Source organism: Castor canadensis, chromosome 16 (assembly GCF_047511655.1).
Source record: "Castor canadensis chromosome 16, mCasCan1.hap1v2, whole genome shotgun sequence".
Classification (NCBI taxonomy): domain Eukaryota; kingdom Metazoa; phylum Chordata; class Mammalia; order Rodentia; family Castoridae; genus Castor; species Castor canadensis.
In genome coordinates this window covers 47,593,735-47,712,770 of record NC_133401.1, presented here as the reverse complement: position 1 = coordinate 47,712,770, position 119,036 = coordinate 47,593,735, and the positions used below count along the sequence as shown (strand labels likewise).

At 41.7% G+C, this 119,036-nt stretch overlaps 1 long non-coding RNA gene and 1 pseudogene across 1 annotated transcript; both read left to right on the top strand.

The window, feature by feature from the left end:
• Positions 1-23,137: 23,137 nt before the first annotated feature.
• On the top strand, positions 23,138-72,660 carry LOC141417818 (uncharacterized). Its single transcript, XR_012442426.1, has 5 exons — positions 23,138-26,161; positions 31,457-31,584; positions 59,745-59,839; positions 61,375-64,592; positions 70,917-72,660. It is a non-coding gene; the product is annotated as an uncharacterized lncRNA (long non-coding RNA).
• Positions 72,661-86,684: 14,024 nt separating this feature from the next.
• Positions 86,685-86,872, top strand: LOC141418317 (small nucleolar RNA SNORA73 family; annotated as a pseudogene).
• The last annotated feature ends 32,164 nt before the right edge of the window (positions 86,873-119,036 follow it).

Below are 119,036 nucleotides of genomic sequence, written 5' to 3'. Positions count from 1 at the left end.
ATCCTAGCTACCCAGGTAGGAGGCAGAGATTAGGAGGATTGCAGTTCGCAACACCCTATCTCAAAAAAACCCATCACCAAAAGGGGATGGTGGAGTGGCTCAAGGTGTAGGCCCTGAGTTCAAACCCCAGCACCACAAAAAAAAAAAAAAATGTGAAGTGTAGTCATTGTCAGGGGTAGAGGGAGTGAGGTTAGGAAGAGTCTTTGAATTATCTTTTTAAGTTTTTATTGAAATTATTCCCCATGTTTGAATAATGAACCATCTGAGTCAATTTGTCCTGAAAATCAAAATAAGAGAATTGCTGGTTACCTTTATAACACCTCAGTGCTCTATATTGAATGTGTTGCTTTTTCTTAGGTTGTAGCCATTTTGTTCTGGAAGGTGATGTGAAAGAATACTGTAGGGTCAGAACCTGGGCACTTCACCCCTTCTGGCCTGAAGTGTTGGATAGGGAGACAGTGTCCATGACTCAAGAGAAGTGAGTCTGGAGGGGTTTATCAAGGGAGTTCACACATTCAACAAATTTATTTATGGAGTAAGTCAGGGATGAAAAGATGAATGATTTGATCTTGTGGTTGAAACGGGCAGTATTTGGGAGTGGGAAGAAGGCAAGCAAAGCTCATTTTCAACTATGTTCTGAGGGCAGTTTTCTGATTTTTAGGTTTAATAAGAATTGAAGCAGTTCTTAAATTAAAATTCTTATATATTACATTGTCCACTTTTTAAACAGTTCACACCGCGAGCGCTGCATAGCACCACATCTTCCTTAAAATGAGAAAACTGCATAGTCTATTGACTGAATTGTCTTCATTTTTTGGACATCATTATGCTCAAAAATTGTATGTTGCATTTTATTTTGCAACTTGTATTTTGCCTTACATAAAATTGTAGCACTATCTTTTGTGTGTGTTTGCAAGTGGATTTTTTTTTTTTTTGCTTGGTGACACAGGGGCACTGGGGTTTGAACTCAGGGCCTCCCACTTGCTAGGCAGGTGCTCTTAACCATGTGAGCCACTCCACCAGCCCCTTTTTTTGTACTCTTAACTGATCAGAATTGTATCCCCTGCTGTGCATTCAGATGTTGTGCTCCCAAGATTAAAAATCTTAACCCAATAGGTTTGTAACAAGCTCTGTTCTTTGTAGTCAGGAATTTCAAAGAACTTATCGTTATTGTTGAATGTGGTATTCCCAAAGAAGAAAAATGAGTAGGGAATCAAAAGTAAACATTAGAATTTCAAACTTTGTTAATCTTCTTAGCCATCTAGAGTCTGTACTTAAACAAATAAACAAAAAACTCCATGAAACTGATTCAGAAAACCAATTCCTTAGCTACCAGAGGGACATTTAGCTTGAAAGGGATTTCTTTTCTTTTAATTCTGTAGCCTCTTTTTAGTCTGGTCTTAATGTTGTCACAGATAAAAATGATTTGAGCATATGAACATGTGAGTGCATTTCCCCATGCTAAGCCTGGGCACTGAGGAAGATGGTGAAGAGGAGGAGACCACAGTCTGTGATATGTGATGTAGCTACAAGATACGGAGTGCTGAGGGCTGAGGAACTGGAAGAGAGGAACAGATCTGTGTCTTTAGAGCCTCTGGGAGGGGCCAACCCTGGCTGCACTTGGATTTCAACCTCTACAACTGTGAGAGAATCATTTTTATTTTTATTTATTTATTTTTGGTGGTCCTGGGGCTTGAACTTAGGGTCTCAGCTTGCTAGGCAGGTGCTCTACCACTTGAGCCACACCCCCAACCCTTTTTGGCTATATTTAGTTTTTGGATAGGGTTTCCTGGTTTTGCCTGGGGCCATGCCTCTCATATATCTGGGATTATAGTTGCATGCATCCACACCCAGCTTATTTGTTGAGATGGGAGTCTCACTCACTTTTTGCTGGGGCTGTCCTTCAACCTCCATCCTCCTGATCACCTCCTAAGTAGCTGAATTGTAAGTATGAGCTCCCAGCTCCTTAAGTTTTAAGTTACCAAACCTGTGGTAATTTGTTATGGGATCCTCAGGAAACAAAAGTAACATATATTGGGCTTATTTTTAAATGAATGATCCAATAAATCTCAATTTATCATTTAAAAAATTTAATTTAAAAACTTTTCAGTTTTTGAGATTTTGATACCAAGAAATATGGGAATCACTGCTTTAAAAAAAACTCAGGTGCAGGCTTATCAGGATGCAAATACAGAAATACTTATGACTCAAAGCCATATAGTAGTCCCAGCTGGAAGTACCCCAAATTTGAGTGTACTCACAAAACCTGACAGCACAGCAATGATAATGAACAGATTATAACTATGTAGGACCACATAGGGAAACCTTACAAACATTCAACTAAAAGAAGCCAGATGGGAAAGTAATCATAGTGCCTGACAACAGGCACACTATGTAATCCCATTTGACCCACCGCATGGTGAAGCTATTACCAAAAAAAAAAAAAAGGAACCAACCCCAGCAACACCTTTATTTTGAACTTGTGGCTTCCAGGACAGAATAAATTTCTGTTCTTTAAGCTGTCAAATTTGAAGTATTTGTTATGATCATACTGGGAAAATGATGCATCTTAACAGCTATACTTAGCGCAGCTTAGAGTGGCCTAACTCTTGTCACACAAATCCAAGGCGTTTGTGAATTTGCTTTTAAACCTGTCCCCACCCCCATGGACTGCACTCAAATGTTTTGCTGGTAGCACTACTCATTACTTGTACCCAATTCTGTGAAAAATTTTATTTTTTCTAAAGTATTTCCTTTAATATTCTTCTTCGGGAGGCAGGGGAAAGAGGGTAGTGTGTGTGTTAAACTACGTGACACTGACACTTTTTTTCCTAAGGGTTTGGAAGATAATTCTTTTTTTTTTGAGGTACTAGGGATTGAGCGCCTCCAGCTCTACCACTTGAACCATGCCCACCCCTTGTCTTTGAGCCTGTAGTGCTGCTGTGTTCTGTCTTTCTTCGTTCCAGCATGGGTAATCACTTTTTCTTTCTCATTTCCTTTTGGGTTTTTCTCTGTCTGGTATTCTGTAATTGCGTTATGACATGACTATGTCTGGATTTACTTATCCTGCTTGTAACTTCAGTATGATTCTTCACTCTGGTTCTAGCAAGTGATGACCCATTAATATCTTTGTCTATTGACTCTTTCTCATTCTCCTAATCATTTCTTTTTGAAACTCCCACTCCATGTTTCCCACTGCTCTATACTAGACTCCGATTTTCTTAAATTTTTCTCACATTCACAAATTATCTCCTATTGAATCTACTGTGTTAACTATCTCTTGAGTTTCTAAATTTCGGTGCCTACGTTCTTATTTCTGCAAGTTCTGCTTTTTTGTCAAGTTGCCTGTTCTTTTTTTCAGTTTCCACATAACATATCATTTTCAACACCCCCACTTCCTGCTCCTCTTTGCTTGTCCTATTTCAGGTTCTTAGGGTGCCAAGCCTCCTGTTAGGTGCTCGCTCCATGTCAGACCCTTTCTTCATGGGGGTTCTAATTCTGTGGTCAACACTTGGTTTTTCTCACATGAAAAACCTGCGTTTGGGAGTCTCCCCATAGAATAACCCCAGGGGTTCCAGAAATGAGTGTTTGATGTTAAATTCCAACTTTGGACATCCTATATGAAGAGTATGGAGCTAATCTGGATTCTCTGTAAAGTGCAGGCTTGCAGTTCCTGTTTCTCATGGGAGCATTTTGGTTTTTGACTCAACCCAGAGTAACAGGCAGATAGCAAATGTTCCCCCACTGTACCTTAGAAGTTGAAGGTTTTTCTTGGTCCCCTTCACTCAAAGAAAGGTCTTTCCAGGGGTCCTGACATTATGTGTGGATTTTAGTTCCTTGTCTAACTGGGACTCAAGCAGTTGCCTCCTGTAGGTGCTGAACCCACAGCCCTTGCCCTCAGACACATCTACCCATCAATAGTGGTGTAACCTGCTTTGAATTCCCCTTTTCATTTTTGAAACTTAAGGATTTTTCTTTCAAGCTCAACTATGTAATAATTTTTTTAAAATTGTATTTATCCAGCATTTCTCTGTGTTTGAAATGGGAACTAATCTGTATAAAGCTAGTCTATCATTCTTATTTTAAATTGTGCTGGGTCACAACTACCAAAGTTATGAAGAGATTTGCTATTTTATAAATTAGAGTGATTCAAGGTCATTGACATTCTCCCTAGAATTCAGTTATACTTTGATAACAGATCAGAATTTTAACTGTTCTGAGAATCATATATGACCTTGAGTACACCCATGGAATTCAGTTCTGAATGCGAACATTGTCTTTCCTCTGCACAATAGAACACAAAGTGGCCTGAAGCAACCTCTACTGAGGCCACAATTTGGGACTGAGAACTGTTGGAGCCACTGAGCCTGTCTCCATTCTGTAGTCACAGACTGTCAGCCCAGCTCAAGTAAGCCTGCCTGAGAGGAGGGTGAAAGTTTGCATAATCCATTTCCTCTCATTTTTATTTTCATGTACAAAGTACAACTTTTATTTATTTGTATGTGAAGAATTTGCTTTTTAATAGCCCTTAAGATAAGACTATATGTCTCAGACAATGAACTGATATCTTGAAGTAGTTAAAAGCAATGTGTATTTAATGTACCCTCTCATCACAAGCACCCTACCTACTACATGTTGTGCATCAGGCCCTAAGACATTCCATTTAATATATACATACATGGATATTTATCCACATGCATACATTTCTGTATGTAGAAAGAGAACAGTCCTTCCCAAGATTCTACTTTATATGTAACTGAATGGTAATGCATGTTATTGGATTGAGCCAAAAGCATAACAGATAGTGTATCTGCTGGAGTGACCATGTGACTGTTAAGGGTCACTAAGGGTTAGTTTATTAAATTATAATGGTGAGACTGTTTTTAGTCATAGAATATGGCAGCCATTCAAGTGTCAGGTGTCTAAGAAAAAATTAGATCCATCAGATGAGAACACACTTTAAATAAATGTGACCATATTTATTTTGCTTGCTAGTCACCTAGTAACCCATGGAGCACAACAAAATTGTAGACATAAAAGGTGTGGTCAATTACCATGATTATCAAACAGCTGAAAAATAGTTTGGCTCAGTGGTAAGAAAGTTATGTGCTCAGAAAATAACTCACAACTAATTGGTTCTTTTTTATTGCATTGACAACATACTTTCCCCATATACAGGTAATGTGTGAAAGGACTAAGTTTTAATTCTGGATGGATTCAAGTTCCTCTGGGTAACTACTGAGCACCATCTTTCTTAGAAATGTAAAGTTACATGTGGTTTTATGTATTCATTTGATTAGATTCAGCAAAATAGAGCAAAGGGAGCCATGAGCAGAACACAAAGCAAAAATAGTTTTATAAAAAGGAAACCAGGCTAGGGTTGTGGCTCAAATATAGAGCACTTGCCTAGCAAGTGCAAGGCCCTGAGTTCAAACCCTAGTCTGCCAAAAAAATAAATAAAAGGAAACTAATGGATAAAATATAAGAGAGCAAAGATCAATGTTACTCAAGTGTATGGCTCTGTTTACTGTGTGACATTGAGTTCAATAATTAACTTCTCTATGATATATTGTAAGAACTTTGGTAAATGTCACAATGTACCCCAGTACATATTAATAAAAAAAATTAACTTTTCTAGGCTTCAGTTCCCTGGTTAATGAGAATTAATGCTTGTTCACAAGACTTTTATGGGGCATAAATAAGAATCAGTAGAGCCCTAAGTTCTCACCCCAAAATAAATAAATAAATAAAAACTTTGCAAAAGACGCAGCAGGGTACCTGGGATGTCATTTCTTAATAAATATACTAGCTATTATCCTTTGGTAGAAAAATAAATCAATAAAATATTTTAAATACTAGATTTATTTAGATTTTTAGCCCTTAAATGAACCTCACACTCACAATGACTTGAAATTATGCTCGATCAAAACTAAAAAATTTTTATTTTCTGAACTCTAGAATATAAAACTGAAGAGCTCAGCTGGTATTTGGAACAAGCAAGTTGTATACTTTCGATGAACTTGGGAGGTAGTAGGAGGGAAGAGCTTAGAATTAGAAAAGCTTCATTCTTGGTTCTGAATCATAACAAGCAAGACCATGAGACCTAATACATTAAAATTCTGTAATATCTTGCAAAATAAGCCCTGAAATAGCATGCCCTGGATGAGAAATGTGCTAAACTTCTCAAAAGCTTTCCTTTGAAGGATGGCAATTCAAAGGTGGGGAATTGGTTTCTTATTCTGCATCTGAGGGAACGTTGGCCACATGTTCAGTATTATGAGCAGACTCCTAATGCCCAAAGGGAATTGTGTTCTGCCTTTTCTCGCCTGTGGGAAGGGCGTTGCTAAGAAACAGAATTCCTGATACATTCTGGGGAAAGCTGCTTGTCACTTTAGTGATGTACTGAGACTAAAATGCAGTGAAGGCAATGCATCTTCAAAACCTAAGACTGTCAATAACCAAGAAAAACTGCATCTCTGGTTTATTAAATGTAACTCATCTGATATATGAGGCTCAGAAGACAAACCTTAAAAGTCTGGCCATTGGTGCTCAATCGTTGAAAAGGAAAAGACCTCCAGCGTTGGAAGGCTGAAAGGGAACTAATGTGCTCTGAGCACTTCTACAGAAGTGTGGGGCTGAGCTCTGTAGCAACCGCATCTCACAGCCTCTCCACCATCACCTGTGAAGGAGGTGTGTTATTTTCAGTTACAGATGAGAGGAGGAGTTAGTTCATTAAAAACAGCCACAGTCACAAGACCAGGAGTGTCAGCACTCAGAACCTGAAGCCTGTGTCTTCTGAACCTCTGTGCAGGGCTCTTGACTCTGTGCATGTTAGGCATCCACTTCCACTTTTGGAGACTGAGGCAGGCTGGGGTCAGACCACAGCTGCTGAGGAGATGGGGCTAGCTCCATGATATCCAGACACAGGCCTGGAGGTGTCAGATGGCCTGGTTTCCTCTGTTTGCTAGAGAGCAGGTGTTTTCTCATTATCTTGGTTTTTTTTTCTTTCTAGAAATACTTAGTTCTTTTTAATCAGCTATTGATGGTATAATAAAATAAATTTAAGTGGCATATAATTTAACCATTTAATAATTCATAGAAAGTTAATCAATAGCACAATATGTTAAGGCTGTCATAATACCTTTCCCCCCAGAAAGAAGAAATGAAGGCATGATCAAGATTATAGCCAACAATATGGATTCATTTGGACACTTATATGTGATTTTATAAGTATTGGCAGGCACAATGTTGAAAAATCAATCCGTTAGACTTAGCAATAATATATGATCAAAAAAAGGAAAGGTATGACATTTTCATTAATTTCTAAAACTAAAGAAAAATAGCCAGCAAATATCATAACATTTTTTAAAGACTAAATTTTTTTTAACATTGACATTGTTGATCTTGCTGAAATACAGACAGTTCTTCGGTGAAAATATGACCTAGTATCATACAGGAGGCCACTGAGATGACTGGCATCTCCAGAGTCTTTTATAAAGCCTTTTCACCTTCAGCACTCACATCAATTGTCTCCATCATGAAAACTGGCTTCATAACTAGCTCATAGGAACTAACATTTTGTATTCAGAAGTAGGAAAATTCATTCAACAAGAATTAATGGAGGATGTAGGCAGCATGTGAGGGGCTGAGGATCAACAGCAATTCAGACTCAATTCCTATTCTGATGTTGCTTATCTCCCCATGGAGGAGTGATGTGACAACTTCAGACTGAGTGTTCTGCAGCTTATATTATGTATGGTGTGGAGGGGTGAAGAGTGAGTGGGAATGGGGCTGGCTGGGGCATAAAAAGGGGGATGGATCCCTGTGGTCTCTCCAGACACCTGCATGAGAACGGAGCCTAAGGTAGGAAGGAGCAAGTTGTGCAGAACTCCTGGGGGCTGAGGGTGGGCGGCAGAGAGAGCTGCACATACATGCCCTGAGGTGGGCTCTAGGGAGGACCTAGGATTTTATTCTGGGGGTGCCAGGAAGCCATGTGAGGGCTCTGGCCTGGAAGTGTCACGCTCTGTGTTGTTGAAGGATAACTGGCCGCTGCCTGTGAGTGGAAGCTGGGTATCTGCAGGAGACTTCACTGCTATCCACTGGCGAGGGAAATGGGGAGAAACAAGAATGCATGCTGATGCTTAGTGGTGGTTCCAGAGGATGGCTGATGGACTGATGAGGAGAGTGAGAGGAAGAAGAGTCAGGGCTGCTCAACAAACGTGTGTCACTTTCTTACCAGTTGTAAAACAAAGCCACCCAGTCGATAATCACCCAGGCATTTCTGCCCTTCCTTGAAGCACAGCAGCCCTGGATGCCAGGGTTTACACCCGTGTTGGTGCTGATGGGACTTTTAAAAATGAGGCTTTAAAATGTGTCCTTTTAAATTATTATTTCAATTTTGCCATGGAAAGGGAAGAGCAAATACTGCTTTAGCTGTCAGAATCTTAAAATGAAAGATCCAAGGACATAAATGAATGAACTCTGCATGACTATTGGTTCACATGGAGCCCTAAAATAAACTCCATAATGAAAAAGCAAATAAAAAAAATGTTGGTCTATTTAGAGACTTCTTGAAGGAATCATTAAGACATCCATGGGTGAAATACAGGTATTTCCTCCAAATATGTAACAATACTTAACTTATGGGTATCCAAGAATGGTGAGATTTAGGTGCACCTGCGTGTTAAAGAAAACATAAAATAGGGGCTCCGTGGTAGAGCACTTCCCTAGCATGTTCCAGGTCCTGGAGGTGATCCCCACAACAACAACAAAAGAGCAAGAACATAAAATAAGTATGAATGAATCCTGTGAGAATCTGTGCCATAAAGGGGAAGGGGGAAGGGAGACACATCTTCAGTGGAATGTTGAGCACTCACTCCTGTGTACTTCATAATGATAGCCAACGACAACGTGAACCTACAGTTTAAGCAAGAAATGTGCTGATATAGGCACACTACATTAGCACTGTGTATTAACTAGTCACTGTCACAAAATTAGTACATAAAAGTCTACATGAAGATGAAAACACCTTACTGGTGGTGCAGAAGGGGCAATCTTCTCTCTACCCACCCCACCTCCCAAACCCTAGCATCTGTCTTTGTCTTCTTGTAACAGCTGATGATTTTTGTCTGGAGACTAACTGCTCTCCTACTGGTTATAGTCTTAGTGGGATTGTCCCTCAGGTAGGAACTCAAATCTGATTTAATACAAACACTACAAAATGATTGGCACTCATTAAACTCAATAATGGTATCTTTAAGAGATCCCCTGTTGGTTCCAACTACCTCAATTCCCAGAACAGCCTGTTTCCTGTGCCCACCATTACCTGGTTCTTCAGCCATTTCTCAATGAGTACCAAATTCTTGTAATAAATTCTCCCCCCCCCTTTTTTTTTTTTTTTGGCAAAGTTAGTTATTTTTGATAAGTTTTGTGTTGGCTTCCATTGCTTGCAAATGCAGAATCCTAGCTGAAACACAGTTAAATTACATATCTTCATAAAAGTGCTGGTTTTAATAAAAAACTGTTTGAGCAAAAGAATGAATGCCAGCAGAGATTTTTTGCTGATGGCCTAATTTTAGCCATGACTTCAGAGGTAATTATGTTTAGCATCTGTGTGTTTAGAAATGGTGTTCGATGTCACATCAGTTCCCATGACTTTCTCAGACACTTTTTGTGCTCATTGAAAGCAATGATGCTCTTACTCCTAAAAGCTTTCTTCACATTTGGTTTACAAGAGCAACTATATGTCTTATACAGTTTCTGAAGGTCCATATTCAGCTCATGTTGCCTTTTCTGGTTTTGACTGTATTCACAAGTCATTAAAATGTCATTCTTTCGCCCATGATGTTCTGTCAAGAGAACGGTAGGACCCCAGCTCAAACTCACAAGGGCCATTCAGATGATGAGCCGTGCAAGGCGTGTGCCTTTTCTCAGGGCCTGAGCAGGCCCTAGCCTATCCTTCAACACATGGAGAGTGATGTGGGTTCATTCTGGAAGACAGGAGAAGGAAAGGCTATTCAGCTCTTCTTTTCTCTACTATTTTTTTTAACATCTCCAATATTTGTCATTCTGCACAATAAGCCTGTGGTTACCATGATGCTTCCTTGGTTGAAATGAGGAACCTACAGTTTTAGCAAGAAATGCACAAGAAAATTATAGCCATTGAAGAGAAAGGCAACTTAATTTGTAAATGACATGAAAGACAGGAGTAGGAAGATAATTAACTTACGCAACCAAATTCATGTAGAAGGGTGGTGGAGTGAGGTAGGGGGTGGGGATGGGTGTTAGGCAGCGTGTGCTCCAATTTACCACAAGTAAGGTACCAGTAAGCTGTGAACAACGTTCTCTATAAAATAGTAAGGTGTTGGATGTCACCACTGATGCTGCATTTCTTCTAGCATTGGGTCACAGTTGGAGGAGGGTCTTTGAGAGATAAAATAGTCAATTACTGCATACTAGCCAGTCACCTCAAACTATTTTTATTACACTAAGAAATAATTATTACATTTAGCTGTAGTCCCTGATATTCTACCACCAGCCGTCTTCTGTCCATCCGTACTCCAAAGAAGAAGTAATTATCTGGTTGTAGGGTATGGTGACTCAACCCAGGTTTCTCTCTGGTCAGCCTGCTTTCAGGACAAGCGTGTTCTCCATTATTCTGTAACTCACACAGTAAGCACACCTGGGCCAGGCCAGAGCCCACATGCACTCCAGGAGATTGTGTCTCTTCCTTGCTATCGGAGCTAAACAGGTCTAAGGCAGCACTTCCTTTGGCACTGACTCTAGGTAAGTTTTCCGTGGTCTGGAGGCCCAGACTCTTCTGTAGATAAGTCCCTAGATCTGGCTGCAGGAAGCAAGCAGTAGAAATTCCACGCAGAGGCCAACATGGCTCAAACAATGCTGGCCTACAAAGAAATCACAGCAGCCCTAGAGGTGGAAGGTAGGGGAGAAAGGGATAGACAGTGTAGTTAGGAAAGGTCCCTCTGAAGAGGTGACACTTAAGCTGAGTTCTGAATGCTCTCTGTGGGAAAAAAGCCATTGTGGCGCTTTGAGGACAGATGCTCAGCCAGAAGGTACAGCAAATGTACAGGCCTTTGGCAAAACCTGGCTCAGATGTTCCAGAAATAGCAGAAAAGCAACTGAGGGAGAGGGGGAGGACATAAGGTCAGAGAGCAGCAGAAGCACATGTATTGCCTTTGAAGCCGGGGAGGAGTTTGCATATTATTCTGAGCACGTGGGAAACCTTGGAGTGTGTTGAGTACAGAAGTGACACGATCAGGTTCAGGTTTAAGAAAATCAGTTATCTCTCCATTGAGAAGAGATGGAGGGAAGCAATAGTAGAAGCAGGGAGGAAGAGGAAAGATGGTGAGAAGTGGGGAGATTTGGGGTCTATTTTGAAGATAAAACTGAGAGATAGTGCTAAAAGATTCGATGTTATCTGTGATTTGAGAATGTCTTCCAGACATTGAGTCTGAGCAATTGGATGGGTGAGTGGAGGGAGGAGTGGAAGTGGGGGACAGAGTTCTGCTTTGGCTATGAAAAGTCTGAGATCTTATTAGGAATCCAAGAAGAAATGTCGGGTGTAGGCCAATCCACAATTTCAATGCAAGGTTGGGCTGGATGTGAATTTAGAAGTCATCAATGTATAGAAAATTTATTTAATAGAACTGCTGTATGATCCACCAGTTCCACTCCTAGGGATAGACACGAAGGAATGTGAGTGAGGTTACAATAAAGGCACCTGCACACCCATGTTTACTGCAGCACTATTCACAATAGCCAACTTATGGAAACAGCCAAGATGCCCCACTAGTGAGGAATGGATTAAGAAAATGTGGTATTTATACACAAAGGAATTTTACTCAGCCACAAAGAAGAATGAAATTTTGTCATTTGCAAGTAAATGGATGGAACTGGCGAACATCACCTTAAGTGAAGTTAGCCAGGCTCAGAAGGCCAAGAGCTGCATGTTTTCTCTCATGTGTGGAATATAGGCCTAAAACAAATACAGCAATATTATGAAAAACAGTTCACGCTAAGGGGAGGTCACATACAAGAGGAGGAAGGTAAAAGGAAGAAGTTAAGAAGGTGAATATGCTTGATGTATGTACTCTCTATACAAAAATGAACATAGAATTTTTAAACCGTTGAGATCACTGTAGGAAAGGGACTAAGGTAGAAAGAAGAAAAATAGAGATAAATCAATTCAGGTTATATATATATATATATATATGTGGAAATGTAACAAGGTAACTTCCTGTGTAGCTTTTTCTTTTCTCTTGCAGCTCTGGGGTTTGAACTCGGGGCCTACACCTTGAGCCACTCCACCAGCCCTTTTCTGTGGTGGTTTTTTTTTTTTTTGAGATAGGGTCTCATGAACTATTTGCCCAGGCTGGCTTTGAACAGTGATCCTCCTGATCTCTGCCTCCTGAGTAGCTAGGATTATAGGTGTGAACCACCTGTGCCTGGCCTGTGTAGCTATCTATCTTAAACAAACAAAAATGTCATTTAAAAAAATTTTTTTACAAAGTCAGAGAACAGGAGGGTCGAACAGGTCCTGCCTGGGGGAGGAGGTTGGTACCAGTAGGAAGAGGGAGGTGGTGGGAAAGGATGAAGGAGGGTGAATATGATGCAAATACTGTGTACACATGTATGTAAATGGAAAAATGAGACCTGTTGAAACTATTCCAGGAATCAGGAGAGGGGGGATAAAGGAGATTGATAGAGGAGGTGAATTCAAGTATGATATGTTTGATATATTGTAAGAACTTCTGTAAATGCCACAATGTACCCACACCCAGTACAACAATTAAAAAAAATCATATTTAAAGCCACACACTGGTCGATCTCATGGAGAGATTCATAGAGAAGAGAGCTGAGGACCAAGATTTGGAATATTCCTACCATTTAGAGATTGGGAAGTGGAAATAGAGTCAGCAAAGAATTCTGAGAAAGCAGTTGTCCAGCCACGGTCCTCCAGAGAAGCAGATCAGTAAGATTTATTATAGGGAATTTGCCCGCAGGATTTTGGAGGCAGAGAATCTGAATCTTTAGCACAAGGGCTAGGGGCAGAGCTCAAGAGGCAGAGCACCTGCGTAGCAGGGGTGAAGCCCTGAATTCAAACCCCAGTACTGGCCAGGCATGGTGGTTTAATCCTGTAATCCTAGCTACTCTGGAGGCAGAGATCAAGAGCAGTCATGGTTTGAAGCCAGTCTAGGCAAAAAGTTCACAAGACTGTATCTTGACCAGTAAAAGCTGAGCATGGTGGCATGTACCAGCTACATAGGAAGCATAAATAGGATGATCAAGGTCCAAAATGGGCTGGGAATAAAGCAAGACCCTGTCTCAAAAATAACCAAAGCAGGAGAGCTGGGAGTGTGGCTCAAGTAGTAGAGTATTTGCCTACTTTAGGAAGAGGGTTTCTTTCCTACATGCACAAGGGTTGGTCTATTCTAGCTAAGCCTTCAGCTGATTAAATGAGGTCCATCCTCTTGGAGGGTGATCTGCTTTACTCTACCCATGTCAATATAACCTAATGTCAAAATCTACTATTTCTACTAGTCTCATCTGAAAACTGCTTTACAGAAGTACTTAGGAAGGCATTTGAACAAATATCTGGGCACCCTGTAGTCCAGTCAAACTGACATTTAATTAACTATCACAGCAGTACAATAAAGTAGGAAAATTAGATTTTTGTCATACATGTAAGTTGAACAAGGTGGTAAAGAAAAGAGGCACATTTAAGTCAACTTTGTAGCCAGAAAGCCTAGGTCCCTCAATGGGTCAAATTTCCATCCTATGTGGATTTTTCAGTCTCTGCTAAGATACTTCCAGTACTAGGCAGCTCACCATTTCTAAGATGAAATGTCATGTTACTGTGACCCTCTGTTTATTATGAAAGTGATCCTTACACAGAGCACAGGTCTCCGTGATGCCTCCCTAGCATGTCATAGCTGTGACACCCACTATGCTCTCTCTGCAGCTCCACCTCTGTGGAGAAGGACTGGAGGGATGGCTCAAGCAATAGAGCACCTATTTTGCAAGTATGGAGCCCTGAGTTCAAATCCAAGTGCCACCAAAACAAAAAAAAAGACAGATGAACACTCCTATGGAGGGCATAGTTTCTGGAGCATTGGAGTTGGGGTGGGGCAGCCGTTCTCCCCAGTGCAGTACGCTCCTAAGCAGTTGGATCAAGATGGATTCAAGTGTCATTATCCCAAACCACTTACCTCTGGCAAGGAAGGCTTGCTGCCTTGTCTGCCAGGCTGCTTCAAAATGAGAAACTCACACTTGAAGGTCCTCTGAGCCCAGAAGCTGGCTTCTGTCAGAGCCCTGGTGACTGTCAATTCTGTCTGTCCATGTCTGAATCCAACTGTGGATACATTTTCCCCCCAGCCTCCATTTAGGTCAGTAGACATAAATAGATTTGAGGAGGGAGGGGTATGGCCCAATTCCAAATACCTATGCAAATAATAGCTCCTTTCTTCCTAGACTTACTTAATTTGGAATGACCACACATTGGTTCCAATTTTGTCCCCCGATGAGACATCCCTTTTTACACCATAGCTCAGTTTTGTCCTAATACCTTGCTTTTATGAAAATGGGATTAAATTGTAACCTAGACATTGATGGACAAGACTGTTTGCTTACAAATTAATGCCTGAATAAACACCACATCCCCAAAGGCTGCCAAAGGCCAGGTTTTCCAACGTTTGTGGAAAGCAGTTTTCAGAATGCTGCTGTGTAGACATTGCTCTCCAAGAACCTGTGATTGGAAATTGACCAGAAGCCTAGGAAAGGATATAATGTTAATCCAATGGAAAAGGAGGCATTCAGGGCTTGATCCAATTTCTTTAAGGCCTTCTATTTTAATAAGTGCAACACCTAGTAGAAAAGTAATTCTGGAGGGGACTGGTTACCATTCAGAACTTGGCTGAGCAACCTGGAACCTTTTTAGTCTGCTATTAAGGACTAAATGATTGTGCCTCCCCTACCCAAAAATTTATAAAAATTATAGTTTTAGGAGGTGGAGGCTTTGGAAGGTGATTGGGTCATGAGGGTGGAGCCCTTGTGAATGGGGTTAGTGCCCTTGTAAAATAGTCTCCAGAGACATTCTTCATCCCCTCTGTCATTACAGCAAGAAAACAGCAATCTATGAACTGAGTAGTGAGCCCTCAACAAACACCAAATCTGCTGGTACCTTGATCTTGGACTTCCAGCCTCCAGAACTATGAGAAATAAATTTTTGTAGTTTGAGCCATCTAGTCTATTGCATTTTTGTTCATGCAGCCAATGGACTAAGACATTTGCTCTTTGCAAAGACTAGGACATCACATCTTTTGTTCTGATTTGTTTCATTAGATAATTCAGTGGCCATGACTTTTTTAAAATGTATTTTTAGTTCTGGAGAGGACTGGTTACACAAACATGCACATATGATATTTTTGGTCACTGGATTTTATTAAGATATCAAGGAGACCACTCAACTGATATTCTCAGCAAATATTCACAACTCTGTGGGCAAGTCTGCTTTCCTCCTCTGCTGTACATTCAGCTCTATTCTCCATCCCCTCATCCTTCATAGAATAGTTTCATACAGCCACGAATTACACAGTCACATCACATTCACATGTCTTTCCCCCAGAAATGATCAGGCTCTCTTAAAATAAATATTTCTAGGACTATTTGTACTTTTCATAGTATTTATAATGACATCATTGGTTGCTAAATTTTGTTCATCCAGTTGTCTTGAGTTTAGGGTGATAGATCTAACACACCATCCTGCACTTAATAAACTAGGAATATGTAATGAAGGGCTAAAAATAAGAAGGCATTGTATTTAGATATTGACATATCTCTGGAAGTAAATTATTCTCTTTTAAAAAAAGGATTATATATTTCATGTATACATATTTTTGAAAATTTGAGACAAATGAGTGTGTGACTATAATTCTTTTATCCAGACTTAAGCACTACTGAAATTTTGGCGTGTGTACTTTGGTCTCTGATTGTGAAATTGTCACATCAAACAACTTTCATTGCAAACCAAACACTCCTTGAAAAATTGTTTTTGGCTCTTATCTCATAGCAAAACACAGCACTAGATTAAAAAAAGAAGCTAACATGATTTCATGTGTTTAAAGAGAATCCTCTCTGGATGCAAGGACAAATGGCCTCATTGACATCATCCCTCAGATTTGAAGGGTGCACGCAGAAATAACCCCAACCACACCCTGTTGAGCTTTAGAGTTTAAGGATATGTTTACAAGTGAAAAAATGACTAAAGAGACTGAGTGTGGTGGTACACGCCTATGATCCCAGCTATATGGGAGGCAGAGGTAGGAAGATCACAGTGTGAGGCTGGCCCTTGGGGCAAGTGAGACCCTATCTGAAAAACAAAGTAAAGCAATAAAAGGGCTTGGACATGGTTCAAGTGGTAAATTATTCACAAGGCTCTGAGTTCAAACTCTAGTACCACTGAGAGAAAAAAAAAGAAAAAAGAGAAAGACTAACACAATTATTTGAATGACCAAGGTGTTTTTGTTTCTTGTGTTTTGTCTAATGATTAGGCAAAGCTGTTTTGAGATCTGAATTAACCAGGTAATACCCCAGCTCTTCTGTACTTTTGTGGAAAAGCTCCCTGTGGGGTCAAGTCACTAGGCAGTCTTTCCAGGTGCTACTTTTCCTCCAAAAATGTGCAGCCACTGACCCTTGGGCTGAAACTCCTTAGCTCTGAAGGTGACACACTCCAGCCTGGGGTCCTCCTGGAAAACACTGCTCAGAGTCCTTGCCAGACCTTCTAGCTAAGACCAGATGGCTGGAGAGCTAAACATTTCTCCACCTCCCCAGACTCTGGCTTGGGCTGAGCTGAGCAAGACTGAGCTGAAGGGCAGGTGTGAGGAATGGTGGTGGCTAGGAGCAGAAACTGCTGGGCAGGAAAGGGGAAGCAGTTTCTTATTAATGTGGGGCTACAGGCATGTTTTGGGAGACAGCTGGGGCAAAGATTCTGGCATGGGCCCCCATCAGTGCCACACCACAGACAGCAGGAATGTCTTGTTCTGCTAAAGAGCGAGGTGGTGTGGGTAGCTTTCTCCTAGAGCTGGGTTCTCTGGCTCTCCCTGTTCTGTAAGCTCAGCAAATCTTCTCATTCTTCCCCTTTGCTTACACTAGATAGAAAGCTCTCTCTCTCTCTCTCTCTCTCTCTCTCCCCTGTTAGAAGGGGAAAAAAAAGATAGTTTTTAAATGAAAAAAAAATAGCTTTATCCAAACCTCACAGTAAATCCTTTTATTTTTAAATTTAAAAAAATAGCTTTATCAAAAACCTCACAATAAATCCTTTTATTTTTCTCATTGCTTCCCTTAGGAAAAGTTATTTGTGAAGCTCACTGGAACACCACTGGTCTAGAAGGAGTCAAAAAGTCGCCCACCAGTTGCTGTTTCCATAAATAGTTTTGCTGGAACACAGCCATGCTCACTGTCACTCTAGGGACTATGACTATTTTTGTGCAACTTGAGTACTCAGAGTAGAGACCAGGTAGCCTTTCCAGCCTAAGCTGTTTACTCTCTGGTTCTTCAACAAAGAAGTTTGCAACTCCAAACTACCTATGGGATTCCTTTCTTCTAGAAGATCCCAAGATCTTTAGGAATTCACTCACAGATCCACCACTGGCACACCCAGGTGTTAGGGAAGAAATGCATACTGAACCCTGTCATGTGCTGGGGACACAGGAGTGAATTAGAAAGACATTCCTAAACAAGTAAACAAATGAATGATCATCTTATAGAGTAACAAATGATTCCATGAAAACCACACAGGTGTATAACAAAGATGCACCCAGGTTGAGGGTGACTGTGCATTTAGGATGGGTACTCAGGGGTCATTATTAGCTGCTGAGTGGGTTGGATCATGGAGGTACCAGTGAGAAATCACAAGCAAGTACTTGTACCAAAGGCCATGGAGCAGGAGAAGCAGAAATACACAACCCAGAGAACAGGGTCACTGGTTACCTGGAATTTACTTTATTTGAGTACAATACAGCAAATGACCAGAGAGCTAAATTTCAACTGTAGCATAAAGTAAGTTAGAGAGAAAAGATATCCCATCCACTCTGAACACTGAGGTATCGTTGTAGTTTTTTTTTTTTTTTTGGTAGTACTGGGGTTTGAACTCAGAGCCTCACACTTGCTAGGCAGGTGCTCTACCACTTGAGTCACTCCTCCAGCCTGAGGCATAGTTTTGAAGAGCTGGCAGCAACATATGCTTTTGTTTGCTTTTCATTTGCTTAATATCTCTTTACAAAGTCACTATCGGAGGCAGGGCTGTACTCTGATTAGATTGGGAAAAGAGCAAAGAGAAAATCAAAGGCAATACTGAATTGGTAGACAGGAATGTGACAGTGACCCTGTTCTGCAGAGGACATCGGTAACTTACTACAAGCAATTTTTTTTTACTTTTCTTTTGTTTTAAATATAAGACACACTTTCATCTACTCTATTTTAGAAAATTTATGACACAGATTAACTCACATAAGTGTACTTATCTGCTCCAGTCTACAGCTCTGGTCAATAAAAAAACAAAACCAAATAAAACCCAAAATACTGTCTGAACTTCAGCACCAATATAATCTCTTATCTTTTCAGGAAGAGAAACAAAAGTCCTTGCCCATAGTTTCCTTTGATTGAATAACCTTGCATCATTACCAGCACTAGTATATAGACAATCCTGAATGGAACCTTGCTACTAAAATTGAAAAACTGACTACAACTGTTTAATCTTTTGCTTATTTTAAAACAACAAGCCCCGCATTGTGAAAAAAAAAAAAAAAACATGGCAGAGTTCTTCCAGTTCCTGGTTGAGCATAGCTAATTCCTAATCTGTGGGAGCATGTTTGTATTGCAATGATCTTAATTTACCCATAAATAAATTACTCTCCTCCAAGGCCCATAACAAATATAGTTTTAATTGCATGCCAACTGTTAGACCCTAAAATTAGACAGCTCTGGTCCTCCCTTGCCAAGGGGAGGAGGTGTTCTGGAATATGGGAGTTGAGATTTGCCGTGGCTCCAGAAGCACTTTGGGAGAAAGAAGAGGCAGAGACTTTGTTTTTGACGAATGAACACATTTCGGTTGTAGACACCTTATTTCTGGGTCAGACAGAAGCTGTGTTCAAATATTTTCCAACAAGCTGGAGGATGATGCCAGCCTGCCTTTTATCCTCTCTCTTCCTTTGAATCCCCAGGGTCCATTTTCCCAGATGAAGCCAGAGGGTGAGTCAGAGGCTGTCCTCCTGGCTCGTTCCTGCATTCATTCTTCCTTAATTAGCAGAAGCAGTACCCACTTTGAAAGATGTTTGTGCCCTGGTGACAAAGTGCCTTCAAATAGTCTCTCTCTAAAGGAAAATGTAGGACAATCTTACAAATTAACTTGAGCACCAGGGAATACAGGCCATATGTAAAATTAGGTTGACCCCAATAGAAGTGAGGTTAGGAGCAAGTAGGGAATTTGAAGTGCCCCCCCATCATTGGCATCCCTCCACCATCCTCCCCAACCCAGCAACTGAGGGCTTTGGGCAAGGCTTCCTGTTCCCAGGAGAATAACAGCGTCTAGCTCATTGAGTTGTGGAGACTAAATCAAATGATGTTTACAGTGGGTGGTAAACACATGGCTGTCCCCTCACAGTCCTTTTTTTGGTGGGACTGGGATTTGAACTCAGGGCATCTCACTTGCAAAGCAAGCACTCAATAGCTCAAATCACCCCTCCAGTCCATTTTGCTCTGGTTATTTTGGAGGTGGGGTCTTGGGAACTATATGGTTGGGCTGGCCTCGAACCATGATCCTCTCTGGATCTTGGCCTCCAAAGTAGCTAAGGATTACAGGCATGAGCCACCAGCACCCAGCCCCTCTCCAGTTCGTTTAACATGTTACCTCCTAGCCTGCTTTGTCTTCTTGCCCCACTCTTCTCCATGTCCACATTTTCCTTCTGTGAAATGAAGAAGGGTTGATGGATGCACCAAGGAAGTTTTCTTTGCAGAGAAGGACTAACACTGCGTGGTAACAATGAACTAAAAAAAAAAAAAAAAATCTGACACTTCTCATTTAAAATGGCAATTGCTAGGGCTGGCAGAGTGGCTCAAGTGGTGGAGTGCCTGCCTAGCAAGTGTGAGGCCCTGAGTTCAATCCCCAGTACAGCAAAATAAATAAATAAATAACAGTAAAGCAAAATGGCAATTGCTAGAAATCACAAGTCACTAACAGACCCCAGGGGAGTCTGAGAACAGAGTGTAGTGATGGACACCAGGGCTCTGTGCTCCTGTGCTGTGTTCTTCTGGGATTCTGGGAGTAGTCTTCATTTCCTTAAGCTAGGCACCAACTGTCCTTCTATTCTTCAATTCACATTTTTAGCAGATAAAAGCAAATCTTTTAAAGACAATTATTCAAGCAATGTTGGAGGAGTCCCACGTTTTTTTCAAAGCTCAGCTACCTTTTATTTTTCCCCCCGTTTTTACTACTGTATGTACTTACAGTTCGGGGCGTAGATCAGTGGCAGAGCTTGTGTGAGCACCACAAGGTCTGGGTTCAACCCTCAACACCAAAAAAGAAAAGAAAACAAAACAAAAGAAGTTTACTTAGAGAAATGATAAATGCAGATGTAAAAAATGCCTGCGGCTTTTTATTTTACAACTATAGAGTAGAATTTGGTGAACAGAACAATTTGAATTTCTGGTTTCTTTCTCATTTAGAAGGAATATAGGTTTTCATTTCTCTTTCATAATAATCCTCTTTCAAAATGTCCAAATGATGCCAGGCGCCAGTGGCTCACGCCTGTGATCCTGCCTACTCAGGAGGCAGAGATCAGGAGGATGGCGGTTGAAGCCAGTCCAGGCAAATAATATCTCAAAAAAGGGCTGGCAGAGTGACTCAAGCAGTAAGAGTGCTGCCTAGCAAGCATGAGGCCCTGAATTCAAACCCCAGTGCCCTCCACCAACCAAAAAAACCAAAAACTCCAGATGAAGATATTTCCAGTGCCTTCAAATTTCCTTTCTCTTGGCAGATGTGTTCTTCCATGTCTCTGCACATGTTTAAGAACTTTTCACAAAGTTGACTGACACTTCTTCTTCTTTGCACCAAAAAGTGCATGGCAGCATTTCACCTCTTGGCTTCTTGGCACCTCCTTTGCCTGCGTTTGGTTATTTCTCAGAAGGTTGGGAGTGTTGTTGATTCTTGTGCTTCTACTGCAGAAGGAATCACAAAGGAAACAAATTCTTGAAGCAAATTCCATACCTCAATAATCATGAATTTCCTAACGACTTTTTTAGAACTATCCCATCTGCTCAAGACTTTGCTCCTAAGAAGCAGCAAGGGGTAAAAGGCTGTATCCTCCAAAAGAGACTGGGGCTGGGGTCTCAGTCCTCACACACTACTGCAAATGTTCCTGTGTTTGAATACGAGATGTATTTCTCTGTTTTTTCCCTTTTAAATTTGACTACAGAGCTCATGCACGTGTTTCATTCTTTTGTGGATCGACAGGGCGCTATCATAAGCCAGGGCACCTCAATGTTGTCTTCTTTGCTTTCACACATGTTCTTTCAGGAGAAACTGCAGCAGAAAAAGTGATGAAGAGTATCCCTCAGTTCCCAGGCCGCCAATCAATTCACTCACCTATGGCTTCTGAGATATTTAAATGTGAGCAAGTATGGAAGTCCATGGGCCACCTCCTTAGTTTTACACATTTGGTTCCATCCATGCATGTCACAATGTTCACCAACTTGGTTTTCCACTTAACAATACATCTTGGTCATCATTACAAACAGTACATAGGTTTCTGCTTCTAAAGGATGGTTTGCTTCCCTCCTTGATGTGGCTGTGAAGCTTTCGTTCAGTGATTTTTGGGGTACACTTACTTGGATCTCTCCCTCTGAATACATGATAGACATCAAGATCTTGGATCTTGGTCGTTTAGCCTCTGGCACTGTGAGAATGATTCTGTGGTGTTTTGTTACATCAGCCTGCTCAGATTAAGTGTGGATTCTGTGATGCTCCGAACTCCTTCAGGTCTTAGGCATGTGTCCCAAAAAATGGTATTGACTAGAGTTGTCTTTGAGTATGTTTGGCAATTGTCATGCTTCCAGATCTAGTACAAAGGAAACAGCTGTTGAGAGTCACAGCTGTTGAGAAAGACAGCTATAATGTTTGTTGCTTTGAGGCTATCCAGCTAATCACCCTTGCTCACAGGGCCCTAATTTTCTTTTGTAGGTTACCTTTCTATTTCTGCATCACAGTCCCAGGAAGGAAAGCATGGGCCCACATGGAGCTTCTTCCTGCTTGGAACAATCTTGTGGGAGGCAGGTGACTTTGGCTTGGCCATTGGATGGTGGCACTTGCATGTGGTGGCCCAGTGTGTGGTGGGGTTAGCAGTGGGAGTTCACACCAGCAGCATGGTTCTAGGTTGCTCTGATGAGTCTTGCTATGTGAAGGACCTTAGCTATAAGCAGTGTCTCTTCTAGGCTCTGGCAAGGAGGGCCCCCTGGGCTTTAGAGGACCCCATATTGATCTCCTGTGGCTTTGCCTTTATCCACCCAGAATGGTGGCTAAAGCACATCCTCCCTTCTAGGGTGTACTCTGGGCACCCAGGATCCTGGGATTCCCTGTCCACAAGGCTCCAAGCCTGTGAGAAGATCTAGCCACCTGTTTGCACTCAGGGTCCCCAGGGTGGTGGGCAGCATCTGTTTTGGATGAAGAATGGGGAATCAAAGAAGCCCAGACAGAAGTGCTGGGCATCCTCAGCAGTGTGCAGGAAGCCCCTATGGGGCAAAATGGGGTCAGGGCTGGGGTTAGGAAGGAAGCCTGTGAGTGTGAGCCAAGCCTCAAGCTCCATTAGTTTCCCCAGCACTATCAGGTTTTCTGGGGACTAAGCATCAGGTTAGAAGCCACAACCACACCTGTAACTGCTGCTTCACCCTCAGGCAGGACCACAAAAGGATGAACAAATGGAATTGAAATACAATTTCAGGGTGTTCAAGTTCCATCCATTCTGGAGAAAAATGACATCATCTCAAACATTTAAAATACTTGAAGTTGCTAAAGAAAATTCACCTTCATTATTAAATGTCTGTAATGATGCTTCTTTTAGTTAGATCCATGTCAAACTTTGAAATACCTCAATCTTTCTAGAGGGCCTTTATTATATCAATATTTATTTAGAAGCATTGATTTGTATTGTTTCTTATTCACAAGTCTTAACTCTCAAGCTGGAATATGTTGACTCTCTGAGACCATTAACCGTGTCTGAGGCATGTCTGTACCTCAGTGTTATGCAAATATCTCTTGAACTCATGTATTTTATTTATCACTTATGATAACCACTACTAAATACTTATTTAGCATTTTATTTATGCTGATTCAGTACTAGTCCCCATGGGCTGTAGAAAATTTAAATTTAGTATTATTATTAAAAAAGAGGACTAGGTATGATACATAGGCTTGTAATCCCAGCTATGCCAGAGGTAGGTATGGGAGGATCACATCTAAGGCTGACCCTGGGCAAAAAAATGCCCTATCTGAAAAATAACTAAAGCAAAAAGTGCGCTCGAGTGTAGAGCACTTACTATCAAGTGCAAGGCCCAGAGTTCAAATCCCAGTTCCACCAATAAATAAACAAATGAGTAAAAAAATAGAAAATATGTATATAGGTTTACCCCTGTTAGAGATTGTTAGTAATGATGCATAAGGATTTGCATAGAGGAGGAAGGTAAGGATATTCATGATTATGGTAACAGTGACAGAGTAGAAAAAAGTTCCAGGCATGAAACCAGGGAAAAGTGTGGGCAACAAGAAAGAAGAAGACAAAACTGGGAATATAGAAGATAGTAAGTGCAAATAGTGTGATGTTACATGTTGGGTTTTGGTCTTCAAAATGGTGTACTTGGAGCCTTTCAACTCTGAAGAGATGGTTGGGACAAACACACCTGATGTTCAGGGGCCATATGGCTCCAGGGAAGGAGGAAGACTTGAAGCCAGATCTTCATGGCTGCTCTCGGAGTGATGAGTGAGCAAGAGACGGAAGGGAACAACTGCATCTTTAGGCTGAGTACAGACTGACCTTGAATCACAGTCTACCCAGAGGGTTTGTATTCACTTGCTTAGTCTTCATACTTTACAAGCTACTGCTCCATTTTGTAGATGAGGAAGCTAAGGCACAGGTGCTTCAGTAACTTTCCCAAGATTCCATGGCTCCCAAGTGAGAGCAGAGTTTGAATCCTGTTTGTCTCTACAACCTTGCTCCCTGTACCTCCACCTCATTCTGAACAAGCTTTGTCATCCTGGGGAAGAAAGGGTCACATTGAAGCAACACACCTGGCCTTTGTGCTCACTGCTCAGCCAGAAGAACTGAGCGAGTTTCACTTACTGAGCACTTACTCTATGGTTTAATTTTCTTTCCCAGCATCCTTTAGATGTTGGTCTTCTACAGCTGTGGAAATAAAGACATAAAGGGTGAATTATCTGTGGCTGTACATAGAGGTAGAGTGTGGCAGAATCAAGGATTCACTTTAGCATGTAATGACTCCTAAAAACTCCACTAAAATGGCTGATTTGCCCCCTTCTCTGCCTCATCACAGTCTTCTGTTCTCTAAGAAACACTAGTTCTAACCATCATTAGTGAGATGGTTCATGCATACCTTGTTCCTTGCTAACAGAGACATGACAGACATGACTTTGTTCATTTCTGGAGAGGCCAGTGATGGGCTTGGGCTTCCCATGTGTCTATGTCATTCTGGCTAATGAGATATGAAGGAAGACCTGCTGGTGTAGCATAGATTCCACAAAAGTTTTCCTTTGTCTTAAAAAAGAAAGGGTGATCTCTTTCTTTTTTTCACTGGGTGAGATTGTTAAAAGATATAATAGCTGGAGTAGTGGCAGCCATCTTGTACCATGAGCTGGGAAATAGCCAACATGTTGAGAGTGAAGGCAAAAAATAGATTAGGTCCTTGATGACATCTTTGGGTCAACAAATTTCCTACTCTGGAATCTCTTGTCCTCAGGACTTCCTGTGAAAAATAACATATCCTCACTGTTTTAGTCAGTTCTGTTTGGTTTATCTGTCACAAATAGTTGCAAGTAGACTAATATAACTAATATCATAGATTAGCATTAGCACTTTGAGTGCTTCCTATTGCCTGACACTGGTAAGCTGTTGTGCCTGTATTACTCAATCTTCTCTTACGACCATATAAGCGAGGTACTTTTGTCATTTCTGTCTTATAGATGAGAACATTTCATCTTTAAAAGGTACATCTGTCCAACAACTCACAGTGGGAAACAACCAAGCCGCATCTGAAGTGCCAGGCTCTTAACTTCCTCTTTATTAACATTTGCAACAAAACAAAACAAAACCTTTCTTATCCGTGTCTTGTTGATGAATCTATAGCTTAAAGAGATTGAGTTCTTTCCGGCAGGTGGTAATGGAAGATGGAACCTGAGACCTTTCTGACTCTGCCTGTGTTTTCTCACTGTGGGTCCAGCCTCCCACTTCACCTTGTTTTCTTAGGCTCTCTTTAACTCTTCCTCCTCCACTCCTTTTGTGCTCTGCTCCCCACTGCTCCACGCTTTGTTCTCTCCTGGGTGATAATCCATTGTCATCATTACTCACAAATGGTCTAAGTGATCTACTGTATCTCTTGGCAACAGGATTCCTTATCTTTGCACCTGTCTCTTGGCAGTGCCAACACTTTAATGGAAGACTGGAGACCTGGGACATATGGTAGCCACGTGATGCGGGAAAGCACACAGGTCCCGCTGACTTGCTCCAGACAGCTGTGCCCTGGGGTGCTGGTGAGAATGCAATCCTGCATGTGGCTGAGCCAGCTCAAACTCTGCTCCTGGGTACAATTAGAATGGAATACCAAAAAGGAATTTTAGACAAAGACAGAATTGAAATATTGACAATGTTAAAAACACTGGAGACAAGTCAGCAGAACAAGAGGACAGAAGAACAGTATGGCTACCTTCAGTAATGGAGAGTTCATCTGGAATTTCAAATCCTGGCCTTTCTTATTCAGTATGCCACCTCATCTCCTGTAGGATGAGCTCACGGAAAAGCTGGGGCTCTTCCTCTCCACCAGCGTTCCTGTACAGGAGCAAGACTCCTTGCCATTCTCTGTGCAGGTCTGTATTTTCTTGTTGCTCTCTTGTTCCAACTCAGTCTAAATCCTTCTCATTCTTCAACTCAAGGCAAGTCCTATATTTTCCAATGCCCTTTGAAACACATCTGCTCACATGAGTCTAGCAGTTTCCCTAATTTACATTGTCATTTAAGAGTTGTGATGACTCAACTCCCAAGTGGATGCTTCTAAAAGTTATTGGTAAGCTTAGGGGCCCTTGGTCTTTGGAACCCTTGAGGTATCCCTGCTTATACTTTAGGCAGTCTTTGCTACATAAGGCTGCCACATGCTCATGGGGGAGGACAGTTAATGTTTTTGACTAATCTCCATCCTTTCTTCCTTCTGGAAACATAACCTCATCTTCTTTTTTTTCTTAGAGTGGCTAGGGAAGGCATGTGACACAGCCTGGCAGATAATATGATTTTATCTATAGAAAACCCTAAAGGGTACACTAAAAAACTGTTAGATCTAATAAATTCATTAAAACTGTAGGACATAAAATCAATATACAAAAGTCAGTTGTGTTTATACGGCACTAAGAATGAACTATCCAAAAAAAAAAAAAAAAAGAAATCAAGAAAACAATACTATTTATAGAAGCATCAAAGGAAAAAACTTTAGGAATAAATGTATCCAAGGAGGTAAATGGTCTATTTGCTGAAAGTTATAAGACACTGATGAAAGAAGTTGAAGAAGACACAAATAGAAAGATATACCATGTTCATGGATAAATGGGCTAATATTGTTAAAATGCCTATCCTACCCAAAGCAATATACAAATTTAATGTAATCCTTATCCAAATTACAATGATGTTTTCTACAGAAATAGAAAAAAAATTCATCTGAAATACAAAAATCCTGAATAGCTGAAGCAATTTGGAGCAAAAAAAAAAAAAAACCAAACAAACAAACCTACAGGCAGAACATTACCTGATTTGAAAAGCTACTACAAAGGTATAGTAATTGAAGCAATACAGGACTGGCATAAAAACAACCCCACAGATCAATGGAACAGACTAGAGAACCTTGGTATAAATCTGTGCATTCATCCTCAACTGATCTGCAATGAAGCTGAGGAACATGCAAGGGGGAAGGGATACATTTTTAGTAAATGGTGCTGGAGAAAGTGGCTACCCATGCTTGTAAGAATGAAGTTGGACCTTTATATCACACCATTTACAAAAATCAATTAAAAGTGGACCAAAGACTTAAATGTGAAGCCTGAAGCTTTAAAACTATTGGAATAAAACAGGGGAAAGGCTTGTTGACTTTGGCCTTGGCAAGATTTTATTTTTAGTATGACCTCAAAAGCAAGAATAAGAAAAGCAACAAATGGGACTGCATCAAAGGAAAAATCTAAAAAAAATCACAAACACATGATAAGTATGTGATATGATTGGTATGTGAATTAACTAATAATTTCAGAATGCATACATACATCAAAATATCACCCTGTCTACCATAATATATACCATTTTTTGTCAGTTATACCTTAAGCTGGGAGGGAGTAAAAGGAGAGATGCTGTCATTCCTTGATCAAATTTAATGAAAGCCTGGATTTTGGGGGAGAGTCCACACTGAGACTATGCTGAAAATAGAGTCAACAGCATTTCCTGGGATGGTAAATTTCTCTCTGCTTGTGTTGGGAGTTTTCTCAATTGGAAATCGGAATCTTTATAGACTCATTCATCCAACAAGTGACATTTCCTACTACTGCATTATTAAACCTGTGCTATCAGCTCACACCTATTAGAAAAAAGTACTTATCATCCAACAACAACAATAACAAATGCTACCATTCCTTTCCCCCCTCCTTTGATAGGAGAAAGTGACCAGGGACCCAACATGTGGCCTTGGCAGCATTGGCTTTGTCCTGTCCCAGAACAACAATTCTGTACTGAGAAGGAACTAGGGATGGTTCTCCAAATCTATACAGAAGAATGCTGGATCCACTGTGATGTTTTGGCTAAAAGGCCTTTGTTCTTGGGGACATGTAGGGCAAGATCTGTCCGGCAATTGCTCAACCATTCTCAGTCCCTTCTGAGCAGACTGACAGGACTTGGGAGTGTGTCCATGCTGGACCATTGTTACAGATCTAGCAACAAGGAGGCATTTTCAGAGAAAGTAAGGCCATGAAGAATTTCTAATGATTCTGTGGTGTGTCCTCCATCTTTGAACATATTTATACACTCTAGGGGCATGGGATGTTTCAGGGCTTTTAGTAAAGCAGGAGAGCTGGAGAGATGACACACAAGGAGGACATTTGCAGAGAATGAAGCAATTGTCAATTGGAAAAATGTAGCAATTGCAAAAAAAAAAAAACCAACTTATATTTCTGGGCACTTTTCTATTTTTTGGTTTAAGAAAGTTAAAAACTTGGCCCATCAGCTTGTTCATTAGTCACTACTGGCTGTACACTGTGCCTTCTTCATGGAGCCTTGTTTCTGATTTGGTGAAGACTGGGTATTGTCCAGAAGCCTTCTGCCTCACCTTTTCCTCTGGGAGATGGCAGGAAGGGCAGGGCTCCAGCCTTGGGCTTGGCCAAGTGACCTGGTGCATGGATGGATGTTTCCTTACTTTACTTTGTGCAGATCACCACATCTGAAGTCAGGGAGAAAGGGAACTGACTGGGGGTTAGTGTGGTTTAAGCCATAACTATGTCCAAATGATGTAGAACAAAAACGAGTCAATTACCAGTGGACTTTGAATACTGTAGACTCCACCTCACCCTGCAAGTAGCCTCGTGGGATCTAAATTCCACTCTCCCCCAACATGCACACCACACAGGTATCAAACCCAGGACCTTGTGGATGCTAAGCAGGTACTCTACACTGGACTACAACCCCAGATCTAGACATTTCAGGTATTTCCAAGCCTCCAAAATTCCTTGAAACATATTTGAGACCCCATTTTCTTTCCTTTGCTTTTGTTGTTGAGTATTTTCTTGAAATGACACCAAGAATTCATACCTATTACAGAAATATGAGAAAAAATCAGAAAGAATGAGAGACTTAGGATAAGCTCATTGTAGTCATTGCTACAGGTGTAATTTTTCTTTTTGAGATTATTGCTTGGAATTTTTTTTTTTTTGGTGATATTGGGGTTTGAGCTCAGGGCCTCATCCTTGCTAGGCAGGCACTCTACCATTTGAGCCATTCTGCCAACTGTTTTTTTAAATTGAGTATATTTTAAACTTATTTATTAATAAATATGTTTACATATAATTATTTTTAAGTTTGGCTGTATTGTCTTCTATTGTGCAGACATATATTCTTATATGTAATCTATAACAGCATCCATATTATTGGGTAAGAAAGTGGTTTCTGTTTTTTCTGTAAATAAATACATCCTTAGAATTACCTGTTTCCACACAACCTTGACTATCTCCCATAACTTCCTTGAATTACATTTGGAATTTTGTATCAAGTTATCAAGTTGTGCCTTTTTTTTTTTTTTTTTTTTTTTAGTATTGGGTATGAACTCAGGGCCTCACACTTGTTAGGCGGACACTCCACCATTTGAGTCATGCTCCCAGTCCTTTTTGCTTTAATTACTTTTTTGGGTAGGGCCTCATATTTTTCCTGGGCTAGCCTTGGACCACAATCCTCCTGTCTATGCCTCCCTCATAGCTGGAATCACAAGTGGGTGTCTCTACCACAGCTTGTTTGTTGAGATGGGGGTCTTGCTAACTTTTTGTGTGGCAAGGTTTTGAGACTTGATCCTCCCAATCTCTTCCTCCTGAGTAGTTGGGATTTTGGTGTGAGCCCAGCCTGTTTTTAAGGTTTTCCTGCACTTCCTAAAACTGTTCTACAGGGAGTTTATGGTTGGCATCAGCTGAGTGTCAGTTTTCATGTGCTAATGATCTCTCCTGCTGGCCTGGAGTGTGTCAAACCACACAGACTCGCCTTCTTTTGCAACCTATTTCTTTCTGACTCTTAGTTTTGCTTTTCAACCTGGATACATGAAGAGCTTTCAGATAGGTTCAGGATGTAGCTCAGTGGTACAGTGCTTACCTACCATGCATAAGGCCCATGTTCCACTCCCAGCACCATAAGAACGACAGCAAAAACCAACTTGTCTTGTTCCTCCACACATTAAACCAACATTCACTCGGTGCCAACCACACGCTCAGGCTGGAGCTTAGCACAGCTGTAGACAGGACCCAGATCCCATCCTGGAGGATCTTGTATTGGTATTAATGAGGGCCAAAATGTCACAGAGCTAATACCCAACTGTGCATATAGTTTTAAGATCCCTCCTTCTAATGCAAATTAAAACCACACTAAGATTCCACCTTACCCCTGTTAGAATAGCCATCATTAGCAACACCACCAACAACAGGTGTTGGTGAGGATGCGGGGAAAAAGGAACCCTCTTACACTGTTGGTGGGAATGTAAACTAGTACAACCACTCTGGAAAAAAATTTGGAGGCTACTTAAAAAGCTAAACATTGATCTACCATTTGATCCAGCAATACCACTCCTGGGGATATACCCAAAAGACTGTGACACAGGTTACTCCAGAGGCACCTTCACACCCATGTTTATTGTGGCAGTATTCACAATAGCCAAGTTATGGAAACAGCCAAGATGCCCCACCACTGACGAATGGATTAAGAAAATGTGGTATTTATATACAATGGAATTTTATGCAGCCATGAAGAAGAACGAAATGTTATCATTCACTAGTAAATAGATGGAATTGGAGAACATCATTCTGAGTGAGGTTAGCCTGGCCCAAAAGACCAAAAATCATATGTTCTCCCTCATATGTGGACATTAGATCAAGGACAAACACAACAAGGGGATTGAACTTTGATCACAAGATAAAAGCGAGAGCACACAAGGGAGATGTGAGGATAGGTAAGACACCTAAAAAATTAGCTAGCATTTGTTGCCCTTAACGCAGAGAAACTAAAGCAGATACCTTAAAAGCAACTGAGGCCAATAGGAGAAGGGGACAAGGAACTAGAGAAAAGGTTAGATCAAAAAGAATTAACCTACAAGGTAATACACATGCACAGGAAATCAATGTGAGTCAATTCCCTGTATAGCTATCCTTATCTCAACCAGCAAAAACCCTTGTTCCTTCCTATTATTGCTTATACTCTCTCTTCAACAAAATTAGAAATAAGGGCAAAATAGTTTCTGCCGGGTATCGAAGGGGTGGGGGGGAGAGAGAGGGGGGTGGAGTGGGTGGTAAGGGAGGGGGTAGGGGCAGGGGGGAGAAATGACCCAAGCATTGTATGCACATATGAATTAAAAAATATATATATATATATATCCCTCCTTCTCTCAGGTCCCTGTTTGGGCGCCACCTCTCTTGTGCATCTCGCATGAGCTCATCCTAGTAATCTAACTGGAGGCGATGGGAGATGCAGAAAGAACAAAAGACAGAAGACAGCACATGCCCAGAGCTGGGGCCAGGTAAGCTGGGTGCTCAGATGCAGATGCACAACAGCCTCATTGCTTCTTTTTTCTAATAACTCTTCTTTTACTTCACTTCTTTAATAACTCTTTTCTATTCTTTAAGGCCTTACTTCTTTACAATTCTTTAAAACCTTGCTTCTAAAGTCTTGTTTTCTATTCTTTAAAGTCTCTTTCCTTAGACTCACTCTGTCCCATGCTTTCTCTTAGCTTTTCTTTAGCATAATCTCCCTTTGCCTTCAGACTTGCAGACAAACAACAGCAGCCACATCTAAAAACGGCATTAGCATAACTCTTAAAGTCTCGGTCGTTAGACTTGCACTGTCTGTGTTTTCTTTAGCTTTTCTTTAGCTTAGCTTTTCTAAAATCTATGTATAAAGTTCTTGGTGCAGAAAGCTTCTCTGGTGGAGACATACAGCCAGCAGCAGTGTCAGCCAGTCAAAATCCCCCATCAAAAAGCCTCTTGTCCTCCTTCAGTGAGTCTTTTATATCCAGTGGTAAACAAGGAGGTGGAGCAACAGTTCTTGGGAAGGGACATGACACTGTAACAAGAGAAACCTGCATTCCTACTTCTTTCTCTGAATGTAAACATCTTAGGAAAAGCAACTGTGCTGCATTTTGCCTTCGCCCCCTTTGCAGCTGGGGCCATGCCAAACTCAGCCTGTCATTGAGCACAACTGTGCTTATGTAGGCTGCTCCCCTTACCTCTTGATGTGTCTGACCTCAGTTAATTTACAACATTGACATCAGTGTTACCATCATCCATTTCTCAGATGAAGCCATGAAGGCTGAGAGACCATGACTGACAGCTTCTGCAGCCAGCACACCACCAAGCAGCTGGTGGTGCTCAGGTTTCTTCCCTAACACCTCTGAGAGGAGGCAGGGGAAGGAATGAATCATCTTATGAACATTAGAAAGGCCGGCTTACCCAAAGTTCTTTGCTCATTGCCTCTCAGCTCTGAAAATCCTTCACTTCCAGCAAATGTCACCATTTGGGGTGCCTTCTTTTTAAGAAGAAAATGGATATAAAGTCCCAAGAAAATGAATAATGCCTGGTGATTTTCTCTTCATAGGGTGGAGGTGGGGCTACAGCAGTGGGCAGAGGTAAATAAATACTTCTTACCACTGGTTTCTACACTTAAAAAGGGTTTTGATGGTAATTTGTTTTCTGTTTGTGGAGCTGGGGTTTGAATGCAGGGATTCACACTCACAAAGCAGGTGCTCTACTGCTTGAGCCATACCTCTAGTCCAACAATGGTAATTTTATGTATAATGTATATTTTATCACAATTTTTAAAAATTCCAGAAAAAACACCTTAAAAAACTAATATGGGGGGGAGCAAGGGGGAGGTGGCACAAACAATGTACACACATGTGAGTAAATGTGAAGATGACAAAATAAAAAAGAAAGAAGGAAGAAATAAAGGCAAAAGAAAGAATAAGGAAGGAAATTAGGAAGGAAGGAAGTTAGGAAGGAAAGAAATTAGGAAAGAAGCAAGGAGGAAAGGAAGGTAGGAAGGAAGGAAAGAAGGAAGGAAGGAATTGAATAAGACCAACACTTTCAGCCTCTATACCTTAGAGAACATATACTCACACATGCTTACACACACACACACACAAAACAAAGCAAAACAAAGAGCAGCTGACTTTCAGTTCTACTCATTAAAAAGATCCATTATAATTGTAATGTACAGAGGGCTGTTAAACTGATGTAGTACCTGAGAGACGCCTGGGAAAATGTTTGCACCATGTCACTTGGACTGCATGATAATTGAGAACCATCATGGCTGAACACTTTATGAGGTTGTTTAATTTGTCACAGTAAATAAAGCTTTTTTGATGCAAGTTAAAAAACACACAAACATTAACAGGCTGGGGGTGGTAGCTCATCTCTGTAATCACAGCTACTTGGAGGCAGAGATCAGGAGGACCATGGTTGGAGGCCAGTGGTAGAAAAGTTAGAAAGACCCTCATCTCCACTAATAAAAGATGGGCACGGTGGTGCATTTTTCCCAGCTACATGGGAAACTTAAATAAGATTGTGGTTCAGTTCAGCCTGGGCATAAATGGCTGAGACCCTACTTGAAAAATATGGAAAGCAAACTAGCGGAATGGCTCAAGTGCTTCTGTTGAGCAAGCTTGAGGCTGGGAGTTCAAACACCAGTACCACCAAATGAACAAAGAAAGACAATATTATCTGTGGGGGAGGGGAGGGGAGAAATGGGAAGGTGGGGTTACAAGAGGTGAGCATCACCTGCTCCATCTTTAATATACATATTAAAATAAGGAGGTCCCAATATTGAAATAATTATCTTTAAGGGATGTTAAGTTTTAGAGTCCTTTGTTCAAGCTCAGTAACTTTTTTTATTTCAAAATTTTATAAATTGTAATATTATCACGTATTGACTACATAGTGATATATTTGAATCCAGAAACAAGAAAATAGCTCTCTTCTTTTCATGTTGTTATTTTGCAAGACAGGGGATTGAACTTAGGGCTTGGTGCCTGAGTGCTCTGCTACTTGAGCCACCCCAGTCCTTTTGCTTTTAGATTATTTTCAGATAGGATCTCTTGAGTTAACTTTGCAGGCTGGCCTCAAAATACAATCTTCCCACCTCTGCCTCCATTGAAGCTGGGATTACAGGCATGGGCTTCCATGCCCAGCCCCAGACAATAGCCATCTGACTCTCCAACGTGGCAGTATCAGGTCCTGGTTCCTAGGAGAAGAGCATATTCTCATTATGATTTAATTAAGTTGGGAAAACCCAAGATGCAGAGGTATCATCTGGGAGTTTAGAGGTGGGGAATTTTTGTTCCTTTTAATGAATGTGTTTCCTCTTATTAAGTGAGATTTTATATTTTTTGGTGGGATTGGGGTTTGAACTCAGGGCTTCATGCTTGCAAAGCAGATGCTCTACCACTTGAGCCACACCTCCAGTCCAGTTTTCTCTGGTTATTTTGGAGATGGGGGTCTCATTAACTATTTGCCCTGGCTAGCCTCAAACCTTGATCATCCTAATCACATCTTCCTTCCTACGTAGCTATGATTAAAGGTGTGAGCTACTGGCACCCAGCTTAAATGAGATTTTAATAGTTAATAGTTTTCCCTTTTCTGCTTTGGTTACCAGGGGCCCTGAACAAGTTTTGGGATGACTGCAATGATTGTCTGCAGTTTGGGCCTTATGTAGCTCAATGCCCTCTTGGATTTTCAATCCAGGTATTGAGTCTCACATTTTTGTTTTAATGGGATATTTGGATGTTAGACTTCTGTAATAAACTGCTCATTTAAAAAATAGATAGGGAATAAAAGGTAAGTTGAGGAATGTGTAAGGGAAAGCATCTACTTAAGTGGAAAGCTGGAATAGAAAGGCATAGAAAATTACTTTGTCAGTCGCCCATCACAGTTTAGAGACCAGCCTGGCTAACTTCACCTGAGCTCACCACCTTGCTACCGTCTATAGGCAGGTGTTTGTTTTCTCATCCACGACTTGCTTGGGCCTGGCCACTGAATGAACTCACCATTTTCTGAAGTTAATTTTCTTATGCAGAGTTTGGAGCCTTTGTCAGAGAAGAGCTCTGGAAACACATCTGCCCTTTAGACAGAGTCAGAAGAGAAGTTCACTGGGCCTGACTGGGCAGCTACCAAAGCATTGGGAGCCCTGGATGGTCTCAAGCTCCAGGGCTTCTGGATAGTACCCTGGCAGGAGGGAGGATCCCATAGCCCTCCAGCTTACCCTAAAGATGATGCTGAGTGGGCACAGTCCACCTTGGAGAAATACCCATAGCAGTGTGTGCCTATGTATCTGAGAGTTCTCTTTGACTATCTGCTGAGCTTACAGCAAGGGTGTACCAATTCATGTTTGGAACCCACATGGTAAGATGGTCATTGATAAGCCAAGGAGGGGCCAGCATAGGCAAGAGGACATTGCCATTCCTGGAAATGATTTACATAGATTGAAAGGAAGTGGGGAGCTTTAACTTGGAAAATGGAGGCCAGGGTGATGTCTTTAAATATTTAAACAGTTGTCATATAGCCAGGTAAGATCTCTTGTTCTGAATTATTCTGGTGCACAGACTAAGATCAATGAGAGGAAATTACAAGTGGCAGATTCTAAGACCACAAATCGACTTGCAAGGTGTAAATGCCCAGAGAAGCAGAGTTCTATATCACTCGTTTGTCTAAGCTAAGAAGAGCACATTTACATTCAGTACTTTAGGGGATGTTATTGAATCAAGGACAAAATAAAGCCAGATAGCCTTGTCTCTTGAAAAATAAGAGCTGGAAGTAGTCTTATAAGTTACTATTCAAGTTTAGATTCTGAGGCCCAGCATCAGAATTTGATTTACCTTGTTCACATTGACTACTGGCAGAAAGGCCACAGAGGCCCCATTTCTAAACCTTGTTCAGTAAGAATGCTTCTCACTGCAAGCTGTTCTTCCCTCTCCTATCTTATATAATTCTCAAATTCTATAATGCTGGATCTCCCCCAAATGCATCACATGTTAATGAGGAAAGCAAGAGAAGCCTGTACGGACTTGGATGATTTACTCCCTGGAAACTCTTATGGAGTGAATGGATGCTGTAAAGACTGACTGTCTACTTAGACTTCCTTCCCACCAACTGAACAAAACCTTTCATTTCTACAAACAGGTGTATCTATTTCAGGTGATATTAATAGAGTCCTAATCTATTCTTCACTTAAACTTTGACTTCATTTGATAGCCATTTCAGTACATAGATTCCAATTCTACTTAGGCTTTGGGTCAGTTGGAATGGACCACTGCTGTCAGATTTATTTAATAGAAACAGTAGAGAATAAAATCTGTTATTCATATCCTGAGAACACACTGAACTAAAGGACACACTTGGACTCAAAAACTGGGAGGTTTCTGGATTGGTTGTATGTGTTTGAACCCTTGGGATTCAGTTCCATCCATGGCCTGAGGTTAAGTTTGCTGACTCCTGTCTAGGTGGCCTAGTGAGACCCTGTCCCAAAAAACAACATATTTAATCCCACCCTAGACATTAAATTGGCTTCCATCTCCTTATAATTACCAAACCCAAGTCTATCCCAGCCACCATCCCAGGGGAATCTAATGCCCACTCTTCTTCCACTTAATCTAGTCTTCTAATGGCAGCCAGAGGGTACTTCTTAAAACATGACCCTGTGATGTCTGTCCTGGGCCACCTGGAACTGGAGTGGTGATTTGGAAATGCTAAGAAAGATATATTTACTCAAGTGACAGAAACCCAACTTGAACCAGCTAAGCAGAAGAACAAGGAATTTGTAGTAGAAAGTTCTGGCAGTGATGTAGCTTTAGACAAGCCATTGATTAATTCAGGACTTCATGTGATATTGCCAGCTGCCAAGGATTTCTCTCTCTCTCTCTCTCTCTCTCTCTCTCTCTCTCTTATTCTCTCTCCCTCCCTTCCTCCCCTTTACACTCTCCCTCCCTTCTTATGTGTCTCTCTCATTCCCTCCCTCCCACTTCCAACCTCCTCTTGTTTTGATTCCATTCTAGGCAACATCAACCTCATGAAAGCAAAATGGTCACCAGCAGGTCCCAATTTTTGCTCAGAGTGCTGGAATTACAGGTGTGAATGACCACACCTAGCCAAACATAATTTTTATCAGACCACAATTCTCATCAGAGGCCTATAAATATTCCCTAACAAAGGGCTCAAATTACAATCAATTAGAACCAGGTCCAGCTAAAGTTCTTATTGCCTCATACAGTCACTAAGAAAATGCCAACCAGTTCCCCTGTTCCCTAACTCAATAAAGGATATGAAGTCAACAGGTGAATGCACTTGTGCGCTGTCCTTCCCAGGAAGCTTATCTGATTTCTCTCAGGAATCCTCAGTTCTCAAGCCCAGCGATCCAACAGATACATGAGGTCCATTCCAAATCTTCCCAAGGAAGGCCCCAAGCAGCTATTCTCTTGATGCCAGTGTCTTGCCTGCACCCTTGCTTCATCCCCTTTCTTCCCTCAGAAATTTTCAGGGATCAGTGAAATTGTCAGTAACCACTCCACTTTTTTTCCATCACAGAAGTCAGTGTAATGGTGGCTGGTCAATATGGGTGTCTTGTTCTTACTGTAGCAGACATGAGAGATAGGATGTGAAAGGGCATTTGCCCACTGCTTCTCTTTTTCTAAGCATAGATGACTGAAATAAGAAAAAGTTGTGGCAAAAATTAAAAGAAGTCACCAGAGTTTCTTTGGGCCCCCCAGTCTCCTATTTTGGCTGCCTTCCCCTTTGACAGGATCCTAGTGACTTCCTCCTTTCAAATGACCTCAGTGCAAGCAACAAAGAAAGTAAACAGGAGAAAGGGAGGACATGAGAGAGGACGGAGCCCAGCAAACTCAACATGGTGGATCTGGGAAAACCCAGGATCTGATTAGTGAGAAGCAAAACAAGTGACTTCTGAGTGAGTTGGATAATAATAAAGATTGAACATGAAAATGGTGTCAGAGAAAAATTACAGACTTTTTGACACTCAAACAGTGGAAAGGACAAAAAACTTGTTCAGCTGGATAAAATTGATACTAATTAAAAGTCATGTCAGAAGAACATGGTGTCCTATGGCTGTCATTTAGCTATTGGGAAGCAGAGGCAGGAGGATCTTGAGTTTGAGACCAGCCTGGGTTGTAACTCCTAGTGTGACCATCACTTACAAATAGTCATCAGGGACAAGCCATATAATCTGTGTGTACCTCCCTGACCTATGTCACAAGTGACAGTCATATGTGTACGAGACAAAGTACGTTCACTGTCTTAGCCTGACAAATGTGGTAAAACGCAAGTGCAGGGCAGAAAAGAAAAGCAGGATGGTGTCTGGTGCTACCTCTGTGCCAATTACAATGCCAGGCACCCACGTGTATAATCACACTTTATCTTTACAACAGTCCTGTGAGGCAGGTTATGGGGATGTTCACATATTCAGCACCTCATAGATTTCCTGCTTTGGAAAGGTTGTTGAGTAAGTTTCCTGTTGTAACTGAGCCACCAATCTAGTGACCTCGTGGGATAAACACTCTCCAGTTCTCTGGTTCCTTCAACTGTAACGTGCAGACTTGAACTCCATGGTATTTAATGTTCCATGTTGAAGATGTAATTTCTGGACATGGCACATGGAAAAAGGGATCCATGATCAGAAAAGCTGAAGGTCTTGTTCATGATCACATAGGAAATCTCTAGCTGACCTTGGAGTGGGTGGATGTTCCGTATCTGATGTGGATTTGTGTTACACAGGTACATGTATAGGTCAAAATGTGGCACCTGTAGACTTAGTGTTTGGGCACTTCATAGGTAGGTAGATGTAACATTAGATACCAAGACAATAAGCAAATATTGAGCTCTAGTGAATGATATGCATGCTGGAGGATTTAGGGATAGCATCTTGAGGCCTGCAATTTACTTCCAAATACATAGAAATTAGGACGGAGTGAGGGAAGGGGGAGAGGCATCGATGAGCAGATGTGATTAAGCAAACACAGTGAAATCATAACAAAAGAACCGAGATGTTCACTGGAAAGTGCTTCCACTCTGTTGGTGCCTCACTCTCCCCTTCACGTGGGTTCTCGCCTTAGGAAGCCCTAGGATCACCTAAAATTCCTTCATTACCTTCCCTCTTCTGATTTCCTCTGAGACAAGACCAGGGGTTAAGCACACTTCTCTAATTATGGTTTTTAGCTTTTTAGTAATCTAATCAGGTGCATCAAATCTGCTTTCACTGTGTCAAACTCTGATTTTGCCAAACTTCAAACTTGAAATCCCAAGTCCTGGGATTACAGTTGTGAACCACCATGCTCAGCTCCATATACATTTTCACAAGCTAGATTGGCAAGCATTATTGCTCTTCCACAGGTGGAGAATCTGGGAGGCATAAATTACCATGTATTGAGTTCATACTGCATACACTCACCGAACTCCACACTTCTATGTTCACTATCCCACATAAACCCCACAGCTTCCTCATGCGGCCTGAACACCTCTTTCGCAAATGAGAAAAATGAGGCCCAGAGAGAACATTTATCTAGGTACCACAGCCAGGCAGAAGCTGCCACCAGCTACTTAGTCCCATTGATATCAGTGAGAGGGACAATGGTGGCTTCTAGGCCAACCACGGTATCTCCCAGCTCAGGATCCTATGCCCAGAGAGTGGAAGGGAGCTATTTAAAAGAAAATCTAGAATTAGAACTCAGGCCTAAAATTTTCTAACTTGGCCCATTTTAGCAAATGAGAAACTCCTTATAGCTACTGCCATATGGGACAAGTCACAGGGCTGCACGCCCTCAGGATATCTGTGTGCCACTCTGGCCGGCAGTGCTGTTTTTAAATCTGGCATGAGCCGAATGTTGGGTTGTCTTGAAAACTTAGCTGCTCACCATCCGTGGGGCCCGTAGGAGCCCAGACATAACCAATGATCTCTTGTGCAATATTTGCCTCAGGTGCCAGGCAGCTATGAGAATGGGGCAGCACCGACAGTTGAAGTGCAAACACTGGAATGAGAGGTGAATGGAAAAACATGACAAACAGAACCCAGCCCAGCTGGGCACCTGGTTTATTTCTCACTGCTCCCACCTGTCCCTTTGCTGATTCAGTTTGTGGGATGCAAAGGCTGGTTTTCTCCCTACAAATAGCATGAGCTGGCCTTGAGGACGGTCCTGTGGGTAAGTGGCTCCTGAGTGTCAATAATGTGTAACAAGGTGCTGGACTTAATCAGTAAAGGACAGGGACTGTGACTACAAAGTGACAGTGTTGATCCTACCATCATCCAACCTGGGTTGGGTTTGAAATGCCCCACACATAACACTATGCAAGACTGAGCCAGACTTTGATGAAAGAACGACTTTCTGACTATTGCTGTCTGACTGTTGTTGAGTCCTCTGGGACTGGGTCAGTCCCTGGGTGCTAGGGATGAGATGTCCCTGAAAAGAATGGACAACCTCTCTATCAGTCTTCCCACAGCAATCTTGTCAAGTCCTGGACAAGGAGACCACGGAGCCTATCCAAACTGGGTTGTCTGGGGAATGAGAGGGACAATACCAGTAATTATTAATAACTACACAGGAACATCAAGCGGAAACCAGGACTCTGACTCTCTCTTTCTCAGGGCAGCCAGAGGTGAGACAAGGGAAACACCACCTCCCTGGACACTGAGGCAAGACCTGGAGCACTTCTCTGCCACCATGGCAGCATGTAGGGCACTAGAGAGGGAAAGTGACACGAGGAACCATGAGGCTGGGCCTAAGTCTTGGCGCTTACTTCCAGTCTACCACCTCTGTTTTTTGTGCACTGATTAGGGTGGTAACACTGCACTATGTGGGTGGAGAGTGAAGGGAAGGGCCGCGCTGGGTGGAGAAGAGTTCAGGAGTTAGCAGGACACATCAGCACCAGGAAGCTGACAGGACCAGTCACAGACCAGGGAACAGGGACAAGGACAGAGGAGGGCAGGGGGCCTGCTGAGGCCCCACTGGCTGTCATCTGTGAACACAGCACTGACTCTGAGTGTGTTATGGCCTTCCCAAGTCCACCTTGCCCTCACCTGTCTGAGTCACCTTTGTGTAGTTTGTAATCACAGGTGAACATGTACTTCGTTTCTGTTGTGGCTCTGTACCTCTGGTTTCTCACTTTGGGGAGGTAATGGATGTCTTTGGAAAGATTTGATGTCCAGGCTCCCTTGACCTGATAGCACATACCTCCAGGATGGCATTTGAGTTCTGAATTATAATTGTCATTGTCTTGTCCTTCTCTTCCCTTCTCTCTGCTAACAGTATCTGGCAGTCGTCGCCTCCCCAGTGTCGTCTACATGCCTGGCAAAAAGAAGGCATCCAGTAAAGTCTTTGCAAAAGTGACAGAAAGAATTGGGAATGGGGAGGTACAGACACATCAATATGCAGACGAAATACTTCTCAAGGTCTCACACAGCCATGGGGGTTTGCAAAATACTGTAAAAACTTTATCTTCTGCTTTTCCTGTTGCTTTCTGTTTGATTTGGCCCGTCTGCTTCCTTTTTTACAAAAAGAGGGAGAGAGGGGGACTTGCTATGGTGTCTTAAAAACAATAGAGACAACAGACTTTAATTTTGGTTAAATGCCTTCAGAAGCATTTTTCAGTACATCTTTTTCTTTGCAGACATTGATAAGATACAAGGATGCTGTTTTTATCATTTCCAGAGAACAGGAGTCAATTAAAAGTTTGTTGTCACGATTGTCTTGGAGTTGTTTCATATCATGATCTAGAAGAAGCACTTATCATCTTTAATTTGGCTTGCATGTGATTTTCCCTAGAAAAATTTCCAGAATTTCCAGAACCCTGGTGTCAAGAGAAACTCCGTGATATATCAAGTTATGTGTCTTGCACATCATAATCATTCAGCAGTTGTTTCATAAGTGGAACATTTCTCATTTACAAAAGACAATTTCTTTTTAAATAAAGGCTAAAGGCCAGGTGCTTGGTGGTTCACGCCTGTAATCCTAGCTACTCAGGAGGCAGAGATCAAGAGGATGGTGGTTCAAAGCCAGCCTGGTCCAAGAGGATGGCAGTCCAAAGACAGCCTGGTGCAATAGATCATGAGATTCTATCTCAGAAATACCCAGCACAGAATGGGGCTGGTGAAGTGGCTCAAGTGGTAGAGTACCTGCCTAGCAAGTGTGGGGCCTTGAGTTCAAACCCTACTACTGCCAAATAAGTAAATACATAAATAGGAGGAAAGGTTTAAAAAAGAAGAAGAAAATGTGAAAAGAGGAGAAAGTGAAAGTAATAACCCGTAACTTCCCCACCCTGTTGGGAAGCAGAGTCACTCTCACCACACCAAGACAGCCAGTCACAGTTACTGAACAGTTTACTGCATGGTTCAGCTCTTCTCAGACCCTACCCTTACAACCCCCAAATCACCCTCACAGGTATTCTCCCTTGAAAAGTGAAACTGCATTCATTATACTGACTACCATTTTCTCTAAAAATGTGGTGTGTACCTTTTTCAAATTTGGTACTTGTGGATAATATCTAATCCCCCCTTTAAATCTTTGCTTTCTTGAATTTAGCTTTTTAACACCTCTGAAATTCATTTCTGTCTGTGATGTGAGACAGGGATCTAACCCTGGTTTTTCTAAATGAATATTTCCAGACACCACATAACTCTCTTTCCCTACTGGTTTAAATTGTCCTTGTCATGACCTGAATTCTCATACGAATGTACATCTTTTTTCTGGACTTTACATATGTGCTTACCATATATCTTAGTTGGATTTACCCACTCCATCGTTCTCCCTCCTCTCTTGTTCTTAGAACAATTTCAGCAGGGTTCATGCTTCTATTTTCATATGTGGATATAAAATACATCCACCATATTCACCTTCCTTCTCCCTTTCCTTGTGCCCACCCCCTCTCACTGGTACTCACTCCTGAAAAAGATTTATTTTTTTCTCTCCTGACCTTATTTTTTTTATTAAGTGTATATTGATAATCCAAGGAGGTTTCTTCTTGGTACTTCAGGTCTGTATATATTGTGCTTTAATCAATTAACCCCCTCCCACTGTTCTTACTCATTCTCTATTACTATGCTCCCCGATGTTCAACAGCTCACTGTAAAGTGTGTTGTATTATATTCATATGTAGATGATTATTTCAATATTTTTCATTCTCTAACATTTTCTTTATCTCTCCCACCACCTGTAGTCTCCTCAGACGGAGTCACTAATACAATTTTGTTTTCTCTCTCACTATATACATATTCACACACACACATACCACATATATATATATATATATATATATATATGTGATCGTATATATTTCTATATATAATTTAACTTACAGGTCTAGCTTCCACATATGAGGAAAAACATGCGACCTTCGATTTTTTGAGGCTGGCTTACTTTGCTTAATATGAAGTTCTCCAGTTCCATCCATTTACCTGCAAACAACTTAATTTCATTTTCTTTATGACTGAATAAAACTCCATTGTGTACATATACCACGTATTTTTAGTCCATTCCTCAGTCATGGGGCATCTGGATTGCTTCCAAAGCTTGACTATTGTGAATAGTGCTGCAATAAACATGGGTGTGCAGGTGCCTCTATCATATTCTACAGCACATTCCTTCAGATATATGTCCAGGAGTGGTATTTTTAGATTGTATGGTAATTCTACTTTTAGTTTTTTTGAGGGACCTCCATATTGCTTTCCATAGAGGTTGCACTAATTTACATTCCCATCAACAGTGTAATAAGGATTCCTTTGCTCCACATCCTCACCAGCATTTGTTGCTGTTTGTTTTCTTGATGGTAGCCATTCTGACTAGAGTGAGATTCTGACTGGAATCTCAATGTACTTTTGATTTGCATTTCCTTTATGAAAGGTGTTGAGCATTTCTTCGTGTTTATTGGCCTTTTGTACTTCTTCCTTTGAATGTCTCTTCAGTTCATTTGCCCATTTATTCAGTGGGTCATTGATTTTTTGGAGTTTAGTTTTTTGAGCTCCCTGTATACTCTGATTGTTAATCCCTTGTCAGACGAGTAGCTGGCAAAGATTTTCTCTCATTCTGCAGGCTGTCTCTTCCATTTGGTGGCTGTTTCCTTTGCTCTGCAGACCTTGTAGTTTCATGCAGCCCCACTTGTCAATACCTCCTCTTATTTGCTGAGCTATTGGAATTCCTATTGTTTTTGACTACAGAACTAGTGATCTTCCTGCCTCAGCTTCCTGCATGCTGGGATCACAGTCATGTGCTGCCACCTGGTTCTGTGGTTTTTTTTTTTTTAAACCCTTGGTTCTCACTCATAGAGACCTTATTTTGTTGAAGTTTTATTTTTAGAAATAAATTGAGCTTCTGTTCTACATGTGGCCTAGGTTTTGGAATTCACAAAGTCTCCAGAGCAGAGCACTTCAGGACTTCACTCACTGTGTGGATTTTTTTTTGTTTTGTTTTGCAGTACTGGGATTTGAACTCAGGGCCTATGCCTTCAGCCACTCCACCAGCCCCCACCCCTTTTTTGTGATGGGTTTTTTCAAGATAGGGTCTCGCAGAACTATTTTCCTGGGCTGGCTTTGAACCACAATCCTTCTGATCTCTGCTTCCTGAGTAGCTAGGATTACAGGTGTGAGCCACCAATGCCTGGCCACTGTGTGGATATTTATCAGACTCCCTACTTGGCAGGCCTTTTTATCTGCAAGGCTGCCAAATGCCACAGCTCCTTATTATAGATGTTTCTTCTCCATCAGGGCTAAAGCATCTTTGCTTCTTGCTTCTCAGCATCTCCCAAGTTGTTGCATAGGTGAGAATTATTATTTCATGCATTTTTACAGGTATAAAGGGGTCATGTTGAATCTGGAGACTTTTATTTTTACTGCTGAGAAGTTTTCTTATAATACTTCTTTCAGATTTCTTCCTCTCTAACTGCCTCACCCCCAACAAATCCTTTTGATTGAACGCTGGCCTTCTTAAATTTATCCTCTACACTACTCATCATTTCCTTCCTTATTTTCAGTTCAATTTCTTTTTGTTCTAGTTCCTGGAATATTCCTTCAACTAGACTTTCCAAGTCTTCTATTGAATGTTTTCTTCTGATTAAGTTTTTAATTCTTATTCTTTGATTTGCCCTTTTATAGAACCTTTATTCCTGGCAATAGGATACAGCATCTTCACTCCTTTCCTCAAGGGCTGTAGATTTAAACAGCTTAGGTCCTCATATTATTTGTTTCCTCCAAGTTTTCCTACTTGTCATTTCTTCTTCCATGCTAGAGGTGTCCCTCCATCATCAGGGGATCTTGGCTCTCTGTTCATGCTTGAGAGTGAGCCTTTAAAAGATTTTCTGGAGGCCCTGAGTGTATGGACAGACCTTGCTGATTGAGAGCTCTAGTTATGCAGTCATTGAGCTGGAGCTCATAAATGCAAGCAAGTAAATAAGGCTGGAAACATTTTCTTTTCTGTCTTTTCTTTTTTGGTGATGGGATCAAACCCAGGGCCTCACACATGCTAGGCAAGCGCTATACCACTGAGCTACATCCCAGCCCAAAACATTTTCTTTAGAGTCATATAATTTGTCCAAAAAGAGTCTCCCAGTATTCTTTACATGCTTGTCAGCTTGTGCAGGGCAATTTAGAGAAAAGTGACTTTTTGTTTTTCTTCTTATTTTAAGATCCATTAGCTCTTGCTCTTTTTTTTCTAAATTGTTGTACTGGGTGGGGGCACATTGTGGTATTTACAAAAGCTCTTCCAATATATCATAGTTGAATTCACCTCCTGCACCATTCTCCTTCACCCCCATTCCTGGAATAGTACCAACAAGTCTCATTTTTCCATTTACATACACTGTGTACACAGTATTTGCACCATAGTCACCCTCCTACACGCTTTCCCCAATCCTCCCCCCTCCCATTGGTATCAATCACCCCCCTCCACTCCCCAGCCCTGGCAGGACCTGCTTTACTCTCCTCTGATTTTGTCTAAGAAAAGAAGAGGAGAAAAAAATGACATTTTCATTTGTTTAAGACAGCTATACAGGGAGTTTCCTTGTGACATTTCCATGTATATATGTATTACAACCCAAATTGGTTCACCTCCTCTATTTTTCTTCTTTCTACCTTAGTCTCCTTCTTGTGGTGATTTCAACAGTTTTAAAATCTATGGTCATTCTGATAGGAAGTGCATCAATCATGTTTGCCTTCTTAACTTCCTTCTTTTACCCTCCCCCTCTCGTATGTGACCTCCCCTTAGTGTGACCTGTTTTTCATAGAATCGCTGAGGGTGGTCTGATTGTGATATCTGTCACCCCATTGATTGCCAGGGTTGATTTGGCTGATCTGGCTGGCTAGGTGGGGGTCCCCTTCCCCCTCACAGCTCCAAGTGCATCCCTCCCCAAGCTGCGTGCTCGGTCGTAGAGGACGACCAGCCCCAATAGAGGTCCATTCTCTGATTAAAGGAAAGGTGACTTTTGCAGACATCTTCTGGCCATTCCTGGGCTACCTCCACCCGAACAACCCTGAGTCTACACCTTTCTCATTCACATGATAGAGAAAATGGCTCTTTAATTATGTCTAAGAAACTGGTAGCCAAATGTGTGAGGTGAGAGAAGGATGTGACTACTTCACCAACACCTATTCTTAGTCCCTCGCCTCAACTAGCCCTATCTTGTACTTGGTATCACCAAATCTTGAGAACCTCAGGTTTTCCACTGGAGGGACTTTGCCAATTTTTTCACAGTAACTATCTTTAGGTGACTTGGATCATTGTCTCCAGTGCCCTGCCAAGCCACTCAGCTGTCTCCATTAGGTTCTGTCTCCCAAAATTATTTTAAATTCTCTTGTCTGCTGTCTTTTTTGTTCTCTTTGTCTTTTGTGGATCTCTGCCTTCTTTGTGTTGTAATTCTTTGCCTTTCGAATCAGTGGAGTCTTAGGCAGGAGAGGAGATAAAAGCCTGCCATCTTAAATATATCCCAATTAACTTTAGATGGCTTGTCTATTAAAAACAGTTCTCTTGGGGTTTTGTTAGGTTTGCTTGAATTTGTAGGTTAATTTAAGAATTGTCAAGTCTGTGTTACTTTGTATTCCTATTTGACAACATGATCTCTGCATTTATCATAATCATTGTGACCTTCTACTGGCTTTTGCAGTTTTCTTCATGTAAAGTTTGTTAATAAAAATATTCCTCTTGGTGAAGAGTATAAGAGATACAATTGAAAAGCAATTTATGAACTTGAAGAGTAACCTGAGGATTTGACCCAGAATATAGAGCAGAAGGAAAGAAGAAATATGAGGCCAGGTGTGGATTGTAAGCCTGTAATCTTAGCTACGTAGGAATAGAGATCAGGAGGATCGCAGTTCAAAGCCAGTCCAGGCAGAAAGCTCACAAGACCCTACCTCAACCAATGGTTGGGCATTGTGGCACAGCCTGTCACTCAAGGTAGGAGGAAAGCACAAGTAAGAGGGTCACTGTCCAGACTTGCCCTGGTATAAGGCAAGACCTTATCTCAAAAATAAGCAATGCAAAAAAAAGGGGAGGGGGCTAGTGGAGTAGCTCAAATGGTCGAGTGCTTGCCTAGTAAGTACAAGGCCCCAAATTCAACCCCTAGTATTGCCAAAATGATAAAAATAAAAACGATATGATAGAGGATTAAGAGACTTGTAGGTTCAACAGCCTTCTAATAAGGGTTTTAGAAGGAGAAAGAATAGAAGGAAGAATCCAATACATTTAAAAATTTTTCCTAAAGTTGCAGAATAAGACAAACACACATATATTCCCCCTATACATACAACTGACTCCACGTTGTGCCAAAATTGCAGAAAGATAAGGAGAAAATTCCAAAGGTCTCAAGCTAGAAACTTGCATTAATTATACCCTGAGGACCTTGTCTAGCCCTCATTCTACACAGATCAGAGTCGCTAACTATATAATCTGCAAATACTCCTTTCCCTGGAGTGTGCTTCATCTTTTGCCAGTACCTGGAGGCCCTGTGGAAGCCAGGACACCATTGAATCCTACGTGTGTTGTCATGGCTCACCATCAAGGGACCACAAATTAACATCAGATAACACAGGACACATCTGTCTTCCTGGCTGTTGTGATGCCTCCGGCTCCCCAATCCTTAATTCAACCCCACCCATCTGGTAGTTACTCTCCCTCCTAACTCTTCCAGCACCTCAGAAATTTGCCAAAACTCTTGGGAACATAAAGTGGAATTTGGGTAGTCAGAATTCAAGATCTCCATCTCGCTGGAATGAAGGAGTCTTTTACCTGGAGAGGCTCTCAAATCGTAGAAGACTTGAGTCCGGTCTCATATTTCCCTATCTGTGTTTCAAAGGTTGGAGAAGAAAAAAAGAGTATATTCATTCCAAGATCCTCTTGAGATTTCTAAGTGCTGAGTCCAGAACTGTCCCTACTGGAGTGTGAGGCAAATCAAATGATGTCCCTACTGGGCATGTGACGTGTGTGTGGGTGTATTTGTGCAGGTGTATTGTGTGCTTCAGAGGGACACCTCAAAACCACCTAATGTAGCAGGCTTTATCCTTCACTTTACACATGAGCAAATGAGCTACAATAGCAGCCTGAATGGTGTGAAAGGAGAGTCCCACCTGCTGTTGGAGCTGGCGGTGGTGTGGGGGTCATGATGATTATGATAATCTGTTCTAGTATAAGCTGCTGAAGCCCTTCCCTTGCCTTCTTCTGATGACCCTGAGTTGCTGAGCCACACCAGAGTTAGTGGCGTTACCCTGACAACCTGGATTGCACAGCAGGAACCCTTTTGGTCTTTCAGTCTCTTAGCAAACATGAATTGCTCTGTGTGGTAGGCCCGGTGCCTGTTGCTGGGAAGAGAAAAATGGACATGGGTCCTATTTAATGGACAAAGATTCTGGCTCCATTATAGACTAGTAAGTCATTGAAACAGTCTAATTATTCAGTTCCTCATCTTTACATGGAAATAATGCTGGCTGTGCCGATCTGACTCACAGATTTTGTGTGTGGTTGGATTCAGATAAAATACATGAAAGTGGTTATAGGAAAATGCAGAAGACATCATTTTCTTATGAGGTCTTTGTCCTCATTAATTTGAGTTCTTCAGTTACAGTTGAATTCAAATGATGCTTTAATTCCTCCTAGAACAAGCACTTTCTACTCTTGTGGGTGGGAGGTTGGAGTCTCTTCCCTCTGATCTCCTACCATCTCTTTGCACTGAGTTCTTTAGGGGGTGCCTGAGTTACCTCTGCTCTGGATGACTGATATTCTGTGCCTCAGCAGAAAGGAGATGCAACAACCACTGGCTGGTTGGATTCTTACTAAACTCTAATGGGTGGTGACACCTACCATCTTCAAGCTTCCCAAGGGAGGTCCCAGCTGCTAAACTAGGACAGCTCAATAAGGGGAAGTCGGCTCCATTCTTGGGGCTATGATTTGTACCTAGTGGGTGCTACCTTGTGAAAGGGATTTCACCAACTCATCAGGCCAAACCACCTAGTTTAAATCAAGGTAATGATAGTTAACATTTCAGTGTTCTAAGAACTTACACGTTAGGGTTATTTAACCCGCACAACAATCCTGTATTTTTCCATTGTCATGAGGCCGAGATTGGTCACAAATTCATAAGGCTAGTGAGTAGCAGAGTTGGAATTTGACCCAAGGCAATCACTCCCAAGAGTTATCTGATCTCTTAAATCAGCTTCCTTACTAGCTAAGAGTCAAGAAAATCTCCCGGCATTTGAAGTATCTAGTATTGTCATTACTTGATTCTTTGGTGACTTAAGTCAAAGTCAACTCTGAGGTTCTACCTGCTCTGTGCCCCATGATCTTTGTACTTGAGTAGTAAGGCTAATTACAGGTAGGACTGAATACAATTGTCAACATTTTGGCCATTCTTGACTTCTACAAATGATTATTTCATATGGTTCGATCTACTTTGGTAGAGGCATTTTCCTTATGCTATCTCATTTAATCTTCACATAATCCTTCAAAGTATTTCACTTCCATTTTTTCTCAAGAAGAAACAAGTGGATAACTAGTTGGAAAGCAGCCAGCAATGGTAGTGGTAGAGCCAGGGACCCTGGTCCAGATGGTTCTTAGCTCTGCGTTGCACAGCTCTGCAAGCTTAGTCCAGGAGCCGAGTGGAGTTAGAGGTCCAGGAGGCAGGGTCAGAGTCAAGTGACAGGCTCAAGTTATTCCAGTTTTGAAGTGAAACAGGAGTCAAAAGGGGAAATAATATGACCTCTGAAAAAACACTCAGGTATGACTTGAACGTATGCCACCTTCAAGTGACAGACTCAAGTTCTATTAGTTTTGAAGTGAAACATGAGTCAAAAGGGGAAATAATGTGACCTCTGGAAAAAAGTCAGGTATGATTTAATCAGCAGCCACTGTCAGCTTTGGAAAACTGAGTCAGGCTTATTCAATTTCATTCTATCTTGTCAAAAACACCAGTGGCTGCAAACTGGTAAGTATACTTGCCACAGTTCTTAAGAGAATTGAAGGGTGATTTGCCTAATTGGAGAATTGCTGTTGTGTGGAGCACAGCCAGCAGAACCAGATGTAGGACATCTGGAGCAGCTGAGGACTGTTGGGGTTCAAAATTGAGACAAACTCATCTAGAGAACCCAGAGGTAGTTTGGGGGGAAAAGGTGGGATGGGAAAGTCTGGCCGTATACCACCAGGAAAGAGTAATCATTCAGGGTCTTTCAGAATCTTCAGCGCTCACTGGACCATCAAGAGCTTAAGAACCCAGCTGAACTGCCCAGGAGCATTTTGGAATGAATAGACTGTAAGTTTTGGACTCTAGGCTGGGAAGGGAGGAAGGAGTGTCCAATGTGCATCAATACTCTGCAGTTGTTCTAATTAAGTGGAATATTATCCAGGGATAGATGCAGAAATAGCTCAAGTGCTTCATAGGCATTCATTTTAATTCTGCGATTTGTCTCTGTGGGAAACGACTTTCAACTGGTTCTTTTCATTGGAGGTTGAATCATATTCATTTTATTTCCCATAGCATTAGGAAGTTACTGCCGCATTTTCTGGGGACTGGTTGGTATACCCTTACTGAGCTGCCGTCTCTTCAAGCCTAGGAGTTTTGTATTAATTTTCAACTATTGGCACAAAACTATCAAAAAAAAAAAGAGTGAATGTTGTCATTGACCAATAGATTTTTGTTTTAACCCTCTTCTGGGCAGTCAAGTGGATATTGGAGAATACAAGGCTTATACACAGTCTTCTGTGAGCTTAAAATCTAGTTGGGTTAGATATGACATATGTACAAAGCCCAAATATACATTTGTTTCACAAATGCCAAAACTAGACAATTAAAATTACAGGAAGCAAGTAAGCTGACAGACATCCACCAGGCTAGCAAAGTCTGTGAAGACCTTGAAGGTCTTCATCCTTCATCATTGAAGGATGAGCGCTCAGGGTGCTAGGGAAGAGAAGGCACTGTAGGCAGAGAGAATGGCACAGGAGAGGAGTTTGGAGATGAAAGAACCCATATTTGCTTAGAGTCTGAGTAGACCAGTTTGGACAAAGTAGAGAATTTGTAGGGAAAGTTATTCTGGAGGTAGGGTCTTGACTTGTGCCAAGGTGAGTCTGGATCTGGACAGCAACCCTCTGACTTGTGTTTCCCCACCTAGCTGGGATGACAGGCATGTACCATCATGCCCTGCCATTGGTTGAGATGGGGTGTCATGAACTTTCTGCCTGGGCTGGCTTTGAACTGCAATCCTCCTGATCTCTGCTCCCAAGTAGCTAGGATTATAGATTTGTAATCCACACCTGGCTTCATACTTCTTTTTTCCTTCTGCCCTGTGTTCTGGGTCAACTCTTCAGGTCATTATTCTCAATCCACATGACCCCATGGGTGATCTTTCACATTTAAATGACGTCTATATGCTGATGGTTCCTGTAATCGTCCAGATTTTTACCATCCTGACTTGTCCCTGTCCTCCAACCTCCACGGTCTCTCCCCTTTTGATAAATGGCACCATGAATCACCCCAGTGATCAAACCCAACCCCTGGGAATCATGAGTGGCTTTGTCTTTCACTTACTCCCCCATTTCTAATCCATCAACAAGTGATGTCAACCATTCCCAGAAGGCATCTCAAATCTGTTTACATTTCTGACTCCTACCACTAGCTACTACCCAGGTTCAAGATATTCACTTCTGCTTATCGTTTTATGGTAGCCTGAATCCAGTCCTTCCGAGCTTAGTGTCCAGTACTCCTTTCTCTAACCTGCAGTCAGAAGATTCTTTTTTCAAATATCATCAGATCAAACACCAACTGATCACTCCTGTGCTTAAAACCTTTGATGGCTTCTGCTGCTTTTAGCATAAAATCAACTCCTGTATGGCCCTTCTCTGTGGACGCCACTCAGGCCAACCCAAAATCCACAGCCCCTTCTTCTGATGGCTGCTTCTCCATTTTTCTTCAGGGAATTTTGCCACCTCCTCCACCCCCATTCTTAAAGCAAGTGGTCCTTGTGGGCTGATTCTACCCCTCCCTGTTTTTTGAGGGGGCAGGTAGCAGTCAGCCTGGACAGTTAGAATATTCTTTCTTCATGTCACAGTGATTGGCTCAGAGATGAGCACACTTCCTAACTTGATCAGTGAAACGCAAACCTAGATCAGTTGTATTGACATAGGAAGGCTGGCTATAAAATGGTGTGTCCTTAGAGTATCCTGGTCCAGAAGCCAGCTCAGAGCCAGGGAGTATGGAAATGGAGAAAGGTTCATCCTGCTGACTGTTTGAGCCCAGTGCAGCACCCCCTTCCCATGCAATGCTTCTGTTTTTCAGTTGTGTGAACAACAACAACAAATTCATTTTAGTTCTGACACATATACCTATCGATATCTTTTTAAGAACTAAACAAAACTTTCCTAGCAGACTACCTGGCAGTCTTGCTCTGCTCCTCATTGGCCAGTTTTTATTCACATGTCCATCCTAAACCAATCTTCAGAGGCTTAAGCCAATCCCTGCAGACCATGGACCCTTGGCGGACAGTGATGCCATGTAAGTTCTGTTAGAAAGGAGTAGCAGTGCTGGCTAGGACTGAAAAGAGTTTGCTAGGTGAAGTGATCCCATGTTCATTTGTTTTTTTTTGAGTTTGCTGGTGCTGTGAATGAGAACCATGAGTAAGGAGAGCAGCTAGTTGTACACCTGAGGAGTATCCAGTGTCTGTCAGTGCTAACTGACCTTGGTGTCTACATGACTTTTGTGGCATGCCCTCTGCTTCCTTGGTGCTAGTCTAATTATCCATGGCAGAAATTCAGAGATTCCACAGGAGACAAACTAATTACTACATGTATATACCCCCTCTGAAGCTACCTCAGAAAAACAGATTTTAAAAGAGACCCTTCCTTCACCCATGTCGTACTTAATAAAAACACCATATTTTTTTAAACCATGAAAATTTAAAATTGTGTTGCAGCATTTTAAAAAAATTTTGTGAGTGTTTATATTTTACTTATCCCTGCCCTTTTCCCAGTACCACCTCCTCTCTCAACCTCTCAAGCACAGAAGCACAGTCTTTTTTTTTTTTCAGTACTACTGGGGTTTGAACTCATGGCCTTGCACTTGCTAGGCAAGCACTCAACCACTTGAGCTATGCCACCAGCTCAAGCACAGTCTTATAGAAGTCACCACCTCAGGGATTGTCAAAAATCTTGTCCTTGGTGCCTGTGAAGGATTTCATGCAAATGTGGTATGACTGGTACCTTCTCTGAATGGTCCGGAGTGGGAAGAGTTCCATGCAAGTTTGCACTCTGGAGGGGAATATGGAGGGAATAAGAGAGGAATCCCATGAAGGGTGAGTTCCTGGAAACTGCAAAGCAAAGAACAACTCAGCCAATGGTGTGACACCAAAAGAGGTAGCATGTCCTGGAGCATCTACGACCACCACCCCACAGCTCAGGATGGCCACTCCAGTTTCCCTCCCTAAAGGACAGACCTGATGTCAAAGGGATCCAGTAGATAGTGGGGCTGAGGTGAAGCTAGCAGGTGGAGGAGGTGCCCTAGCAGCAGGCCGTGCAGAAAGACCTTTGCTTTTATGAAGCTGTCTCCCTTTTGGGTCACCCTTATTCCTCTGTGGCTAACTCAGACTTCACCTCCTTTAGGGAGCCCACCCTGGCACCTCTTCCCCATGACTCTAGGAGGTGCTTCCTCTGTGCTCCCATGACATGCTGCCTTTGATCAAAGTGGCTCTCCCATGAGCTGAATTTGCCCAATCATTTCTCACCTCACTAATGCAGCTTCTAGTGGATTTACATTGGCTTCAATGTCTATTAGCTGTGGAGCCTCAGGCATATTAATTAGTCTTTCTGAGTCTCAACTTCCTCATCTGTAGAATGGGGTTGATAATAAACCTTCCTTCAAAGGGTTGTTGTGAGAATTAAGTAAGATAGATTATAGCCCAGAAGCTGGGGATATATATTTACTGAGTATTTCTACTCAGTAAATATTGTTGTTGTGATTGTGTTTTTATATCATCATTATTATTGTCTCAGATTCCTTAGCACTAAGTCAAATGACATGTTCTTTGCTCCATATATGTTCTTTTTTTTTTGTGTGGAGGAAAATGAGTGTGGAATGCACTGTGCAGAGAAAGAGCATGTAAAAGGTGAAATAATGGTAAGGAAACTCATTACTAAAGCAGGCCAACAATTCAGGGAGCGAGGAGAGGATGGCGAGGTATTCCCTAGTGGAAGGGACCCACCAGCTTACTGATTGCAGAAGAATGAAATATCCCCAGGAAATAAGGTAGTCAGAGAAGACCACCAGAAGCCTGGAGCATCTGAAATGGTCTGCAAAGATGCACAGGGTCCCAACAAATGGAGAGAAAATGGAGAGATGTCAGGTAGAGGTTCCCCAAACTCAGATCTGTCCCCAAGGAACTGTGAACATTGGCTATATTCCCTTCAGAAGATGGGTTTAATTTGGGTTGGGAATCCAGTCCCAGCATCTACTCTATTCTTGCTGGAGAATGGGAGACAGCTGCAGGGTGAAGCCCACATTTTCTGTGTAGACCAACTCTCTATGACAAGCATTGCACGTGTTCTGGGGCAGGGGCCAGCTGACGCAGGACTCAATCAGACCCTTTTATGCCCATTCTCATCATCTTTAAAAGGGTCTTTATACAGAACATTCCTAAATGAGCAGTGAATGAATATTCATAGCTAATTTGCCCTACTGACAGTCCGGAAGGACACCACTCTAGAGTCATTTGCTGTTTCTTGGTAGAGTGGTGGCCTCAGCCTTTGTGCCTTATTGCAGAGAAGAGGGAAATGAGTCAGCCTCTAATGGCAAAGAAGCAGAGCATCCTGTCTTTGCAAACTTGTCTAAGACCAACAAGGGTGGGGGAAGGCGTCAGAGGGTTTCCAATCATCTCCTAATCTGCAGTGTGTGCAACAGACCACCACATGTACTCCCACAAACCATCTGGCTTGCCCTCTCTGGACTGGTGTGACTCAGTTTCTCATAACCTACTTTTCACTCATTGCCTGGCTGGGTCCACAGTTCTCAGCATTTGGACTTAGCACTGCCTTTCAGGATGAACAGTCCAACATTTGCAGAGCAGTTTGCAGTCTGTTAAGGGCTTCATTCTCAAGATTTGATTCCCTGAAGGAAGGCAAGGTCAAGATCGTCTAACCCGCTGCCCAGGTGAGGGATCTAACAGGTTTGCATCCACAGCTCAGAACATCCCCTAGTTGGCTGCAGTTGTTAGGAATTTTGAAGCATGCCTTAGCACACCTTATGTCTTAGCATTCAGTAAGGGCTTTGGGGACAGAATGAGGCTGGTGCTTGGGAGCCTCTGGACCTTTCCTTCTATTCCATGCTGCTCAATTTCCTCTACCATGAATGACAGAAAGAAGAATTTTGAGGTGGATCAGAGGGGAGACCAGCCTTGGGGAGACAGAAGTGAACATAGGACCCAATGACTCTGATTGCCACCGCGTGACCCAACTACCCTCCCACCAGGACCAGGGTTTGAGCTGTTGGCACTGCAAATCTCTTCAGTGCAAAGCCCTCCTTTTTGGACTTCATAGAAAGTTTGAGCTCTTCACCTGAGAATCTAAGCAGTTGGCCAACTTCAGTTCTGAACAAGTTCTCCCAAAGAGCCATCTGGCTACAGAGAACTTCCCAAGACCCACTACTTATTTCACACATGGCTGTGTGCCACTTAGGGACTGTGTGGACCATCTCCTGCCTGCCATCTACCTCACCTGGTGTCCTCAGGGCTGCTTGACTTGGGAGCCGTCTATCCTTAGGTATCTCCCTTCATAGCAGGCACTGTCCTGTTTGGGAGGTCCAGATGGCCAGCTCTATGGAGGACAATCGGGTTAGTCCTCAAAATTATAAAGACACTCACTCTTGTGTTTGTAGCAATCTCACTTTTGGGTATCTATACTCATGATGGGCATACGAAGTTGTCCACTGCAGCTCTGTTTAGGAATGCAAGCTAGAGACCTTCTACTAGGAAGCTAGTGAAGTGAACTGTAGAACTACAGTGAGAAATTTCTTAGTAAACTGATACAGATTGTATCGTTAAGAAAAGAGCAAAGTGAAAAACAATGTATATGGTTTGCTACATTTTGTGTAAAGGATAGGAGATGAATATATTTGCATATTTACTTATATTTGCATAGAGAAATTCTGAAAGAACACTGGGAAAACTAGTGAAGTAGTTTCTTTTGAGAGGTAGAGAGGCAGAGTGAGAGAGAGAGGGTTAAACTTCTTTTTTTTTTTTTTTTTTGGTGGTGGTGGTGGTGCTGGGGTTTGAACTCAGAGCCTATGCACTTACTAGGCAGGCGCTCTATCACTTGAGCCATGTCTCCAGCTCTTTTTCTGTTTTAGTTATTTTTTAGGTAGGGTCTTATGTTTTTTCCCAGGGTCAGTCTGGGGCTCAATTCTTCTGCCTATGCCTCTCACATGGCTGGGATGACAGGTGCATGTGCCACCATACCCAGTCAGGACTTAAACTTTTCAATAGATACTTTTTATGTTACTTTGAGTTTTGAAGCATAGTAAAACATTATTTATTTGTTATTAAATTAAATCCAACCAACTTGCCTCTGCCTGCCAGCCAACACTGCGCTGACATCTTGCCATAGACTTTTTTACCATGGAAACGTCTTAGGGATATATGCATTTGAACAGAACCCAAATTCTTCATTCTTGAACGACTGCTCAGGCATCTCACTAAATCCCTGGAACATAGTGTCACCTATAAGGACCCTGTCAGGGGAGAATATGTCACCGCAAATGGAGATATGGAGAAAAGTAAGGCGTGTCTTGAAGCGGGGTAGGATTGTATGATTGCTTGAGAATTCAGGGGTGGTCCAAGGTTGTTCTAATAACTTTGGGAGTTTTTGGGATTCAGGGTCTTACCTTTTAGAGCTCAGGTGAATTTCCAGGTCACCTTGCTGCTCTGCTCTGGCTTCATCCAGTCCTGCAGCCACTCTAAGATCAGTAGACACTTAGGGCCAGCTCAACTGTGAGTCCCGGCCTCTCCTGGAATGAGGCCTGGAGTGACCTGGTGTCTGTGAGTAAGGTCTTGTACCAACTGCCCCACCCCACGATGGGGAGACTGGAGACCTTAGGGCAGAGCTGGTGCCTGATTGTTAAACAGTTTACCTGCAACTCACCTTCTGTCTGTGCTAACATAGACCTCCCCTTCCCAGCTATGTCCCTCTCCCTTTGATATTTGTATGGTCAGTTGTAGAAATCTTGCATGTTTTTATTCCATGAGCCAAAATAAAAATGAGCTCTGTCTCCACCAGCAGAGCTGGCAGGAAGCCCTGGCTGTTACTGGTTCTCCTGCCCTACCTCCTCTTCATGGCTGGGAAGAACTCTGTCATTCCTACATTTTCCTAGAGCAATGGGAATAATATAGAAAGGAACATATTTTCCTGCCAAGTATAGACAGGCTTGCATCCACAGGTCAGAACATCCCCTAGTTGGCTGCAGTTGTTAGGAATTTTGAAGCATGCCTTAGCACACCTTATGTCTTAGCATTCAGTAAGGGCTTTGGGGACAGAATGAGGCTGGTGCTTGGGAGCCTCTGGACCTTTCCTTCTGTTCCACTCTGTTCAATTCCCTCTGCCATGAGCGACAGAAAGAAGAGTTTTGACTGGTTTCTTTGCTTTCTCCCTTAACCTAGATGGAAGTTGTGTCTCCTGTAGGGAAACATCTAGATAGGAGAGGGAGAGAGAGAGAGAAAGAGACGGAGAGAGAACACTTTGTAGAAAGAGATCCAAGTTGAAAGTGTAGGCTCTGATCCAGACCTACCCACTGCAGAGGTGGGTGGATTTCATCAGTCTGTGTACCTCAATAGCCTACCTGTGGAATGGGTACAACACTTCTCTTTTGTCTGTCCCAAAGGATGTGATGAAAAGATTTGAGGTGGCTTGTCAAGACTGCTTTCTTCTCCCTGACTTCCCTCCAACTGCCACCTCTCCATGGTATTATCATAATGTCCCTTAAACAGTGTATGTAAAAATACTCCAAGTCTATGTCTAAGGAACTCACTGTTTCCAACAAGGGGTCAGCCTATAGGGCTGACAGGAACACTGGGCAGTGGCCAGCTCCAGGCAATGAGATACAAAGGTGAGCCTATAGTAATGGCCTTTAAGGTAGAGGAAAACAAATAAAGATACTTTTCTGGATAAACAGTTCTGCCTTCTATAGGTAGAACTGGCTCCTAGGCTGCCTGGACTAGTAGGACCTGACCTGCCCAGGCATGAAGAAGTAGGAAGGAAAAATAGCAGGGCCAGGACTTCCCAGTCAGGAAGAAGAGTGGGCTCTCTAGGTTGCCTTTCAGCACCCCTCAAACTAGCACTTAGCTAAAGTGCCTCTGAAGTGAGATGCCCAGCGAGAGAGGGGCTCTTAATCCCTCAGAGGCCTGGAACTGTAGATGCTCATATGAGTTTTTATTATTGTCCTTACTGCCACCAGGTTAACTGTACATCAGCACGGAGCCTTTGTCTGGGACTGCCTGAGCCCACTCACACCCCATTACCAGTGCCACTTAAGTGCAGGCCCTGGATAGCCAGGTGTGAGTCTGGGCTCAGCATCCCTTCCCACCCAGTGGGGAAGGTGCAGGGCTGGGCATGGGCCGCCTGCTGTTCTTGAAAGAGACAGAGGCCCTGATGAACTAAGCTACTGTAAGCTACTGCCCTTTGTCCCCCGACTCCCGTGCCTGCTCAACTGCACTGCAGCTAATAATGCCTCATGATCCCTCTCTCTCCCTTCTTCCTTCTCTCTCTCTCTATCTCTCTCTCTCACACACACACACACACACACACACACACACACACCCCTACGAAAAAAATATTAGGTAAAATTTCTAGTCATGAATCAGGGTAAGGAGATAGTTCTAACCAGAAAACCCTGGCTTGCTTAGGGTTGTGGCACCTCAAAAGGTGACAGCGTCCCACCCTTTATTGGTATAAAAAACAATCTGTGAAACAAGCTACAGATGCACTCACTTGATGTGTTTCTCAAAATTCTAGAAGAGTAGTCACATATTAACTAACGTCTGTGAAATATTTTTTAAAAAAATTTCTTTCAGCAAAGTCTATGAGGAACCAATCAGCTTATAGGAAAAGTGGAAGAATTTGCTGACATACTAAGTGGATACCTATTTTCACTTGAAGAATGGCCTTGTTTCATTTCACATCTTCTTCAGGTCCGATCCAGCAATGTGCACTTCATCTGCTGTGCTGAAGGGTCAAGGCCATGCAACCTTGTTCGGGGAGAGAGGCCAAGTCTACAGCAAACAAGGTGACTGGGTGGGCAGTAGGCAGATTCTGCGAATCACCAGGGAGATTCCTGGAGCTCTCATGTTTTATCCAACAACTCTTTCGGAACCAGTAGGGCTTCATTCCTGCTTGACTTGTGGAATTCCTTTTATTTCAGAATTCTAGGGCCTCTCAGCCTGTGAAAGTGTTGCTGGTGTTGTTCTAGGCGGTACCCCATTTGGGATGGACTGGCAACATATGTTCTTAGAATTAAGGCCCTGTCTTGTTCTAAGGGAATGAGGATGAAAGTTTGTTTTTGTTTAGAGTCTTGGCTTGCTTTCCCTTTAAACAGAGGAGAAGATAGGCAAAAGGAAACAGAATGAGATTGCAGGCGGTAATTGATCTAGAACATGGCTCCACAAGCCCCTGAAGAGATGGACCTTCATTATCAACTTGGGAGATGGGGGTCAGTGAGTTGCTGGAGTGCTCTCTAGCATGATGTCATAGGAGGAGTCTGACTGGCAGGTGGGGTACAAAGGGAACTTATGGTCCCGAATGGCTTAGATCAGGGGTTCCAAGATTCAGCATCTACAGGATTCAGCTGAATCTAAGATTCAGCATCTATAGCACCCATAGATGGTCATTTAAACAAAGTGTGGAGGACTGGTGGCCAATGTGAGAGTCTAAGACCTCTCCCAAAGGGCACATGACTCAGCCTGTGAGCTGCAGTCCAGAGTTGTCCTGCAAGTCTTCTATTGCTAAATAGACTTTTTTTCCTGAGAAGCTGGAAACCCAGATTTGTGAATGCAATCTTCCAATTTATTAGAGGTTGAGAAACTAAATCAAGAATATCTAAAACATTAAGAGGATTGTTAAAGTGTATTTGCATTACCTTTCTATCATTGTGACAGAATACCCAAGATAATCAACCTGAAAGGAAGAAAGGTTTATTTTAGCTCTTGGTTCCAGAGGTTTCCATCCATGGTTGCTGGGCCCTGTTGCTTTGGGCCTATGGTGGCCTAGAACATCATGGTAGGAGCACAGGGCAGAAGAGGCCCATTCACCATACAATGGCCATGAAACAAAGAAAAAAGAAAGGGCAGGTCTCAACCCTCTTAAAGGACACACCCCCCACAGCCTCATTTTATCAGCTGAAGACATTAGAGAAAAGATTAAAGTTTCCCAAAGGAGAAGAAAATTTGCCTCAAGACCACAACATAGACAGCCCATCTGAGTTTCTGGCCTGAAGATTTACAAGTGAAAGATAATCTCTTACTTGAAATGCCAGCCTGTCCTTTGATTCGAACTTAAGTGCATGAGCCAAGTCCTAACAAATGCATGAACCAATTCCTTAAAATCTCCCCTCCTCTACCTGTGTGTGCATGCATACGTGCATGTGTATATGTATGTATGTATAGGATGCATGTCTGTAACTCTGTCTATCCCTGTGTGTATGTATGTAGCATAGCATATATATCTATTATCTATCCTGTTGTTTCCATCTCTCTAGAAAAGCTGACTAATACCAGCTCCTTAAAACTCCCAGAAAGGTTCAAGGAACCTTTTTTTTTAATGCAGGAGATACTTCCCAAAGTGTGAGCCCCCCAGAGAAGAGCTGGCAGCTGAAGCAGGTAAAGTAGGAGTGGCAGAAACAAGGATGACCTTGCACCTTCTAAAAGGAATGGCTTCTACTCAACCCCATGCAAGCACTGCCACCAGAGTGGAAATTGTGTGTTATCTGGTAATGTGATTACCTAAGGGATGTCAAAACTCAAATCACTATGGGAAGACCTATAGGAAGGATTTGGCAGAAGGTATAGATTTTAGAAGTGCAATCTATAATGAAGTGTAGGACATAGTGGGTTTGAAGCCATGTAAAATATGCATAAGACCTCCTTGACACTCCAGGCCCTCTGTGTAGCGAAAAAAAACTGTATCTCATGGGTGCAAGCCTCTCTGAAGAAAATAAATGATGCTAATTTTGGTTAATCAAGAGGCATTGGCTTGTATTTAATCACAATGTTTCCTTATTTTAATTCCTAGAAAAAAAAAAGGGGGTGGCTGAAGAGGGTTCAAACTTTTCATTGATTTCACTTTTATCATGCTTTTGAATCCTATCAGATATATTTTTAGAAGCCTGTAAATGAATGGAGCTTGGTGAATACAAGGTAACTTCCTGAAACTTCAACCCTGGTTATTTCTGTCTTGCTGTTTTCAAAAGCATCCGAGCCCACAAAGCAAAGGCAAAAGGGAACAAATAACAGAGGTGAAAAGCCAGTCCCTGTACGTAGGAGGTAGGCTTTCATGGAACATGTGATTATGTGGCAGGAGGGATGGATGTGAATCATGAAATTGTACAGCAGTTTTTTTCCCTAGGAGAAACGGTTCAATGAAACAGACCAACCTGTCATCAAAAGTGACATAAATGCTGGTTAGTATTATTGAACCATAGAAAGTTCAACTGATCATGATTTTTTTTTTCAAAAGGAGCTAATTGATGGTGATATATTTCCCCTGCTTTTCAGTGCATTTGATGTTAGAACAAATTTGACGGTTCATGTAATTGAACAAAAATATGTGTTATATAAGAGGATGGAAATGATTAAAGTATCACTTGGGTGCCTCTCATTTCTGAGTTCTTTATGCAAAATGTAATGTATCTTGAAGTTTTCTATTCTCTTAATACTGAAAAACATCCTATGCTGAAATGGTTGTAGGTAAATGACTGGTACTAAGAATTCAGCACCAAAAATAATAATGTCCTAGCTCTGGGAGCTTTCTCTGGAACAGGCTCAGTGCCAGGTAGAACTAGGAGCACCAATGAAAGCTACTAATTTCATTAGTAGCTTTATGTTTATGGCAGTAGTTGTTTATGGCAGTAGTTGTTGGCTTCAGGGCCATACTGACTGTAGGTGGGGTCTTTGGGAGGTGTGTTTGGTCAGTCTTTTGGGACTCCATTGCTCTTCTAGAAGATTGTGGAGTGAAACAGAATAGGTCACAATAGTCCTTACCTGGGCTGCATGCTGAGTCACCTGAGGAAATTTAAAACATCTATAGATGCCTAAGTCCCATCACTAAAATAAAATTCTTATTTAATTTGTTGGGGCTGTGGCCTAGAAAACAGTTCTCCAGCTATTTCTAATCTGTCAATAAGGGTAGGAATCACTGCTCTGTTGGAGAACTCAGTAAGTCGTGGATTACAGAATGTTAGAGCTTGAAGAGGACTATTTGCTTTGTAGATAAGGCAAGTGATACTGAGAGAGACAGAGTTTTATTAATAGCAGAGTTGTCACTAGAACCCATCCTGCTTTTTAAAAATAATACTCCACCATGCAGGCTTTGGTTTATTGGCTAGGAAGAAATTATAGAGCTCAGAGTGCTTATGAGACTTTTCAAAATATTGTGTAAGTAGCTACTTACTACCCATATGTAGGACCAGCCACAAATTCACCACTTGAATGTTCTTCTAGTTTGTTGGATATCTAGACAGTCAGCTCTCACAGCCCATCTGACACAGGCTAGAGTTGGGGAAAGTTCGGGACTCATAGAAAATAGCTGACTTAATATTATATTTTAGACTGAACATTTCTCTCTTCCTTTGAGCCTTCTATTCAACTGCAGATGTATGTGTAGGTTGTCCATGCCCTGGCTCAGGGACAGCTTGGACTGCCCTTGCTTGGACCAGGGACCACCCGTGCCCCTCCCCACTCATTAATTATTAGTTGGGAAACATCAGGTTCTTCCCATAGATCAGCATAAGGTTTAAAAGCACCTGGAAAGGGAAGCACGTGGTCTCTGCTTCAGGCTTCTACCTGGGCCCACCATGCCCCCTTTTGTATTTCCCCTCCCTAACTTTTAATAAACTCCATTTACACCCACATGACCTGTTATGGATTCTTCCAAGTGGGACACAAAGAATTTGGAAATCTTCTGATCACAGACTACACTGTTCCTGTTAAGACATATACTTTGGGCTTTATCTTTGAAGTTAAAATACTTTCTGAAATAGGCAGGCATCTACAAAGGCTCATTAATAACTTGAGTGTGTATATAAGTCCTGCCCTTTTGGGAGGTTCTGTCTTCACTCCATACCCTACCATGTCATAGCATTTGCTGAGAGGAAACCACCTAGCTTTTGAGTGGTTTTGAGTGGTTTTTGAGCTTTTTATACCAGTGAATCAACTATTCAACAAGTGGAGGAGAATATCTACTAGAGATGAGGGTCTATGCCTGCTGCTTTGAGCATTAAAACATATGGTGAGGATGCCTTCAGTTTCTAGCTGATGTAAATCACTATGAATACCTTTCCTTGCTTTCTAAGCATCTCTTAGGAAGCCATCCATCTCTCATTCCGTGGACATATGTATGTGGATAGCCCTACCTCTAAACCAAGGGCTGGGCATGAGCCCTAAGCTGAGAGCCTGAGACAAAGGGATGGACAATTGGCACAAGCTATCCCACCAGGGACAGTCCTAAGACTTTCTGGAGCTGAGAAAAGATTCTAGTCTGGGAATGATCCAAACTCCAGCACTCAGAGCTTAGGGAGGGAGGAAGAAAGGAGCATTACTGGATATAGTGCATTGGAGCTCCTGGATACAGCCTTGCCTAAAGTCCTGTTGCAGGCTGGTGTTGAGAGTTCTTGCCTCCACAGTCCAGGCCAAAGAATTGGCTCGTGAGTCAGTGAACTGACTCATGAGACAACAAGGTCGGCACACAAAGTAGGATTTATTAGAGAAAGAAAAGGCTGCAGCTGGAGCAGTGCAGCAGAGCCTGGAAACTGGTGGCTCCCTGCTGAGGTGAAGGCTGGGGCTTCTTATGGACGCTTTAACTCTGGGCTAGGGTAAGGATTAGGTGGGTTCTTTCTGATGGCTGTGGATTCATGCATGCGGGCTCTCTTTGATGAGCTGGTCTGTTTGCCCCTTATTGGGAGAAACAGCCTTGGGAGTATTCGGTTTATCAGCCCTGTGACAGAGTTATGAGACCATGTAGCTCCTCCTCAGGGTGCAGGGCTCATAGTGCTCTCCACGGGGGGTGGGATACTGACTCACTCATCTGTCCGTTAGGTCTCCAGACCCAACAGTCCCTTGTATTTTGCTGAAAACCCTGGACTTCCCTGGTACATGATACATAAACTACTATCCTCTTTTTTTTCTTGAGCTACATAGAGTTGAATTTCTCTCCTTGCCTATTGAAACAGCCTTAAGACTAGATGTTTATCTTAGTCCCTTGGATGGTTGGATAGTCTGCTGCCATTCGTCTTCTGATACCAAACCCAGCTAACAGATCCCACACAAGTGCTGATAAATTGGCCGTGCTGCCAGACCTTTCTGGTGACTTTTTTGAGGACAATTTATTTTTAGGAGCCAGGAGAGAAACTAGTTACACTTGTTTGTCGATCTGTAGATCAATTTGGTGTTCACTGGTAACACTGTGGTTTGACCACCTGACTAGACTACTTACTGTCCTATAAAATAAATTCTCCACCTGTCTGAATACTGCCCACAGGGAAAGACTTGAGGTGGCTTTGAATTCTTTGTTTCTAATCTCTGGCTGTTAGTGTAGATGTGGGATATAGTTGAATGTGTGAGTTACAACTTCATAATTCTGAATTATAAACTGGTCTGTAATCTTAGAAGTGTTGCTGCTGGGGTTCCTATACACTTAGGGTGCCAGGAAAGAAATATTTTTTGAAAACATATAAATGTATTTGATATTTCCAAAACATCATCAAAGCATAAAAATATTTGTCATAAGAAATATCAGAACTTTGTTCTCTTTCTTATACAGTCTTCCATTAGTACTCATGGGGAATTGGCTCCAGGACCTCCCAACCCCTGGAGATAGCAAAACCTAACAATAATCAAGAACCTTTTATAAAATGGCACAGTGCTTGCATATTACCTATTTATATCTCCCTTTAAACTTTAAATCATCTCTGTATTACTTATATAATAAATGTAAATGCTATATAAATAGTTATTCTGTTGTCTAGGGACTAATGACAAGAGGCAAAGAAAAAGGGAAAAAAAATCTGTGTATAGTCAGTATTGATGCAATTTTTTAAAAAAAATATTTTTGACCCATGATTAATTGAATCCACAGCCACAGAACCCAAGAATACCAGGGGTCGACGGTACTAATTAGTGATTTAGAATTGTGCTGATTTTCAATGTGTCTCAGTGGGGAATAAGAGATTCACTATGAGTTAGCCTCTAAAGATTTCGATCTGTTTCTAAATGTCAACTAGCATAAAAGCAAGAACTGAAAAAGAAGAAGATTCCTACTAGAGTGGGAACTGACATCCAAATAAAGAAAGAACAGGAAAGGACCATAGGCTCTTTAATCATCAGGTTATAAAACCCTTCTTAGTAGAGAATGTTCCAGAAGTGTGCTAAGGGTTCATCTTATTTTATGCAGAAAGAGGAATCTTAATTCTTTTGTAAACAGTTTGAGATTTCAAAGAGTCTTTGGCTCTCTGACTTATTTAAAACATTCATTGCTTCATGAATCTGCCTGAAGCACTCCTTAGTGAATTATTTATGGGATGCTTCATTGCCCCTGCAGGTTTAGATCAAGCCACAGCTGTATAAACAAAGACTGAACCTACTGGCTGGATTTAGCAGACACTTTAGTCTGTTTAAATCCACTGGCATTTCAAATGACTCCAGATTCTCCACTGATCAACTGCTGAAAGTGACAAGGCTGTTTCTAAATTAACTCTGAAGAGTCCTAAAGAATGGTCATCAAAGAATGGGGACTGGTGCTCTGTTTTCACTCACAGTGAAGGAGAGGACTCTCTAAGGGGTAGCAAGGGGGTCAGGATGCCCAGGGAGGAGGGAGGGTTTCCACCAGTCTTTAATGACGTAAGCATTGAGATTTTTCCACACCGAGCACATGAGTTGTAGCAGTAAATAATTTATTGGCCAACCGTGAAATATTGTTTTTCTTCCTCTGTATTAGTTCTTAGATAAGCTTTTAGCAGAGTGTTTTTGGTGGGTCTGTCCCCCACGTCCTGGTATTTATTTACAAGTAGATCTCAGGAAAATGTCACTGAGAAGTGCAGGCAGTGAGACAAGGAAGGTAATTACCACCCAGGTGAGACTCTGGAGCTTGGTCCTACCTGAAACTGTTAAGAAACTGAGTAGAATGCACTTCCGAACATTCTTGGGGATGGGCAAGGAAATGGGGTATTTATCCGCCAACTTCTCCCATTGATAGAGGAGTGACCTTAAGGCTTTGCATCTTGTAAAGCCCCCAAAGGAGAAGGGCAGGGTGCTTTAGATGAGAAGCTGTCAGCTGGCAAGGAAAAGGTCTACCATCCCTTTAAGTGGAGAGATCAAAGGTAATACCAATGGGAAATTAAAAAGGTTAGCCCACAGGCCATTTCTATATCACTGAAAAACAGGTTTGTCATGACAAATTATATTTAGTGAAAGAAGATCTATTTGTCTATTTCCAAAAAAAGACTTCAGCAGAATGATTTGAGACAGGTTTCTGAGTTGCACACTCCAAAAGTGTTAACATGACATATGAACAACTGTAGTAATAAGAGCACAGTTAGATTATCAGACTACTTCTGTGACATGAAATATTGCCCCTAGCCTCATGCTTTTGGGATTTTTCACAACTTCAGAAAATGCTATGTAAAATGTTGGTGCTAAGTGAAAAAGTCATTATAAGAGTACAATCTCAGTGACATGAAAAAAAAATTCTTACAGACAAAAAGCATAGAAAGAAATATACCAACAGGTTAATGTTTTTTTTCCTGTGGGGGTTGCGATAATAGATAACTTTTTGATGTTTTGTAATCTCTCTCATTTCCCAAATGTTCTATGTTGAACGTTTAAGGGAACACATGTTGCTGGTTTTCTCTGTATTGTCAGATTGAGTGGGAAGCTTGCAGGGCAAGCTGCAAATTCACAGGTGATCTCAGATGTGTACATGTCACAGCAGAGCAGCATCTCTGTAAATAATCAGATACTCTGATTACTCAGCTCTATCCTTGCTGCCAGCTCCCCAGGGCAACCCAGCAGTCTGCAGGCACTCATAGTCAAGATTAGCTCATAGGCCTGCTTCTGCATGCGTGGATTTGCCAGGTCACGAGGCGCTGTCCACAGTGCCGGACTTGCCCTGCAAGGCTCCTGCCAGGGGGCTTCCAGGAAGCAGTGGCTTCCTGCTTGGTTCAGGGAAGACAGAACATGGAGGCGTTAGCCCTTGTGTCCATTTGGGGTCAAGCTGAGGAACACATCCTGGTTCGCTGTTACATTAGTTTATTGTCCTTAGTTACAGTCTGAGTCTAATGGTGGCCCCAGGACGGAACAGTCTCAGTCCCATACGAGAATAAGCACAGGGGCAGGAGTAGTAGAGGAATACGAACAAGAGTATCCATAAGGAGATAATATTCCAGGGGGAAGATTGACCACAGAGGAAGATATGGTTGGAGATCAACATAGCATTCAGATGGAATGTGGAGGAGGAGGGGCACTCAAAAAAAAGCTGAAAAGGATGAAAAAGGTTTTCTAGAGAAGGTAGTGCTTTCAGTTATGGTAATCATCAAATGATGACAATCCACCTAACTCCATTGGTGTTCAGTGCCTTTGCTCATGGCCAGCTTGAGCCTCTGGAATTCTGATTATGGTTCTGCCTCAGAGTCCCTGTGTGTCGTCATAAGTTTCCTGGCCCATAAAATGCTGGTGCTATCAGCTACCTACCTTCTAGATGTGTTACGATGAGTAACTGATGGCAAACATCCTGGTGAACTTGGTGGTGGTGTTACCAACACCTTAAAAATGTGAGACAATTAAATATAGAGACAGGCACCTGTGGATTCTTGAGGTATAAAACAATAATGACAAAAAGCTCATTGCAGGCCTGAAATGGTGTTTACTTGTCACCAGCAAGTCGATTCAGGAGGGATTTATTTCTCTTCTGGAGTATGCTAGTTACAACAAGAATATGGAGAGGTGGAATTAACTGAGAAGCAGTTGTTCAGTCCCTCAAGTGGGATTGACACTAAGATGGATGATATAAGGGGAGTTTTAAATCATTAGCGAGAGTGTTTTTGGGAGAGATCATGACACTCAAATGTGAACTAGAAATTGTAAATCCTCTGGAGTATAGAAACTCAGCTAGATTTGAACCTGAGTTTACAAAGCCCTTAAGAAGGATGCTAAGACAGTCTCATTTTCCCAAAAGATCTGATTATCACTGAATCTAACTCATTACAAATTTATACACAAAACCTTTTAAACACTTGCTTGTTCTGTTGATGTGAAATGGGTTCAGTTGAATGGGGAAGTAACATGTCAAAAGGAAACAAACAAAACCAGCAGAGTACTGACCGAACTGCACAGAGAGTCGACTTCTTAAATGCTGGGCTCTGTGACAGTTGGCTGGACTATTCTTGTACACCTCACTGGGTAAATGCCCACAATGCCAGCTCTCCTGCCCTGTGGAACTGGGGCAATCTGCTAAAAGAATGAGAAAAAGTCAGGGTTACTTGACCAGCTCAGGATATCAGAAGGGGAGGTATGGCAGCTTTCACCCAACAATGTCCCATGCTATACCAGGTTGAAAAGTACCTGATGAGAGACCTTAAAATAAACCTGGAATCAAAAATAATAAGCCAACAATAAAAGTGAGGCCATAGCAGCACAATAATAACATTTCCACGCGGTGATATTTGCTGCACTTTTGCAAATATTGACTCACTAAGTCTGAGGCTGAAAAACAAACCTGATTTATATTTGGGCCAACTGTGCAGTGACAAGAGTCTTCCAGAGGGAGTTTTCCACTGGCCCTGGGATCAAGCCTAGTAATGAGCTCTCCTTTATATGCAACTTGTACCCTTCCACTGCAGAATCTCCCACGCCAAATCTAAATTCATCAGAGCCTTTCTCTCCTGGCTCACAACAGCCTTTTCTTCTAGTGGCTGGAAGATGAGTCAAGATCAGCTACAAGTGATGACAATGTAGCCTTGTAAAAACAATCATTCTATTTTAATATGGAACTGCAATGTTTGCTTTTCCTCTGCATTTTTTTCTTGTTTGCAGTAAAAGAAACCTGATATAAAGTCCTCTCTCTTCTTGGGAGAGTTGGCTGATCAGGGCTGTCTGCTACATAGAAAGACAAATTATTACTTGGTTGGTTAATCACCTTGCCACGGGTATAGCAGACCAAAACCCATTACAACCACACAGGAAGGATGGTGAGGTTGAGAGAAGTGGAGGGTGTTGGAGAAGCTGTTTAGTAAAGAGGAAGTTCTCTTATAGTGAGAGGCCCGTGGGTGTTTGGGGCAGGGATTGTGATGCTTGTTAGGTTCAGGTGTCCACAGCAGCAGCCAGTCCTCACAGGGGAAGGCAATATGATATGCTTAAGGACATGGGGTCACATGCTCTGGGAGTCTCAGTTCCTGCAGCAATTGACGTCACTCAAGTAGCCATCCCGTGTGTGTGTGTGTGTGTGTGTGTGTGTGTACCACCAGCAGGGCTCCCAAATGGAAACTAGGCTGATGTATAGAAAATAGGGAGATGTGGACTTTTCACATACCCCAGTAAAAGAGTACCTGCATTTTCACCCATGACCCACTTCGGAGAGGCCTATGTAACTCTGTTTACCACATCTCCACCTGGCATACTTCAGATTTTGCCTGCTGGAATTTATTTAATGGGGGAGGAAGGTTCTTTAAGAAAAGGAAAACAAATGGATGAACATGGAACAAGCTAGAAAGCCTTGGGAGGAGCCAGGCTCCTGGAATTGAGGAACTCTGATAATTGAGCTTCATCACGGATAGGATGATCCTGTCCTGCCAGCATCATACCATGGATCCAGGTAAGATAAACTGGAGGTAAAAGAGCCCTTTGAGGACTCTTCCCGCATCACTCCTGGGCATCCTGCCTTCTTTTGAGGGTATTTCTCACTCTGTCTTTTCTGGCTTTCCATACCAAGGGAGGCTCTGAGAATGGGTCATTTACAGGAGAATCGGTTTGCTTGAAAGGCTTACTCTTGCCTGGAAGCCCCTTAACCATATTGCTCAACTAGTTGTTTACCTTGATTGTTTCGAAAAACCTTTTATTGCAGAATGAAAGATTTCCTAATTTGATTATCTTTCTCCCTAGCAGGACTCACCATCCCTCTTTTCTACGTAGCCATTGGCACCAGCATGCAGTCCAGAAAAGTGGGAAGCAGGAGGAGGGGCAGGTCCTCCCACCAATGCACTGGACCTACTCATCTGGTCTGGAAAGGAGATGGGTCTGCTGTTTGTGGATGAACAGCAAGGAGCAGGGGGCAGCTCTGAGTCTCTCTCCAACTGAGGCATGGTGGGTTTTAATAAGACCTGCTGGCTTTCTTATAGCGGGAAGGGAATTTGGGTCCCCAGAAATGACCAACATCCTCTGAATCACCACAGGGGAGAGGTGACAAGGGATAATGGCCTTTGCTAGAGCAGGTGCCAAGAGTCCAGCTTCACTGGGACGGAGCATCAATCTCTCCACTAAGACTTCTCAAAGTCTATACCATGGTCGCTCAAGAAAATTCCCGGGGAAAAGCTGAGCATGGCTCAGCTCTCCATTTTCTCAGACGTTTGATCCCAGTTGAAAAAGGAAATCTCATTGATTTGGAGTTAGTCCTCACATCTACTTCAAGAAAGATGTCGCAGGATATTTAAAGGTGTCATGCGTTAGGTACGAAGCACTATGGGCATTTTCTAATCTTTGCATCAGGCATAATGAAGAAGGAAACAGCAGGATCTTACACAGAGAAGGAAGAGCCACCTTTATTTTCCACATTTGATTTACAGCTTTGCCTTTCTACACCCACGTACCTCCTGAGCTTTAAGAAAACAACTGAAAATCTCAGTCTTCAAAGGAGATTTGAAGTCCAAGCAACAGTCTTAGCTGAAGGAGAAAGAGCTTTGCACAGGGAGTCAGGAAACTTGGGGTCTAGATTCCTTCAGCCACTGACTGACCAGTCTGGGAACTTTGTGTTCCTCACTCTCTGCTATGATTTGCTCTCTGATGCAAACAGAAGCTGGCCTTAACTCCTGACTCCTTCCTGGTTCTACTGCTGCTTTAAAACTTTTCCTTGGGAATCCGAGAAGGCCTTATATAACTCCCTAGGCTGAGTCCATGTAGGGTAAGCACAGGAGCTGCAGCTGTGCTCCCCGTGCTTTCCCTGTTGAACTAGTCAAGTGGGAACAGTGTGTTCAGACAGAGTGGGAGAACTCATAGAATTCATCATCCTGAGGTTACAGGCCTCAGACCAGGGCTGCCATCCAGCCTGGGACTTAACAGAGAAAACAACCCTGGGTGTGATCAAAAGGCATCCTGAGGGAGACCTAAACCCAAGAGATCCCAGCTCTGTCTCTGCTAGGAACCCTTACAGACCTTGGGCCAATCCCATACCTCTCTGGGACATTGTTCCCATATATGTATGAAGTTAGGGTAATAAAGTCATCCCTGCCTCTCCACATTTGTGTGTGTATGTGTGTGTGTGTGTGTGTGTGTGTGTGTGGAATAGGGGGACTTGAATCCAGGGCTTGCTAACTTTGTTTGCCCCAGCTGGCCTTGAACTCAGAATTTTCCCACCTCCCAAGTAGCTGAGATTACAAGCGTGCACCACTACCCTGCCCTGCTCTCCCTGTTATTTTGATAAGGTCGAAAATACATATAGAAGTAAAAAATTTTGACACAGAGACAGAAGGATGTTGATCAGCTTTGAAAGTTGTTCTGCCCTGTTCAGGGCGTGGGAGGAAGCAGGGACTGGTGAATTTCAGCACGGGGTGAGGGCAGAGAGGGTCTGTGCCTTGGGATGAAAGGAGACGGAAAGTGCAGGACCAGAGAACCAGTGAATGCAGGGGTGGCGGGGGGGCTCCTGCCTACTGGCTGACTCCAGACTGGGGTAGTTGGGAGTCCAGAGCCTTCTGTGTCCATACTCCAGTACTCACTGGGGCTCACACTTAGGTCTTACTGCTTAAAATTTCTGTTGCAGTGTTACTTTTAAACAGAAAATGTCTGACTGTGGAACAAGAGGGGTAATAGCTGATGTCTCACCCTAAGCTTCTCTTGCCTGGTAAGACAGTAGAAGAGTCCTGGCAGTGGAAGCAGACACCTTAGTCACTGCACAGGAAGGGGCTCAATAGACCAGTGAGGCTGCAACAGGGCAGAGAGAAAAACTAGGTAATAGGAATAATGATAATCACAGCTACTATTTATACAGTACCCTTCACCTGCCAGACACTGAGCTGTTTCATGCACACTTGTATTTAACCTTCATATCTACCCTATGCACTTGCTATATTATCACTCACACCAACATCAAGAGGTTAAGAGAGGTCATGGAACTTACCCTATGCTATCTGTTCTGTTCTCAAGTCAAAATGGACTTTGGTCCCCATTGGGACTTTAGATCTTATGCTCAAACCCTGTGCTATCTGGCTTCTCTTGGGTACACAGATTTGGATCATGTTAGCCTGAAGTTGTCTGGACTTTAGCAGAATTTTAGAATCCTTAGGAAACAAGTCAGACCTGGACAGAGAATAGACTAGGACATCATAGTGATTTCCCAAAAGTGATTGACTTCTTCCCTTTGTGACTAGGATAAAAAAATTAAATAAAAACATAGTAGTTCCTTTAGTAAGATGTAATGTTATCTCCATCCATTTTGGAATAATTCTGCACTGGTCCAGGAAAAGTAAGATACCCTACAAGGGACAGGAAGTGAGTTTTTGTTGACCATCCTAGCTAATCGTGTGCTGACGTTGCGCTGAGCTGGTTCACATCTGTCCTGAAGAGCTGGTGGTATGACTGTCTTCACAGTCCCACATTTGGTGAAGTTAAGTTGGTAGTTTGAACTTGGCCCAAGGTAAGTGTTTGGAACCAGAGTTTTAGGTCCCAGGCCCAAACTCCAAGGGTTTCATGCATCAGGTCCAGTCACTCACCCAACATGCCACATACAGAGACAAGTGATGGTTAAAGGCAGAGAGAAGCGGTTTGTTACATGCTTGCACTGGCCATGGGAAGCACTTCAGCCTATCTTCAGCTGTCTTCTGGGGTATAGACATGAGATTTTGGGTTAAATTGAAAAAGAATTTGAGGCAGGGGACAAAAAACATGCATAGTGATTAAACAGTCCCTGTCACAGGTGTGTTCCAGGGATCATCTCAGTCCTTGTTTTGGGAGAGGTTCTGGAGAAGTTATTACTGCTGTCATCACTTGAGGGGAGTGATATGGTCAGAATAAGCAAGTTGTCTGTTTGGCAGATGCTCCACTGTTCCTTTCCTTGGAGGCAGTTTCCGCCATCCCTCCTTGTAAGCCTGTTATCAATCAGTCCTGCCTTTCCTCGATTCCAAGGTGATTGCAAGGTGAATGGCTTAGAGCAGACAGATTCAAAAATGGAGGCAGGATGCCAAGCTGTTCTCCTGCTTTTAGCTAAATCATGGGCCCAAGTAAGGAGTCAGTGCTTTCCAGCAAAAGCAGCTTAAGCATCTGTGCATATTAACACTGTGGAGAACAGAGCAAATACCACAACAGAGCTTCCTTTTCCTGCAGAGCTGATCGTTGAACACATACCTACACGTTACTGATACCAGCCCCGTGTACGGTTTTCTTTAATAAATGTTAGGTCCCCATAAGAGTTGCTTTTTAAAAGTGGTGTTTAAAAGGAGTTCTGAATTCCACATACCTGACTTCTCTACGTGAATCAAGGACATGTCTTAACATGGGCAGATGAAGAAATCCAGTGAAGTTGCTTAATAACCAAACTTGCTCGAGACAATGGAGTGGAGTGACCAGACCCTTGCTCCAGGGGAGCATCTAGCTCTCAGTGCTGCCATCTGTGTCCGCAAGAGAAAAGATCTGGAGTTGTGACAGGGAGACTGCAGGGCTGTGCAAATGACCTTTTCATTCCTGACATTTTAAAATAACATACCAAAGATGACATGGATAAGTGGATCCAAGCCCAGAGCTGGATGGTTTCTTTGGGGGGAAATATTTTGTCAGATCACCTAATTTTTCAATTACATCTGTATTTACCAGAAATGGCACTTTCAACCTTACCTGCATTTTCAACATTACCTGGGAAGAGTCCAGAGAAGCAGAACTGCAGGTTACCCCGCATTTCTACAACATCTGGGCTCGCTGCTGAGGCTTTTCTCTGAAATGGAGTAGAGGCGAGTACATTTCAGTTGTTCTAGACCCTTCCTTCTTTCCTTTGTTCATGTAAGTGCTGTAGAGATGGAAATCCTACTATTTGCTTACCCAATACCCTTTAACTCAAGTTATGGGAGAGTAGCACTGGACAACCCCTCTTACTACAGTCCTCTCCAGTTCATGTCACAAGCTACTTTTCAAACTTGTTGTTCCTTAGTCTGAGGGAGGGCTGGATTTCACTCCTAATTCCCCAACAGCAGCCAGAGCTGTAGTAAAAATAACAAGAGATTTGGTGACCCACGGGGAGTCCAGTGGCTCACAGGGCTAGCTGTAAGGGCCCTATTTGGAGTGTTCTGGCTTCTGCAGCCGCTGACCCTTCTCTGTAGGTTCTTACATAACGTCAGGCACAGCAGTGTGCCCCTTGCTGCCAGGGCATCTCACAGAGTACAGGATGAGCTGGCCAGAGTTGGGCTCTATTTCTGGAAGACAAAAAGTTCAAGCAAAGGGTAACCACTGGGAAGATATTCATGTACTCCACTGAAGACATCATAGATAGGGACTCCTAGGGAGACAATTACTTTGGAAGACCATTTTGCACAGATAAGCCAGGAACATTCAGGATCAGAGAAGAGGAAGAAAACAGAGCCAACAAACTGGAAAAGTAACTCCATTCCTGGTGCTGTCAGGCCCTCCTTTTGCAGCTGCACAGATCCAATTGTAGGATTTTAAGTGGGACATGGTGGTTCACACTTGTATTCCCAGCTACTCAGGAGGCCGAGGCAGGTTGATCATGAGTTTGAGGCCAGCCCAGGCAAAAAGGTAACAAGACCCTGTCTCAAAAACAAAATAAAAGCAAAAGGACTGGGGGCACAGCTCAAGTGGTAGAATGCTTCCTAGCATGCACGAGGCCTTGGGTTCAATCTCCAGTGTCACACACACACACACACACACACACACACACACATACACACACACACACGATAGGGGTTTTAAAAGTATAATTTACAAACTAAGCCTGATGAAGTAAGACTTCATGATATGTCTTTGTCTCCAACCTAAATTTACATTTCGTTCCACATTATACATTTTGTAAGTACACACAGTCCTGGTTTTTCAACACCCTGGTGGACCTATTACCTCAAATACCAGACCTGCCATTGGTTATTATATTCAAGAGGAGAAGGAATGTTGCTATTGCAGATGTATGGCTCTGTTTCATTGTCTCACTAGGTGGTTAATTCCTTCAGGACAGAAGGAGATCAGAGGTGTGGTGAGAATTTAATGTGGCTAATTAAGGATAAATGAACTCATATGCCTTTGGTGGTAGTGATGGTAGATGGTGTGTTGAGTCTGTTGGAAATGACAGCTCCTAAAATGTGGTAGATCCAAAGTTGGGAGGGGGAGAGGCAAGGGTGGGATCTAAGGACAGAAGGTGACAATTAGTGACTATGGCAGGTTGACCGTAGAGACAGAAATATGAGCAGGGGCAAATCCAGAAGGCAGGGACCAAAGGAAAGGACTATCCTACAAGTGGGAACACAGAATGGAAACCAAGGACCTGGGCCTTGGTGAGACCCAAGATTTCCTGAAGCGCCAACATTAGCGAAGAGAATGCACGTATCAGGGACCAGACTCATCCTGTTCATACACTAGGCAGGGGATTCTGTCACCCACATATTTTGCTGCATCACTTGACATGTGACATATACTCAGGCGAATGTTCCCTCTCTGGAGAAGGAAGGAAGTTCCTAACTTCCTTCTCCAGAGACAACAATTTTTATAGAAGCAGTATTTAATTTATTTTCATATTTAGAATATTATTTGAAATAATAGTAATATAATAGTTGTAAAATGTTTTAAGTAAGTAAACATTCTGTTTCTGTGTCTGTTGGCTGCATGAGTATTTTTATTGGCGTATATTAATTGTACAAATGGGTTTCATTGCAATATGTACATATTTACATATAAAATGCAATTCACCCCCTCTATTACTCTTTCTTGTCCCCATCTCCCACTTTTGTTTTTTTACAATCTTTAATGAGTTTCATTATTCTATTTTCATACATTGGAAAGTCATTCAATCATAATCACACTTTCTGTTTTCCCTTCCCCATTTATATTCATTTATATTTGGGTGGGGGGGTGGTTCCCCCCACTCAAAGACCCCCATTTATATTCATGTCATTGTATTTTTAAGGTCTAGATTCCTCATGAGGGAGAAAACATGGGGAATTTGTCTTTCTGACTCTGGCTTGTTTTGCTTAACATGATGATCTTCAGTTCCATTCATTTTCCTGCAAGTGACATAGTTTCACTTTTTAAAATTCGGTCTTTGTATATATAAATCACATTTTCTTTTTTTTCACTGGTTGTTGGGTACCTAGGCTGATTCCACAGCTTGGTTATTGAGAACAGTGCTGCTATAAATGTGGGGTGTGGATATTTCTATTACATGCAACTTTACATTCCTTTGGACAGATGCCCTGGAGTGGTATAGCAGGATCATATGGTATAGTAGTTTTTTGAGGACGCTCCATACTGATTTCCACAGTGGCTGCAGTATTTTACATTCCCACCAACTGTGTACAAGGGCTCCTTCTCCATCCCATCTCTCCAGCATTTATTGTTGTTTGTTTTCTTCATGATGGCCCTTCTGACTGGGGTGAAATGGAATGTTGTTTTGATTTGCATTTCCATTATGGCTGAGGATGTTGGGCAATTTCTTCATGTATTTATTGGCCATTTATACTTCTTTGGAGAACTGTTTGTTCAACTCATTTGCTCATTTATTAAATGGATAATTTGTTCTTCTGTTGTTTAATTTTTTGAGTTCTTTGTATATTCTGGATATTAATCCTTTATCTGATAAATAGCTGGCAATTTTTTCCCTTCCTCTAAGTTGTCTCTTCATTCTAGTAATTGTTTCCTTTGGTGTGCAGAAGCATTTTGATTTGATGCAATCCTGTTTGTCAAGTCCTGCTCTTATTTCTTGAGCTATTGGGAGTCCTATTCAGAAAGTTTTTGCCTATGATGCTATCTTCAGTGTTTACCTTATGTTTTCCTGAAGTGGTTTCAAAGATGCTGGTCTTTGAACCATTTTGAATTGATCTTTTTTTACATTGCAAGGAGTTGGGATCTAATTTTAGTCTTCTACACGTGGACATCCAGTTCCAGTTTTCCCAATACCATTTGTTGAAGAAGCTGTCTTTTCTCCAACATGTTTTTGGCATCTTTGTCAAAAATCAGATCGCTGGAGCAATAATGGTGGTTACAACTCAAGATGGCTGTGCCTTGTCTAGCTGAATCCATACAAGATCTTATGCGGTACTGGGATTGAAGTTGGGGCCTCACGCTTACTAGGCAAGCATTCTACCGCTTGTGCTAAGTCCCTGGGCTTTATTTAGAGCCTTGATTCAAGAAAATTATTGAAAAGTTTGAGACTTGGAAAGTTGAACACTGACTTTGTATTAAGGAATTATTATTTCACATATGACAATGACACTGTAGGGACATTTTTTAAAAAAAAGGGTCCTCTTTTAGGGATATGTGCTAAGATGTTTACAGATGATATCATATGACTGGGGTTTTCTTTACATATATATATATATATATATATATATGATGGAGGAGGTTAGTGGGAACAAGTGGATCTGAAGTGATATCTGTTAAACCTGAATAATGGGTTCGTGCCTCATTATATCTGGAGCCAGGTTGTCTCTGTGATGACAAGTCATAATACCATGCACTAAAAACTTCTTTCAGAGCTACACATCTGTTCTTCTCATATAGATGAACTGTCCTATTGCACTAGAATGAAGACATCCAAATATGTCCACAGTAGAAAGATGGAACAGAGTCATAAGAGAGTAAGAATTGTAGAGGAGCTTTTCTTGTTTGTTTTGAATGTATATATTCCGCTCTTTCTGTAAAAATTGAAAAAAAAACAAACAGTATTTTGCAATTTATCAGGATGAGTAATGATGCTGTGGGAGAAGCTCATTGCCTCCCTTTTCTTCTTCCTTAGCAGCTGAACCTTAATTGTTTTGAGACTTTCTTGTACCCCCAATGAAGACTATTTTCCCAGCCTCTGTGATTAGGAGGAGGGGCCATATGATTTAGTTCTGGTCAGTGAGGTGCAAGCAGGAATGTTGTGTGGGACTTCGTGGAAGGTTCCTCAAAGGCAGCTGACTTGTCTGGGCACTGTACTTTCTTTTTTTTCCCCTCTCCTCAGTCTTTCCTGCTGCCTGGAATATGGATATGAGACATAGAGCTCTGGTAACCATGCTGGGCCATGGATGGCCTTCAGGATAGAAGACACACCTCTCATGGGGTAGAGCAGACAGAAGGGTCACAGCGTTCCCTCTGATACCTCTGGACAGCCTCCCTCTGGGTTTATTCTTACCAAGCAAGAAAGGACCTTTGTGGGATTAAGCCAAATTACCTTAGGTTTCTAATTATGTGCAAACAGAACTTACTACTAATTGATATAGATAAATGATTATGGATTTATTCTGTGAGTATGTTACCCACTAAGCAAGGCAGGCATCTCTTCATTAACAAACCTGCAGAGTACCTTATCCTTTTTTTCAGGTAAAATTTTTTTTTGCCCCAAAAGTGTTCCTGTCTGCCATTTCAACCTTTCAAACATGTGCTCCATGACTTTGAGTTAAGCAAGCCTGCCATTTTTCCTTGGATTACGATCATAAACTGAGCATGCTCCAGAATGTGCCCACCCTTGAAGTGCTTGTCTGAATGCATGTGTATAGTGTCTGCTAACAGAACCTCACACTGCCTTTGTTCGGGATGGCATTGCTTTGGAACTAATTTCCATGCCTTCATCTGTTGAGGTAATAAATCTTTCTCCACTCTTTCATTTCTTGGCTGTCCTTTACACTCCCAAGATATGTACCCATTGGGTTCAGTTACAAATATACACACAATGAATAGTACTGTTTGCAATAAGAAATACTGTAAACAACCCAAGCAGCTGTCCATGAGTCTGATTTTGTAAATTAGCCATTCAGTGTGATGTCAAGCAGCCAAACACTAAGGTGTATGTATTGCCATGAAAGAACCTCACATCTTATTACTAAGTGAGAAAAGTAAGTAATAGAAGAGCTTTGATCTCTTTTGTATAAATTATATATATGATCATCAGCCCTCCATGAGGGTCTGCATTATGGATTCAACCAACTATAAATTAAAAATGTTTAAAATAAAAACTCATCTAAACTGGACATGTACAGACTTTTTCCCCCATTGTCATTACTCCATAAACAATATAATCTAAAAACTATTTACAAAGCAGCATACCTTGTGTTCAGTTTTATAAGCAATGTAGAAAGCATTTAAAGTATATGAAGGATGTGTATTGATTATATGCAAATACTATGTCATTTTATATAAGGGCCTTGAATATCTGAGATTTTAGTGTCTGTGAGGATCCTGAAACCAGTCCCCCACGGATATTGAGGGATGACTGCATACACATGTATGCATACATGCATTCACACATGTACAACACACACATACTTTTTTGTCTAGAAGGGAACAAAAACTTATTACTCAGAGATGGGGAGAGCCATGGGTTTGGTGCCATAGAAGGGAAGGCTTTTGTGACTATATGTATTTTTGGAAGAATTAAATTTTTTCTCTATCCCCTGACTTTCTCTGTATTTAAAAAAACCAAACATTTCCAGCAGCACATCTTTTTACTCAAGGCCTAACTTTATAAATTCTTAGTACAGAGTTCACACTCATTAAAGATGCTTTAATGTCACTATCTTCATATTTAAGGTACAGTCTGACTTCTAGTCTTCACTATTTTAAATAGTTACAGAGCTCTCCTCTCCCTGACCTCCTCCTGTCTCGTTCTCATTTCTTCCTCCAGCCTCTCCCTCTCCCATAAACATGTAATGTTACTCAGTCTTCAAGGACCTCATCTTCTCAGGGTCCGTGCAAAGATCAGGAAAGACCAGGACACACGAAAGCCCCTCCCAGGAACCACTAAGCTAGCTAGGGATTCTCTCTGCTAGCTCAGGACATAGCATTATTCTGCCTGAACACAGAGTCCTGGGAACACTCAGTGGCCTCCAAGTGGTTTCAGCCAGGTTGTTTGTGTCTTGCTCAACGAACAGGGACACATGCACTCTGACAGGAGCTGGCATATGACCAGGAACATATTTACTAAGGCTTCATGTGAAGGCAAAGGTTTACTTTGACTCCCTCCTACAGCACCAGAGCTGCTAAAGGGGCAGCATGACAGCCTGTGCCATAAGCAGATGGCAAACGAGGTGACATTTGGTTCCAAAGGATCTCAGGCCTTGTGAAACTCACTTGGTGCTTTAATTTTAGGACAGTCATTTCCATCAGAAGTGACCTAATTGCTGGCTGCACACTTTGATAATAAAACCTGAACCTTGGCAACCCATGGTTCAGAAAAGATTACTGTAGCGTGATCAAGAAAATCAAGTCCACATAGTAGCAAGCTCCAGGGCTGCTTCTGGGATGGATTCCATGAAGAATAATGTGAGCTGGTCAAGTTTGAGCCATGAAGGAAGAAAGACATGGAAAATACTGGATTCAGGAATTTAGAATACCAAGATTCCATGGACTATTATGAAACCCATGCCCAACTGAAGCTGACTTAAAGAAAAGCTAGGATTTACTGATCCATGTAACTGGGAATTTTAGGCACAGTTTGGTCCAGGGCTTTCTCTCACAGTCTCTATCCCTTTCAGTCCTGCTCCACTGGGTTAGTTTTCCTCACAGGCAGACATTCCCTATAAGGTGCTAAAGATAGTCCCCAAGGCACCATCTATCAGTTTAGAGTTCAGGGGAAGGTCCCTATTTCCCTATAGTTCAACCATCCCAAGGCTGGTTTTCATTGGCCCAGCTGGGACCACATGCCCATGTCTGAACCAATCACTGGCCTTCTGATTTTCCAAAGCTTAGACCAGTCACTCATGCTGGGATCCAGAGTCATTAAAGACCAGGTGAGAAGGAGGAGTGTTCAAAGGAAAAGTACAATGTCATTATCAGGAGCAGGGAGATGGTCAACAGACAACAAAATGTCCTCCACATCAGGTCAGACTCATGGGCTTCATTTTTTTTTTTTAGGAGTAAATAAAAGTGAGAACGGGTCTATGATCCGTGTGATCTTGGTATATGAACCTTCTATGAAATGTTAGAGACTGGAGGCTGGGGGCTTACTCCAGAGTCTTTGGATGTATTGAGGTTTTCCCACATACATAAGTTGAAACGGACTGGACCTGGGCCACACATCCACGCTCATGGGGTAGCCTTCAGGCCTGGATGAATTCCTGGTTTAGGATTCCATAAGAGAGAGAGAATAATTAAAATGTTCCCCCTACCCCCAAGCCTAAAGGGTCCAGCTTCATTTTTTTTCCATTATTGTGTCTGTTTTACAGATAAGTAAACCAAGGCTTTCACCGAAGTCAGTAAATGGAAGACTGCACTCGTGTTCAGCATCCAGTAGCCCCAGCATAGCCAGGCTCCTCTGTCCCTGCTGTGGGTGGGTAGAAAGCAGAAAAGAACACTGATGCCACTTGCAGATGGTGGGATGTGGGAAATGAAATCTTGGTGAGTCTGGGAAGCAGTGTCTTTCAGTGGTTACTACACAGAGTAAGAATGGAGCCCATAGAAATGTTGCAGGCAGAAGTGTAAGGTCAGATACAGGTTATGTGAGCAGAGCTGCAGCATGGCTGTGATGTCACCACTTCTGAGTGTGGAACCCCTGTAAGTCAGTTGGCTCAACTCAACTGGTGGTCACAAACGTTTTTCTTACTGGGGAAAAGTATTCTAGAACTTACTTCAGGAAAGGCCATCAGGCACAGACCTGTTTCAAAATAAACAGTAAGGAGGAAGAGTATGGTGTGAGTGTGACTAGAGTAGAGTCTATCGTGGAGACAACATACAGCCCATTTTCATCTATGCTCTGAAAACAGACCAAGAAGTGATTGGTGGGGAAGGCACCAGCCCCGGTGCCTGTCAGAGTTGGAGTGCAAGCTGGAAACTGTCATGGGGCATCTGATCGTTATCTATTCATTCTACTTAAAAAAGTTCAAAGCATTTGGACAAGACAAATGATGCTGTCTTCACAGTTCAAGACATGATACAAAGGGGGATCAAAATTTGGAAGTGTCCATTTGGCAGGGGACACTCAGTTTATCTGTGACATCTACTTCACTGAGGACAACTTCTAGAAATGGCAGTCGTACCTACCAAGTGATTGGACCAGGGCTGGCTCCTATCCAAGCCAGAAACCCGCTAAGTTTTACTCTTGTGGGACTCTGAGCTCAAAGACATGACACTTCCCAATGGGTTGAGGACCATCAGGAAATAGTTATGTGGACAACATGCCTGCACATCAGGACACTGGTCACAGCACAGCAGCCATCTGCAGGATGAATCAGATATACAATGTGCTTTGTTCAACTTTCAAGCTTCAATTTTCAATGGTTACCATCACCTAAAAACTGGGGTGTTTCACATTTTATTGTTTATTTACTTACTTACTTATTTTGTGGTTCTGGGGCTTAAACTCAGGGCCTACACCTACATCACATCTGTGATGGGTTTTTTGAGATAGGGTCTCGCAAACTATTTGTCCGGACTGGCTTCAAACCATGAGCCTCCTGATCTTTGCCTCCTGAGTAGCTAGGATTACAGGTGTGAGGCACCGGCGCTCAGCTGTGTTTCACATTTTAAAATGGGTAGGCCTTCCAGAGCAAGCTGCAGGAAAATCATGGTTGTTGAAGAATGAGTGTGCTCACAGCAGAGAGGCCAGGCTTGAGGGACACGAGGGACTTTTCAGACTTCTTGAACATACATTCATAGATTACAGGAGCATACGTGTTTCCAAACGTCCCATCCAGAGCACTAGCAGGCCAGATCCAGACTCACCTGCTACTCAGCAACCAAACAGCTTTCAGCAAACTCACAGGAGGCATAGTAGACAAAGAATTCTGTTGTCCACAAGTCTTCTATATGCAGCCCAGAGTCCCCACCCTTCACTTTGACTCCACAGGTCCTAGGGCTGAGTAGCACATGTGGTTGAAGTTCACACCCCACAGTGCTGCACGTATGTGAGCTCAGAGTCACTGCAGCTCAGAGCCCTGCCAGAAGTGAAAGGACACCACTCCAGCTGCAGAAGGCTTCCCCAAGGGCCCCTTTTCCTGCCCCTGCTGACGTCTGGTTCTTCAACAGTTGCAGAACTCTCAAGAGAAGTCTCTCATCCTTAGTGTAAGCCTGCTTCTTTCTCGCTACTATGTCCACACAATACACAACTTATTTGAACTAATGTGAGTGGGTTTCAAGCCTTGCTGCCTGAGAATTAACCTCACAGGGATTCCTTTGGGGAAGGGCCCTTGACTGCATCCATGACATTGCTTAGAGCTGCTGGCCCCTTTAATGAGCCCTCCACATACCTCTGTGGCGATCTCAGAACCCCTGCCCATGTGGACACTTTCAGGCTTCTTCCCACCCACAGCATCTAGGCAAAACTAACATCACAGAAGACAAGCTATAAATGACTACTTTTTTAAAAGTTTTTCTTTTTTGCCCTCACATTCTGGCTTAAATTGTTAACTGTATGTTTGGGAGATGTTTTGATATTTTAAATGTTTGCTTGCTTTTGTCATATCTTGATGGCCTTATCCCTTGGGTCTGCTCATTGATGGCCACAGAGGAGTGGGTCTTCCCCTCAGGCACTCAGAGAACCCAGTGTTTCAGAGATCTTAGCCAAGGCTGTGGGTGTGTAACAAGTTCTACAGCTACTGTGCAGTTCTCTGCTTTTTTCTGTGAGTCAGAGTCATGTGCTGTCTAAAATAGGTGGTGAGTGTGGGCAGGGCAGCCCAAACAATAGCAATTCATCCAGTCATTGCCAGGGAGAGTGTGACCCTGGTCCAAAGCCTGGGTAAGTCTCCATTTGGCTGCTGTAAAGGTTAAATTGAGCATGCAAACCTATGGATTTGGCTGGTTCAGCTTGTGGTGGAGGACAGGTCATCTGTGCCTGTAGGAATGAGTGGATCGTTCCAGATGTCTGGACAGTAAGGAAGCAGTCACATGCTTGTGGTCTGATTCCCTGGTAAGCTTCACCAAGCAAGCGGTTCCCCGAGATTGCACCAGCTGTTCTCCTCAGCTGGAGGCTGAGTGAGGCACATTTGGGATTTTCAGCCTTGTTGAACGTGTGTTTAGGTACATACACATTTGTGTCCATGTGTTCTTGTGAGGTTCATGTGAGGGGTTTATGTAATAGTTCACACCATTTTGGAACCAACGGATAAGTTTCCAATCTACCTGTTACCTGTACAGCTCAGCTGGCTGCTCAGCTTCTGATTAGGGAAAAGGTAATCACATGACTTCCAGAAAACATGCAATGACCATGCTCTGCTGTCAAAGCCAGGAGGCACAAGTACACTCCAGGCAATCACAGCTGTGATGCATCAGAACCCTGAGCAGAAGTAGAAGTGCAAGAAGAGAAGTGTTGGTTATAAGTATTATAAAATTCCTGTACAACAAAAGCACAGCAATTTCCAAGGGTGACATGTGGCCAGAGATTGCTGTATTTGGGGGGTGAGGAGAGGGGTTGATGAACTAACAAAAATACTTGATGACCATCCAGCCTTGTCTAGGCAGGCATGTGGCCAAAAGTTACCCACCCACCCTTCTTTCTATAGTTTTCTTGACCTCTCCCCTGGCTTTCACAATCGCCCCTTGACACCATCCACATTATGGGCAACTGTCTTTTCCTTTGCCCTTTAATGGTCCACTTTGTATTATAGAACAAAGATCCATCACTGGGTTACATCTTCTGAGATGATTGACTCTTGGCTTATTGTTACTGTGAAAGAGTAACAATAGTTTGATGACTAACTTCAGGAGAAGGAGGGCCTGTGGACAATAGGATGGTTTTGTTCATTCCTTGGAGCCAAAATGTATAGTTTTAGGTAAGCTCTGCTTATGGCAAGCATATCTTAGTATGGCAGCCCAGAAGCCTGATGCTCTCCAAGTGGAAGCACATTGTCCCTTCAAGACTCAGATTGCTTTTGTGTGGCTGCTTTTGTGTTGCTGGGGTTTTTGTTTTGTTTGTTTATTTTTGTTTTGTTCTAAGAACTTGACCTTTCCCCTCATCTGGTGCCCACACATACAGAAGCAGCACTGGCCAGCATTTGGCATCTTTTCAGGACCTAGCAGTCATTATGGCTTCTTTGTGTGGTTTCAGCTCCTGAGAGTCCCTGCCTACTACATTTTGTTAAGATATTTCTGGTAACAAAAGACCTACTAACAAAGTATAATTTAGATGAAACTTTGCTGTAAGGGTAGAGTCCTTGTAGTCTTAGTCTTATCCTGTCACCAAATGCTAAGCCCAAGCTCTGTGTAAATATAGAAAGCCCACAGATTTCTCTACTGTGTATAATTCTTAACCATCCAGAACAATGTCCTGGAGACTAGGAAAAGGGTGATTATAGAACTGCTAAACTTACTAAAACTTGTCATGGGTTATCAAATTATTTTTGAAATGGCCCCATTTGGAGACATAAATCATGCAGTTTCCACCTGTTAGGACCTCACAAAATGGCCACTCCAAACGGTGACGACTCCATGAAGTGGATCCTACTCTTATTAGACAAGAACACCATTAAGACTGCAATTGCTTCCAAATAATTTACCTGGTCCCTTTTACTGACCAAGTAAATAGTTCTTAAAAATATCCCAGCTCCAATGTGGATACCCCAGGAGGTCACTCTCCATGTGGCATAGGGGAGCATAGGGCTCTGCCCTAGGATGTACTGTCCCTTTCTACAATGGTAGGAGAACCTGGGCCTTGAGTTTCTAGCACATATTCCTAGGACTTGTCAGAGTTCTGTGAACAATGACTGAGGAGACAAACCATTCAGGAAACAAAGCAGGATTTTAAAAAATCCCAATGAATGAGACAAAGTAGAAATCACTTTTCTATTTTTGCTAAGAAAAAACAAAAACATTGAGAAATCAAAACTAGCATTCTGTTTCTCTAAGTATCTGTCGCTTTTTCTCCTAATACAAGTCTGTCACATCTCTTGCCATTATTTTTGACTTTTTTTCCTTCGTTGTAAAAGTTTTCATCTGATTTATGCCACCCTCAGATCCCATCTCCTGCCAAATAGCTGGTTTCCCATTCCTTCCCCAAGGCCTTTCTAGCCAACATCCAACCTAATTCCTCCTCATTTCTTCTGCTCTGTGACTTCTTGACTTCTTCGCTTACTGACAGAATCAGAGTTAGGTGGCCCTTTGTCACCCATGTAACAATTGGTTTAGAGGATGTTAGGGACTTGTTTGTATCTCCTCCTAATGGATGAACAAACAAACAAAAAACCCATATGTTGAAATCTAATCCTCAAACAGATTTGGGCATGGGGCCTTTGGTAGGTAAATTATATCATGAGAATGGAGTTCTCATGAATGGATTACTGCCCTTAGAACCAGAAGCCATTGATCCCACTGGCTTTCTTCCCACTATGTAAGGACACAATGAAAAGTTGGCAATCTGTATCCCAAAAGTGGGTCATCTCTAGAACCTGACCATGCTGTCACCCTGATCTTGGTCTTCAATCCTCCAAGAATGTGAGAAATAAATTTCTGTTGTTTCTAAGCCAACCAATCTATAGTATTTCATTCTAGAAGTCCAAACTGACTAAGACAGGTATCTGATACATTCCCAAGGCCTCCCAGTTTACAGCCAAATTCTGCATCCATGTGACTTGCCATCTTCTTCATGAAACGCACAGGCTGAATACCTACAGATAATTTGAGTCTCTTTGGAGTCCTCTATCACCACTACCAATTTGGAATATTTTTTCCTGTCTCTTGACATGAAAATGTCTTCAGCTTGCTGAAGGAAGTGATGCCACTGGGTCATGACATTTAAAGTCCTCCTACGCAGCCCCACTATTCTTCTTCCTAATAACAACTCCCTAACTGCTTTCTGTTCTCACTCAATACTCATTTGCATGAAGAAACCCTTGCTGGAGAAGGCACTGCTGTAAGGTTGGCAGGTTTTAAAAGGTTGGCTACCAAAAGTGTGCAAGGACCTCCCAAGACTGTGGGCCTGGGTCTAGATTGTAGCTCTCCTTAGAGAATAAAAATTCTCTAAATTTTATCTCAAAATTACATATAGACATGTTCCCGTTCTGCTTATACATGGTTATGTAAGTGACTAATATAAGTTTCAGCTGTTTTTTAGAGAATTGTGTTGTGTTTAGTATCATTTCATCTACAGAGTCCACTTAATTGGCCTTCTATTGATTTTTATTTAGAGCTAAAACAAAAGCTACTAAAGATTGGAAACATAAAACAGAATTGACCCTCTGAATCTGTGATCCATAGGTATAGATTGAACCAATCATAGATCAACCATATTCTAAAATATATTGCACCTATTCATGTACAGATTTTTTTGTTGTCATTATTCCTTAAACAACTATTTACATAGTATTAGGTATTATAAATTATCTACAGATAATCTAAAGTATATAAACATCATTTTATATAAGGAATTTGGCATCATAGACTTTGGTATCTGAGGTGGGTCCTGGAACCAGTCCCCCACAGATATAGAGGGATGACTGTACGTCATTTCATTACAAGCTATTTTGCCAGCTCACACACTAGGAAATGGGTGTCATTAGCAGGAGTTAAATGCAATGGAGATGTCAGGGAGTTCTACCAATCAGAGCAAGGCCTGGCCACACAGGAAAAGCTGTTTATTCAAGAAAGCTTCCAAAAATCTGTAACCCAGGTGGCATTTCATATGGTATTTGATGAGCAACACAGATATAATGAAAAATGCTAATTATCCATAGTGATGACTAATGATAAAATAATGATAAACTATCCATTGCTTAAATATGCATGTGTGGGAGGAAATATGTTGACAAGGAAGGCAGAGCCTTTTTTGCTGAAGGTTCAAGCTGGTAAGGCTGCCAGGAGTTTCTGAGTGTCTGCTGCAAATCATCCTAAAGGATGACTCTCTCAGAGGTCATCAGTTCTGGTAGTTTAGATCACAGTTCACAAAAGCTGTGGAGGTTTTGAAATACACCAAACACAGCAATGCCTAGGCCCCAGTGCAGCCAACTCAGCTAAGTCAGAATGTGTGGCTATCAGTACTCCATCTTAAAGCTCCCCAGATGGGTCTATTTTGCATTGGTTGTTGAAAGCCATGGCTCTTGGGGAGTTTAACAACTGTGTAGTTTGAAGGTGGACAAGGGTATCTGCTTCTGCTTCAAGAAGGTAAGCTGCTGGATCCAGGGCCTTCACTGGCGATCCTAGATGAAATGAACCTTGAGTGAGCCAGAAACTGGGATAGATCCTTAAGTATAGGGTATCAACTTGATTCAAAGACAGGAAGTCCAACCTAAAATGTGCAGAGAGAAATGCTTCTCTAAAAGCAAAGAGAGCAGCAAGACTGCCCATCCCCAAAGGGGTGGACAGTAGGAGCAGCAGGGCATCAAGGACCATCATGAAGTGGGTCCATCAGTTGCAGGAGAGGCAGGCCAGGGCCTCTCATCCTCTGCTGAAGCCCTTCCCTTCCTCTGTCTTGGTGCCAGATATCAGGGACAAAGTATCAGCCTTCAGGTAGGAGTTGTGGCCAGGGAACCCAAATAAAACAGGTGTCATGAGGCTAACCATGACCACAGGGTGCTGGGCCTGAATACCCCAGAGAAATCTTAACCAATGGCTTGTCCTTCTGTCACTTTCCCTGAAGACAGGCCAGAGGACATCCAGAGGAGCAAGCTCGAAAGCAACTGACAACCCCTGACAGTGAGCACAGTCTGATAAAGAATTTCAATAAGGAAGATGATGGCCAAGATTAGCACACATTCCAGGAAGACCTACACTGTGAGAGGTGACACACTCAGCAAGAGAAGAACCAACACCCAAGTAAGATAAATAATACAGCAAGCAAAGCAGGAATTAAGATTTAACATAAAATGTTTTCTGATAAGATATAGCAGTGACGAACAAACCAACCAGAGGCCTTTTAATTTAAAAAACTAAATACTAGACAAAACTGATACTTTTTTCTGAAATTTGAGTTTACTATCATAAAGGCTAGTGTTACCTTATAATCTACTGACTGGTGACAGTTTATAAGTTTAGCAACTCATATTTTGGAATGCATCAAAGATATTCAAATAAGCTATTATAGGAAGCATTTTAAGTAATGAAATATTTTCTCTAATCCTTTTTTAAAGAGTTGGACAGTTTTGAAAAATCAACAGTGAGTGAAGAACAAAATTAAAAGAAGTAAAAACAACCCCTTTCCCCCATTACATAAATAATACTCACTGGCTTTTATATTTTAAGTGCCAGGAGTAAAATGAGCCAAAAATTTAAAAGCAGTTAATAACAGCTTGTGCAAGGACTTATATCATTTGATTGAGCGCCAACCAAAGTAAGCGTGAATATTCCATTGAAGATACTGTGGATTTTTCCTCCACTTCCCAAATGGCCTCTCTTCTTTTCAGGCCCTGGTACTTAAGCATATCTTCTTGTACCTCACTAAGGGACTGAAAACAATGAATTAAAAGTAACTCTTTAAATCATGCACCCTGTCAGAGTCACTTCCCCTGAAGTAGGGTAGCAGTGAACCCTAGGAGGTATTAACTTCTTTGATCTGGAATAAAGAACTCCTCCTTGAGCAAGTTCAATTCTTTTCAGGTTCTTTTTAACTGGTCACACAAAGTCTTTTTACTGCTGCACTATTTACTAATTATGACTGCCATTGTTCTCAGAGTAATTTCCTCCCAACATATCTGATATATTTCTATTTCCTAATGACAAAGGATGTTCATTTTATATAATGCTCTAGTATTATTTTTATTTGTGCTTCTTTTGTTTAAATACTTTGTTATTTATCAAGACATATCGTGAATTAAGATCAATAAGAAAACTGGCAAGTAATCCTAAAGCACACCTTTCTTAATGTGAGTAACAGCTCAAAACACAAGACATGTTTTCCACTGGAGAAAGCCCATTCAGATTTGGTACTCAGATAAGAGCTTGCAACATCAATTTCTAACATATACCCTATCTGTTGCTATACCACATACTTCTAAAAGCAAGTCATATTAAAGTAGCATTTTCCTAAATGCTATTTTACAGCAAGCTGAAAATTCTAAGTAAGAAAATTGAAGGCATATATAACAACAAATGAACACAGCTCGCAGTCAGGTCTAGATGTGTTGGTTCAAAGGTAGCAGTAAATTCAGCTTCTGCATCTGATCTATAAATTCAGTTGTTTTTCTTGGGAATTTTATAGCTATAGCGTTCATAAAACCATGTCCATGTGCTAGAAATGGGTTTTTTTGACATTGGTCTATGAAAAAGATTCTGGTGGGATACTTTCCCCAGAATAGTATGATGTCATATTTAACTTTTCTCCAAAATATGGCCACATTATCAACCACCTGTTGTCCATTTTGAACAACAAAATTGTTCTTTGAATTTTGTTCTAAAAAGAAGTTTTTAAAGTTTAAAACCGATGTTTTTGAGTTGTACACCCATGGAAGATAACCAAGTGAAAGAAACACGTTAGATAATTTCAGAAGAGAAGTCTTAGGTGTCCGACTCATTTGGCACATAACTTATTATTTAGAACAAGATCAGTGAAAATGAAAAGTAGTGTCATTTCCAACAAATCCAGGCTGGAGTCTTAGAACATGTAGTTTTAAGTGAAAGGGGAGGTTAGGCTCACCTTACTAATTGCTTACATTTTTCCTCTAGGGGTAACTGACCCTTTCCCCGGTTCCCATTAATTTCTGGAGCTTTTACTTCTAGGAAAGCAGGCAGTTAGGATTTCTGGCAGAATGCTTCTAACACTCTTTTTTGCTGGTAATATTTCAGAACCAGTCGTATCTGGGCCTCTCCTTCTTCTGGTGCTGGGGATCTACCCAGGGCCTGACACATCTAGGCAAGAGCTCTACCATTGAGCTATATCCCCAGACTTCTTTTTTAAAATTATTGTTATTAAATAGGAACTTTTATTTATTGTCTTCTGTGGTGCTAGGAATGGAACTCTGAGCCAGTTTCTTGGGAACCATCTGTGGTCTAACATCCTTGCATTGAACACAGGGGTCTTCAGCCAGGTCATCCATGCTAAAGCATTAAGTTGAACTCAAGGTTGCAGACTCAGCCTCTGGCTAGCTGGATCCTCAGGCTCTGCAGTTACTTGATGACTTCAAGGACCATGCAGGGGCATCCCCAGCTGTGTCTGATGCTCATCCCTAGCTGTGTCTGATAAACTCTATCACAGCTTCAGCTGGGGATTGTCCTGGGGAAAGCCTACAACAGCCAGCAAGTCTAGGGCAATTTTTCAGCTAATAGAGGCTCTGTGGGGTCCTGATACCATCTGAATGACTCTTGGCTAGCACACTGGTTTCTGTGTCCTTCAGCATGCTGTCAAGGAGAGGTTCTTACTAGAGAGGGGCTCAGTGCCTAACAAGTGTTTGACGATGCACAACAGGCTGTGTTTACTGGAGCCTGGAGCCCCCAACATCACTGAGTGCAGCAGCCTCATTGCCACTGTGCTGGGTCCGCACAGAAATGGCAGCTGGGCCTGTCCTGCACCTCCCGGCTCAGCAGCCAGGTGACCAGATGCAGCACCCACCTCAAGGACACGCACCTGAAGAAGATGCCCCTGGCAGGCAGAACTGGCTCCCTTTTGTTTTGTTTTGAGGCAGAGTCTCACTATGCAGCCCAGGCTGTCCTCAAACTCACAACCCTCCTGCCTTCGCCTCTCCAGTCCTGGGATTGCTGGCATGCACCACTAGGCCCAGCTTAAAAGTGCCATTTTAAAGAGGACCCTGCTGAAGAGCAAATTCGTGAGTTGGACTAAGCTAAGGAATTCTCCCATGATGCAATTCAAAGGATGGAAAAGATGGTAAGTATGAAAGGAAAATTAGGAGGCAAATTACAGATTCCAGAGTTCTACCATTACAAGTAGAAAATGGAGGGGATGGAGGGACATGGAAATAGTTACAGTATAGACAGGAATTTTCCAGAATTTAAGGATGGTATGTGCCTGTAGGAATAGGCAAATATATCTGTGAAACAGTGCACAGCCTATAGAAGGAAGGATTGGCAAAGATGTGAGGAATCAGTATTTTTGTACTCTGCTGTGGCACATAGCTGGACAGCTAATTGGTAGGCAATTTGGCAGTCGCTATTAATTTTTTTAATTACCCATTTGTATCCTCATTAAATAAACTCTTTCACATGACAATAAGAACTATAGGATGTTCATTGGCCTTCTAATTATTACAGCAAAAAACAATCTAAATGTTCACTAACTGAAACAGGAGCTTGAGCCATACTGTGGAATATTATAGCATCTGAAAAGAGAGATGTTTCCTGTATGTTGCCATGAAAATATTTCCAAGACAACACAAATACAAAAAGTTGAAGAATTTTATCTGTCATGTAATATATTTTAAAATACGTTTATAAAGTGAACTGAGAAGCCATTGAAAGGTTTTGAGCAGATTTTTGTCTTTAAAAGAAGGCTCTGTCTGCCAGAAGAAGAGGAGTAAGAGGCTCTACCCACAGGCCAGCAGAGGGATGAGAAAGTACTGTTTAATCTCAATTTCTCTAGTTACAAATGAGCCTGATTGAGCATCTTTTTAATTTGATTTTGGACTACTTGCATGTTATTCTATGCAGAATTTTAAGCTGACAATTTCTTGCCAGTGACTTCTTTGGAACAAAACTGCTGTAGGTGTAGTTTACTGCATAAGCCACACAACTTGGGTGGTTGGGTTGCGCTGATGTAACACACAGCAGGCCCTGAATTGTTATGGCACTGTGCTAGTTCAAGGCAGCTGAGCCACCAGCCACACATCCACTCCATCCTGTACCCATTCTGAGCCACCTCGTTCCTAACACAGATCTGTAGAAGTAATGCTATCATTCTATAAGCAACAGAGAAAGCTATTTTCAGAAAGAGAAAAAAAAAAGATTTTGAGAGTAGAACCTAATTTCTGTATTTGTATTTTGTGGGGATAGAGTACAAATGCTGTTCTAATTTCTCAGACTTTTAAAAATTGTTTGTGCTACTTTGGTTCTTTAAATCAGTCTTATAATATTTCTTATGGTTGTACTAAAAAAGTTGCACTGAACACATAAGATTCAAAAGTGACATGGATATTTAATAGAAATTTGGCCCATATGCTCCAGCAAAGAAAGAAAATGATGCTATAATTTGAAACAGTGTTTTGCATAATACTAATTGCTTTGCATAATAAAGCAGCCCACCATTTCTGTCTCTTAGGATAACTAATTATATACACAGAAAGCATTCCTGCCAAGGCCTTGTATCCTCCTGGAATAGATTTAGACTTCTAGCATATTCAACCTTCAATTGAGATTCTTAGTATCAAACCCTGATCCCAGAATATTTCAGATAGAGTATCTGTGAAGAGTGGGTAGCATTTGGTGGGCGCCAGGGGTTAGTGGAAGAGGACTTTGTCTGGAACGGCTTACTATAGGCACAGTTCATGTTGACCTGCTGGCTCATGTCAGCTTGGAAATCAAGTGAGTCACTTCTGGCACCAGAGGTGACTTCACTCCAATCTCCTTTTCCAGACCTATGCCAGCTTGCTCTTCATGGTAAAAAGATGCTTTGATGTGTATGTTTTGATGGTTACTTAACTATTCCTAGTCTATTACTTAATGTGACTTTTTAGCAGACAGCGTTCACTGCCAACCAAGTGAGATTGTGGGAATTTATTGAAACTTTCTAGGTATGTTCTCAGTAATGAAAGTCAAATGGGCTAATGATAAAAGAAGCAGTGGAAGCTCCCCAGATTGTATTGTTTTCTGCAGTATTAAATGGTATTTTGTGGTGAAAATTTCTGTGTTAAGTGAAAGTTAGCAATTTGGGGTTTCCAAGCAGCTGAGCTAAAATCCACAAGAATGAGAGCACCTTGATGATCATTCTTTCACTGGATTCAGCAAAGTTTAATTGCATGTTTATCAATGTGACCAGTTTTTCTAAGCACGGGCGCAGTCCACCAGGAGAAAATGAAGCCTGAATGTCTGTCCTGTGACAGTGACCTTCTTCTGGGGATTATAGGCCAGTGTTTCAGTGATAAGTGCTCCCCGCCCCCCAGCCCCGACACAGCCCCCAGGAAATGTGAGATGATTTCAGATCTCTGTGAGAGATCTGTGTTTTGATAGGGGCATTTTTTAAAATTAAGGACAATTTCAAAAGATACATAATATTGAAGAGACAGTGGTATATGTCCTGAGAACCTGTCATCTTTTTTCAACAATATCAACATTTTCCCAATTTTGTTCTATTTGTCTTATTTTTTTGGAGTATTTTAAATAACACTTTTAAATTTTAGTAATTAATATATGTGCTTTAATATATATAAGGAAAAATATGACTAGCACATCCAATAGAAAATCTGTAATATCACGCCTGACAATAACCAGAAAATGGAAGCCCGTATGGTTTTGTGAAGGCATCTTTGATTCCAGAGCAGTTTCCATCATTTATTAATTGACTAATATTTATTAAGCCTTTTCTGCATACACATACTATGGTGGGGGAATTTACATATATTATCTTGTTTTGTCTTCAAGGCCACACTATAAATAGATGTCATTTTTCTTTTTAGAATTAAAGAAATTGAGGGTCAGAGAAATTATGTAATTTACTTAAGATCACAAAGCTATTAAGTGGCAAAGCTAGGACTTGAAGTTTGTCTCCTTCTGAAGATCATACTGTTCCACTGGGCTCCCTAGGAAGCCATGGTCCACTTCCTGACCATGGAAGGCAGCTGGAGAAAGAACTAGTCGTGGAGTTTGGAGGCCTGGTATAAACTCGATTCTTCCATTTGCTAAGTCTGTGGCCTTGCTCATTTCGCTTCACTGTTTCTGAGCCTACCATGCATAAAGTGGGGATGATAATGTTACCTAATTTGTAAGCACAAGATGCAACAATGCATAGGAGGTTCTGGCGTTGTAGACACAAAGGGAATGTTTGGTCTGTGTTCACACACCACTGAGAGAATGCGATCTCTGGCAACACCCTCTCTGGGTCTTGGTATCCTTAGCTATAAACATTATGGGGTCAGCCTTGATGTGTTCGGGTCCTTCTATGGATAACATCTCAGAATTTGTTTATATTGGGCTATAATCCATGTTACTGACTCTGCAGTTTATGGAAATAACTAGATAAATTTCCATTCAGTGTGATTTTATTTATAATTATGTATGCAGTTATAGACCTAAGACAAATGCAATAATATTATCGGACATTGGTCACACACTAAGGGGAGAACGTGCACAAGAGGGACAGGGCAAGGGAAGGAAATCAAAAACTTGAATGTGGTTGATGTGCCCACTATAGAGGAGTGAATATAGTAATCCTAAATCAGCAGAGGCCACTATAGGAAGGGGACTAGGAAGTAGTGAGGAGGTCTGGTAGAGGTGAACCAATGTGGGCTGAAATACACAAATGCATGGAAGCAACACTAGGAGTCTACCTGTACAGCTATCTTCATCTCAAACTAGCAAAAACGCTGTTTTTCTTTTTATCTTACATGTTTTATCTTCAACAAAATCTGAGAATAAGAGGGCAGAACAGGTTCTGCCTGGAAGTGGGGGGTTGAGTGGAAGGGGCCTGAATGTATACATATGTAAGTAATTATAAAATGATAAAATAAAACTAAAAAAAGAAAACTGAAAAAAATTGCTTATGTAGTCACAACCCTCATCTGTGGGTTCACAAACAGTTTCATTACTCACTGTCAACCACAATCTGAAATACCAAGTGGAAAATTCTGGAAATAAACAATTCCTAAGGCTTAAATTGAGTTTTGGGGCTGGGGGTGTAACTCATGGTAGAAATTTATCTACCATGCACAAGGGCCTGAGTTTGGTCTTCAGTACTTCAAAAAAAAAATAGCAAATTGAGCATTGCTTGTGGTAGACTAATGATATCTCCCACTTGCTGGCTCTGTTCTGCTGGGACATAAATCATCCTTTTGTGCAGTGTATCCACACTGTATACACTACCTGCCCATTACTCATTTAGTATTCCTCTTGGTTATCAGATTGACTGTTGAAGTATAGCAGTGCTTGTATTTAAGTAACCCCTATTTTACTCAGTAAAGTACAAGATTAGTCACATTGACAATTTGAATATGCCAAAGAGAAACGATTCCTTTAAGTGAAAACTTATACTAAGAAAAGAAAAAAAATTGTAAGCTGGGGTTGCTAAGATTTACAGTACAATACAATATTTTGAGAGTGAGAGGGAGCAAGAGAGAAAGAGAGGCTGTGTTCACATAGTTTTTATTACAGTATATTTTATAATTTTTCTATTTCATTGTTGTGAATCTAAGGTAACAAATTTATAAATCAAGCTTTATCATAGATATATATAGGGATGGGAAAACGTGCTTTGTCTAGAGTTTGAAATTACCCAGTTCCAGGCATCCCTGGAGTTCTTGGGACACATAGTCCCTCCCTTGGCTGAGAGGTCTACTGTAATTGTCTTAGTATGATCCCTTACAAAGCAGAGCCTGACAATGCTATACTGTTACTACTTGATTAAGAATGTCATCCCTCAAACCTACAGCCAGCATTATACTTAACAGGGAAAAACTGAAACCATTCCCTCTGAAATCAGGAACCAGAAAGGATGCCCACTATCTCCACTCCTATTCAACATAGTACTGGAATTCCTAGCCAGAGCAACTAGGCAAGAAGAAGGAATAAAAGGACTACAAATAGGTAAAGAAACTGTCAAAATATCCCTATTTGCAGACGACATGATCCTATACCTTAAAGACCCAAAAAACTCTACTCAGAAGCTTCTAGACATCATCAATAGCTATAGCAAGGTAGCAGGATATAAAATCAACATAGAAAAATCATTAGCATTTCTATACACTAACAATGAGCAAACGGAAAAAGAATGTATGAAAACAATTCCATTTACAATAGCCTCAAAAAAAATCAAATACCTAGGTGTAAACCTAACAAAAGATGTGAAAGACCTTTACAAGGAAAACTATACACTTCTGAAGAAAGAGATTGAGGAAGACTATAGAAAGTGGAGAGATCTCCCATGCTCATGGATTGGTAGAATCAACATAGTAAAAATGTCGATACTCCCCAAAGTAATCTACATGTTTAATGCAATTCCCATCAAAATTCCAATGACATTCATTAAAGAGATTGAAAAATCTACTGTGAAATTTATATGGAAACACAAGAGGCCACGAATAGCCAAGGCAATACTCAGTCCAAAGAACAATGCAGGAGGTATCACAATACCTGACTTCAAACTATATTACAAAGCAATAACAATAAAAACAGCATGGTACTGGCACAAAAACAGACATGAAGACCAGTGGAACAGAATAGAGGATCCAGATATGAAGCCACACAACTATAAGCAACTTGTCTTTGACAAAGGAGCTAAAAATATACGATGGAGAAATAGCAGCCTCTTCAACAAAAACTGCTGGGAAAATTGGTTAGCAGTCTGCAAAAAACTGAAAGTAGATCCATGTATATCACCCTATACCAAGATTAACTCAAAATGGATCAAGGATCTTAATATCAGACCCCAAACTCTAAAGTTGATACAGGAAAGAGTAGGAAATACTCTGGAGTTAGTAGGTATAGGTAAGAACTTTCTCAACGAAACCCCAGCAGCACAGCAACTAAGAGATAGCATAGATAAATGGGACCTCATAAAACTAAAAAGCTTCTGTTCATCAACAGAAATGGTCTCTAAACTGAAGAGAACACCCACAGAGTGGGAGAAAATATTTGCCAACTATACATCAGACAAAGGACTGATAACTAGAATATATAGGGAACTTAAAAAACTAAATTCTCCCAAAACTAATGAACCAATAAAGAAATGGGCAAGTGACTGAACAGAAATTTCTCAAGAGAAGAAATCCAAATGGCCAAAAAACACATGAAAAACTGCTCACCATCTCTAGCAATAAAGGCAATGCAAATTAAAATGACGCTAAGATTCCACCTCACCCCTGTTAGAATAGCCATCATCAGCAACACCACCACTAACAGGTGTTGGCGAGGATGCGGGGAAAAAGGAACCCTCTTACACTGTTGGTGGGAATGTAGACTAGTACAACCACTCTGGAAAAAAATTTGCAGGCTACTTAAAAAGCTAGACATCGATCTACCATTTGATCCAGCAATACCACTCTTGGGGATATACCCAAAAGACTGTGACACAGGTTACTCCAGAGGCACCTGCACACCCATGTTTATTGGGGCACTTTTCACAATAGCCATGTTATGGAAACAGCCAAGATGCCCCACCACTGACGAATGGATTAAGAAAATGTGGTATCTATACACAATGGAATTCTATGCAGCCATGAAGAAGAACGAAATGTTAGCATTCGCTGGTAAATGGATGGAATTGGAGAACATCATTCTGAGTGAGGTTAGCCTGGCCCAAAAGACCAAAAATCATATGTTCTCCCTCATATGTGGACATTAGATCAAGGGCAAACACAACAAGGGGATTGGACTTTGAGCACATGATAAAAGCGAGAGCACACAAGGGAGATGTGAGGATAGGTAAGACACCTAAAAAACTAGCTAGCATTTGTTGCCCTTAACGCAGAGAAACTAAAGCAGATACCTTAAAAGCAACTGAGGCCAATAGGAAAAGGGGAACAGGTACTAGAGAAAAGGTTAGATCAAAAAGAATTAACCTAGAAGGTAACACCCACGCACAGGAAATCAATGTGAGTCAATTCCCTGTATAGCTATCCTTATCTCAACCAGCAAAAACCCTTGTTCCTTCCTATTATTGCTTATACTCCTCTACAACAAAATTAGAAATAAGGGCAAAATAGTTTCTGCTGGGTATTGAGGGGGTGGGGGGAGAGGGAGGGGGTGGAGTGGGTGGTAAGGGAGGGGGTGGGGGCAGGGGGAAGAAATGAACCAAGCCTTGTATACACATATGAATAATAAAAGAAAAAGGGGAAAAAAAAAAAGAATGTCATCCCTGGGACCATAAGTGAGAGAAGGAAGACAGCAGAACAGGGGAAAGAGAAATTTGAGCAGGATGCCACCAAGTGCTACTGCTTGCTCTATCTTATGGGACCATCTTCTGAAAATCTGTATCATGGGACAATCTGTCCATAGTGAAAAGAAGACTGAATTGATCCATCAATTCCATCTCCGACTTGGCAACATTTGGCCATGAAGTATTAACTCCTCTACAATTATGAAATGTGCAGTTATGAGATCTGAGACAGGGTTCTTGAGTTCCATGCCTTGGGGTTAACAGGGAAGCCCAAGATGGGAAGGGGCAGGTGTGTGGCACAGGCCCAAGGCTGGGTTCTGGGAGGTTGTGCCTGGATGAAGTAGTTGGAACTTGTCATCAAGGTGGCAGTTGAAACAAGATACAGGTGGGGTTCAGAGGACCTGAAGTGATGTAGATACATGGTATAATAACTTGTACCCAATGAACTTTCAAACATCATCTGAGTGGGCTTACCTATAAAATAAAGATAGTGAAAAGGGTATAAATCATAGCAAGCAATGACAACCAAAAAAAAAAAAAACCCTCTGTTTCCTTATCTTCAAAAGAGAGTATTATAATAGCTACTACCCCAGGGTTGTCTTAGTGATAGAATGAGTTTTAAAACCTAATATTTATAAAGCATTAAAAATATATATGGCATATAACAAGCCACTGTGTAAATGTTTATTTAAGAAAAATGCTAGGCACTTGAGCTTGGATGTTTTCTGAACTAAATACTAAATTTACCTGTGAGCAAGTTAAGAAAAAGGGAAATTATGACAGATTTTATAATTTACATTAGCCAATGGAAATGAGCCTAATTCTGCAAAAGAGACAAGAAAACCTCAGGGAATTGATCCCAAGAGATATTAAAAAAAAAATAAAATGTTTCAAATGGTTTAAGAAAGATGTGAAGAGTTCTTCCTATGACTTTTTTATTGATGCTTCATCAGAGTCAGTTATTGCTTCTGAAATTAAGAAAAAGAGGCTCAGGTTCATAGCTTCCTGATATGGTAACCTGAATTACTGGTTCTCAGCAGGGCCATTTTGCTCCTTGTGGGGACATTTGCAATGTCTAGTGACATTTATAGTTGTCATCACTGGGAGTTGGGGGTAGGGCTACTGCCATTTGGTGGATAAGAATCAAGGACACTGTTAACACTGCACAGGACTGACCTGTATGAGAACACGTTTTTCACTGCTTATCTGGAATTTGGATTGAACTGAGAACCCTCTATTTTTATTGGCTAATTCTCACAACCCTAGCTGCCACACTTTGCGTAATGCAAAGGCTAGTTCTGCACAGCAATGAATTACCTGGCCTCCAGGGTGAATGGTGCTGAAATTAAAACCCTGCCGTACATGAAGTATGGGTTTTACCTACTTTCCTAGAGGAAAGTTAAAATTTCCTTTAATCAGACTTTTAAGATTAGTTTGTTGATAATTCATTTCAGGTAAAAACCTGCAACTTTTATTATAGCATATTTTATAATTTTTCTATTTTATTACTAGTTATTGTTGTGAATCTCTTAATGTGCCTAATTTATAAATTAGGCTTTAATTTTAAGCCTCACCTAGATATATCCACAATGCTGGTGGAAGCACGAGTTGTGTCTGCAGCAAACAAATAACAAAATGGATGTTACATAGGAAGCCTCTTGAGAATACCCAATATCTCTTTTCTGTGCTGACAGTTTAACACTTGTCACTTACTGCCTAGATGGATTACCTGCAGAGACTATTACACAATCAGCTAATTCAGAAATATTTATTGAGACTGCCATTGAACAAGGTGATTTGAATGAGAAACAGAAATAGAAAACAGAGACCTCAGGGCTCAAGGAACTCCCATTTGTGCTGCAAAGATGATCCAAGGGAAAGATATTCAAAGGTGCCTCTGAATCCTCTCTCCATGTTGGATTAAGCAAAGATGGGTGGGTTCACTGAATGACAGGCTGGGACAGGAAGTGGGAGGAAGTCCATTTTCCAGGAGAGGAGCCCATGTCTTGGGCAATTGTTGGGCTCCAGGGAGGGAGACAGGGTCTTTCTGAGAAAGGAGCACCAGCTAATATGCATCCAGGAAGGAAACACCACTGCTGGGGGCAGAATTTGAACCTCTGTCTTCTAAATGTTCTTTATTTCTATGGTTCCTATTACCGAGGTCTATATTATACTGCTTCTTTGGTTGAATTAAATACTTTTTACAAAGTAGGAAACAAATAGTTCCTTATGATATATTTAACAAAGAAAATGTCTTCCAAGTAGATCTGGAAAAGGTCGTAATTTCAAATCCATCATGAAAGTTCCAGTGAGTTAACCCTCCCCTCCACTGCTTTCCTGCCTGGAGTGGGATACAAGGGGTTAGCTGGTATCTACTATCCAGAGTATATACTTTGCATTCACAGTTGTATTCCTAACTGTGAAATGGCACAGAAAAATGGGAAAATTAGTTGCCAGTGCTCTCCTCAGATAAACAGCTCGCGAAGTTGGAGGAAGATCACCATCCAGGGCTGGCTTACCTGTGGCTGCATAAACACCTGGCTAATGCTTGTCAGTCTGAGCGACCTTTCCTTAGCCATTGCTTTGCTGCAGGGAGATGGCTCCTGCATTTCCCTCCATGCCACCGTGAAGGGTGCTGTCTCTATATGCTATGATTTAATAACAGATGTTCATACCGGTGACCCTGATTCATCCAGAAAGGATTCAATTACACTTATGTCCTCTGTTCAGAGGACACTGAGTTTTGTCATCCATTTCTGAAAACTTACCATTAAAGATAGCTGAAAATAACAACACTTTCTGTGATTGAAGGGTTGGTTTCAATTTTCTGAAAAACTGACCTCCATGATACACTTTCTTCTCTGTCAGCTGGGACACAGGCACCTCTGCACTTTCGTAATATACTGCAACCCTCCCAGGCACAGATGAAGTCTAACTGGTCTCATTTTTAAGCTGCTGGAGGGTTCTTTTGTGTGTGTGTGTGTGTGTGTGTGTGTGTGTGTGTGTGTGGTGGGGACTGGGGTTTGAATTCAGGGCTTCACACTTGCAAAGCAGGTGCTCTACCACTTGAGTCACACCTCCAGTCCATTTTGCTGTGGTTATTTTGGAGATGGGAGTCTCATCAACTATTTTGCCTTGGCTAGCCTTGAACCTTGATCTTCCTGATCTTAGTCTCTCACAGAGCTATGATTAAAGACGTGAGCCATGAATGTCCAACAGTTGGAGGGTTCTTGATGACATGGAGTCATTTAGAACAAACTTTTTAAATGGGATGATGCTAGATTCACAGAAAAATTGCAAAAATAGTATGGACAACTTTCATATACCCCAGTTCCTGTATTGTTAACATCTTATATAACCGAGGTACTTTTGTTACACATTGGTATACTATCATTGGTACATTACCATTAACATTAGTACACCAGTATTGACTAAACTCCAGACTTCATTTGGACTTCACCAGCTTGTCTATTAGTGGCCTCCTTCTGTTCAAATCTAGGACACCATGTGACATTTAGTTCTCATATCTTTCCAGTGTTCTCTGGTCTGTGACAGTAACGCTGGTTTTCATTGGTTTGTGTTTTTTATGACTTTGATAGTCTTGAGGAGTAATGTCCAGCTACTGTAGAATGCCCTCCATTCTGGGTTTGTGTCTTTCACATGATTACTTGTGGTTACAAGTTTTCAGAAAGAATACTCCAAAGGCAAAGTTCCTGTCTTGTCACATCAGACACTGTTCCTGGTGTTGTAAAGCATCAGCACTTGGGCAAAGTGGTATCTACAGATTTCTCTACTTAAAGGTACTTTTTTTTCTTTCCCCTCTTCTGGTCTTTGGAATGAGTCACTAAGTCCGGCCCCTCTTGGAAGTGTGGGAGGACTAAACACTCTTCTGAGGGGACACTATCTACATATACTTTTTGGATTTCTTGTGTGAAAGAAATTTCATACAGCCATTTCAAAGAAATATTTTAAACATACAATACTAAAGCCTAATATTAACAAATGTTAACATGTTATGAAATATGCTTCAGGTCTTTATTTTAAATTGTAAAAAATCATCTCCAAAATGGTTGATGTCTCCTCTGCTCACCTCCATTATTCAGACCTCCATACTCCTTTTCTACAGATGATGGTGTAACCATGTTTTTACATACATGGATGTCCATAAAAGAATTTCCATATTTACATGGCTCATGTCACAACTGAATTTTTAAATTTAACTTTACACTTTTGAAGTCTGTCCAGGTTGAGACAAGTGTGTAGGAAGGCATCTTAATCTGACCAGTAAATTGCACCAAAATCACTTTATAAACTGCATTCTTTGTGGAGAGGTTTTCTGTAGACTCTGAATCCCACCATTCAAGATTCACAAGGTTTAGTTGGGGGAAGTGAGTGACATCTCTTGACCTTGTTCTTTAAAGCTGGACTAGAGGGCAGGTTGCTGAAAGTAGGAGGAAAGAGAGAAAGGAATTTTCTTATTAGTGGTTCCTACATTCTCTCTCCACGGGCTGACCCTCCTGTTACCCTTTCTATCCTAGCTACCCTTTCTCCAGCATCTCTGCTCTGGCTTCCATACCCTGGTGTGAGTGACTCACCAGGCAAGTACCCGATGGTCAGTGAGGAACAGTGGGGTCCACATCAGCCCTCCAGAGATGACGTGAAGCACTCAGGGCAGCAGAGTTTCAACCCTGAGCTCTCAACATGAATGTCTTACAACTCTAACTCAGTGTGTCTCCTACACACACACACCATCTCCCCTCATAGGTTACCCTTCCTAATTTCACTGTCTGCCCCATTCACAAAGTCAGAAAGCTAGAAGTCATCCTTAACTCTAACCTTTCCCTCTGCTCCTCTAAATGGCACCCCAAGTCCTACTGTTCCTATCTCCTAACTATCTCAGTCCTTCCATTCTCTCAAGCTCCATACCATCTTCCTCATCCAAATTATTTTAACTCACACCCACATCATGGGGCTCCATGCTCACCTGGGCTGCCTGCCCCTGTGCCTTTGCCAAACTATCTTCTGCTGGAGAAAGCAAATCATCTGGGTTCCTTTCACATCCCACAGCCCCGCAAACCCCCCACCAGCCCTGGACAAGGGCTGAGCCTCTACCAAGATTACAGCTTCTAAATCTCTTCTGAGATTTAGACACATGAGCACACACATGTCTAGTCATTTTCCAGCCCTTCATCTCACACCTCATTTACCAACCATAATCAGCTCTTTTTTTACTAAATACTCTCTGCTCACCTTACCTCTGAGGCCCTCACACATGTTCTCTCTTCTTAGAACACAGTCCCAATCCAGCTTTAATTGGCTTTCAGTTTTCAGCTAAGTACTCCTTTCTGCAAGTCCTTACTGGTTGAGGTACATTTGAGCAAGAATCCCATCAAGTTAGTCTAGTGAAACCCTTGATACCTGACTGTCTGGATATCTGAAAATGTTCTTCACCTCCCCACCTTGATGTCTTGGTCTATGGCCTGGCTTTACTAAGAATCCTGTGAAGACAATTTAGCAAGAGTCCCTCCACCCACCTTTGATGATCCTATTGGTAATTTTCCATCTGCTGACCCCCTTACTCTGCTCGTTGGGTATAAATCTCCACCTGTCTCTGTGGCATTCAGTTACTATTTTGTTTGTTTTCAGCAGTGTATTTGTAGATTGGAACTCAATTCTATACTAACCTCGCCCCATTACTGAAATAGTTACTGAATAAAATTTGCTTTTATTATCTTTACCTAGTGTCTAGCTTTGTTTTGACCCTTAGACTTCCAGTCAGGTCAGGGAGGACTCCTGTCATCTACCTCCTTTACTTTCCCTAGTGTGATTCTCATAAAACTTTATTCTTCTGTAATTGTGTTTTTCATACTAAACTGCAGGTGTCCTGAGAGCAAGCCTACACTCTTACTCACTGAGTAGCAAGAAGTGACAGAATAAGACACATTGATGTTTGTGGAATGACAGAATCAATTCCAGCATTCCTCCCTTGCCTTAATGGGCAGCACTAACCATGAGGTCATATTGTAAGCCGGTGGCCTGGATGGAAAGAATCTGTACTTAGATCTGTGCTCTTGAACAGTGCTCAAAGGCCTTCCCAGGTCCAATTTGCCCTGGGGCAGAAATACTGAGCTAATTTTTTCTAGCAATGGCATCAAGAAGAATTGACCATGGCCTAAGTCATTTACTTACTCAGGCCAACTCCATGATCACACACAAAATCATAGAGCCTTCTCAGTGCCCATTTACTTGTCTGTATATATTTTCAGGCTACCACATACAAAAGACTAGACATAATTTAATGAAGTTTAGTGCTCAAGTATGAGAAGGTGATTTAGAAGTTCTCTGTTAGTGAACTCATTCTTGGTTTTGCATCTGTTTCTCTGCTTATTGATTTCATCAATGCTCAGAAATGATTTTATTTTTTTTTTGGTGGTGGTACTAGGGTTTGAACTCAGGGCTTCACACTGGCTAGGCAGGAGCTCTACCACTTGAGCCACTCTGCCAGCCTTGTTTTGTGTTGGGTATTTTTGAGATAAGGTCTTGCAAACTATTTGCCCGGCTGGCCTCAAACCTCAATCCTCCTGATCTCTGCCTCACAAGTAACTAGGATTACAGGTGTGAGTCACTGGTGCCCAGCTGATGTCAGACTAGTTTTGATACATTTGTCATAGTAATAAAGAGTTTCACATATATCTTAAGCTTGACTGAGGGCTTTCTACTATCTGGAAACAGAGAAGTGGTTGCTAATTTTCAACTTTTTAAAAATAATGTTTAAATGAGGCAAACACGACAGTAGTTACAGTAAGTAACTTAGCATGAATATATTGTTATTGTTAGCATTGGCTTTTCGTGATTATGAGAACAATGTCTTTAAACATGATCGCTGTAATTACATACTGATGAGGCACTCTGTAGTCAGGTACCTGACCAGCTGGCAACCCAGCCAGTAAAGGAAAGAGGTGGTGGCTCCAGCAGTTGCTGCTAACACACACACACACACACACACACACACACACACACAGAATATACACGTGTACACACACAGAGAGACATACATGACAGGTATGCGTGTATGTGCACAGACGCATGTGTGGGCATGCACACACATGACTAGACATTCTGTGAACTTGATACACTCACTTTAGCTTTTTCCAGAATTACATCAACAGTCTTAGACATTTTTACTATTTTTAGTAAAATATTGCTATAGTTAACACTTGTCCTCAAAGTCTTTGCAATACTCCAGTCTATACCATAGAGTTCTTATGCTTCTCTTAGTGATTACAGCTTACTGGTTATTTGCGTGGGAGACTGACTTTACTAGTCTTGAATGAATAGGTGACAGAGAGGGTGTTGAGGGGTGATTCTCATCAAAGTACTTTATATACATGTATTAAAACAGAATAATGAAACTCATTAAAATTGAAAAAAAAAAAGACAGGGAGAGAGACTAAGAAAGAATAATTTAAAAAATCCAGAAACTTAAAAAATCTCATAAGCACTGTCCCTACTTATTAGCCCCAAAAGGTATAACTAGAGACACTGTATGTCTTGTTTTTAAATATGCAACAAACAATGCTGAGAAAAGCATAAAATTATCATTGACTATCATCTGACAATGTCCATTAGTTAACAGGCATGTTTTTATGGGCTCATTAGATGCTTGCCTGTCCATTTCTGGAGGGGTCACATGCAGGGTGAGTCAGGAGTACGCATGCCTGAGTTCTCTATCATTGCGTCAGACTGCAGGGAAGGCAGTGGCATTCTTGTCCCATATACACACATACCTGCACCACAGGCCAGGGTGTCTTTCTTCTTGAAGACCACACTTGATCTTTATCTTGATCAAATTTTACCTCTACATAAAGCCTGATCACACCTTCACCCCCTGACCCACCTACAACACTGCATTTGTAAGTGTGCATGTGTGCTTTAGCCAGATGGAGTAGAAAACACCTACAAAAAGGAGTTTGTTTAGAAGAGAAATAAGATGTTTCAGTTCTTCCTAGCATTCTGGACACTGTTGAATGTAAGGCCACTGTCATTCATGTCTTCATCCTTCTCTGAGAGAAAACCCTATTGTAGCAGTGACATTTTGACCGGACACATGGACTCATGCAAATTTGTGGGTTATTGAGAGGTCAAGGCCATATTTGAAGCTCTAATAGGACTTGCTAACAAGTCCTTCTGCATACCCTGCCAGCTCACACTCCCTCATTATGTACACCTGCCCAGGGCCAGCTATACATAGAAGGTTCTGAGTATCCACACCATGAGTCAAAGATGAATGTCCCTCTCAGAGACAGGCAAAACTCCTTCCTTCCAGCTGCTTCTTCCCGCTGCTGGGTAGCAGGAAGTGATCTAACTAATGCTGACACATTCTAAATCACCTAAGTTGAAAAAAAAAATAAAAGGTGTCAAAAAGTCAAAGGTCTTTCATGGATTGATGTTGAATTTATAGGGAATTTTGCTTCGGTAACTGAGGGGAAAGAGATTGATTCTGATGTCTGACTATGACTCAGCAAACCACCAGGCACTACATCAAAGGAATGCCCTCTTAGCTATGCATCAGTGTGGCAGGTGGAAGCAGCTGCACTGGGCAAAATTATCTGGATGGATCACAACAGTAGCAATGGAACCAGGTTTATGTCCGGACCTGGACCAGGGCCCAGGGTGACTCTTCTAGGAAAAAGCTACAGTGCCAGCAAACTTTCAGCACCAGACATAGAATAGCTAATACAATGTCAAGCTCTATCTGGAATGTTCTTTTCAAAACCTATGAAAGATTATTTATTCCGTTAGCAGAATAAATGTTTTTCTTCCTTTCATCACTGATTATAATTCACAGATATTCCTAAAGATTCCTTAAGGATATCTCCTAGATTTCCCCCAACTTTTGTGTTCACTGGACTTGAAACATTAGACAGTATAGCGTGTAGGAGTTCTCAAAGTCTTGGTCCTCAAATTTCCCACTTGAGCATATTCTATGGATTTGCTTAGAAGTTCATTTCTTAGAATATTCAGTCTTTTCTTGAGCTATTATTAAAGATGTTTCAAGTTTACCTAGACAGAATTTTTCTGTATTGCTTTCTATCTATTCCATATCGTTGATTTGGAAATTGGGAAATGGTTGACAGGAGTGGAACGACCTTATCAGACAGATTTTGCTGCATAGTAAAACTTGTGCTTTAGAACAACAGCAGTTCATGGAGGTACAATTTTGGGGACTAGCCATTAGGCCTGAGTTTAGCAGGGCAGTTCTTCTGGTCTTGGCCAGGCTCAGCTGTACATATGCTGGGTTGCTAGGAAACACAGTGGTCTTGATGTGGTTGGCTATGGTGGCCCCTTGTGGTCACCTCACCATTTGGCAGGCTGGCCTAGGCTTTCTCACTGAGTGACTGAGCAGGGACCCTAGACAATGAGCAGAAGTGTCCAAGCCTTCTGCTAGGCCTACATTTGAACTGGTACCACATCAGTTCCACCTCCTTCTACAGGCCCAGTCACAAGGTCAGCCCAGAGTTAGGCCAACCTAACTCTTGACAGAACGTGCTACAAAGTTACATTGCAAAAGACATAGAGATAGGGAGTTGGTATATTGCAGTCATCTTTATAATCTATTACATCTACAGTGAAGGAAAGGTAGATCCAAATTACCACAGGTGAGTTTTCCATAAAAGAAAAAGATGAGCTGATAAATTAATTGTATGGATTTGCACCTTATGGAGATAGTAGGAAGCTGCCATTCTTGCTAGTATTGATGCTATGACAGCAAGTCCAGGGGTAAATTCTCAGTGTAGTCTGACTTCCTAGATTCTACACACAGTGAATGAAGGTCTTTCCTGTGAATACAATGGTTTGTGCAGATCCTTGTTGCAGGCTGGGTTCTCTGAAGGGTAGGTTCTGAGATGGAATTTAGTGGTAAGTATGCTTATTAGCAGTTGTCCCTGGGAGCTAAGACGTCCTGCAGGCCCATGGGAGCTCTGGCCCATAAAAGGCCTGTTGGAGATGTCCTAGGCTGTGCTAGTGTAACTGGGCCTTTGTATTCATCCACCTTCTGTCACTCACTGGACATGTGCCTCCTGGGAAGAACATAACCTTGACCATCTGAGCCAATCCCTGATGGTGCCGACAGGTGAAGCCAGTCTGCCAGTAGCAATACCAGGACCAAAGGCCCTTCCTTCCAGATTTGTCACAGTGCTAATGGGGTTATGGCAACATCCTAGCTACAACCACTGGCTTAATCTGCAGGAGAAGCCACATGACACGTAGTGTGAGGATATTTAATGACTGCTGTTTTCCTCAGAGGGTCTCAAATAGCTTCACAGGGGTATCTGACTCATAGCATTGTTACCTTCATTTGGTTGCTGGGGGTGAGGAATTAATTAACCATCCGTGCAAGTCTCCTTTTATGCATTTCTGCTTTCCTCTTTCTCTTCCAAGAGGACCATTGGTTTCTGCCATCCTATCCTCTGGCCAATAATTCCTGGCTTGGTGGTTGGGAATGTGGGCTTTTTCTTCCTCTTCCTCTTCTGTCTGGGTCAATTACCTACTGCATAAATATATATATATATAAATCTAAGCTTGAAAAGTAGATTTACTGTTGCAATCATTTTGTTTTCTTTCTGTGAAGAAATGAAGCATGCTCCCCTGGTGAATTTAGAATAGGATTTGATTTTCAAAAGTGTGATTTATATACAGCCATGCATCAGTTACTGCACTAGCAGAGGGAAATCCTACTGTGCTATGGGACTTCACTCAGGAGGGACGAAAGTGGTCTTTGCCCAAGTTTGACCAGCACAATGAGCGGCAGAAATGTTTAGTAGTTAAGAACTGAAGTTCTGGAGTGAGACAGACCTGGATTGGAAGCCCTTCTCCAATGCTTCCCAGATGTGTGCTCTTGGACAAGTCAGTCAGTCTCCCCAAACATCAGTTTCCTCATCTGTCCTACAGTACCATAATAGCTTCTCCTTCTTAGGATTCAGTGAGGAGATTCCACAACGAGTCTGGCACAGGCCCCAGAACTATCAATGTTAGCTTCTCTTCTTTTGGATGATGGTGACAGTGACAGTGAGATATTTGGTTTTTGTCCTCTGCCACATCCCCATACTCACTCCTCTCTATGGTTGACTTAATCTGCAAATTCTTTCATTTTTCTAATGCACAAAATTTGGTCAGGTAGTGGTGGGTAGATGTAGAAGAATGAAGAGGAAAGAAATGTATCTTTGAAATACATGTAAATAGACTCACCTTTTAGCATGTGGATAAGTTCTCAGAGATGTTTCAGTGACGTCCAGGAGTAGACACTTTTGGGCAGAGGAATGGGAGTACTCATGGATTGGGGGGCGGTTGTCAGGAAAGGGGCAGGGAGTCAAAAAGCAGAACCATAGATCCAAGGTCTGTGGGCCTATGGAGACCACACAAAGCTATGGGCTTCTCCTTGCCAGATTCTCAGGTGACTACCAGTGGTGACAGATTGAGAGGGTGGCTATGCACCTGGTGACCAGAGAACATTTTCTAAATATAAGGACTTTTGACGTAGTTTGTGAAAACTCAGTTGGTCTATAATAAGGTTTAACCTTTGTCCCCCTGGAACAAGACTTCACAAGAGTTTGGTTTACTCTTGCTTGGCCTCATGTTGCAACAGTTTGTCACAGTAAGAGACACTGCTAAATTTACAAACTATAAATATAAGACTCATTTTTAAAGTGTGGCTTAGGGGCGCACTTAGTGCTCTATGTTTGGCCATCATGACGTAGTACTGCGTGGCCAGATTTGGTAAGATCTTATTTGTTTGGCCTGCTGGGAATTGGTGTGTTCTGATTAACCATACCATATTACTGAGCTATTTGTTGTAGTCCTGCTCAGATTACCAACTTTCAAAGAACTGGACTTCAATGAAATACATTGACGTTGATACTATCACAATTAGTTTACCCTTTCTTTGGGGGCCTCCTTATTGTCATTTTCACTGTGATGGTCCTGTTGACACAGCTTCATATTTATGCCTTCCACAAGACAAGCTAAAAATGGAGTCATCAGCAAAACTCCCAGGAAGGGAACATTGATGAGAAATGCTTTGCCAGAGGATTCCACACCTTATGCCATGTCTCCAGGCTTGGTGACAGCAGTCTTGGCTTAAATATGGACTACCTGAGGTTTCGATCTGATTGTGAGGGCCCAATAATGAATTTAGTCTGAAGAACTTCCTTTTATATCTGGAAAGAAAATGCCAATCACTTTTCAACTGACCCCATGTAAAAATTATCTGTAGCTTCTAACATCCTTTGTATCAAAGTATTTTTGGGGGGGTGTTTCCATCTGTCTTATTCAAGAGTATGCAAAATACCCCAGTGAGTTCTTAATCCTAGTGTGTAGAATAACTGTAAAGTTACAAGACTGATTTTCTTGGATGGCTGTTCAATGGATGGAATCAAGGGAGAGTCTTGGGAGGGCTTGAACAACATACCTAGGAAGCAGTTATATCTTGAAGTATGGTTTGCTAAGCGAACGGTGTTGAAGGACCATGCTACCTGTCAAGTGGCCCAGCGCTCTTAGGGAAGCTGGCTAACCTCTTTCCCAGATGCATAGCCAAAAGAGACGAATCATTCAGCTACCTGCACAGGTTGCTACTCTGTCTCCTGAGCCCACTCTGCTGCTCCTCCCCTACTTCGTACCCTTCTTGACATTTTAGCCCTTGGAGCCTCACCTATAGTCCCTAGCCTCACCCTTGCCCATCAGTCCTGGTACTCCATGCTCCTTCCATGATCTTGCTTCCCTGGGCCCTGGTTTGCAGCCCCACCCCTAGGTTATGTCTGCCCCAGGCTGCTGCATGTGTGTGGAGAACTCTGGGCTCAAGGAAAAGGTACTGACACATCTGCGGCATCACAAATAGCTTTCCATGGATCCTAAACCATCAGCCCTCACTGGTTCTGCAGCCAGCCTAGTCTTCATGTAGTTGCTCCAACTTTTGATTATCTAGATTATCTAGCAATCGGCAAATAGCTGTTATGACCTCCTAGGCGCCCAGTGCTAGCATGGTGTTCTTATAAGGGTGATGTGGCTGAGAGAGCTGCTTGCTCTCATCGCCATGGTTGGCAGACAGATTTTCCCTCCTTAGTTCCCAAGCTGTTACAAGTGAAGCAGGTAACCTTCCCAGACAGCAGATAGACTATTTTTTTTTTAAGATAGAGTGTTGCTTTGTAGCCCAAGCTGACCTCAAGCTCATGATCCTCTTCCCTCAGCCTCCCTAGTGCTAGGGATTACAGGCATGTACCTCCCCACCTGGCTTTAGTTCATTTTTTCGTAAAGTGTGTATATACAATGTCAAATACAAAAACACAAAGTAGAATTTTGTACATAGTGTACTTATGTGAGTTGTTAAAAAATCATATATATATATATATATAGAGAGAGAGAGAGAGAGAGAGAGATGTGTATATATACATATTGTTTCATGAGTTTTTAATTGTAAATCATATGAATATTATAGCTATTAAAATACAATATATTTCTAAATGTTAAACCCTCAAAAAGAACAATGAGATAGTGCTGGGATCTTGTTGTAACCTCAACAAACTGATGAGAAATACACAGGTGTAGACATACAAAGTGAGTCCCCAGGAAATGGTAGGACAAGGGAACAGGTCTTAGCCTTATGAATTATGTGTGGGTTTTTTTTCTTTGAAAACATGTTTCAAGACACACTACACAAATGTGCAAATCCCTGAGCCCTTTGGCCCATGGCTGGGCAGCAGACACCAGGCTGATGACTGGCCAGGTCAGATGCTATAGGGAGAAGCTTCTAGTGAGCCCTGGGCCAGAGGCTTAGCCTGCAGGGAGAGCAGGACAGTGCGTCAGCTCCTGTGTAGTCATGTATGTGTGATCTGGGAGGACCCACTGCCCATCAAGACTTTGAAAACATCCAGGGGGGTTAGCTTTGGGAGTCTTATTTGAATTTCAGGTGGGAAGATGCTGAATTTTGATGGCACTGTGACATTGTCTTCCTTAAAGGGTTGATACTCTGAGAACACAGTAAACTTGCATCCCTGGTGTAAACAGTAAATGATGGCATGGAACACACTTTGCAGATTGGTGACGACTGTGTCTCCAATCTATTGTTCATGCTCCTCACTTTTTTCTGGGTAACAGTAAAGAAGCTATATCCACAGAGGGTAAATCCCCAGGTGTGACACACCCAGCTGGCTGTCAGAATTTCAGATGGGCCCCAACAGGCCAGTAGCACTAAGCTTTTCAGAATAACTCACAAGTGTTAAAGAATTTGGCACATAGTAATTGTATAGATTTATGGGGTACAATGTGACTTTTCAGTAGATGTGTACAATTTGTAGTGATCAGATCAGAGTACTTGGTACATCTGTCACCTCAGACATACATCATTTCTTTGTGTTGAGAACAAAGGTTGGAAATTTTAACTTAATAAACAATTACTGAATAATGGTACTGAAGTAGCTTCTACATACAATCTTTAACATATGGTTTTATGTATGTTTTTGTTTCCTTTTTGGTGGTTTTTGTTGTTTGTTTGTTTGTTTTGGCATACTGGCGTTTGTACTCATTAGGCAAGAGCTCAAACTCTTGAGCCATACCCCAGCTCGGTCTGCCTCCCTCCCAACCCTTTTCCTATCTTTAGTTTGTTTTTCAGATAAGGTCTTGCTAACTTTGCCCAGACTGGCTTTGAACCATGATCCTCCTACTTCCAGCTCCTGAGTGGCCAGGATTACAGTTGTAAGCTACAATGCCTGCCCCTTAAATATGCTTTTTATTTTTAGAAAAGAAAAATGCAAGATTTTTTCTATTTGTCTTTTTGGTTGACATTTAAAAGCTTCATGCCAAAGCTTGATATTACAACTATGAACCATGGGAAATTAGAACAAAAGCAAATCTCTGGGGTGGGAATTATGATCAAATAAGCCACCATTGCAGGATCACAAACCAGTGCTGGACACAAAGTCCTTTACTTCATTTGTGTTCTTAAATCAGGTTGAACCTATAGGCTGCCAACCCACCTTAGACACACAGCTTAAGCAACTTGAATGGATCCTGTTGCTAAATCTTCACCTCTTGGGTTACAATTCTGCCTTGTAATGAGTGAGGAATTGGGATGTAGAGAACATAAGTCATTTGCCCCAAGACACACAGCTACTTAATGGCTGAACTCAGCCAGCATGACTTCCAAATCTCCATTCTAACCACTGCATTACACTACTGCCCTGAAGAAATGGACTTTGTCCAGTGGGGTCATTTGTATATGCTATGGTTAATGGTAAGTATGAACTTTATACTAGAATATTATAGAAAAAGGGAACTGTAGTATGCTCGGCTATCATGGACAGTTGTACAGATTGGTACTGCCCAACTGTAGGTGTCCTATCCATATTACAGCCACTGTGAAGGGTACCTCTTAGAGCTGTGCAGAATGCAACATATACCACTGTGTATCACAGCACTGAGAAACCGAAGGGCTGATGAACTTCAGGTATTTCTTTAAGGCAGGAGAAATCACTTCCTCTGGGCTTCTTATAGAGTTAGACAAAAGAGAAAACAACAGAGCCTATTAAAGTATTAAGAGATTAGCAAATTTATTTTTGTCTTAATGCTTCCACGTGACAGACTGAATTAGTTCACTTTGCTACGAGAGGTCTGGTGGTTAGACTTGTGACCTATTGTTTCTCTTCTCTTCCCTTTATCTTTTCTGGTTGCTGTTGTTACTTACAGTATTATTTTTACATGGTCAGGATTTATGATACTTACAATGTATTGGGGATCATAATTCCCACAGTTGCTTGCTGTCACTCAATCCCACATCTAAATGGATCATGAGACCTTGTGTCATGGCTCTCCATTTTTATTCATATGATTTTCTTAATTAGCCCAAATATTATCACCAGGTTTCTATAATTTTGTGACTGAGTATTTTGGTAGAATGGATTCTAAGAACTTGGAATTGGTGGGTAACATGATACAAGCATTTAAAAAGATTTTATTAGCATATATTGTATAAAATAATGGCTTTCATTATGACATTTTCATATTTGTATATATGGGACTTTGATCATTTTTACCACCCCTGGTATAAGCATTAAAAAATTTCATATACATTGTCAAATTGGCCTCTAAAAAGATTGGATTCATTTATGTCCTCATCAATAATTCATGAAAATATATTTATTGTTAGGCCCTCACTAGCCCTGAATGTTATTACCTTTTAAAACTTCTGCTAATTTGAAAAGACTGTGCTTCATAAACCCAGGTCAGAGATTGTGGCTATTAATAATTTCGTATGTATTTTCCATGACATTTTGCTGACAAAGATGCATGAAATGTACACACACATATATTTTAGCACACAGGGGTACATGCTATATAAAGTGTTCTCCATCTTGCTCTTTCACCCCTAATGATCTTGCAGAAAAATCCATATCATCACATACCCATCTGATTTTTATTTTTTTTATTCATATGTGCATACAATGTTTGGGTCATTTCTCCCTTCTCCCCCCATGCCCTCCTTTCCCCCCCACCCCCTCACTACCTGGCAGAAACTATTTTGCCCTTATCTCTAATTTTGTTGAAGAGAGAGTATAAGCAATAGTACGAAGGAACAAGGGTTTTTGCTAGTTGAGATAAGGATAGCTATACAGTGAGTTGACTCACATTAATTTCCTGTGCGTGTGTGTTACCTTCTAGGTTAATTCTTTTTGATCTAACCTTTTCTCTAGTTCCTGGTCCCCTTCTCCTATTGGCCTCAGTTGCTTTAAAGTATCTGCTTTAGTTTCTCTGCATTGAGGGCAACACATGCTATCTGGTTTTTTAGGTGTCTTACCTCTCCTCATACCTCCCTTGTGTGCTCTCGCTTTCATCATGTGCTCAAAGTCCAATCCCCTTGTTGTGTTTGCCCTTGATCTAATGTCCGCATATGAGGGAGAACATACGATTTTTGGTCTTTTGGGCCAGGCTAACCTCACTCAGAATGATGTTCTCCAATTCCATTAAATGATAACATTTTGTTCTTCTTCATGGCTGCATAAAATTCCATTGTGTATAGATACCACATTTTTTTAATCCATTCGTCAGTGGTGGGGCATCTTGGCTGTTTCCATAACTTGGCTATTGTGAATAGTGCCCCAATAAACATGGGTGTGCAGGTGCCTCTGGAGTAACCTGTGTCACAGTCTTTTGGGTATATCCCCAAGAGTGGTATTGCTGGATCAAATGGTAGATCAATGTCTAACTTTTTAAGTAGCCTCCAGATTTTTTTCCAGAGTGGTTGTACTAGTTTACATTCCCACCAACAGTGTAAGAGGGTTCCTTTTACCCTGCATCATCGCCAACACTTGTTGGTGGTGGTGTGGCTAATGATGGCTATTCTAACAGGGGTGAAGTGGAATCTTAGTGTGGTTTTAATTTGCATTTCCTTTATTGCTAGAGATGGTGAGCAGTTTTTCATGTGTTTTTTGGCCATTTGAATTTCTTCTTTTGAGAAAGTTCTGTTTAGTTCACTTGCCCATTTCTTTATTGGTTCATTTGTTTTGAGAGAATTTAGTTTTTTAAGTTCCCTATATATTCTGGTTATCAGTCCTTTGTCTGATGTGTAGCTGGCAAATATTTTCTCCCACTCTGTGGGTGTTCTCTTCAGTTTAGAGACCATTTCTTTTGATGAACAGAAGCTTTTTAGTTTTATGAGGTCCCATTTATCTATGCTATCTCTTAGTTGCTGTGCTGCTGGGGTTTCATTGAGAAAGTTCTTACCTATACCTACTAACTCCAGAGTATTTCCTACTCTTTCCTGTATCAACTTTAGAGTTTGGGGTCTGATATTAAGATCCTTGATCCATTTTGAGTTAATCTTGGTATAGGGTGATATACATGGATCTAGTTTCAGTTTTTTGCAGACTGCTAACCAGTTTTCCCAGCAGTTTTTGTTGAAGAGGCTGCTATTTCTCCATCGTATATTTTTAGCTCCTTTGTCAAAGATAAGTTGCTTATAGTTGTGTGGCTTCATATCTGGATCCTCTATTCTGTTCCACTGGTCTTCATGTCTGTTTTTGTGCCAGTATCATGCTGTTTTTATTGTTATTGCTTTGTAATATAGTTTGAAGTCAGGTATCGTGATACCTCCTGCATTGTTCTTTTGACTGAGTATTGCCTTGGCTATTCGTGGCTTCCTGTGTTTCCATATAAATTTCACGGTAGATTTTTCGATGTCTTTAATGAATGTCATTGGAATTTTGATGGGAATTGCATTAAACATGTAGATTACTTTTGGGAGTATCAACATTTTTACTATGTTGATTCTACCAATCCATGAGCATGGGAGATCTCTCCACTTTCTATAGTCTTCCTCAATCTCTTTCTTCAGAAGTGTATAGTTTTCCTTGTAGAGGTCATTCACATCTTTTGTTAGGTTTACACCTAGGTATTTGATTTTGTTTGAGGCTATTGTAAATGGAATTGTTTTCATACATTCTTTTTCCATTTGCTCATTGTTAGTGTATAGAAATGCTAATGATTTTTCTATGTTGATTTTATATCCTGCTACCTTGCTATAGCTATTGATGATGTCTAGAAGCTTCTGAGTAGAGTTTTTTCGGTTTTTAAGGTATAGGATCATGTCGTCTGCAAATAGGGATATTTTAACAGTTTCTTTACCTATTTGTATTCCTTTTATTCCTTCTTCTTGCCTAATTGCTCTGGCTAGGAATTCCAGTACTATGTTGAATAGGAGTGGAGATAGTGGGCATCATTTCTGGTTCCTGATTTCAGAGGGAATGGTTTCAGTTTTTCTCCATTAAGTATAATGTTGGCTGTAGGTTTGTCATATATAGCTTTTATAATGTTGAGATACTTTCCTTCTATTCCTAGTTTTCTTAGAGCTTTTATCATGAAATGATGTTGGATCTTATCAAAGGCTTTTTCTGCATCTATTGAGATGATCAAGTGGTTTTTGTCTTTGCTTCTGTTAATGTGGTTTATTACAT